Genomic DNA, 144179 nt, shown 5'->3' with positions numbered 1-144179 from the left:
CAATGAATGAGAGAAATGTCATGTGTGTGCATGAGGAGCTTATAGAGTAATAATTTACTTCAAAATTAGAATATGGTGTGAGAAATGATAAACCAGATTTGTGTTGATGTGGCAAAAAAGAAGTGCCTAATTGCAATAGCTATTTTTTTTAAAAGTATAGTGGATCTACAGTATTATATTAGTTTCAGATGTAAGACATAGGCATTTGAAGTTTTATAGGTTATACTTCAAAGTTTTTCCCCAGAAAAGGAAAAGGCTACCTACTCTATCTAGTATTCTTGCCTGGACAATTCTGTGGACAAAGGAGCCAGGCAGGCTACAGTCCACGGGGTCGCAAAGAGTAAGACGTGATTGAGTGACTAGTACATTTTCAGAGTTATTATAAGATATATAAAAGACTATATCCCCTGTGCTATACATTACATCTTTGTAACTTATTTATCTTTAATTGGAGGACAATTTGTAACCTATTTTGTACCTAGTAGCTTGTTCCTCTTAATTCCCTTCTCCTATTTTCTCCTTCCCCCAACCTCTCCCTTTCTGGTAACCACTAGTTCAATTTTGGTATCTTCAAGGCAACAGATATTTTCTTGCAAAAGCAGGAGAAGGTGTTGCATGATGGGGGCCCCCTTTTCTTTTCTTCTTATGCGGCATCCAACTTTTTTTTGAAAATAATCCTCATTTACCAATCACCAGAAACATGGAATTCTATTGTGCCTGAAACAGATTCTCATGAACAAAGGAAGTAGAAGCAAACAAAAACCAAAGAGTAATTGTTTCTAAACAGAATATACCATTCTCACTGTGGGAAGACTCATTCTTCAATACAGTCTTCTCTGATTATTTTTCCCCTTTCTTTCCTTTTATTTCCAGCCATCTCTCAGCCAGGGTTGAGCATCACCCTGATGGCTTGCCGCTGTCAATTGTAAAGTGAAATATGTCCGTGGGCTTGTTCATGAACTGCTGATATTTTAAGTGGATTCTTCCACCCTGGATGATGGCCTGACCCAGTGGCTCTGTATCTGTGGCACTGGCTCTGCCAGCGTGTGACACGACAGTGACAGTGCTGTGGCAGTCAAGCTGAAGGCCGTTTGCACAGTGTGACATGCCTCCTTGCTTTGTGCACTTGCGGGGATTTTGATGATGTGATCCATTGTTAGAAACAAGGGGCCACTTCATCTTGACATGGACAAAAGGGGTGAATTACTGAGAAGCTTGAAGGAGTTAAGTTTCTCACAATAAGCCAACAGTCTGGGAAGCATTGGCAGCAATATAATCCTTTAGAAACACATTGATCTTCGGGCTTCTGTTCATTGTCTGCTAGAGTTCAGAATTCCATGCTTCTGAACTTTTTTTGCTTGGCAGGAAAAAAAAATGGAATGTTTTAAATGTATGAAACATAATAGCTTATTGTAACAGCAAAAGTATTGTGTTTGTAGGCCCCTGTTCAGCAGATTTTTCTTGAACAGTTCAGAAATCTCATGTTAACTTTTAATGCCTTTAATTGTAAAATGCACTTTAACCCCAAAGTCCCCGCGTCTCTGCACTGTCACGAAAAGAAACTGGTTAGTTTTGTTTCCCTGCACGTCTCATTGCTCCTTTTCTTTCTCAGTAGTCTAAGAAATACCTGAAAAAAAATTTTTTATATTAAGAGTTTATCTCAATTGTTACCAAGATAATTCCAATAATTAATATAGTCAAGATGAATAGGAAAAAAAATCTAAGTGAGTCCCCTTGCGGCCCCTTTAAGCTTTCTAGTTAGTGAAAGTGGAAAATACCTACAGCAGACGATTCAGGCAATGGTTTCCCATTATGTAATAGCAAGTTTGCAACAAAAGCCAAAGGAAGAAGGGAAATAGAGTAAATAGGGATTTACAAAGCTTCTGAATAAAGGTGAGAATTAAACATTACAGTCTGTACTTCCAAAATGATTTTTCACTTGAAGTTTCTAAAACTGACAAGCACAATTTAGAATTACTTGACCTTTTATACTACTATTTCTAGTAGAGGAAAGCTTTCATTTCTTTATGTAACTAAAGTTCTTTCCATATTCCACAACAGATAGTGTTTAGATAGTGTAAGGAAAAAAAAGCCAAGTTATTGTAACATAATTTTATCATCATTTCTATTACCTAAAAGCACATGCTATAACAGTACAAATATCATCTAACTTGTGGTAAATAAAGATTAATTTTAACTTTGTTCACATTAAGTATTTTGCTGAATACAATAGAACACGTTCTTAAATTTTGACCCCTCTCCCTATAAAAATGATTTTACATTGATGTTGAACACCTGTTTCATTTGAGTGAGTTTACTGATGTTATGTATTATGTACTGTGTGAATTCTCCACAACCAATTAATGATCCAGATTGACTTTCCCTGACAAGCTATGAGCTGATTAGTTCTGCGATGGACTGTTACAATCATAAAGTGAAAAATCATTTAATATTGACTTCACTAAGACACACAGAAGACAAATTGGCCCCTAACAATAACATCATGTTCCTCAAAGCCAAATGGAAATGAGTTTCAGATCTTGGACACCACTGTTTCTTCCCTTCTATCACAGGAGTAATTAGTGCTAAATGTACTTTTCTTAAATGCATCAAAGATAATTTGATCGTTTGCACCAAGATTTTTGCCAAGTGTTTGGTTTCTGTTCCTACCCAACCATTAATCTATTAATCAGTGCTCTTGATAAATATTTAGCTCAAGATCAGTTCTTCTTATAAGAAACCTCTTCAGCTTCAATTCCCAGTTCTTAACCCAGTGCCTGACCATTAGTAGTTGATCATGTAGCTGCTAGAATACATGCCAGATGTTGTTCCAAATTCCATATGTATTAACTTACTTATTATTCATAATAAGGAGTGAACTTGTTATTATCCCCATTTTACAGATTATAAAACAGAGAGGTTCAATAACTTTCCAAGTTTATTTAACCAGAAAGTGGAGGAGCCAGCCTTCAAACTCAAGCAGTCTGACTCCAGATCTTGCCTTCCTAATCACTAAGCTGTGCATACCTAAGCAATGTTGATTTCACAGAACTGATTTTACTGGATACTTCCACAGGTACCCTGAGCAAAGTGCCTTGAAAGTGGGATGAGTAAACTTATTTGTCCAATGAAATCTGATGACTTGGCAGAGGTGGAAGCTAAATTATGTTTTCCTCACATCCTGATTTATCTTATGCTACTTTAAATTAAATACCAAGGCAATATTTCTTTGTAATGTGTCTGAAATACTCCCGGTTTATAAATTCTTCTAGAATGTCACATGCAATTTAGGTTCGCTGTTTTCATCATTAAGTTTATTTCTCTTTAAATGAAAGATCCATTTAAATTAGCATGCAAGTTAATTAAGAATGAGTGTGTAATTCATTTTATGGATAAGTAAAGTGAAAAGGTGTTAAGACACTTAGGTGCAATTTTTTTCCACTACACTTTATGTTTATAGATAATGCTGTCTTGAGTGCCTGGCTATTTTTCTCAAAATCTGAGGTAATGCAGTAACTATTATGAAAGGGGGCTATGCTGTGCTTTAGGCAGATAACAAATGTAGTATTACTGTTCAAAGGTGGGAATGATTATCTCTGGCTAAAGGAGTAGGATGTAGGAAGAAAGACCCAGAAGAACATCTCTCAGGATGGGTCTTGAAGAATAAGTAGAATATGGTCTTATAAAAAAAAAGATGCAGAAGGCCATTCCAGGTAGAAGGAATATTCAGAGGACAACTCTGGTTCCTAAACTGTGGTAGACTCAGCTAACATGGACTCTTTCCTGATACAAGCACTTGAAGATTCTGGGGAAAATAAAATAGGAAAAATAATGTGAATACTATGGTTGAGACTGTAAGATAAAAAAAGTGGGAGGGGACAGTCCTTTTGGTATCAAAGAGAGTTCCTGAAACACAGAGCTGCTGGGAGCCAGCACAGGAGATCCCACCCATGACAAGGTCATGTGGAGAGACCTGGCAGGGCAAGGCGAGTCAGGTCTCAAGGGGGCCTCTGCCTGAGCATCTACCCCGAAACCAAAATCTGTCTGTTTACTGTCTGCTATACTACACTCTTCTGACATTAACAGGGGGCTATCTCCGACCACCTTTTTCTGGAAAAAGTTAACTTAGAGCTCCAGTTAGTCTTCTGCATATAAAAGGAGAGTCTCACCGGGGCCCAGTGCAGAGCAGTAGAAGTAGAGACTATAACCACTGTGGCCAGAAGGTAGGGTCTCAGACCAAGAGTTAGGTCTTACAGGCCTAGAAGCTGAAGACTTAATGTCTGCCTAGAAATAAGAGTCTTGCCCTCCATATATGAGATAAAAACATGCATGAAGATAGGAAAGGCTGCTCACTCTATGACAGGAAGCTAGAAAAGTGACATCTTCAAGACCAAGGGGTGGGGAAGAATGTCCAGAGCAATGTGTAGGGGGAAAAAATCTCCATAAAAAATGTATATAGTTCATCTAAGATGAAAATTTGACATAAAAATTATTCAGTGGCTTGTGATATCCCTAGATACCAGATATTGTAAAAATCAATACCATTCCAAAATGTCACTTGCACAACTCAAGCCACATAGGGTTAAAGATAAATGATTAAATACTAAAGATACAACAATTCCTACTGAAGATGGACTTAAAACAAACACTACCGAACAAATGAGGAAATATATCATACTTGGAAATGAGCAAATACAGTAAGCAGAAGAGTAACATCTTCAAGAATTTGAGATGATAAATCCATCTGAAAGGGAAAAAATACTTATGTGTATTTATAGAGGGATAAACAAAGGAATGAAATCCATAAGGAGAACCAACACATCAAGACAAAAGAACAAGTGGATTAGAGAAAGAATAACATGAAATTTGTAGAGATGAAACACACAGTGATTTAAAGTGTCAGGGTTAAACAGCAGAGTACACAAACAGGAATCTGTAGCAGCCGTGAAACTGAGCGGGTCAGCTCTCCGGTAGGGAATGTAATTGATGAATGGCTCCAGGTGCTTTGCTCTGAATCTATCCCCACATTCAGGCAGAGGCAGTTCTTCCAACAGCCTGATCCAAATCGGTGACTAAGTGCTCTAGGGATACTAAGGCAGACTGAGTTCTCTGAGACTCAGGAGTCTTCTAATGAGTGACTGTGCCCTGAGGTTTCCCAATGGCCTGGCAGAAACTTCCTTAGGGAGTTTAAGACACCATGTATCCAACACCCTTCCTTCCCTCTCTCCTTTGAGGAGTCAGACTTGCATCCCCAGTCTGACAGCTCCTTACTTCCTCCAATTCCCTCCTTTTCTCCTTCATTACTGTTTCCTTCAATTAAGCTCTTGCTGTCTAAACCCATCTTAATGGGGACCAAACAAATTCAGAAACAAGATCTGAAATAGAGGTCTCAGAAAAATTATCAAGAAGCAAGACGGTAATAGTTTATATCATCCAAAAGTAAGGGCAAAATTAAAACATTTTTGTTTCTTAAAAAGACAACAAGTAAGGCATTTTACTCACAGATCCTGTTTGCTGATATAATTCAGGAATAAGAATATTGAACCCAAAACGAAGGAACGGATCCTAGAAAATAATGATAAATACATGGATATTTTTAAAATGAGAATTATAAACAACAGCAAATGACATAATGAGAGTTTTTTTTAAACAACCCTTGAACGTGAAGTCACTCAGTCGTGTCCAACTCTTTGCGACCCCATGGACTGTAGCCTACCAGGCTCCTCTGTCTATGGGATTAAACAACCCTAGGTCATAGATAACATGAAATATGGGAAAATAGTTAAATTATTCTATGGAATAGTTAATGTTCAGGAAGAAGATAAATATTTGAGTAAATTTATCCTTTTAAAGTCAAGTAAGCACAATAACTCAGTTGGTAAAGAATCTGCCTGCAATGCAGGACACCCCAGTTTGACTCCTTTGTCAGAAAGATCCACTGGAGAAGAGATAGGCTACCCACTTCAGTATTCTTGGGATTCCCTTGTAGCTCAGCTGGTAAAGAAGACACCTGCAATGCGGGAGACCTGGGTTCGATCCCTGGGTTGGGAAGATACCCTGGAGTAAGGGAAAGGCTACCTACTCTGGCCTGGAGAATTCCATGGACTTTATAGCCCATGGAGTTGCAAAGAGTCGGACACGACTGAGCGGCTTTCACAACCAATCAAAAGCACAAAAAGGGAAAAGTAAGATCTCTTATAAACGTGCTAGTTTGAACACATGTTTCAGTTCAGTTCAGTCACTCAGTCGTGTCCGACTCTTTGCGACCCCATGAATTGCAGCACTCCAGGCCTCCCTGTCCATCACCTTTTGGTATCCTATCATTTTGCCTTTTCATACTGTTCATGGGGTTCTCAAGGCAAGAATACTGAAGTGGCTTGCCATTCCCTTCTCCAGTGGACCACATTCTGTCAGACCTCTCCACCATAAGCCGCCCATCTTGGGTTGCCCCACAGGCATGGCTTGGTTTCATTGAATTAGACAAGGCTGTGGTCCTAGTGTGATTAGATTGACTAGTTTTCTGTGAGTATGGTTTCGGTGTGTCTGCCCTCTGATGCCCTCTCACAACACCTACCATCTTCCTTGGGTTTCTCTTACCTTGGACGAGGGGTATCTCCTTACCGCCGCCGTTCCTGACCTTCAACGTGGGATAGCTCCTCCAGGCCCTCCTGTGCCTGCGCAGCCACTGCTCCTCAGGCTGCTCCTCCCTGCCGCGGGCCCTGGCCTTGGGCTCGGGGTGGCTCCTCAGGGTCACCACCCGTTTAGCGCCACATATTTCCCAAATTCCATTAAAATGGCAAAAAATAAATAAAAGATAAACGCACAAGGAAAAGAAGAGAAGATGGGATGACAACAGCCAGGCTATGTTTAAAAATAATTGAAGACATAAAGTCTATTAACTAGAAAAATACATTATAGCAGGGGAATAGGAAATACAAGAGCCTTTAATGAGTAAAACCTATAAGAAACAATCCAATTCATGTCACACCGTTAGGAAAGGACAGAGAATCGCAAATAACAGGTTTTGTTAAAGCATGCGTTGGTGTGGGGGGTGAGGGGGATGTGGAATTGAAGAACTGATTGAAAGCACAGAAAGCAGTTCAAACCTCAAATCACCTCCATGCTGCAAACAAAACATCTGCTTTTCCCTCACCATTGCAAAAAAAAAAAAAAAAGAAAGAAAGTTTATTGTCTGAAGACACTGTCCTCGAGAAGCTCTGGGGTCATTGGGTTGGTGCGACTAAGAGCAGGGGTGAGGTGCTAAACTGAAAGAAGAGTCAAATTCTGCAAGCTCCTTCCCCAGTCCTCTCCTTTCCTCTGGGCTCTCAGAGGACTGATACCCAGGCTGAGAGCCTCAGGTAGATGATACAAAGACCCCTCACTGATGAAAGTGACCGGCCCAAGATAATCAAATGAGGAAACATATCATAGGAAAGTGTCAAAGATCTAATACAGAAAAACTTAATGACCCAAAGATACGAGATTCCACACTGAAGATGCCCCACTGATTGCAGAGTAGAATGAAAAGAAACAAAAAGTCTGTTAAGAAAGTACATCACTGTGAAACACCAGTACCTTAATACATGGGTGATTAAGAGAAAAAGTTGAAAGTTTCCAGGAAGAATCACAGAATCGGATACAGAATGACATTGTACTTCTCAGCAGAAATATTGGAAAGTATAAGGAATGGGAAAATGCTTTTGAGATTCTAAGAGAGAATGATTGTTGGTTTAGATTTCACACCCCCATATTCAGTCGAATAATCAAGTGTCAGAGTACGAGAAATTATCTTTAGATATGCAAGTTCGGAGAAAAAGCTGCATCCCAGGCACCCTTTTGTAAAGTAATCTTTAGAAGTTATTTTCAGAACCTCAAGACAGGCTGGGAAAATAAGAAATAAGAATCACGGAGTACGGGGGCAGCAGAGGTAATATAGTAATAGCAGTCTGATGGTAGAGAGGAAATCCCAGGAAATAGTCATACTGGTTAAGTCAGTAGATCATGCCTAGAGTAAGTATTTTTTAAAGTAGCATGCTGCTGCTGCTGCTGCTAAGTCACTTCAGTCGTGACTGACTCTGTGCGACCCCATAGACACCAGCCCACCAGGCTCCCCCGTCCCTGGGATTCTCCAGGCAAGAACACTGGAGTGGGTTGCCATTGCCTTCTCCAATGCGTGAAAGTGAAAAGTGAAAGTGAAGTTGCTCAGTTGTGTCCGACTCTTAGCGACCCCATGGACTGCAGCCTACCAGGCTCCTCCACCATGGGATTTTCCAGGCAAGAGGACTGGAGTGGGGTGCCATCGCCTTCTCCGAAAATAATATTTTATAAAGTGAATATAATTATTCAAAGAAAGAGCTGAAAGTGTTCAAAGATGTTGCTTCCGAGGAGTGCGATTTAATAATAGGAAGGCTACTACTGCTGCTGCTGCTGCTGCTAAGTTGCTTCAGTCATGTCCAACTCTGTGCGACCCCATAGACAGCAGCCCACCAGGCTCCACCATCCATGGGATTTTCTAGGCAAGAGTACTGGAGTGGGTTGTTAGCCTGTTCCTTTTCATCCTAAACCTAAGCACTAAAGCTTTGACTTTGTAACATTTTTGTGTTACTTTAAGGAAATTAATCTTTTGGATTAAGAGAATCTACAAAGTATAAAAAGAAAGTCAGTATGGGGAGCAGTCAGTGAAGTGGAGGAAAAGAAATGGGGAATATTTTTGTGCAGATGTATACATTGTTATTCGTTCCTCAGTTGGTAAGTCATGTGTGACTCTCCGACCCCATGGACTGCAGTACGCCAGGCTTCTGTGTCCTTGATTGTCTCCTGAAGATTGCTCAAACTCATGTCCATTGAGTCAGGGATGCTATCCAACCATCTCATCCTCTGTCACCCTATTCTTCACCTGCTTTCCATCTTTTCCAGCACCAGGGTCTTTTGCAATGTCAACTCTTTGCATCAGGTAGCCAAAGCATTAGAGCTTCAGTTTCAGCATCAGTCCTTCCATTGAATATTCAGAGTTGATTTCCTTTAGGGTTGACTGGTTTGATCTCCTTGAAGTCCAAGGGACCCGCAAGAGTCTTCTCCAGCACCACAATTTGAAAGCATCAATTCTTCGGAGCTTAACCTTATTTATGGTCCAACTCTCACATTCATACATGACTACTGGAAAAACCATAGCTTTGATTACACAGACTTTTGTTGACAAAGTGATATCTTTGCTCTTTAATATGCTATCTAGGTTTATCATAGCTTTCCTTCCAAGGAGCAAGCATCTTTTAATTTCATGGCTGGAGTCACTATCCACAGTGATTTTGGAGCCCAAGAAAATGAAATCTGTCACTGTTTCTATTTTTTTCCCCCATCTATTTGCCATGAAGTGATGGGACTGGATGAGATTATCTGAGTTTTTTAAATGTTGATTTTAAGCCAGCTTTTTCACTGTTTCACCTTCATCAAGAAGCTCCCAAGTTCCTCTTCGCTTTCTGCCATCAGAATGATATCATCCCCATGTCTGGGATGGTTGATATTTCTCTGGGAAATCTTGATTCCAGCTTGTGATTCATCCAGCCTGGCATTTTGCATGATGTACTTTGTGTATAAATTAAATAAGCAGGGTGACAATATACAGGTTTGACATACTCCTTTCCCAGTTTTGAACCAGTCCCTTGTTCCATGTCCAGTTCTAACTGTTGCTTCTTGTTTCTCAGGAGACAGGTAAGATGGTCTGGTATTCCCATCTCTTTAAGAATTCTCCACAGTTTGTTGTGATCCAAATAGTCAAAGGCTTTATTAACATAGTCAATGAAGCAGAAGTAGATGTTTTTCTGGAATTCCCTTGGGTTTTCTATGATCCGGTGGATTTTGACAATTTGATCTCTCGTTCCTCTGCCTTTTCTAAATCAAACTTGTGCATTGGAAGTTCTCGGTTCGTATCCTTCTGAAACCTGGCTTGAAGGATTTTCAGCATTACTGTGCTAGCATGTGAAATGAGTGCAGTTGTATGGCGAAGTGTTAGCTGCTCAGTCGTGTCTGACTCTCTGCAACCTCAGTGACTGTAGCCCACCAGGCTCCTCTGTCCATGGAATTCTCCAGGCAAGAATACTGGAGTGGGTAGCCATTCCCTTTTCCAGGGGATCTTCCTGACCTGGGGATTTAACCCAGGTCTCCTACATTGCAAGCAGATTTCTTTACTGTCTGAGTCACCAGGAAATGGCAGTTTGAGCATTCTTTGGCATTGCCCTTCTTTGGGATTGGAATGAAAACTGACCTTTTCCAGTCCTGTTGGCCACTGCTGAGCCTTCCAAATTTTCCTGGCATATTGAGTGCAGCAGTTTAACAGCATCATCTGTTAGGATTTGAAATAACTCAGCTGGAATTCCATCACCTCCACTAGTTTTGTTCATAATGATGCTTCCTAAGGCCCACTTGACTCACACTCCAGGATGTCTGACTCTAGGTGAGTGATCACACCATCATGGTTTTCTGGGTCATTAAGACCTTTTTTTGTATAGTTCTTCTGTGTATTCTTGTCACTTCTTCTTAATATTTTCTGCTTCTGTTAGGTCCTTGCCATGTCTGTCCTTTATTGAGCTCATCTTTGCATGAAATGTTCCCTTGGTATCTCTAATTTCCTTGAAGAGATCTCTAGTCTCTCCCATTCTATTATTTTCCTCTATTTCTTTGCATTGTTCACTTAAGAAGCCTTTCTTATCTCTCCTGTTTATTCTCTGGAACTCTGCATTCAGTTGGGTATCTCTTTTCCTGTCTCGCTTGTCTTTTGTTTCTCTTCTCTTCTCAGCTCTTTGTAAGGCCACCTCAGAAAACCCCTTTACCTTCTTGCACTTCTTTTTCTTGGCATGATTTTGCTCACTGCCCCCTGTACAGTGTTATGAACCTCCATCCATAGTTCCTCAGGCACTCTGTCTACCACATCTAATCCCTTGAGTCTATTCCTCACTTCCACTATATAATCATAAGGGAATTGATTTAGGTCATACCTGAATGGCCTAGTGGTTTTCCCCACTTCCTTCAGTTTTAGCCTGAATTTTATAATAAGGTGGTTATGATCTGAGCCACAGTCAGCTCCAGGTTTTGTTTTTGCTGACTGTATAGAGCTTCTCCGCCTTTGGCTGCAAAGAACACAGTCAATCCATGTGATCATTTTGGTTAGCTTTCTGTGGTATATGCATTCTTTTTCAGATTCTTTTCCCATATAGGTTATTACGGAATATTGAGCAGAGTTCCGTGTGTGATATAGTAGCTCCTTGTCAGTTATCATATATGGTAGTGTGTATATGTCAATCCCTGTCTCCCAGTTTATCTCCCCCCCACCCATGCTTTTCCCCTTTGGTAACCGTAAGTTTGTTTTCTATGTCTCGGAGTCTATTTCTGCTTTGTAAATAAGATCATTTGTATCTTTTTTTTAGATTTCACATATAAGTGACATCATATGATATTTATCTTTTCCCGTCCCTTTCACTCAGTTTGATAAGCTTTAGGTGCATCCATGTTTCAGCAAATGGTATTATTTCATTTATTTTTATAGTTGAGTAATATCCCATTGTTATAATATACCACATCTTCATCATTCATCAGCTGATGGACACAAAGAAATGTGGGCATTTTGATTATTTTATAAGAGTAGAGGAAAAATGAAGCATAGCAATACCATAAATATAAAAGCACAAACTAGGAACATAAAAATCTATAAATTAAAAAATAATGTAACAGATTATACTAGTCAGATAAAAGTCAGAGTCTCATATAAAATAATAAATCCATCTCTGTTTCATTTAAAAGAGACATACTTAGAGCATGACAATGTAGGAAGATAGAAATTTCAAAAATGGAAAAAGTGTGTCAAACAGCACTAATCAAAAGAAAGTTTTCATTTTTATATTAATATCAAAATAGGCTGTAAGGCAAAAGTTTATTAGGGACAAATAATTCCTACATGTGGATAAAATAATTTACTTGGAAGCCATGATTTTGAATCCATGTGAGCCTAAAAATGTGGCTTCAATCTATATAAAGAAACAGTGAGAAAATTTCAAGGAAAGGTGGAAAATGGGAAAAGTGTAGCATTTTTTAAAAATCTAACAATCTTGCACTAAAGTTATATGTGTGTGTATGTAGATATATGTAATAGTGATACATGGATAAAGATGTATCTTTATGTATGATTTATTGAAATATCAAATTAATTTTTATAAAATACAAGGAAAAACAGCAAATCTTTCAGCTTCTAAGGACTTTGCTCCTAAATGTAATCTCAACAAGTCCAGCTCTTCCCGTTGTTTTTGGGAAATGAGAGTCTAGTCTGGTCCGGTATAAATAACTCTATATTCACATGATTTTAGATACTCTCCCTCCCAAGCTCAATTGTCGTAGGTGTGAAAGCCCACCACGGGAAAGCTTGATGTGGTTCACTTCTTTCCTTTTCCTTGGAAATCTCCTTCCTTTACTTCCTAGATGTGTTGTTGGCCAATGAGGAAAGGAGGTGGGGCATAAAAGGGGATTAAGGAAAAGGGAACAATTTTTGAAAGTTTACAGGGTTACAATCTGGCATGAAGCTTTGCTTTGTGGTCATACCCAAATTCTGGCTCTTACTTTTGTGAAAATTTATTTAGAGACTTCTTCTTGGCAACTTACAAATCCCTGGATTGGCTAACTTCTAACAGTCCACCCTTCTGCTTTAGGCACCTTGTCTCTTCTAAATCATGCTCTTGGGAGTATCTCCCTCCCAAGCAGCAATGAAATCTTGAGAGAACTATGCATCTCTTTTTGCTAACAGATTCTGAAAGTACAGGCCAAATCCAGGCAGACCTCCAGCCAGGCTCTCATCTTTACTCATGAGTCAGGTACCAATTAGTATCCCCCGAGTCTAGGAAACACCTGTCCAGCTCTCTGATTGATTCTTTTGAAATGGGCTCCTTGATTAAAATGAGAGGAGCATTAACACGCCATATGGATGGAGAGGAGAAACACCGTGGCTCTGCAGCGTTTCTTCCTCAGCCTTTTCAGCAACACATAACCAATTCCCTAGACTAGCATCATGCACCATTGAAGTGAGTGATGATCTAATGGCTGTAAAACCCGCCCCACGTTTTCTTAGAATGCCTAGCAAAGACGTCCATCGACAACTACGCAACTTCCGGAAAACACTAAGCCAACAATAAATGTCAGTTAGGATCTTATTACACACATTTCCTTGCACTCATAGTTTAAAGCCCAAAAAACCAGTGCAAGTCTCAACACATCTCAAAGAACTGACATTATACAGACTGTGTTCCTTTATCTCAGTGCAATGAAAACAAATATAACTCAGTGAAAAGACGACATCTTCATAGACTGGTAAATTTAAATACAATTCTAAATGAGTCATGGGTCCAAGAATTATTGTAAGGTTAGAAATGAACTGAACTGAAGTCGCTCAGTTGTGTCCGACTCTTCGTGACCCCATAGACTGTAGCCTACCAGGCTCCTCTGTCCATGGGATTCTCCAGGCAAGAATACTGGAGCGGATTGCCATTTCCTTCTCCAGTGGATCTTCCCAACCCAGGGCTCGAACTGGGATCTCCCGCATTGTAGACAGACGCTTTACTGTCTGAGCCACCAGAAAGTAACTAGAATGGAATTACAAAGATAGTCTCTACATATCAAAACTTGGGCACCTAAAATCTAACTTAAAGGGAAATTTAAATATATATAGTAGGAAAAACATTTACGTATAGAGAGGAAGGATTTTAACCTTGATTAGATGTCAATAGGGTGTTGATCACAGTTTATTGTATTAGATTATTTATACTCTTTGTGACTTTTTTAAAAAACAAATTTTTTTTACTTTATTTTTGAGAATATCTCACGGAGTTTTTATTTTTTGAAAAAATCTAGGAAAACTCAGCGTCTTAATGACAATGGTAGTTTTAAGTGCTGAAAGCTCAGAGAAAAAAAAATAAGCTTTGAGCTCCCTCTACAGGCCCAAAGAAAAACTTCCCAGATACAGTAAGAAACTATAATAAGATAATAAACCCCATATAAAGGTGTTTTAAAATTCTCAGAACTCTTCACATTGCTGCTTCACTTTAAGGGGAACATCCGTGATGGTGAAGCATTGATGTGTACCCAAATGCTGCTGGAAGAACCTTTCACTTTATCTACATTATTTATGAGAGATACATTAGCCCACCCCCTAGTGGACGTTTGCAAAAATGACACAAAGATGTCTTGCAAGATTAAATTATTAAATCATTATGATTGAGAGAGCCCTGGTTGAGGCTCTCACTATTATTTAATCCAATCAGTGATTTTGTGCTTGAGGAAATGTAACAAACTTACTTATGACAATAACAGAATGTCTTCTCAATGTGTATGTTTTTTCATTTGTATTTTCTTGGTAATTTTTTTTTTTTCATTTGAGTACAGTTGGTGGCTCAGAGAGTAAAGATTCCGCCTGCAATGCGGGAGATCTGGGTTCAGTCTCTGGCTTGCGAAGATCCCCTGGAGAAGGGCATGGCAACCCATGCCAGTATTCTTGCCTGGAGAATCCCCATGGACAGAGGAGCCTGGCGGGCTACAGTCAGTAAGGATGCAAAGAGTTGGACACAACTGAGCGACTAAGTACAGCACAGCACACCGTTGATTGACAATGTTGTCTTAGTTTCAGGTGTACAGAAAAGTGATTCAGTTAGAAGTATGTACGTGCGTGTGTGCTAAATAGCTTCAGTTATGTTCCACTCTGAGACCCACCAGACTCCTCTGTCCATGGGACTTTCCAGGCAAGAATACTGAAGTGGGTTGCCATACCCTCTTCCAGGGGATTTTCCAGACCTAGGGATCAAACCCTCATCTCTCAAGTCTCCTGCATTGACAGGAGAGTTCTTTACCACTAACGCCATGTGGGAAGCCCAGGTTGCTTCTATGTCCTGGCTATTGTAAATAGTGCTGCAATGAACACTGGGGTACATATACCTTTTTGAAGTATGGTTTTCTCTGGTTATATGCTCCAGAGTGGGATTTCTGGATCATACGGGAGGTCTATTTTTGGTTTTTAAGGAACTTCCATACTATTCTCCATGGTGGGTGTACCAATTTCCATTCTCACCAACAGTGTAGGAAGGTTCTCTTTTTCTCCACACCGTCATCAGTTGCTTGTAAACTTTTCGACGATGGCCATTCTGCCTGATGTGAGGTTATACTTCATTGTGGTTTTGATTTGCATGTCTCTCAAAATTGATGTTGAGCATCTTTTCATGTGTTTTTTAGCCATCTGTATGTCTCTTTGGAGAAACGAGTATTTAGATCTTCTATTCACTTTGGATTGGGTTGATTTTATATGTATATATATAGAGAGAGCTACATAAGCTGTATGTTTTGGAGATTAATTCCCCTGTAGGTTGCTTTGTCTGTGAATGTTTTCTCCCATTCCATGACTTGTCTTTTTGTTTTGTTTTGTTTTTTCTCCTCAATTTATTTATTTTTAACTGAAGAATAATTACAATATTATGTTGGTTTCTGTCACGCATCAACATGGATCAGCCACAGATATACGTATGTCCCTTCCCTCTTGGACCTCCCACCCTATCCATCACACAGCCCTGGCTTGAGATCCCTGAGTCATGCAGCAAATTCCCACAGGCTATCTATTTTATATATGTTAGTGTATATAGCTCCGTGATACTCTCCATCATCTTTTTGTTTTGTTTATGGTTCCTTTGCTTTGCAAAAATTTTAGGTTTATCCGGGTCTGATTTGTTTATTTTTGTTCTTATTACTCTAAAAGGTAAATCCAAAAAGGTATTGCTGTGATTCATATCAAAGACTGTTCTGCCAATGTTTTCCTTTAAGAGTTTTATAGTGTCTGGCCTTACATTTAGGTCTATAATCCATTTTAAGTTAATTTTCGTACATGGTATTAGAGAATGTTCTAATTTGTTTTTTACATGTAGTTGTCCAGTTTTTCCAGCACCACTTATCGAAGAGACTGTCGTTTTCTCCACTGTATAGTTATGCATCCTTTGTCATAGATTGATTCACCATAGGTACGTGGGTTTATTTCTGGGCTTTCTACCCTGTTCCATTGATCAATACTGCTGTTTTTCTACCAGTATCATGCTGTTTGCTTACTGTAGTTTTTTAGTATAGTCAAGTCAGGGAGCCTCATTCCTCCAGCTCTGCTTTATTTAATCAGGATTGTTTTGGCTACTCATGGCCTTTTGTGTTTCCATACAAATTGTAAAATATTTTGTTCTAACTCTGCGAAAAACGCCATTGGTAATTTGATAGGGAATGCATTGAATCTATGGATCACTTTGGGTAGTATAGCTATTTTCACAGTATTGATTTTCTCAACCCAAGAACATCTCTGCATCTGTTTGTGTCATCTTTTATTTCTTTTACCAGCATCTTAGTTTTCTGAGTACAGGTCTTTTGCCTCCTTAGGTAGGTTTTTTCCTAGATATTTTACTCTCTTTTGATGTGAGGGTAACTTGGATTGTTTCTTTGATTTCTCTTTCTGATCTTTCACTGTTACTGTGTAGAATGCAAGAGATTTCTGTGTGTTAATTTTCTATCCTGTAACTTAATCAGATTCATTGATGAGGTCTAGTAGTTTTCTGGTAGTATTTTTAGGATTTTCTATGTATAGTATCATGTCATCTGCAAGCAGTGACGATTTTACTTCTTTACTAACTTGGACTCATTTTGCTTCTTTTTCTTCTGATTACTGTGGCTAGGACTTCTAAAACTATGTTGAATATAAGTGATGAGAATGAACATCCTTGTTTTGTTCCTGATCTTAGAGGGAATGCTTTCAACTCTTCACTGTTGAGGATGATGTTAGCTGTAGGTTTGTCCTATATGGCCTTAACTATGTTGATGTATGTTCTCTCAATGCTCACTTTATGTAGAGCTTTATTTTTTTTCATAAACAGACATTGAATTCTGTCAAAAGCCTTTTCTGCATCCATTGAAAGGATCATATGGCTTTTATTCTTCAGTTTCTTGATGTGATGTATCACACTGATTGATATGTTGATACTGAAGGATCCTTGCATCCCTGAGATAAATCCCACCTGATCATGGGGCACAGTTTGTTTAATGTAGTGTTGAATTTGTTTTTCTAGTATTTTGTTGAGGACATTTGCATTTATGTTCATCAGTGATATTGGCCTGTAATTTTCTTATTTTGTAGTATCTTTGTTCTGGTATTGGGGTGATGCTGGCCTCATAGAATGAGTTTGGGAGTATTCCTTCTCTGCAATTTTTTGGAAATAGTTTCAGAAGGATGGATGTTAACTCTGCTCTAAATTTTTGATAAAATTCGCCTGTGAAGCCATCTGGACTAGACTTAGTTTTTTGGTTTTAAAATCACTTGTTTCCATTTCAGTACTTGTGATTGGTCTCTTCATATTTTCTAGTTTTCCCTGGTTCAGTCTTGGAAGGTTGTACCTCTCTTGGAGTTTGTCCATTTCTTCCAGGATGTTCCTTTTATTGATGTATAGTTGCTTTTAGCAGTCCTTTGTAGCCCTTTGTATATCTGTGGTGTCCACTGTAACTTCTTTTTTATTTCTAATTTTATTGATTGGTGCCCTCTTTTTTTCTTGATGAGTGTGGCTAAAGGTTTATCAGTTTTGTTTATCTTTCTCAAAGAGCCAGATTTTAGTCTCATTGGTCTTTTCTATTTGCTTTCTTCATCTCGATTTCATTCATTTCTACATTGATCTTTCTGGTTTCTTTCCTTCTGCTGGGTTTTGTTGATTCTCCTTTCTCTAGTTGCTTTAGGTGTAAGGTTAGGTTGCTTATTTGAGATGTTTCTTGTTTCCTGAGGTAAGATTGTATTGCCAGAAACCTCCCTCTAAGAACTATTTTTCCTGCATCTCATACATTTTGTATCTTTATGTTTTCATTGTCATTTATTTCTAGGTAATTTTTTATTTCTTCTTTGATTTCTTCAGTGATCCATTGGTTGTTTAGTAAGATGTTATTTATCCTCCATGTGTTCATGGTTTTCACTACATTTTTTCCTGTAATTGATTTCCAATTTTATAGCCTGTGGTTAGAAAAGATGCTTGATATGATTTCAATTTGCTTAAATTTATTGAGCCTTGATGTGTGGCCCTAGATGTGCTCTGTCCTGGAGAATGTTCCATGTGCACTTGAGAAGAAAGTATTCTGCTTTTGAATGGAATGTTCTATAAATATCAATTAAGTTCATTAAGTCTAATATGTCATTTAAGGCCCTGAGTTTACTTAATGATTTTCTGTCTTGATGATCTGTCCATTGTTGTAACTGGTGTTAAAGTAGTTGTGTTACTGTTGATTTCTCCTTTTATGGCTGTTAGCCTTTGCCTTTATATGTTGAGGTGCTCCTATACTGAGTGCATATATATTTATAATTGTTATATTTTTTCTTGGACTGATCCTTTCGGTTATTATGTGGTGTCCTTCTTTGTCTCTTATAACAATCTTTATTTTAAAGTATTTTATCTGATATGAGTATTGCTACTCTACCTTTGATTTTCATTTGCATGGAATACCTTTTTCCATCCCCTCACTTTCAATCTATATGTATCCCGAGATCTAAAATGTGTTTCTCACAGATAGCATTTATATGGGTCTTGTATTTGTATTCATTGAGCCAGTTTATCTCTTTTGGTTGGAGCATTTAATCCACTTAACATTTAAGGTAATTATTGATATGTATATTCTTATTGCCATTGTGCTAGTTGTTTCAGATTTGTTTTTGAAGGTCTTTTTCTTCCCTTCCTCGTTTGTTCTCTCTTGTAATTTGATGACCAACTTCACTGTTGTGTTTGGATTGCTTTTTCTTTTTTGTGTATATATATATGTTGTAGAATTTTGATTTGTGGTTCCTATAAGTTTTTGATATAGCAGTCTGTATAGGTACAAAATTGTTTTAAGTTGCTGGTCTCTTAATTTCAAATGCATTTCCAATGTCCTGCATATGTATGCTCCTCTTCTCACTATTGCTGAGGGAGAGGTATTTGTTTTTAAATGGAGGATAATTGCTTTATAATATTGTGTTGGCTTCTGCCACATGACAACATGGATCAACCACAAATACACATATGTCCCCTCCCTCCTGACCCTCCCCACCACTCTCCACCCTATCCTACCCCTCTAGGTTGTCACAGAGCAGTAGGTTGAGCTCCAGTACGGAGATTCATTAAAAAACTAGGAATAAAACTACCATATGACCATGCAATCCCACTACTGGGCATTTACCCTGAGAAAACCATAATTGAAAATACACATATATCCCTGGCTTTAATAGCACTATTTACAACAGCTAGGACATGGAAGCAATCTAGATGTCCTTTGGCAGATGAATAACTAAAGAAGTGGTGGTACAAACATACAGTGGAATATTATTCAGCCATAAAAAGGATCATCGGTTTTGACATCATATTTGTGTGAGGCTGATTTCATACCGTTACTTCATGTTTACCTTTGCTGGTGAGCTTTCCCATTTATAATTTTCTTGAGTCTAGCTGTGGCTGGACTTGAGTGTTTTCTTTCCCATGTTATGGAAGTTTTTGGCTACAATATCTTCAAATATGTTCTCAGACCCTTTCTCTCTTCTCTTTCTGGGACCCCTGTAATACAAATGTTGGTATAAATATAGCTAGTATTTCTGATCAGATTGTGAAGTAGAGTGCTCATGTGATCATGTTAGCTCACAAAATCTTTACTGGCAGCTGGAATCAGGACAGAAAAATAAGAACGGCATATACTCAAGGCATCTAACAGCATGTGTAAAGAAGAGATGGTGTGAAATATTTAAAGCATTGAAAGAAAAAACTACCAAGTAGAATTCGGTACCCTGCAAAATTATTCTTCAAAAGGGAAAGAGAAATAAAAACTTTCTCAGCAAATAGAAATTGAAGGAATTGCCTGTCAGTAGGCTGCCTAGCAAGAAAGGTTAAAAGATGTTCTTTTTCTGAAACAAAATAATATATATTAGAAACACTGATCTACATCAAGAGAGGAAGAGCATTAGAGCAAGTAAAGTGATATAATTTGATCTAAAAGTGGGCTTGGATTAGTTGTAAATGACTATTGCTAACTCTAGGGTTGTTCAGTCACTAAGTCGTGTCCAGTTCTTTGCAACCTCACACCAGGCTTCCTTGACCTTCACTATCTTTCTGAGTTTGCTCAAACTCATGTCCACTGAGTCAGTGATGTCATCCTCTGCCGCCCCCTTTTCTTCTTGCCCTCAGTCTTTGCCAGCTTCAGGGTCTTTTCCAGTGAGTTGGCTCTTCACATTAGATGGCCAAAGTATTGGCACTTCAGCATCAGCCTTTCCAATGAATATTTAGGGTTGATGTCCTTTAGAATTGACTTGTTTGATCTTGCTGTCCAAGGGATTCTCAAAAGTCTTCTCCAGCACCACAGTTTGAAAGCAACAGTTCTTCAGTCCTCAGTTTTTTTTATGGTCCAGCTCTTACATCTGTACATAACCATAGCTTTGACAATATAGGCCTTTGTCAGCAAAATGATGTCTCTGCTTTTCAATATGCAGTCTAGGTTTGTCATAGCTTTCCTTCCAAGAAGCTAGCATCTTTTAAATTCATGGCTGCAGTCACTGTCTACAGTGATTTTGGAGCCCAAGAAAATGAAATCTGTCAGTTTCCACTTTTTTCTCATCTATTTGCCATGAAGTGGTGGGACCACATGCCATGATCTTCATTTTTGAACGTTGTATTTTAAGCCAGCTTTTTCACTTTCCTCTTTCACATTCATCAAGAAGCTCTTTAGTTCCTCTTCACTTTCTGCCATTAAACTGGTATCATCTGCATATCTGAAGTTGTTATTTCTCCTTGAAATTTTAATTCCAGCCTGTGCTTCATCCAGTTCAGCATTTCGAATGATGTAATCTGCATATAAGTTAAATAAGCAAGGTGACAACATACAGCCTTGACGTACTCTTTTCCCAATTTTGACCAGTCCGTTGTTCAGTGTTCACTCCTAACTCTTGCCTCTTGTCCTGCATACAGGTTTCTCAGGAGACAGGTAAGATGGTCTGGATTCCCATGTCCTTAAGAATTTTCCACATTTTGTTGTGATCCACCCAGTCAAATGCTTTACCTTCGTCAATGAAGCAGAAGTTGATGTTTTCTGGAATTCCCTTGCTTTTTCTATGATCCAGGGGATGTTGACAATTTGATCTCTGGTTCCTCTGCCTTTGCTAAATCCAGCTTATACATCTGGAAGTTCTCGGTTTAAGTACTGCTGAAGCGGTTGGATTGAAGGATTTTGAGCATAATCTTGCTAGCACGTGAAATAAGTGCAATTGTATGGTAATTTGAACATTCTTTGGCACTGATTGCCTCTCTTTGGGATTGGAATGAAAATTGGCTTTTCCCAGTCCTGTGGCCACTGCTGAGTTTTCCAAATTTGCTGGCATATTGAGTGTAGCACTTAACAGCATCAGCTTTTAGAATTTGAAATAGTTCAGCTGGAATTCCATCACCTCCACTGACTTTGTTCATAATAATGCTTCCTAAGGCCCACTTAACTCACACTCCAGGATGTCTGGCTCCAGATGAGTGATCATACCATCATGGTTATCTGGGTCACTGAGTTATTTTGTGCAATTCTTCTGTATATTCTTGCCACCTCTTCTTAATCTCTTGTACTTCTGTTAGGTCCTTGCCATTTTTGCCCTTTATTGTGCCCATCTTTGCATGAAATGTACCCTGGTGTCTCTAATATTCTTGAAGATATCTCTAGTCTTTCCCATTCTATTGTTTTCCTCCATTCCTTTGCATTGTTGACTTGAGAAGGCTTTCTTATCTCTCCTTGCTATTCTCTGGTACTCTGCATTCAGTTGGGTACATCTTTCCCTTTCTCTTTTGCCTTTCACTTCTCTTTCTTCAGCTATTTGTAAGGCCTCCTCAGACAACCACTTTTCCTTCTTACATTTCTTTTTCTTGGGATGGTTTTGGTCACTGCCTGTACCATGTTATGAACGTCTGTCCATTGTTTCTCAGGCACTCTGTTTACTAGATCTAGTCCCTTGAATCTATTTGTCAGCTTCACTGTATAAAGCATTTGACTTATACCTGAAGGGCCTAATGGTTTTAGACCTAACGGCCGAATGCCCTTGTTTCTTCACTTTGAGCCTGAATTTTGCAATGAGAAACTGAAGATCTGAGCCACAGTCAGCTCCAGGTTTTTTTTATTTTTTTTCTTTTTGCTCAATGAATAGAGCTTCTCCATCTTTGACTGTCAAGAATATAATCAGTTGATCTTCGTATTGACCATCTGGTGATATCCATGTGTAGAGTCATCTCTTGTGATGTTGGTAACCATTACCAAAAAAATTAAGTCATTGTTTATATATTGAGAAAAGAGAACAAATAGAATCATATAAAAAGGTCAATAAAAATCACAGAAGCCAGAAAAAAAGGTGGCAGACAAAAAAATTAAAATGTAAAAAAATAAGCCAATTAATAGAAAATTATATCAGAGTGGGTAAAAAGCAAGACCCAACTACGTGTTGATTATGGACACTTTATAGGAGATTTTAATTCCAATATCTCAGTTCATAACATAGCAAATTAATAATTTTGTCAATGGAATATATAGATAATATAAGCAATGGGTAGGTAAAAGTGTTTTGCATGGAATTAAGTTCCATTACTTCATATTCTCTTTACATATCCATTAAAAATTGGAGCTAACTGGATAAGTTTTAGGACACAAAATCTTAATTAAAAAAATATGATATGAATAATAAGTGTAAATTTATAAATAATTGGTTAACAAAAGCAAATGAATTCATTGGCTATTGGATGCAAATCAATTCAGTAAGACAACTGGTGAAAAAATTAAAATGATGAGATAAGTAGCCTTCCTATATAAAAGCAATAATCCATTAAAAAATTCAATAGAAGAAAAGGCCCTATTGACATTGGCAGGAAAAATATAAAATACTTAAGAAAAACTTATGAAGAAATATTTAAGTTCTAATTTTTTTTTTAATTAAATGCTATCAGGGCACATAAGAACTGTTTTTGACAAGAAGACAGCACTATAAAGATATGTTGTCTTTAATGCAATCTTCCTGATAGGATCTCAATTAAAATTTATCATCTGAGTTTTGTTGTAGTAGAGAAGAACTGATCATAAAGATCTAGTAATGTGATACGAGAAAGATAAAAAATTTCTGCACGGCCAAACACACATACACACACAAAGTCAAAACCCAAATTACGAAGAAGACAAAATATTTGCGATATGTATTAAATATAAATGCCTAATTTCTTTACTGTATGAAGTTCAGTTCAGTTCAGTCGCTCAGTCATGTCCGACTCTTTGCAACCCCATGAATCGCAGCACGCCAGGCCTCCCTGTCCATCACCAGCTCCCAGAGTTCACTCAAATTCACGTCCATCGAGTCCGGGATGCCATCCAGCCATCTCATCCTCTGTCGTCCCCTTCTCCTCTTGCCTATAAACTAATTATAAAGTCAATAATGTAAACCAGAGATCACATCAAAAGAAATACAAAAATGCTTAATCTCACTCTTCATAAGATAAATGCAAAGGAATATTTTTTCCACCTGTAAATCAGTAAAGATTCAAATATTTGATAACAAACCTTAGTTGGAGAAGTAGAGAAGCAGGCCTTATACCTTACTGATGAGGGTATAAATCAAAACATCCCCAATGAAGAGAAATTTGACAATATTTATCAAAATTCCAAAAACATATCTTTGATTAAGTAACTCTACTTTTGGGAATTTATTCTACTGATATGCTGGTGATGTGTAAAATGGCATGTATCCAAGTAGAATCAATATAGCATTGCTGATATTAGCAGAAGATTGAAATGAACTAAATTTTTAGGAATTGGCACAAGTTAAAGAAATTATTGGCAATCTTCCATTCAATGGAAGTATCAATATATGTAGCTCTTTATACATGAAGTAGCAGAAATGAATGATGTGGAAATAGCTCCAAGGTGTCTATGCATATGTGTGTGTTCATGCATGTGTTACTGACCAGGGTTCTTGGCCTCCTTAATTAATAGAAATTGATCAGAGGCCAGAGGAGACATTCTGGCAAGGTTTTATTGGGATACCTACAGCGATTTGGAGGCAGGGGTTAAAAACAAGTAACAGGTTCCCTCTTGGTCACTCACTCACTGAGCGGGTGGTAAGCTGGTTCCTTATATGGAATGAGGGTTGGGGTGTTTTCAGGTGTTGGGTCAGAGGGGTGGGTTAGGTGACTTGCCCACCCCTTTGTGGTGGTGTGTGCAAGGGGCATGCCTAATACCCTGCTTTGCTCTAGACCTTACTTTTGTTCCTGGCTGTTCAGAATTAACAGTTAGGTTTTATGGTCTTTTATTTTTTTTTTTATCTTGTCCATAATTTTCCCCAACTTTTCAGGCACGCAGTTATTTTTAGTCCCTTATAGTTTCTTTGTATCTTGTTGTTCATGGAGATGTTTGTCCAGGTGCAAGCATTCATTGCAGCAAAGGGTCCCAGGTTCCAGCCTGTCTCATTCCCCACTGAGAGATGCTACACCATTATTCTTAAAGGGTAAAGGGCTGAAGGTCTCTTCTGAAACTTCTTTCTGTTGGACAGGGGCTGAAGATCTTAACCTATCCTAGAGGTATAGAAGTCCCCTGCTGATTATTCCAGAGAACTGTAGGGACCTGGGCCACCCCTGAAATGGGTTGAATACCTTGAGCCATCATGAGTGAGCCTTGCTTCAAACTTTTAGAGCCTAGAAGACACAAACCTAACCAGAAGTTGAAACAAACAAGGGAAGAACAATAATACCCATTAAAGAGCCTAGAAAGGGAAAGAACCAGATTAACTTTGGGAAAGTGAAGTCGCTCAGTCGTGTCCGACTCTTTGCGGCCCCATGGATTGTAGCCTACAAATGCTCCTCCGTCCATGAGATTTTCCAGGCAAGTGTACTTGAGTGGGTTGCCATTTCCTTCTCCAGAGGATCTTCCCAACCCAGGGATCAAATCTGGGTCTCCTGCATTGTAGGCAGATGCTTTACCATCTGAGCCACCAAGGAAGTCCAAGTCTTGGTCCACCAGTGGAGGCAATATTGCCTCTGCCAAAATTGTGAAGCCACTCTGTGCAGGCATTTATTTCCTTAATATTAACTTCTGCCTGTCCTGTTGCATTGATCCAGGGGCAGCAGGTAGTATTAGGTATCACACAAACTACCTTTTGATGGGGCCTGTCTTTTGGATAGGTATCTCAGGTTTTCCACTGGCTCACAGATGTATTTTTCCCTCTGTTCGACTTGTAGGGTTTCTGGAGGTAAAAGCTTTAGTCTGGACAAATGTACCCAACTAGGTATCCTTGCAGTTTGACAGCAGCGAGTGTGGCCAAAATTAGTTTATAAGGGCTCTTCCATCTTGGCAGTAGTTGGTCTTCAGGGGAGCCTCTTTCCAGGTTTTAAGGAGAACTTGGTCCCCAGGGTTTATTTGTGAACTGTTCCTTCCTCTGTGTTTTTAATAGGAGCTGGCAGTGCTTTGTGGGCATAGTCCTAGATTAATAATAAACCTCAGGGTCTGGTTCACTTCCTTCTCTAGTACAATGTCAGTAGTAAGAAAGGCCTCTCATAGGTCATTTTAAATGCGCTGAGCCTCAGACTATTCCTTGGGGCTACACAGACCCTGAGGAGCGCAATAGAAAACAAGTTCGTCCCAGGTTCGACAGGTTCTTGGCAGAGCTTTGCTAAGGTTTTCTTCAAAGTATGGTTTATTTTTTTTTACCTGTCATTGTTGGGGGAGGATGCCAAGAGGTATGTAGCTTGTAGTCTATCCCTAGGGTCATTGTGAACCCCTGTGTGATTTTTGGCTATAAAAAAGGATCCATTATCACTCTAGAGGGACTTTGGAAATCCAAACTGAGCAATTATTTTCTTTAAAAGGGACCAGTACTTTGGCCACCTCATGTGAAGAGTTGACTCATTGGAAAATACTTTGATGCTGGGAGGGATTGGGGGCAGGAGAAGGGGATGACAGAGGATGAGATGGCTGGATGGCATCACTGACTCGATGGACGTGAGTCTCAGTGAACTCCGGGAGTTGGTGATGGACAGGGAGGCCTGGCGTGCTGCGATTCATGGGGTCACAAAGAGTTGGACACGACTGAGCAACTGAACTGAACTGAACCGACTTCCATGGCCTTTCCAGATTGGATGTAGAAGGCTACAAGCCATTCTGTGAAAGTGTCAATGAACACCAGAAGGTATTTATACTCTGATCATGACGGCAATTGGGTGAAATTTAACTGCCAGTCTTCCTCAAGATATGTCCCTAGGTATTGATTGGCCTGAGTAACAAAGGAGAGATCAGATTGGCTTGTGAATTATTATGGGCTCATAAATCACTGGCAAGCATCACTTATTTCATTGTTCTTTTAAGCCCCTTCCCTGAAAAAAGCCTTTTGCACTGAGTCCCATAGTGCATCCCTCCCGTTAAGAGATGGTATCATGTAAGCTCTTAGTTTCCATTGCTGGGAGTCAGGAATTAGAAACTTCCCTTCCTTTTTATATCAACACGTGCTTCCCTTCTCATAGCCCCATTCCTCAGCATGTTTTTGTTCCCGTGGGGAGTACTGGGGAGGTTGGGAGAGCCAACCACTAGAACCATAACTTGTTCAGGTTCCTGCAGAGGAGCTGCCTGTTTTGTGATTTAATCAGTTTTGCTATTTCCATGGCTCACAGAACGTCCATCCCTCTGATGGCCCCTCCAGCTGCCTGGGTCAGGAGCTGCTCTCCTTCTAAAAGATCAAGAATCACATCTTTATGTTTTGGGGGGGAATTTCCAGCAGCTAACATGCCTCCTTCTTTGCAAATGGTAGCATGAACATGTAGCATATGGAACCCATACTTAGAGTCAGCAAAAATTTAATTTCTTATCCCTCCCTACTTGCAAAGCTCTTGTTAATGCAATTAGTTTGGTTTTTGATGTCTGGGGTGGCAGGGCCCTGGTTTCTGTGACTTCATCTAGACTAACTAAGGGATACACACCCCGCCCTTTGGATTACCATTTCTATAAAACTGGTCCCATCAGTAAATCATCCGACCTCAGGACTGTGAAGAATTTCATCTAGAAGATCAGATCAGCTGGAATAAGTTTGTTCTGTGGTGTCTATACACTGTTGTGCTGTCTCCACTCTCAACCACTGGAAGCAGAGTTGAGTTGGTATACCTTTAAGGTCATTTGGGGGTGTCCACTGGGCGGGCCTGATATCTTGTTAACCTTTCTGCAGCCAGCCAATGATGTCCTTTGACTTCAGCACAGATTGTACCACTGAAGAGTTAACCCATCTAAGAGTTGTCCTAGGGTGAGCTTGGAAGCCTCATTAACCAATAGGGATATGGTTGCTCCTGTACAATATTATGAACCTCTACCCATAGTTCTTCAGGTACTCTATCAGATCTAGTCCCTTGAATCTATTTCTCACTTCCACTGTATAATCATAAGGGATTTGATTTAGGTCATACCTGAATGATCTAGGGGTTTTCCCTACTTTCTTCAATTTAAGTCTGAATTTGGCAATAAGGAGTTCATGATCTGAGCCACAGTCAGCTCCCAACTTGTTTTTGCTGACTGTATAGAGCTTCTCCATCTTTGGCTGCAAAGAATATAATCAATCTGATTTTGGTGTTGACCATCTGGTGATGTCCATGTGTAGAGTCTTCTCTTGTGTTGGAAGAGGGTGTTGACTATGACCACTGTGTTCTCTTGGCAAAACTATGTTAGCCTTTGCGCTGCTTCATTTTGTACTCCAAGGCCAAATTTGCCTGTTACTCCAGGTATCTCTTGATTTCCTACTTTTGCATTCCAGTCCCCTATGATGAAAAGGACATCTTTTTTGTGTGTTAGTTCTAGAAGGTCTTGTAGGTCTTCATCAGTTCAGTTCAGCAGCTCAGTCATGTTCGATTCTTTGCAACCCCGTGGACTGTGGCATGCCAGGCCTCTCTGTCCATCACCAACTCCCAGACTTTACTCAAATTCATGTGCATTGAGTCAGTGAAACCATCCAAACATCTCATCCTCTGTTGTCCCCTTCTCCGGCCTTCCATCTTTCCCAGCATCAGGTCTTTTCCAATGAGTCGGTTCTTCACATCAGGCCAAAGTATTGGAGTTTCAGCTTCAGTATCAGTCCTTCCAATGAACACTCAGGACTGATCTCCTTTAGGATGGACTGGTTGGATCTCCTTGCAGTCCAAGGGACTCTCGAGTCTTCTCCAACACCACAGTTCAAAAGCATCACTTCTTTAGTGCTTAGCTTTCTTTATAGTCCAACTCTCACATCCACACATGACTACTAGAAAAACCATAGCTTTGACTTGATGGACCTTTGTTGGCAAAATAATGTCTCTGCCATTTAATATGCTGTCTCAGTTAGTCATGACTTTTCTTCTGAGGAGCAAGCATATTTTAATTTCATGGCTGCAATCACCATCTGCAGTGATTTTAGAGCCCCCCAAAATAAAGTCTGTCACTATTTCCATTGTTTCTCCATCTGTTTTCAGTGAAGTGATAGGACCAGATGCCATGATCTTAGTTTTCTGAATGTTGAGTTTTAAGCCAAAATTTTCCCTCTCCTCTTTCACTTTCATCAAGAGGCTCTTTAGTTCTTTTTCACTTTCTGCCAGAAGGGTGGTGTCATCTGCATTTCTGAAGTTATTGATATTTCTCCTGGCAATCTTGATTCCATCTTGTGCTTCATCTAGTCTGGCATTTCTCATGATGTACTCTGCATATAAGCAGGGTGACAATATACAGCCTTGACGTACTCCTTTCCTGATTAGGAACCAGTCTGTTGTTCTATGTCCAGTTCTAACTGTTGCTTCCTGACCTGCATATAGGTTTTTGAAGGGGCAGGCCAGATGGTCAGGCAGGTCTTCATAGAACCATTCAACTTCAGCTTCTTCAGCATTACTGGTTGGGGCATGCTGCTGTTGCTGCTGCTAAGTCGCTTCAGTCATGTCCGACTCTGTGCGACCCCATAGACGGCAGCCCACCAGGCTCCGCCGTTCCTGGGATTCCCCAGGCAAGAACACTGAAGTGGGTTGCCATTTCCTTCTCCAATGCATGAAAGTGAAAAGTGAAAGGGAAGTCGCTTAGTCGTGTCGGACTAGACTTGGATTATTGTGATACTGAGTGGTTTACCTTAGAAATGAACAGAGATCATTCTGTTGTTTTTGAGATGGCATCCAAGTGTCAGGGAAGTGTGTAATTTCCTCAGTTCTGTCTCGCCACAACAAAAAATTTGAAGTGTCAGATGGACCAGGGTTATAGCTCAGTTTTATTGGTAAGCAAAGGAAAATACATCCTTGAGGCATGAGGGTGGGCTGACCCAAAAGGCATGAGGAGAAGAGAAGTCCCCAGGCCCAATTTTGGCTCCTTATTTTATATGTCTTTTCTCCTCCCCCTGAGCCTGCCCTAAGTAAACTGGGCTAGCCAGGAGGGCTGTTCGTTTTACCTGAGGTTCTCACTCCAGTCCTCGGACCTTCCTTTGCTCTATCTCCTTGGGCTTTTCCCTTTGTCTTTTAGCCACCGCCATTTTGGACTCCTTTTTCCTAGTCTAACTACCTAACGCAAGTACTGCATTTCGGACTCTTTTGTTGACTATGAGGGCTACTCCATTGCTTCTAGGGGATTCTTGCCCGCAGTAGTAGATACAATGGTCATCTAAATTAAATTCACCCATTCTAGTCCATTTTAGTTCACTGACTCCTAATATGTCGATGTTCACTCTTGCCATCTCCTGTTTGACCACTTTCAATTCACCTTGACTCATGGACCTAACATTCCAGATTCCTATGCTATATTGTTTTTTACAGCATTGGACTTTACTTCTGAGAAGGTAACAGGCAGGAAGGACAGGGGTCTCCAAATGGAGGAAATAGGCTGCAAGTGTCAGACATTTTTTCTCTCTTAAGCGGCAGGAGGAAACAAACTAGAAGTGTTAGATATTTTCCCCTTCTCTATACAAATTTAAAAAGAGGTTTCTTTTAAAATTCTGTGTTGCCATGATGACACCTAGTTCCACCTGAAATTAACTTTTCTCAGACCTTGAGCTAACCAATGTATTTTTCTTATGGAAAAATACATTGTTAATGAACTATGTATTTACCTTAGATTCTGTCTTCAAGTGAGTTCCACCTAAAACTCAGAATCCACTTAAGAAACCAGTATGTTTTACTCATGCAAATGTTCTCTTAAGCTATGTTAATAATCCTGTTTTTGCTTGGAAATCTGCCTTTCTTCAAGATTTATGTCAATCATTTTATGGCCCGGGACAACTCACCTTGTGCCAATGTTATCTCAAAATGCATGTTATGGGTGAGGCGCCTGATGCCAATCTCGGAGTTTTGAGACATTTCCTTTCTCCAGTTAGCAGACTGCTAGTAACTATATAACATCTGGCTAATACTAGCAGGGGGACACTCTTTCTGCCCCCTTCTGATGTCTATGTCAGAAGCTTTCTCTATCTCTATCATACTTTAATAAAACTTTATTACACAAACACTCTGAGCAATCAAGCCTCGCCATTGGTCCCAGATTGAATTCTTCTCCTTCAGAGGCCAAGAATCCTGGCATCTTTCACAGCTCAACAACAACGTTTACTTCAATCACCAGTCACATCCACAACTAGGTGGTGTTTTTGCTTTAGCTCCATCCACCTCTTCATTCTTCCTGGAGTTATTTCTCCACTGTTCTCTAGTAGCCTATTGGGCACCTACCAACCTAGGGAGTTCATCTTTCAGTGTCCTATCATTTTGCCTTTTCATACTGCTCATGGGGTTCTCAAGGCAAGAATACAGAAGTGGTTTGCCATTCCCTTCTCCAGTGGACCATGTTTTGTCAGAACTCTCCACCATGACCTGTTCATCTTGGGTGGCCCTACATGGCATGACTCATAGTCTCATTGAATTAGACAAGGTTGTGGTCCATGTGATCAGTTTGATTAGTTTTCTGTGATTGTGGTTTTCATTCTGTCTTCCCTCTGATGGATAAGGATGGGAGAGACTGACTGTGGAGGAAACCGGGTCTTGCTCTGATGGGCAGGGCTATGCTCAGTAAATCTTTAACCCAATTTTCTGTTGCAGGTCAGGGCTGTGTTCCCTCCCTGTTGTTTAACCTGAGGCCTATGGTGGAGGTAACAAAGATAATGGTGACCTCCTTCAAAAGGTCCATGCATGCACTACCACACACAGTGCCCCCAACCCTGCAGCAGGCCACCGCTGACCCACCCCTCTGCCAATCACATTACCAGTCACATCCACAACTGGGTGTTGTTTTTCCTTTGGCTCCGTCTCTTCATTCTTTCTGGAGTTATTTCTCCACTGTTCCCCAGTAGCATAGTGGGCACCTGCCAACCTGGGGTGCCTACACTGGAAACTCCTGGACACTCCCAGGCCAGTCTGGGTCAGTCTCTTGTGGGGTCATTGCTCCTTTCTCCTGGGTCCTGGTGTGCACAAGGTTTTGTTTGTGCTCTCCAAGAGCCTGTTTCCCCAGTCCTGTGTATGTTCTGGCGGCTCTATGGTGTGGTTAATGGTGACCTCCTCCAAAAGGTCTTATGCCATGCTCAGGTCTGCTGCACCCAGAGCCCCTGGCCCTGCGACAGGTCACTGCTGACCCATACCTCCACAGGTAATGCTCAAACTCAGTCTCTGTGGGGTCTCCTGGTGCGGAAAAGGTTTTGTTTGAGCCCTCTGAGTGTCTGGTGGATATGGGATTTGATTCTAAATACGATTTTGTGCCTCCTACTGTCTTGCTGGGGCTTCTCCTTTGCCCTCAGACATGGAGTATCGTTTTTTGGTGTGATCCAACATTCTCTAGTCGACAGTTGTTCAGCAGTGAGCTGCAATTTTGGAGTTCTCACAGGTGTGTGAGATGAGTGCATGTCCTTCTACTCTACCACCTTGTTTAGTCCCAGAGGTTCATGACATTGTGCAGGAAGCAGTGATCAAAACCATCCCCAAGAAAAAAAAGGCAAAAAAGCAAAATGACTGAGGAGGTCTTACAAATAGCTAAGAAAAGAAGAGAAGCTAAAGGCAAAGGAGAAGAGGGAAAATAACCCATTTGATTGCAGAGTTCCAAAGAATAGCAAGGAGAGATAAGAAAGCCTTTCTCAGTGATCAGTGCATAGAAATAGAGGAAAACATTAGAATTGGAAAGAACACAAATCTCTTCAAGAAAATTAGAGATACCAAGGGAACATTTCATGCAAAGCTGGGCACAATAAAGGACAGAAATGGTATATGGACCTAACAGAAACAGAAGATATTAAGAAGAGGTGGCAAGAATACATAGAAGAACTATACAGAAAAGATCTTCATGACCCAGGTAACCACGATTGTGTGACCTCTCACCTAGAGCCAGACATCCTGGAATGTGAAGTAGAGTGGGCCTTAGGAAGCATCACTGTGAACAAAGCTAGTGGAGGTGATAGAATTTCAGTTGAGCTATTTCAAATCCTAAAAGATGATACTGTGAAAGTGCTGCCCTCCACATGCCAGAAAATTTGGAAAACTCAGCAGTGGCCACAGGACTGGAAAAGGTCAGTTTTCATTCTAATCCCAAAGAAGGGCAATGCCAAAAACTGTTCAAACTACCACACAATTGCACTCATCTCATATAGTAGCAAGGTAATGCTCAAAATTCTCCAAGCCAGGCTTAAACAATACATGAACCATGAAATTCCAGATATTCAAGCTGGATTTAGAAAAGGCAGAGGAACCAAAGATCGAATTGCCAACACCCACTGGATCATCGAAAAAGCAAGAGAGTTCCAGAAAAACATCTACTACTTCTTTATTGACTATGCCAAAGCCTTTGACTGTGTGGATCACAATAAACTGTGGAAAATTCTGAGAGAGACAGGAATACCAGACCACCTGGCCTGCCTCCTGAGAAATCTGTATGCAGGTCAAGAAGCAACAGTTAGAACTGGACATAGAACAACAGATTGGTTCCAAATGAGGAAAGGAATATGTCAAGGCTATATAATGTCACCCTGCTTTTTTAACTTATATGCAGAGTACATCATGAGAAATGACAGGCTGGATAAAGCACAAGCTGGAATCAAGATTGCTGGGAGAAATATCAATAACCTCAGATATGCAGATGACACCATACTTATGGCAGAAAGCAAAGAAGAACTAAAGAGCCTGTTAATGAAAGTGAAAGAGGAGAGTGAAAAAGTTGGCTTAATAATCAACATTCAGAAAATGAAAATCATGACATCTGGTCCCATCACTTCATTGCGGATAGATGGGGAAACAATGGAAATAGTAACAGACTTTATTTTTTAGGTTTCAAAATCACTGCAGATGGTGACTGAAGCCATGAAATTAAAGACACTTGCCCCTTGGAAGAAAAGCTATGACCAATCTAGACATCAGAGACATTACTTTGCCAAAATATGTCCATCTAGTCAAAGCTATGGTTTTTCCAGTAGTCATGTATGGATGTGAGAACTGGACTATAAAGAAAGCTGAGTACTGAAGAATTGATGCTTTTGAACTGTGGTGTTGGAGAAGAGTCTTGAGAGTCCCTTGGACTGCAAGGAGATCCAACCAGTCCATCCTAAAGGAAATCAGTCCTGAATATTCATTGGAAGGACTGATCCTGAAGCTGAAACTCCAATACTTTGGCCACCTGATGTGAAGAACTGACTCACTGGAAAAGACACTGATGCTGCAAAAGATTGAAGGCAGGAGGAGAAGGGGACAACAGAGGATGTGATGGTTGGATGTCCTTACCAACTCAATGGATATGAGTTTGAGTAAGCTCTGGGAGTTAGTGATGGACAGGGAAGCCTGGCATGCTGCAATCCATGGGGTTGCAAAGAGTCAGACACAACTGAGGGACTGACCTGAACTGAACTGATGATTGCTCCTCCCTACAGGCAGCTTGGCCATCCCAGGGCCACTGAATCCAGTTGTTTTGGAAAGCAGTTGGTCTCTGATTTGTCCCATTTTTGGGGACTCTTAGTGTTATTCCTGACCTCTTGTGAATGTATAGAGTGAAAGGCTGTCCAAATTTGAAAGCCCCAATGCTGGTGCTCTACTCAGCTCAGTATTTAGAGTCTCAAGGCCCGCTGGTGTTCTGTATTCCATTGAAGGGGTTCCCTTTCTTTTCACTTTAGAGCCTCATAGAAGGGTTTGGGACTTCCCAGGTGGTTCGGTGGTAAAGAATCCACCTGCCAATGCAGGGGACACAGGAGACACAGGTTTGACCCCTGGGTTGGGAAGATCCCCTGTAGGAAGAAATGGCAACCTAATCCCGTAGTATTGCCTGAAAAATCCCATGGACAGAGGAGCCTGGCAGGCTATAGTCTATAGGATCACAAAGAGTCAAACTCTACTGAGCAACTGAGCATGCATGCACAGGGGTTTTGCTTATAAGGCCATAATTTGGAACCTCTCAGATACGAGAGAGCCCAGCCAACCCGAGAAAAACTGAGTTGCCTCTTTGTGGTTGGAGATGGTTGCACTAATTGCTGTATTTCCATCTGTGGTCAGGGCTTGTGCCCCTGGGATCAGAACAAATCCTAAATATTGAATCCATTGCTATGAGATTTGAGCCTTGGTTGGAGATACTTTATATTCCCTTTCTGCAGAAAATTCAGGACCCTAACAGTACTTTTATTCGAATCTTGTTTGGCCTCACTGCTTATCAATAAATCATCAACACATTGTAGCAGAGCTCCTTTCTCAAGACTCCACTCCCTCAGTTCCAAATAGCTGGGGGCTGTTCCCGAAACCCAGTGGAAACACTGTCCAGGTATACTTGGTAGCCTCCTGGGTGTCAGAGCCCCTCCATTCAAAGCAAAAAGATATATTGAGGGTCTGGATATAGGGGAATATAGGGGAAAAAATCCCACATCTTTGAGGTTCAAAACAGAGAAATGCTGAGAACTCCCAGGTACTTGGATGTGGGTTTGGGTAAATAGTGATGCCTGCCTCATTCACTGTTCATAAACCAACACTCCCTGTTAGGCTTCTGAATGGGAAGGATGTTGCAAGAGATTGGCAGGGCCTAATGAGTCTGTGTTTTAGAATTCGGTGAGCACTAGTTGGATTTCCCTTAGGGCCTCAGGCTTTAAAGGATATTGTCTTTTCCAGGGGTATTTCCCTTAGGTTTTAACCTTATTTTTATTGGGGGAACACATTTTGCCCTTCCTGGCACTGAGGTATCCCAAACTGTAGGATCTACTCATTTCCTCATTTCTTGGGGGATGTCTTGTGGAATATTTTGATGACCAGCAGGTGGGTATTTGGGGCTACTAATTGATGCATTCTCTGAATTCTCTGTCTCCTTGGACTTCACCCTGTTCTAAAACTATGTAAAGTGCAAGGGTTAGTCACTCAGTCATGTCCAACTCTTTGCGACTCCGTGTTCTGTAACCTGCCAGGCTCCTCTGTCCATGTGATTCTCCAGGCAAGAATACTGGAGTGGATTGTCATTTCCTTTTCCAGGGGATCTTCCAGACCTGGGGATCAAACTCGGGTCTCCAGCATTGCAGGCAGATTCTTTGCTGTCTGAGTCACCTAGCTCCTCATTATTTAGCAAATCTCTTCCAAGGAGGGATACAGGGCATTCTGGCATATACAAAAAGGAGTGAGTAATAATAGCGGACCCGGCACCACAGGCCCTGGGAGACGGCCCCACCTTTGGCTGTCCACTGGCTCCTGCCACAGTACAATCACGGTTGGCGAGGGGGCCTGCTGGCCAAGTCAGAACAGAGCAGGCAGCTCAAGTATCTACAAGAAACTCAGTTCTCTACGGCCACACAGAGGGTGACCGGAGGCTTTGCAGGAGTAATGAGGATGGATCGAGGGGGATCTGGAACCAGGCAGACACTTGGGCCCCGTCTGTGAGTGTGTAGGAATCTCTCATCCAAGAGACTTACAAGGAACTTGCAAGGTGGTCAGCATTGCCCCTCAGGTATCCTATAGGAGGGTGCTCAAGACAGACCCCTTTCTGATGCTCTTCCTTCTGGCAAAAGGCACGTTGGTTCGGGCCCAGGTGGCTTCTAGGGCTCTGTCTCTCAAGATGGTGGGTGGATCATAGCAGCCAAAAGCTGTGTTTTCTTTCTTAACCTCTTAACCTAATTCGCTTTCTCCATGAAGTCTCAGTTGTTACAGGTCTTGAAGGCCTCCTCTACCAAGGTGACAATGGGACTTGTGGCCCAGCCTCAAACTGCTGCAGTTTTCTCAGGGTCTTAGGAGTAGCCTGGGTAATAAAATGCATGAGCTGTAGAGTCCTGCCCTCTGTGGACTCAGGGTCTGTACTGGTATGCTTGCTGAAGGCCTCTGTCTGCTGGCTCAGTAAGACTGTGGGTTTTCATCTTTACTGTGTTATCTCTAGGATCTCGTCGTAATTTACAGGATTCACCATACACCTTTCAGTCCATCTGACAGACGAGTAACATAACACCTCATCCTAGCCTGGCCTACACAACCTTCATAGTCCTCACGTGGGTCATGTTCTGGGATTGCATCCACACCTGCCTAACAAATCTGATGTGGATTGGGGCCACTAGGCCATCTACGTGTTTCCTGGCCTTTCTAGGTATTCACTCCTTTTCATCTGGGGTACAGCAGTGGGCCAGAATAACCAGGATGTCCTGCCACCTGAGAGAGAATGATAAATCCATCCCTAAACTTGTCCGGGTTCTCTGAGAACCTGCCAAACGTCTCCTTACAGATTCCTAGGTCCCCCATTGAGAAAGGGACATGCGCTCCAGTAATTGCTCTGTTCCCATCAGCTACTTCACGAAGGGCATGAAGGCCTTGTGGGACAGAGGTGGGTGAACTTTGAACCTGATCCTGGATGACAGGAAGTTCCTCTACACATTACCCCAGAGGGATTAGTCTCTCCTTCCTGGTGTGATGGAGGAGATAAAGGGATATAAAGAGGCGAAGTTGGGATTGGTCAGAAGGACCTGAGAAGTAGGTGGCTCCAGGGATGCAGGTGGGGCTTGGTTTCGTCCCTGAGAGCTGAGGAAGGTTGAAAGCGGATCATTTAGGATGTTGTGTTTTCTGATTTCCCAAGCTTTTGATTACAGGAGTCACATTGAGTGAGGTTTTGGTAAAGGACCATGAATGCTTGAATGTAGAGAAACTCAGTTCATTTTTCCCATCTTGTGACAGCAAAGATCCAACTGCAAAATGGTAAGTATCATATACCTAGCATGTTTCAGGTGACGGGGTCATTTCTTATTTACCAGGATTGCTCTTACCACAGATTTTCTCTTAGATAAGCTAGAGGGAAGGCAGCCTAATTAACAAAACATTGTCAAAGGACCACAGTACTGATTGTATAATACAATCAGATCTATATCACCAAATAGGGACTTATAAATTATGAATCAAGTGGTTGTAAATGGGCACTTTCAAATTGTCTTTTGAGTAGGTTACATATTTTTCAGATAGTTTTGTTTTCAGTTTTACCTGGGGCGTTCAAAATTAGTGGGTTTCAATGAGGTTTGCCATATGGTTTAATGGTTTCTTTTAAGTCTCAATAGGAACGTCACATCAAACAAATCATTTTTTTAGTATCTGCTAACATATGGATGAGATGGCTGGATGGCATCACCAACTCCATGGACATGAGTTTGAGTGAACTCCGGGAGTTGGTGATGGACAGGGAGGCCTGGCGTGCTATGGTTCATGGGGTCGCAAAGAGTCAGACACGACTGCGTGACTGAACTGAACTGAACATGTTTTCTGTGGTCTTTGTCCTGGGAGTCTGATAGAAAGTAAGAAACAAAGCAAGGCAGATAGTTATAAGGGATAGATAGTTTATAACAGATAGTTTTATCTGTTATTTTATACAGATAAAATTTAATAAAGGTTCAGAGAAAAGAAATTTTTTGAGAGTTCAAGGAGGACTTCATGGACTATAAATCTGATGGACTTATAATTTCCACAGGCTGTAGACCTAATAATGGAAAGGATTTGTTAGTGCCATTTTTATATTAAACAGGTGAAGTGGTCAGAATGTTGGTGTTTTGGATCATAAAAAGTAGGTTTCTATCAATTCTCCTTCCTAATCAAAAAAGAGGGCTTCCCTGATGGCTCAGTGGTACAGAATCCACCTGCCAATGCAGGAGATGAGGGTTCAATCCCTGGGTCTGGAAGATCCCTGGAGAAGGAAATGGCAACCCACTCCAGTATTCTTACCTGGAGAATCCTGTGGACAGAGAAGCCTGGGTGGGCTTACAGTCCATGGGCTCCCAAAGAGTCGGACACAACTGAGAACTAACCAACAACATTATAGTTTACAGACCCATTTTCAGGCCATTTCCCTCCATTCCCTAACTTATGCCAGGGCCAGGCAATGTTACCGTAGTTTTTCTCTTCCCAGCCTATTTTGAAAATTTTCCAGTTTTTAAGGATACACTGCAAAGATGTTTGTTCTGGCTTAGAAGAGGATCCTCGCATGTTGAGTAACCTGCAGCCAATAAACAGCCCTTCTAGACGTGAAGTCTGGAAACATTTACCAGGAGGCTTTTGTCCTATAATAAGTTTCCCTACACTGAAGATGTTTCTTGAGATTGAGCATCTATGAAGTCTAGGATGTTGGGTGCTCGGAAGTGGCCAGTCCAATATGAAGTCTGTCACAGTGTCTGGGCTGTCAAAGTCTGAAGCACAGAGGGTCCTGCTGCTGCTGCTGCTAAGTCGCTTCAGTCGTGTCCGACTGTGTGTGACCCCATAGACTGCAGCCCACCAGGCTCCCCCATCCCTGGGATTCTCCAGGCAAGAACACTGGAGTGGGTTGCCATTTCCTTCTCCAATGCATGAAAGGGAAAAGTGAAAGTGAAGTCGCTCAGTCGTGTCCAACTCTCAGCGATCCCATGGACTGCAGCCCACCAGGCTCCTCCGTCCACGGGATTTTCCAGGCAAGAGTACTGGAGTGGGGTCCTAGAGGTATAGAAAGGAATTCGTGCAGGAATTGGAGATGGGCACAATGGAAAAATGCCACAGGGAATATTCCCACAGGGGATTTTTTTTTCACGTAGAGTAAGCTGTGAGACTAGGAAGTAGAAGAACCCCAAACCCTCCCCCTTATCTGTTTGGCAGCCATGATAAAACTGGGGAAACCCTGATGATTCCTTCTGACACAGGCAACAGTGAGTTTGAACAATGTTTCCCATGTAATTTAACATACCAAATGAACCCAGTTAGTTTAGGATCTCTCTTTGGGATGCTCCAGGGGCCCCATGTGGCAACCATGAAGGGTCTTTGACATTAGAATTCCCTGATTGGAATATCCTATAATCTCCAGAAACATGTGTCTTCCCAAAGCACAGTTCCTTTCCTTAATATGGTGCAAGATGTATCTAATAAACCAAAACATCTTTAGTTTGCCTCTTATGAGAAAACAAAAGTAGGTAAATGTAGACCTGTTAACAATTAATGTTCCAGTATTTCATTTTACTTAAAATGACCTGAAAACTCAGTGAATTTCTATCATTTAACTTAACTTAGTTTTAAGTTACCAAAATCTGGAGGGACTTTTAAGTAAATATAACTAGGATAGAGTAATCATATTGGGCAGTTTTCCTTCCTGACAAAGTTGATAACAGAAACAATATGTACTTAGTGACTTTCAGTGACCTAAGTTACAAGAATGGAGAAGGCAATGGCACCCCACTCCAGTACTCTTGCCTGAAAATCCCATGGATGGAGGAGCCTGGAAGGCTGCAGTCCATGGGGTCACAGAGGGTCGGACACGACTCGAAAGACAGATCTGTATTAAATCCACAAGCTTAAGCTAGACAAGTTAATTTTTGACAAAGCCAGATCTCTCATAGTTTTCCCACTTGAATGTAAAAGGCCTCCTTTTTTCTCCCTCAGTCTGGGGTACTCCAGGGGGATCGGGTGGTTTCTGAGAGTCCAGGCACAATAGTTACGTTGCAAAGGCAGAGGAGAAAGATGCAAGCTCCTCTCTTTTATTGTTTTGCTCTTTAAAATCCTACTAAGTAACCCAAGGCTGGAGTTTCAGGCAATGTGGGCTGTCTTTGCATTTTAAGACTTAAAAGCTCCACTGTGCCCACACCGTAGACAGAGACTTGCAGAAGTACATTAAACAAATATCCTTTTAAAAACACGCACCAATAACAGAAGGTGGACATCCCTGGCGGCTCAGATGGTAAAGAACCCGCCTGCCAATGCAGTAGATGTGGGTTCGATCCCTGGGTCTGGAAGCTCCCCCAGAGTAGGAAATGGCAGCCAGCTCCAGTATTCTTGCCTGGAGAATCCCAGGGACAGAGGTGCCTGGCGAGCTATAGTCCATGGGGTGGCAAAGAGTCAGACACAACTTAGCTTCTAAACAACCACCACCACCAATGACAGAAACTTAAAGACACAAACAAGGAGTCTTCATGATGAAGGCAATGGGAGTGTAGGGGTGAGCACCAAGGGAGAGATAAAGGGAGGAGGGACAGAAAAGATTGAAAAAGAGAAAGAGACAGAAAGAGAGAGATTGCCATTTCAATCTGCACCCCTGTGGGTGCCTACTCAGGCACCAACCTGTGCACTTCTAGGAAGGGCGAGTGAAGGAGGGAGCACCCTGTCCACTGTCCACCAGGGTGATCAAGCTCAGGAACCAGCCAGTTGTACGTCATCTGTGGGACTCTCACCTATGCATACACCAGTCAGTAGAAATCTGCCGCCTCAGCTTGTTCCCAGGGGGGCTTCTCTTGGCAGCAGAAAGGTACAGATGAGAGTACTGGGGTGATAGGACTTCCAGCCACTGCACAATATGAGGTCTGAACTGGTATCATTCTTGTAAATCTCCCATCTGGGAGAGACCAAGGTCTCCCCGGTGTGAGGGGAATCTCTCCTCTGCTACTTGTCACCCATCAGGGTGAGCCAGTCCCGGCCAGAGTGAGCAGGTCTCACAAGCTGAGAGGAGTGATTCTGGGGCTGTCTGACGTCCACTGTCTCGGGTGGGTAGGACACAAGCTGGAGAGGACAGAGAGAGGAGAAGTAGAGAGATTTCAGGAGAGAGAAGGGGAAAATGGTGAGGGAGAAAAGACAAAGAGAAGGGGGCAAACTTTGCCCGAATGAGGGTAAGGGGCCAGGAGGGCAGACTTACCAAACGTAGTAACTCTGAGACAAGAGAGTGAGTCAGGTGATAGCTTGTCACCCGTGGGGAAGCTGCTTTCAAGTAGGCCTGAGGGTGCCCGGATCTTCTCCTGGGAAGGGGAAAATTGTCCCTTCATGGTTACCACAAATTATGTTACTGACCAGGGTCCTTGGCCTCCTTAATCAATAAAAATTGATAAGAGGACAGACATGAAACTCAGGCAAGGCTTTACTGGGGCCCCTGCTGCAGCAAGGACTAGAGCAAACAACAGTTTCCTGTGCTCACTTGCTCCCGGAGGGGGCACAAGCTGGTCCCTTATGCAGGGTGCGGGTTAGGGTGTTCAGGCGTTGGGCCAGAGGACTGCCTTAGGTGGTTTGCGTGTGGTGTTGTGTGCGGGGCTGGTGAGGGGGCATATGCTGTAACCTGCTTTTGTTCTTGGTTCCTCAGACATGGCAAATGGGCTGTTGGGTCTTCTCTGTATCTTGTCCATAATTTTCCTCAGCTGTGTGTGTTCAGTTATTTTTAACCCCTTATAGTTTCTTTGTATTTTGTTGTGTTGGTATACAATATTTTCTTTCTAACTTATTTCACTGTCTAAAATAGGCTCTATTTTAGGTTCATCTACCTTATTAGAACTGAGTCAAATATGTTCCTTTTTATGGACCTTGACAGTTTGGAGGAATACTGGTCAGATATGTTGTAGAATATATATTCTCATGGTTCCTCAGGATTATGGGTCTTTGGGAAGAAGACTACAGAAGAAAGTGCCACTTTTATCACATTGTATGGAGGGTAGACTCTACCAACATGGCTTACCACTGTTGACGCTGAGTTTGAGCCAAGGTGTCTTTTTTACGAGAGCAAATGGAAAAGCAGAATTGCCATTCATTGACCAGGAACAGTATAAGTGGAGTGATTTTGGAAACACCAAGAGTTTTAATTAGCCTTCTGATTAAATACCAAAAAGCTAAAGCTACTGAATAGGTTAGAATTTAGGAGAGAAGTTAATGGTTGAACATATAGATGGTGGAATCTCTGGAATATAGATGCAATTTAAAGCCATGGACTAGATCACTAAGAACTTGAAAAAAGGGGTGCAGCGTTTTTTTTTTTTTTTTTTAGGATTTCAACAGGGAGTTTTACTGCAAATGAGAACAGTTTTGGTTTTTACTTTTCCTGTTAAAACTTTTAATCTTTTTCTATTATTTCTGACTTTAAGTGAAATCTTCTAATAGCTCCTCATTAAGTATGATATCTTCTATGCTGTTTTGCATATGCTCTTTATCAGGTGAAAGATGCCTTCTAATTTAGTTGCTGCTGCTGCTGCTAAGTCACTTCAGTCGTGTCCGACTCACTAACCAAGAGCTATTGTGAATAAGAGTTGAACTTTCTCAGATGCTTTTTTCTGTATCTGTTGGTATTATAGACTTCCTGGTGGCTCAGATGGTAAAGAATCTGCCCGAAATGTGGGAGACCTGGGTTTGATCCCTGGATTGGGAAGATCCCCTAGAGGAGGGAATGGCAACCCATTCCAGTATTCTTGTCTGGAGAATCCTCATGGACAGAAGGGCTTATAGCCCATGGGGTAACAAAGAGTCGGACACGACTAAGCGACTAAGCGCAGGGCACATTGGTATTATTAGATTGATTTTCTCACATTTAAAGTTTATTAAATCATCAGTACATTCTTCTGAAATGGAACCATCCTTGCACTCCTGGGGAGAAAACCTAGTTAATCACAACATATATCATCATCCTTGCCATCATCATCCTTGTATCCTCTGCACTTCCATTTTGTAACATTTTATCTAGTACTTTTCATCTATGTTCATGAATACAATGCTTTATTTTCTCATCTTATGTTGCTAGGAAAGTAAAAGCGAAAGTGTTAGTCACTCAGTCATGTCTGACTCTTTGTGGCTGCACAGACTATATATAGCCTTCCTTGCTCCTCTGTCCATGGAATTCTCCAGGCAAGAATCCTGGAGTGAGTAGCCATTTCCTTCTCCAGGTGTCTCTGATGATAAAGAATCTGCCTATGATGCAGGAGACCCACGTTCAATACCTCAGTTCAGAAGGATCCCCTAGGGAAGGGAATAGCTACCAACTGCAGTATTCTTGCCTGGAGAATCCTATGGAAAGAAGAGCCTGGCGGGCTACAGTCCACGGGGTTGCAAAGAGTCTGACACGACTGTGTGACTAATGTTGTTCGGAAGTCAACCATAATTAACATCTGTCTCAGAAATCACTTAGCAACCCTTCACTTGTCAGGGAAGGAAACTGAAGCTCAGAGAAGGTAACTCCAGAGTTGCATTGTTAATTATTGGCAGTATTAGATTTCTAGTCTAATGTGCTTTCTGCCTTACTCTGATGACCTGCTCAGCAACAGTTCTAAAAGAATGCCAGTGGGAAGACACCAAATGGCTATGTACATACTGTTGGGTTGATATGTGATATGTGAACTAGGGGGCTTTCCCAGTGGCTCATCAGTAAAGAATCTGCCTGCAATGCAGGAGACATGGGTTAAATCCCTGGGTTAGGAAGATCCCCTGGAGGAGGGCTTAACAACCTGCTCCAGATTTCTTCCTTGGCAAATCCTATAGACAGAAGAGCCTGGCAGGCTATGATCCATTGGGTTGCAGTCAGACATGACTGTAACAACTGAGCATGCATGCATGTGACCTAGAGTCATTTATCTCCTAGGCTGTCTTTCCAAAATTTCATTTCTAAGTCTTTAAGAAAATGCTGAATTGCCAAAAAAAATAAATACAAGTTTTGAGCTATAATTATTGCTTGAAAATAAATGTGCTTATTAAAAACAACTGTGTTGTTTTTCCTTTTTCTTTTTTCTAAACTATGATGTAAAACCTAGAGGGGAGAAGTGGAGTGTTTTTACATTCAAAGGTTTGAGAAGCACTACTATAGGTATAAGTATTTAGGAGTTATTATGCATTGGAAACAACTAGTTAAAATTATGCAAACTTAACTTTGTAAAAATACAAAAGTCTAAAAAGATTTAGAATCTTTTGTAGTAGTATCACATATTATCAGTGTGGTTTTTTTTCATTTGTTTTACCAGAAAACTCATTTTAGTTGCTTGGTTTCTTGTTTAAAGTAAAATTTCAGATTTTCCAAAGGAAGCATATTTGTTCTGCCTCCTACATGATTATTTTTAGCAAAATCTCATTTAGAGGAGAAAGGGAAATGATTATAAGTGTTTTATGCAGTGAATGTTCTATGCATAGATCTTCATAGAAAATTCAAATCCATTCAAAAAAAGTTTATAGAGTACTCACTCTGCATAAGCATTTGAATATACTGGGATTCTAAAGACAACGTTATTGCCATCAAGGAACTTATAAATGAACAGTGAATATAGACACAACCAACAAAAATGCCATGCACAAAGATTTATAATGGAAGAAAACTTTGAGCTGGTTCTTGAAAAATGAGGAGTGGCTCAGACAGTAAAAAGAGTCCGCCTGCAATGTGGGAGACCTAGTTTCAATCCTTGGGTCAGGAGGATCCCCTGGAGAAGGGCATGGTAGTCCACTCCAGTATTCTTGCCTGCAGAATCCCATGGACAGCAGAGCCTGGCAGTCCTCTGGGGTGGCAAAGGGCTGGACACAATTGAGTGACTAAGCATACCACAACACAGAAAGGGAAAAAGGCATGTCAGGAAGAGGGAGTGAACGGAGCAAAGGCTCGTGACGTAGCAGATCCTAGAGGCTGGTGCCTGGGGATGGAGGAAGATGCAGGAAGAGAAGAGTCTAGGAAACAAACGAGAGTTTCACTGTCGATGTTTCAATGCTACTCTCTCGATTCATCCCACCATCTCCTTCCCCCACTGAGCCCACAAGTCTGTTCTCTATGTTTGCGTCTCCCTTGCTGCCCTGCAAAAAGGTTCATCAGTACCATCTTTCTAGATTCCATTTATATGTTAATAGATGATATTTGTTTTTCTCTTTCTGACTTCACTCTGTATAATAGGTTCTAGGTTCATCCTCCTCATTAGAACTGACTCAAGTATTATGGCTGAGTAATATTGCATTGTATATATGTACCACAGATTCTTCATTTGAAAGGTTGCTGCTGCAAGCCCTGTGTTACATCGGGATTTGTGACCTCCAGAGGAGAGGATTTTGATCTGGGGTCAGAGATGAGGCTTGACTACTTGCAGCTTTTTGTGTAGCAAAGTTTTATTAAAGTGTAATAGAGATAGGGAAAGCTTCTGACATAGACATCAGAAGGGGAAAGAAAGAATGCCCCCTTGCTAGTGTTTAGCAAGGCATTTTATGTCTGTTGGAGAGCTTCTAATCAGATAAAAGAAACACCTCAAGGTTGAGGGAGTTTTACCAGGCCCCTCTGCCACCGTGTGTATTTTTGAGATAGGATGGCACATTTTTTGTCATCCCCAGCCATAAAGCAATTGACATGAAAACTGGTGTGTTGAGCTATTATCAGTCCAAGGTTTGAGAAAAGGAAAAAAAGAGGTTAGTCTTAGGCAGAAAGAGTTTCATCAACAGAGAAGGGAAAAAAATATGCATGCCACTTGCAGTTTATTTCCTCCTGCTGCTTTGGGACCTCTGGCCTTCTTACCTGTTAGCCTCTCACATTCATATGTTGATAGACATCTAGGTTACTTCCATGTCCTAGCGATTATAAATAGTGCTGCAATGAACATTTGCGTACATGTGTCTCTTTCAATCTTGGTTTCCTCAGGGTATATGCCTAGTAATGGGATTGCTGACTCATATGGTAGTTTTATTCCTAGTTTTTTTGTTTTTTTTTTTAAGGCATCTCCATACTGTCTTCAGTAATGGCAGTATCAATTTACATTTCCACCAACAGTGCAAGAAGGTTCCCTTTTTTCCACACCCTCTCCAATGTGTATTGTTTGTGGATTTTTTGATGATGGCCATTCTGACTGGTGTAAGGTGCTATCTCATTGTGGTTTTGATTTGCTTTCCTCTAATAATGAGTGATGTTGGGTATCTTTTCACATGTTTATTAGCCATCCTGTGTCTTCTTTTGAGAAGTGTCTGTTTAGGTCTTCTGGCAGATGGATTCTTAACCACTGGACCATCAGGAAAGGCCTGATAAGTTGAGTTTTTAATATTTTACCATGCGAGCAACAAGGAGACAGAGTGCTTTTATAATTGCATATTTTTTTAAAAGATTCTTTTATTTTCTTTTTTGGCTGTGGTAGATCTTCGTAGCTACACGCAAGCCTTCTCTAGTTGTGGCGAGTAGGGGTTACTTTTTGATGCAGCATGCAGGTTTATGTGGCACCCCACTCCAGTACTCTTGCCTGGCAAATCCCATGGACGGAGGAGCCTGGTGGGCTGCAGTCCATGGGGTCGCTAAGAGTCAGACACGACTGAGCGACTTCACTTTCACGTTTCACTTTCATGCATTGGAGAAGGAAATGGCAACCCATTCCAGTGTTCTTGCCTGGAGAATCCCAGGGGCAGTGGAGCCTGGTGGGCTGCCATCTATGGGGTCACACAGAGTCGGACACGACTGAAGTGACTCCGCAGCAGCAGCAGCAGGTTTATAATTGCAGTGGATTCTCTTGTTATAGAGCACAGGCTCAGTAGTTGCAGCTTGCACACTCTAGATCACTGATACAGTAATTGTGGCTCATGGCCTTAGTTTCTCTGTGGCATGTGGGATCTTCCCAGACCAGGGATTGAACCAGTGTCCCCTGCATTGCAAGGTGGATTCCTAACCACTGGACCACCAGGAAAGTTCCTATAAATGCTTATTTTAGGAAGGTAAGTTAGTTCGCTGAAGCAAACTGCAGTGGACTCTGGTGATGATTGTGTTTGTGCAGGCAAGGGGCAGTTACTGACATTTCCACACTGTATCACATGTGCAGAGAGTAACTCTTTAATAGCTCTGTAACTAGCATAAACACAAAATTTATTGTGCAAAGTGGAACACTTTTGAGAATAAAAAGTGGTTGCTTTTACTAGTTACACCGGGAATACAGTCGTAAATTGGGAGTGTCCTTGGCAAATTGAGAGGTTGAGTTACTTTGTAACTAGATGAAGTTTTCTTTAGTTGAAAACAAACAAGCACATCAAACCTTTATTTGGAAATTACAACTCAGACTCACCTAAATAAAAAATCTTTTCCGTTTAAAATAGTCATTGTCAGGTGAATATTTAAACAATTTAAAAGTCAAAGAGTAACACTTACACAGAGATTACTGTGAGTCTGGCACTGTTCTAAGCACTTGCTACATATTTAGTTAGTTATTCAATCCACAAGTAAGAGACTAAGGAAAGTATTAATATAAATTCTCAGTTTACAGGTGAAAAAAAATCCAGACACAGTGATTTTAAGTGAATATGCCCAAGGCCAGCTGTTGACTTATTGGCCGCAGGATTCAAGCCCAGGGCATCTGGTACCAACATCTGTGTCCCAATCTTCCTCGCACTGCCTCTCAGACTCTTGGTCATGGCTTGCTTGCCTCCAAAATTTGAATTCTGGATAAACAAAGAATAATTTTTTGGTATAGGGTATGGTGCTCCTGGTGGCTGAGATGGTAAAGAATTCTGCTTGCAATGCAGGAGACCCAAGTTCGATCCCTGGGTTGAGAAATTCCCCTGGAGAAGGGAATGGCAACTCACTCCAGTATTCTTGCCTGGAGAAATCCATGGACAGAGGACCCTGGTGAGCTACAGTCCATGGGGTCGCAAAGAGTCAGACATGACTGACTAACACATATGTTCCATGCGGTGGTTGGGACAACCCTCCTCATTCCTAGTTGCCAAAGGCGCTTCATATCCTGTTTTGTAGGAGCTGGGTGTGGGCATGAGACCTTGAGCTCTATGCCCGGGCCAGTACCCTCGACACATCCACTGACATGTCCTTCAGGGCTATACAACTCACAGACTGCTCTCTCAGTAGAGCCCATGGGCTCTCAAACAGGCTCAACTCTGTCTCTAGTCCTGACTGTGCTGTAGATGCTCAGAACCTCAGCCTGGTCTCCTTTCCACCTGGAGAAACACACATCAATATTCACATGAACAGGACACACTTTATGGACTGTTCTAAGACTATATATAGATCTGTTAGCTCTGAACTGAGCTAGGAAAAAGCCTCAACTCAAATGGGAAACAGTTTGGTTTGCTTTTGGTTTTGAGCCATAAAAACAAAATCCTACTATAGCACTGTATATCTCATGGTAGCTCAGAAATGAACTCTATTATGTATTAGAGACTTCCTCTAAGAAGAAATTTGATGAGTTATGCTAGTAACCCAGGTGGTGCTTTTGGTAAAGAATCCACCTGCCAGGGCAGAAGACGCCAGAGACATGCATTGGATCCCTGGGTCGGGAAGATTCCCTGGAGGAGGAAATGGCAACCCAATCCAGTATTCTTGCCTGGAAAATTCCAGGAAAAGAGGAGCCTGGCAGACTACAGTCCATGGGGCCGTAATGAGTTGGGCATGACTGAACGCAAGACAAGACTACTAGCTAAAGCCAAAGACCTAAGTAGTTTGTTTGTCGTCATTAAGCTATATTTTTCCCTTGACTCCCTTCACTGCCCTTTGTGTAAGAGCATACCTTCTAACCCATCACCTCGAAATTAGGCAAGGATTTGGGGGTAGAGATAAAGAATTCTGGGTTCTAATTTCAGGTCTACACACAATTCTCAGAGCCTTAGTTTTCTTATTTCTAATATTGGAATAATGATAATAATACCTGACATACCAGTTCTTTTGAAACTCAAGTGAAAAGTGGTGAGTAAAACATATTATAAATGTAATTCAAGGTTAATGTCAAAACTCATTTTATAATCTTATCTGGTTAACTCCTGTCTCTCACGACCCATATAGTGGGTAGAACAGTGCCCTTCACAGAAAAGATATGTCCGCTGGGAACTTGTGAATAGGAGCTTATTTAGAACTAGGGTCTAGACCCTCAAGGACCTTTAGATGAGATCATTGTGGATTTAGGGTGGGTCCTACATGCTTAGCTGGTAAAGAATCTGCCTGCAATGCAGGAGACCTGGGTTCGATCCCTGGGTTGGGAAGATTCCCTGGAGAAGGGAACAGCTACCCACTCCAGTATTCTGGCCTGGAGAATTGCATGGACTGTATAGTCCACGGGGTCGTAAAGAGTTGGACATGACTGAGCAACTGTCACTACATGCAATGACGGGCATGTTTATAAGAGGAAGGCAGAGAGGAGAGAAGTCCATATGGACACAAAGTCAGAGACTGGAGTCAGGCTGGCATGATCCAAAGAACAGCTGGCACCCCTCAAGCTGGATGAGACAGGGGAGAGCTCTCAGAGAGGCCCTGCCTCTCTTCCAGTTCTCTAGAACTGTATAGAGAAAAATTTCTGTTGCTTTTAGCCAACCAGTCATGGTAATTTGTTTTGGAGGTCTTAGAAAATTAATACAGTCACATCCACTCCATCAGGAAATCATGACAGCTTAACCTTCAAAAGATGTCCACACCATGTACTCCCTCCCCTGCCTGCCCCATTAGCTACACTAAGGCATGTGAGTGTGCTCGGTCATGTCTGACGCTTTGAGACCCCACAGACTGTGGGCTGCCAGGCTACTCTGTGCTCTAAGGCAGCATCACCTCACTGTGATCATTCTGTTTTTGTCTTGGCACCACCACCCCCTTCACAGCTCTCAAACAGCAAACAGAATATGACTTACAATGGAAGTCAAATCTTATCTGTCCTCTGCTCAAAACCTTCCACTTGCTTCTCATTTCTCTCCAGATATAACCCAAAGGCCTTAAACTACAAGGCTGGCTACCATCTGGCCCTGCTATCTCTCTGACCTCATTTCTAACCACCGTCTTAGTCCCAATTTCCTTCTTGTTCTGCAGACATGCCAGGCACCCTCCCTCAAAGCCTTTGGGTGTTCTTCCCTCTGTTCAAACAATCACAGGGCTGCTTCCCTGTGATCTCAACTAAAATCCTACCTACTCAGAGACACCTCACACTTCTGGCCCATCCAAGGTGGCCTCCCCCAGTTATTGTGAAGATCACATCACCCCATTGACTTTCCTCAAAGTGCCCATCACAGACAGCACTCACTTTATTTTTTTGCTCATAGCCTGCCTCTCCCTTGAGAAGATCTGCCTCTCCCTCAGTGTAAGGATCTTGTCTGTCTTGTTCATTGCTACATTTCTAGTACTGATGCTCAGAACATTGCAGACACTAATAAATATTTGTTGATTGAATGGAGAAACCAGCAGTTCTTACAGTTATTAAGGGTGTTGACCAAAAAGGATGGGAGATGGTAACTCTTTTCAGCACCACCCCAAACAGCACTCTATGGGGAGTAACCCAGACAGCCACCTACACACATTCTCAGGGGACAAGGTAAGAGTCACTACCTCAGGGACCAATCCATTGGAGCTGCAAATCATTTTGTGTGAAGGTAGGGCACAGTTAAACAGTATTAACTCTATAGTAAGGTATTTTAAAATGCTTTTAGCTGTCAAGTCTGAGAAATACATTAATGCTAATTCTACAGATGTGTTCCTGAAAGAATTTGGAAATACAGTAAACAACAGTTATGTATTTAACACTCAGCAGTTTTAAAAGTGCTTTTGTGTGTTTTATTTTTATTCTCTTACCTGCTTGATTAGAGATGGCAAGTATTCTTATCTTACAAATAGAAATATGGAGACTCAAGGAGAATAAGCGATCTGTATAAGGTAACATGACAGCACAAGCAACTAGGGCCGTCGGGACTCAAACCAGGACTTCTGATAGCAAATCTTTATATTCCTCCATTGCACTGTATTTATTGATTGATTTATTTAGGGTACATTATTGAGCACCGACTTTCAGGACCTGTTTTAAGTGCAGCACATAAGGTTAAGAAAGTGGATAATTTTCGATTTTCCATTAACAATATGTGTAATACATGAACTTGGGGAAAATCAGTATAGTATCTGCCACCCTGCTCTCTCTCTTTCCTGAGGCAACCGCTCTTATCTGGAAATCTTTGAAAGTACATAGGATACTTCTGTTTGGGGAGCGAAGTTGCCTGGAGGCGGCATGCCCTTGGGTTGGGGGGAGGTAATCACCTTCCCTGGGGGCGGCCATGGCACAGAGTAAGTGAGCTACACCCAATAACAAGGGTTCTATTCTCGCATGCTGAGGTTGCGTAGTGGAAAGGAGGGCAGTCGTGTTTCTGGAGCGGGCAGCGCCCGGCCTGGTGGCACGAAAATCTTTGGACCCAGGTGCTCCAGCAGGTTTAACTGGCGGCTTCTGGGCCGGGCTCTGGGGGGCGGGGCTCTGGGGGAGCGGGGCGGGGTGTGGGGCGGGGAGTGGGCGGGACTCAGCGCGGGGCGGGGCGGCGCGCCGGGGACGTGGCAGCCTCAGGGACGGGCGCCTCCGGTGGCCATCTTGGAGGCGGGCGCGCGCGCTGCAGGGTCTTACCTGCGTCTTGCTCGTCTTCTCACAGCCGTAGTCTTACACCCAGCCTGTCTAGCCTCCACTTTTCACTGCCACGCAGACACTATCTCGAGCCTGCAGGTAAGCGTTAGTCCGGCAGCAGTGCGGGTGCATGTGGGTGGCGGGATGGGGCTCAGGCGCCCAAACCAGCGCCCAGAGGCGCCTTGCCTGAGAGGTGGGCGGGCCGGCCGGGCTGGGAGGCGAGGGTCGCTCGAGAGCTCCTCAGTGGTATAGTCCAGGCTCCCGCTGTTGGAGCGTCCAGGCCTCAGCCCAGGCACCGGTAGGCTTCATGAAGCAAGCATTCCCGCTGTGGATTTTGCGGAGAGTGGGGCCCGGGGGTCTTGGCCGGTTCTAGGGTCCAGTCCCCGGACCCACACCGGCGCCCCGGGCTGTTTGGCTCCACCTTCTACCGCGCTGGCCAGAGGGGAGAGACCGGAGGCAGGCGACCTTGGCCCGGCCCAGCCCGCCTGGAGACGTGGCAGAGCCTGGGGGGAGGCCGCTCCCGCCTAGGAGACTCCCGGGTCAACAAATGGGGGTGGGCACTAAAAAGTAGCTTCTGTAACAGTGGGTTCCCCCATAGATGCCCAGCGCCGCTCTGGAGGGCTTTGGCACTCTGCTGTCTCTTTGTTCATTTCTGGGGCCTGCTTCGAGCAAATTTGCCAGGTAGCCTGTGTCCTAGATTGGCAGAATTTGTCCAGTTTAAGAGAGTGTCGTTGGAAGTAGTTCTTGAGAGACAGCCTGTATGTTTCTGCGAACATGACACGTTTTGACATTCCAGTCTTTTTCCTTTACAGCCGCTATTTGGTCAGTGAACATTTATAGAAGTTATTTTTGGGATCAGAACTGGGAATGCAGAGACAAAACTCAGATCTTCCTGCAGCAATGCTGGCTAAAGGGTAGTAGAGAGCATCTTTTGAACCAGTAGTACATCAACAGTAGTAATCATTTTTAATAAGATTTTATCAGAGATTCATTATTCTATCTCTTGCACGTTTATAAGTAACCACCTACTTTTAAGAGAGAATCCAAGGCACAAGCAAATTGGAAGAGCAGAGTGCATCCAGAAACGGACCCAGTTTTCTAACCCATTTCCATCACTTTTTCTTCAGTGCTGATACATGAATATATTTTTTGTGTTGAGACTAAGCATTAGAACCTCTCCCAACTCTGACATTTCCCTGTTACTTTTATCACAGTAACTTTTCTTTTGTAGATGCTATTATATTCCCTGCGGGCTCAGCAGTTAAGAATCCTCATACGGTGCAGAAGACTTGGGTTCGATCCTTGGGTGGGCAAGATCCCCTGGAGGAGGAAATGGCTAGCCACTCCAGTATTCTGGCCTGCAGAATTCCGTGGACAGAGGAGCCTGGTAGGCTACAGTCCAAGGGTCACAAAGAGTCAGACACGATTGAGCACATTGTTTATGAATCCAGGATTTACCCAATATTGTCATTAAGCTAGTTCTCAAACAGTCTAGCTTTTAAAGACATAAAGAGATTGACCAATATTCCATTTTATGGGTTGTATTCATTGTACAAGTTTGTTTGCACGTGCATTCAGTAATGTTTATCTTTAAATTTGACTCCCACTAATCACTTTGAGGATTGGTAGTATTTGTAGTAGGAAGATGAATAACCAGTGGAAAAATGAGATGAAAAGAAATAGCTTTGTTAGGGAGTGATAAAGTCCCCAGAAGGTGGTTCTGTCCCATATTATCTATCTTTGATCTGTTGTTAACTCACAGAGTCCTGTCTAATTCTTTTCAATCCCATGGACTGCAGCCTGCCAGGCTTCCCTGTCCTTCACTGTCTCCCAGAGCTTACTCAAACTTATGTCCATTGAGTCAGTAATGCCATCCAACCATCTCATCCTCCGTGCTCACCCCTTTCTCCTCCTGCTTTCAATCTTTCCTAGCCTCAGGGTCTTTTCCAGTGAGCCATCTGTTTGCTTCAGGTGGCCAAAGTATTGGAGCTTTAGCTTCAGCATCAGTCTTTCCAGTGGATATTCAGAGTTGACTTCCTTTAGGATTGACTGTTTGGATCTCCTTGCTGTCCAAGGGACTCTCAAGAGTCTTCTGTGGTACCATGGTTCAAAAGCATCAATTCTTCAGCATTCAGCCTTCTTTATGGTCCATCTCTCACATCTGTACACGACTACTGGAAAAATCATAGCTTTGACTATCGGACTTTTGTTGGCAAAGTGATGTCTCTGTTTTTTAATACACTGTCTAGGGTTTCTTCCAAGGAGCAAATGTCTTTTAATTTCATGGCTGCAGTCACTATGCCACAGTGATTTTGGAGTTGAAGAAAATAAAATTTGCCACTGTTTTCACCTTTCCCCCATCTATTTGCCATGAAGTGGTGGGACCAGATGCTATGATCTTAGTTTTTTGAATGTTGAGTTTTAAGCCAGCGTTTTCACTCTCCTCTTTCACCCTCATCAAGAGTCTCTTTAGTTCCTTTTCACTTTCTTTCTTTAGGGTGGTCTCATCTATACATCTGAGGTTGTTGATACTTCTCTCAGCAATCTCAGTTCCAAATTCTGCTTCATCCCGCCCGGCCTTTCACATGAGGTACTCTGCTTATAAGTTTAATAAACAGGGTGACAGTATACAGCCTTGACGTACTCCTTTACCAATTTTGAACCATTCCATTGTTCCATATCATCTTCTAACTTTTGCTTCTTGACCTATATACAGATTTTTAAGGAGGCAGGTAAGGTGGTCTGGTATTTCTATCTTTAAGAATTTTCCACAGTTTATTGTGATCCACATAGTCAAAGGCTTTAACATAGTCAGTGAAGCAGAAGTAGATGTTGTTGAATGAAAGAATTTTGCCTGTCTGGATATCTGCTTTCTACTTCCTGCCCGTAGATCGTTCATCTACACTCACAGCAAAACTTTTAAAAGTGTTGTACGTATTTGCTTTACTTCCTACCTCAGTCCAGTTGAAACTGGCTTCTATCCTCACTCCATTTTGGAAACAGCTCTCACTAAGTTTTAACTACAGTTTGGCAAATCTATTGACTTTTTCATATATCATCCTGTTTGGCTTCTCTGCAGCATTTGATACCGTTGCCTTGAAACACTCTGCTCTGGTTTTTGGACACTGCTGCCTTTTGGTTTCTTTCCTGTTTTTGTGGTCTCTCATTCTTCTCTGCAGGTGTTTTTTTCCTCTCCTCGGCTATTCTTCAAGGATTCGTTGAGCCGTCTTCCTTTTTTCACTTAGTCTTCTCAGATTATCTCTTTTCAGCACATGACTTTAGAGACTATCAGTGAACTGACGAAGCCCACATTTATGTGGTTTCTGAGCTGCAAACCAAGTCAGCTGTACTTGGTTGTTTCAAGGAGTTTGCACTTAGCATGTCCAATATTAAATACTGTGTAATCCCTTCTTTCCCAAAACATCAGACACACACTTTGACCTCCTCCAGCGTTCCTTATCTTATAGAATGGCACCACCAGCTGTCCAGGTGTACAAGTCACGCCTCTCTCTTTTCTGGACCGCATATCCAGTCTATTGCTGGCTCTTACCACTTAAACACCTCCTGAGTCTATCCACTCTTCTCCATCTCTACTGTCATCACTTTAGGCTAAACCAAAGTTTTTCAGCCTTGGCATTATTGGTGTTCAGGGCCAGAAAATTCTTGTGGTGACTGTCCTGTGCATTGTAGAATTTTTAGCTGTATCCCCAGCTTTTACCTACTAGATACTCCCCTAATACTTTCTAGTTGGTTTTTTTTTTTTTTAAATATTTATTTATTTGGCTACACTGGGTCTTAGCTGTGGCATGCAAGATTGTTCTTTTCAGTGAATGGGTTTCTCTAGTTGTAACTTGTGGGCTCAGCAGTTGGAGCGTGCACGCTTGGTTGCCCTGCAGCATGTAGGGATCTTAGTTCTCCAACCAGGGTTCGAACCCATGACCCCTGCGCTGGAAGGCAAATTCTTAACCACTGGACCACAAAAATGTCTTCAGTTCAGTTCAGTCGTTCAGTTGTGTCCGACTCTTTGCGACCCCATGAATTGCAGCACACCAAGCCTCCCTGTCCATCACCAACTCCCGGAGTTCACTCAAAATCATGTTCATCGAGTCAGCGATGCCATCCAGCCATCTCATCCTCTGTCGTCCCCTTCTTCTGCCCCCAAACCCTCCCAACATCAGAGTCTTTTCCAATGAGTCAACTCTTCGCATGAGGTGGCCAAAGTACTGGAGTTTCAGCTTTAGCATCATTCCTTCCAAAGAAATCCCAGGGTTGATCTCCTTCAGAATGGACTTGTTGGATCTCCTTGCAGTCCAAGGGACTCTCGAGTCTTCTCCAACACTGCAGTTCAAAAGCATCAATACTTCGGCACTCAGCCTTCTTCACAGTCCAACTTCTCACATCCATACATGACTACTGGAAAAACCATAGCCTTGACTAGATGGACCTTAGTCGGCACAGTAATGTCTCTGCTTTTGAATATGCTGTCTAGGTTAGTCATAACTTTTCTTCCAAGGAGTAAGCGTCTTTTAATTTCATGATTGCAGTCACCATCTGCAGTGATTTTGGAGCCCCCCAAAATAAAGTCTGACACTGTTTCCACTGTTTCCCCATCTATTTCCCATGAAGTGGTAGGACCAGTTGCCACGATCTTCATTTTCTGAATGTTGAGCTTTAAGCCAACTTTTTCACTCTCCTCTTTCACTTTCATCAAGAGGCGTTTTAGTTTCTCTTCACTTTCTGCCATAAGGGTGGTATCATCTGCATCTGAGTTTATTGGTATTTCTCCTGGCAATTTTGATTCCAGCTTGTGCTTCTTCCAGCTTCAGACACTGCCAGATGACCCCGGAGGGGCAAATCACCCTTCTCCACTCCCTGTTGAGAATCACTAGTCTAGAATGTTATTTGAAATACTTGTATATCCTTCTTATGGTCTCCCTGCGTCTGTTCTGCGTAGATGCCCTATGGCACGGTCTGCATTCTTTGATCAGAGGAATGTTTTCAAAACACAAATATGAATTGCCTAAAGCAGCCTAAATGTCCTTCAGCAAATAAATGGATAATCAAACTGGTACATCTATAAAATGGAATAGTTTTCAGCAATGAAAAAGAACCAACCACCGATCCATGCAACAGCTTGGATGGATCTTGAGAGCACTCTTTTGCATGAAAAAAGCCAATTTCAGAAGGCTATATGCAGTGTGGTTTTATTTTTGTAACATTCATGAAATGAGAAAATGGAGAACAGTTGTTTGTCAGGGTGTATGGCAGATGAGAGGGTGTAACCAAGGAACAGCATGTGGGAGTTCGTTTGGGGAGATGAAACAGCTCTGTGTCCTGATTGTGGTGGTGGCTCCGTGAGTCAGTGCATATGATGAAGTGTCATAGAACTGCATACAGACTCACACATGTAAATAAACAGGTGAAATCCAAAGAAGGTTTATACTTCTAGTTACTCATATTGTGCCAGAGTTAATTTCCTAGACTTTATGGTTGAACCCTAGTTATGTAGGATGCTGTCATCGGAAGGAGCTGGGTTAGGGTACTGATGAACTCTGCTCTACATTGGCATCTTCTTCTTGTGAGCCTAAAATTCCTTCAGAGAAGTTACAAGGCAAATACATCATCCATAGTTTGAGTGCCCCCACAATGACTTTCTGTTCTTAGAAGATTCCACTCTTTAACATGGCTTGTAAATCTCAATACAGTCTGGGCTCCCATCCAGGTCCCCGATCCTCATTCCTGTTCCTTTCTGACTTTCTATACAGTCACTTTTCCTGGCATGTACCCTCCTTGTCTTCTTTCCCTTTCCTAATTAAATCCTGATCATCCCTTTCTGACCCCAAGTCAAAATCATTTTCTAACAAACAGAATTGTTCTTATCCTCAGAGCACATCATTCAGGCTGCAGTTCACTGTATGTTGGTGTTATTGATTGTCTCCTGGGCTGGACTATAAGTGTCATGTTTGTTTTTGCTTACACTCTTATTTCCAGAGGCACCAGTGTAGTGCTTGGCAAGTGGTTGACCTTTGCGGAATATTTGTAAAATGAATAAAAACTTTAAAAACGTATTTGATGTATTTAGAAGTTCTGATTTTATACTTGAAGCAGGCTTGAAAGTTTTGTAATTTTTAAGGACATTTTCTAACATTTTGTAATCCATTTTTGTCTGTTAGGAAAAATGCTTGTGGCACTTTTGCTAAAACCTGCCTTTTCTAAAAGCTGAGACCTAATCATTTAGCCATTATGTTGTCGTTTAGTTGCTAAGTCATGTCTGACTCTTGCAGCCCCGTAGACTAGCCTGCCAGGCTCTCCTGTCCATGGGATTTCCTAGGCAAGAATATTGGAGTGGTTTGCCATTTCCTTCTCTAGGAGATCTTCCTGACCCAACCCGTTTCTCTTGGCTTGGCAGGTGGGTTAACCATTATGGGGGTACGTTTTAGAATGTAAACAAATAAAAACTGGGACTAGGAAAGAATACTGGAGTGGGTTGCCTTTTCCTTCTCTAGGGGATCTTCCCAACCCACATGTGGGGTTCGAACCCACATCTTCTGCATCGGCACGTAGGTTCTTTTCTCTGAGCCACCTGGGAAGTGGAGTAGCCTGTTAACAGGAGTAGCCCATGTACACTGCTTAGTGAGGAGGGAGGACATGTTTCAAAAATACTTTACATAATTTATTTTTGAAGTAATAGTGACTGGAATCTACATATAAATCTAACATGCATTTCTGTGGCAGAAATTAAATTAGTAATTTACTGTTTGAAATATATTGGGTAATTACATAGCTAACATAAAATTATTTCTCAATTATGAAGTAGGTATATGACAATGTCTCAGATTGTTTGCACATTAAATAGTCTCACAGACTACTTTTTTAGAAATTTTGACAAATCCTTCACCTGGAAATAAGTAGCATTGTATACAGTAAAAACAGACATCTATCTGTTGGTTATTTATTTACATTTGAGCTATGTAATTTTTATTTTATTTTATTGGCATATAGTTGCTTTACAATGTTGTGTTAGTTTCTGCTGGACAAGAGAGTGGATCAGCTACATGAATACATATATCCCCTCCCCCTTAAATTCCCACCCCACCACCCCGGTCCCTCCCCCGTAGGTCATCACAGAGCCCGGAGCTGAGCTCCCTGTTACACTGTTTCACACTTCCCCTCCCTGTCTGCCCTACACGTGGTGGCGTGTATAGTCAGTCCTGCTCTGGTGCTTATCTCCTCCTTGCCCTCTCCCCACCCCACCACCATGCCCACATGTCTCTTCTCTGTGTCTGCACCCCTGTTCCTACCCTGCAAACAGACTCGTCTGTACCATCTTTCTAGCTTTCATGCATATGTGTTAATACAGAATATTTTTCTCTTTCTAACTTACTTTACTCTGTATGACAGACTTGGGTCTATCCCTGACCCAGTCTTGTTGCTTTTTATGACTGAGTAATGTTCCATTGTGTATACATACCCCTACATCTTCTTTATCTATTCATCTGTTGATGGCCATCTAGGCTGCTTCCTTGTCCTGGGTGTTGTAAATGGTGCTGCAGTGAGCATTGAGGTGCGTGTGTATTTTGAATTATGGTTTTCTCAGAGTATGTGCTCAAATAGTGGGATTGCTGGGTCATATGTTAGTTCTATTTTTAGTTTTCTAAGGAACCTCTACACTGTTCTCCTAGTAGCTGTATCAGTTCACAGTCGCACAGTGTACGAAGGTTCCCTTTTCTCCACACCCTCTCCAGCATTTATTGTTGGTAGATTTTTGATGATGGCGGTTCTAATCAGTGTGAGGTAATATTTCATTGTAGTTTTGATTTGCATTTCTCTAGTAATAACTGATGTTGAACACTCTGTCTTCTTTGAAGAAGTGACTAGGTCTTCCATCCATTTTTTGATTGGGCTGTTAATTTTTTTGATCTACATGATTTGCTTGTATGTTTTGGAGATTAATCCCTTGTCAGTTGTTTCATTTGCAAATACTTTCTCCCATTCTAAGGAATGGCTTCTTGTTTATGGTTTCCTTTCCTTTGTAAAAGCTTTTTAAGTTTTACTAGGACCCATTTGTTTATTTCTGTTTTTATTTTTGTTACCCTAGGAGGTGGGTCAGAAAGGATCCAGCTGCATTTTATGTCAGAGTGTTTTCTGTTTTCCTCTTAAGAATTTTATAATGTCTAGACTTGCATTTAGATTTTTAATCTATTTTGAGTTTATTTTTGTGATGTTGTTAGGAAATGTTCTAATTTCATTTTTACATGTAGCTGTCCAGTTTTCCCAGCACCACTCATTGAAGAGGCTGTTTTTCTCCATTGTATCGTCTTGCCTCTTTGTCAGAGATTAGGTGCCCATTGGTGCCTCAGGGTATCTCTAGACATTGAACTGTATTTCTGTTTTTGTGCCAGTACTGTATTGTCTTGATTAGTGCAGCTTTGTAGTACAGTCTGAAGTCAGGGAGCCTGATTAGTCTAGCTCTTTCTGTCTCAAGATTGCTTTGGCTGTTCGGAGTCTTCTGTGTTTTCATACAAATTGTAAAAATTTTTTCTTCTAGTTTTGTGAAAAATGGCATTGGTAATTTAAGAGGGATTGCACTGAATCTGTAGATTGCTTTGGATAATGCAGTCATTTTCACAATATTGATTATTCAGACAAAGAACTTAGTATAGCTCTGCGTGTTTGTGTCGTCTTTGATTTCTTTCATCAGGGTCTTATAGTTTTCTGCATACAGGTCTTCTGTCTCTGCAGGTGGGTTTATTCCTAGTTATTTTATTCTTTTTGTTACAGTGGTAAATGGGATTGTTCTCTTAATTTCTCTTTCTGATCTTTCATTGTTAGTGAGTGGAAATGCAGGAGATTTCTGTGTATTGATTTTGTACCCTGCAACTTTATTGGTTAGCTCTAGTAGTTTCCTGGTGGCATCTTTAGGATTTTCTATGTACAGTACCCTGCCATCCACAGTGAGCTTTATTTCCTCTTTTCCAGTTTGCATTCCTTTTATTTCCTTTTCTTTTCTGATTTCTGTGGCTAGGATATCTAGAACTAGCTATGTTGAATACTATTGGCCGCAGTGGGCACCCTTGTCTTGTTCTAGAGGAAACGCTTTCTGTTTTCACTACTGAGAAGTGTTTGCTGTGGATTTGTCATATATGGCATTTACTGTGTTAAGGTAGGTTTTCTCTGTGCCCGTTTTCTGAAGCGTTTTTGTAATAAACAGGTGTTGGAATTTGTTGGAAGCTTTTTCTACATCTATTGAGATTTTCCTATGATTTACCCCTTCGTTTGTTAATATTGTGTGTCACATGGATTGATTTGCATATATTGAAGAATTCTTCCATCCCTGGGATTAAACCCCACTCGATCATGGTGTGTGATCCTTTTAATGTGTGGTTGGATTCTGTTTGCAAGTATTCTGCTGAGGATTTTCGTGTCCATGTTCATCAGTGATGTTGGCCTGTGATTTTCCTTTTTGTGTGATGTCTTTGGTTTTGGTCAGTGATGGTGGCCTCATAGAATGAGTTTGGCAGTGTTCCTCCCTCTACAATTTTTTTTTTTTGAAGAGTTTGAGAAGAATAGGTGTTAGGTCTTCTTTAAATGCTTTATTTGCTAACTATACAAGCTAAAGCTGAAACTCCAGTACTTTGGCCACCTCATGCGAAGAGTTGACTCATTTGAAAAGACTCTAATGCTGGGAGGGATTGGGGGCAGGAGGAGAAGGGGACAACCAAGGATGAGATGGCTGGATGGCATCACGGACTCGATGGACGTGAGTCTGAGTGAACTGCGGGAGTTGGTGATGGACAGGGAGGCCTGGTGTGCCATGATTCATGGGGTCGCAAAGAGTCGGACACGACTGAGCGACTGAACTGAACTGATAACAAGGTTTAAAAGTATACTTTTTATTACTGCGTAATCTTTATTACATTTTAATATTTTTACAGTTTTACTGAAATTGAAAAATGATGGAAGAAAGTGGAATAGAGACAACGCCACCTGGGACCCCTCCACTGAATCCCGGGGGCCTTGCTTCTGCTGCACTGTCCTCCCCGGCTCCTTTAGGTACGTGCAGTTGTCTAGCATCAGTGGGTTTTGAGGAGAGTCAGGGTACTGTCATCTTTTCTCAGAGTCATTTAACAAAAGCTTAGAGACATACCTCAGAGATACTGTGAGTTCAGTTCCAGACCACTGCAATAAAGCAAGTCACGTGAATTTTTTTATTTCCTCGTGCATATAGAAATTACGATTGCACTATACTGTAGTCTGTTAAGTGTGTAATAGATTATGTCTATGTCTAAAAAAAAACAATGTACCCACTTCAATTAAATACTTTGCTAAAGCATTGCTTTAAAATGCTGACTATCATCTGGGCCTTCAGCGAGTTGCAGTCTTTTTGCAGTGCCAGAGATCAGTGATCATGCATCACCATAACAAATACAATAATAATGTAAAGTTTGAAATATCTTGAGAGGTACCAGAATGTCACACAGAGACATGAAGAACAAATGCTGCCGGGTAAAACGGCACTGATAGACTTGCTTGACATAAGGGTTGCCACAAACCTTCAATTTGTAAAATGAAGCAAAATAAATTGAGGTGTGCCTATATATTAAAACTTTTGTAATCTTTGCCAGGATGAAGGTAAATAGCCTTTTTAATTTAAGCCCAAAGGCAGAAAACATCTTTGTTTGCTTTAATTTTTATTTTTTGTTTTCATATTAACTAGAAATCATCTTTGTTATGACAGAAATATCCTAAAAAGCACGTTAGCTTTGTCTAATGTTCTGTGACTTCGTGGAGATTAACCTTCTTACCAAAGTTTTTGAGCCCTAAATTGTGAGGTTTTATGCTCGTATTAGCAGAGATGAAAAGCAGGTCTATTTTATTAAAAGCACAACAAAACAAACAGAAACACAAAGATCTGCAATACCATAACTTAGTTTTATATAGCTGCTGTTTTTACTGATGGGAATTGAAAGTCATTTGCACTCAGTCATACTCATGTATTTTAAATTATGTATTTAAAGATAACGCTTGGGAATAGGATCTGTTAAATTTAAAAATTTTCCAAGATGATAATGAGATACTTTGAAAACTAAGTGAAAAGCATGTCACTGAAGCGTGATTTTTCCTCCCCTCTTTCCTAGCCGCAGCCAGCACCTTCTCTTCTCCAAGCGGGTCCTCTGTGCAGAGCCTGCCGCCACAGGTGTACTCCACCCCCCAGCCGTCCCTGCCTCCTGTGCAGCCTGCGGCACCCTTGCCCTTTGTGCCATCTTCACCAGTTCCTTCGGTTCCTCCACTCGTTACCTCTCTGCCACCTCCTGTTTCTCCACCGACTGGTGCTGCCTTCAGTCATCCTCCTTTATCCCACTTCCCGCCTTCCACCTCTGCCCCAAACACTCTCTTATCTGCACCCCCTTCGGGTCCTCCCACTTCGGGATTCTCTGTTGGCTCAGCTTACGACATTACGAGGGGACATGCAGGAAGAGCTCCACAGACACCCCTGATGCCATCGTTTTCTGCACCTCCAGTGACAGGTATTCTCTCATTGACACTTTGAAACAGGTGGCTGTATATAGGGAATGTTTTATCTGTTTTGTTTTTTTAAACAGCTTTATCGAGGTGTAATTCCCATACAATTCACTTTCACATGTACCGTTTGATAGTATTTACTATATTTACCAAGTTATGCAGCCATCACCACAGTCAATTTTAGAAGCTTTTAATCACCCCTAAAGAAACTGCGTACCTGTTAGCAGTCACTCCATACTTCTCCCAATCCTCATGGTTCTCAGAACCACTAATCTACTTTCTGTCTCTGTAGATTTGCTTGTTTTGGACATTTCATATAGACTTGTATTAACATGTAGTCTTTTGTGACAGGCCACTTTCACTTAGTGTGATGTTTTCAAGATTCATCCGTGTTGTAACAGGTGTCAGAGCGTTCTCCCTTTCTAGGACTGAATTATATTCCATTGTATGGATATACCATGTTTTATTTATTCATCAGTTGATAAACTGTTGGGTTGTTTCCACTTTTTGGCTATGGTGAGTACTGATTTTATGAACCTTGGTGTGCAAGTTTTAAGTGGAAATGTTTTCATTTCTCTTGAGTATGTACCTAGGTTCAGAATTGCTGAGGTTTTTTTTTTTTTTTCCTGAAGGGCTTCATTTTTATTTTTTTTCTAAATAAATTGAAGTAAAGTTGCTTTATAACATTGTGTTAGTTTCAGGTATACAGCATAGTTACTCAGTTATACATATATCTATATCTATTCTTTTTCAGATTCTTTTCCATTATAGGTTATTACAAGATATTGAGTAGAGTTCCCTGTGCTATACAGTAGGTCCTTGTTATTTATCTGTTATACATATATATAGCAATGTTTTTCTGTTAATCCCAAACTCCTAATTTATCCTCTCCTCTTCGCCTTTGATAACCATCAATTAAAAAAATTTTCTTTTGGTATGTCTGTGAGTTTGTGTTGTGAATAAGTTCATTTGCATCATGTTTTTAAATTCCACATGTAAGTAATAATGTGATATTTGTCTTTGTCTAATTTACCTCACTTAGTATGATAATTTCTAGGTCCATCCATGTTGCTGCAAATGGCATTATCTCATTCTTTCTTTATGGCTGAGTAATATCCTGTTGTGTATACATACACCACATCTATTGAATCACCTGTTGATAGACATTTAGGCTGCTTCCATGTCTTGGCTCCTGTAAATAGTGCTGCTGTTGGGGTGCATGTCAGAATTGCTGAATTTAGTACAGCTATCAGACTATTGTCCAAAGCAGCTGCACCATTCATTTTACTTTCTTAGCAGCAGTAAAGGAGGGTTCTTGTTACTCTGCATGAATGTTTTATTCCCTTTTCCTTGATTTTCAGAGCTTCCTATTTTCATTTAAAGTATTGAAATAAAACTGATATTACTTAATATATGATTTTTATATGATATAAAACTTAGAACACGGTCAGTATGTGAAAGCAAAAGTTGCTCAGTCATGTCTGACTCTGTGACCCCATGGACTATACAGTCCATGGAATTCTCCAGGGCAGAATACTGAAGTGGGTAGCCTTTCCCTTCTCCAGGGGAATCTTCCCAGCGCAGGGATCCAACCCAGGTCTCCTGCATTGCAGATTCTTTACCAGCTGAGCCACGAAGGAAGGGAAATGTAAGACAAAATTACAGAATTTTGTCCTAACATTTTGTGCGGTTATAGAGAAACACCAAGGTGAAGTCTGAGTATAGCTTTACTTAAAAATTATCAGGACTCAACGATCCAGGGAGTAGTTTTATTTAGCCATGTAAAAGATCAAAATCAAGTAAGTGTATGTACTCTAAGTTGGTGGTATCGGACTATTTTATTTTCTAGGTCAAGAACATCTACTTTTTTTGGGTTTCCCTGGAATGGTTGTTGGAAATCAGTATTAAAACTATATCCTGTCATATTCTTCCTATTGTTTCTCTAATTTTAGGAAAAGAAACACCTTTGTTGTAATTTTTTTTTTAATCCAGTTTGGATTATCTACTTTAACAAAAATTTTTGCAGAGTGCAGGTATGACACCCATGTTTATGTATATGTGGATTTTCTTTTTGAGTTAAAATATTGTATACGGATATGTTTACTAATTTTTATTTGCATTTTGTATGATGAGCTTGAGTGCTTAAATCAGCTATTTTTATGCTTTAAGGAGAATCAGGCTATAGCTGTTTGCGTCCATGTGCTACATTGGGCAAACATGAAGTACTTTTGGGTATTTTTTTGTCCATTTTCAGGGCACTAGATAAGAAGCCTAAGAAGAGGGAAAGAAATTTCTTTTTTGGAGTTTGTATAATTTAGGTGATTCTTTGAATTCATATCTCAGTGTTGAAATGCCTGAGTATATAGTAACATGATTAAAGCTGTTTTGAACTATTCATTTCGTATATTGTATCATCTTTTTTATAGGAGATATTTTATGGAATAAATTACATATGTTAACATTTTTGCCATTAACTAGGTATTTTGCCAACTCCTATTACTCAGCAAGCCGGTTTGACATCTGTGGCACAGGGAACTGGAACCACATCAGCCATCACTTTCCCAGAGGAGCAGGAAGACCCTAGAATTGGTAGAAGTCAGGATGAAACTTCAGCTGGTGGACTCTGGGGTTTTATTAAGGTAAGGGGTATTTACTTTAAAAACCATGTGTAAGTTTTTAATTATAAAACTTAAGAGAATTTTGAAAATAAAAAAGAATAGTATAAGGAAAAATCATTGTAAAATATCTTTTTAGTCTTATTACACTTCTGGGCTTCTCTGATAGCTCAGTTGGTAAAGAATCTGCCTGCCATGCAGGAGACCCTGGTTTGATTCCTTGGTCCAGAAGATCCTCTAGAGAAGGGATAGGCTACTCACTCCAGTATTCTTAGGCTTCCCTTGTGGCTCAGCTGGTAAAGATTCCACCTGCCATGCGGGAGACCTGGGTTCAATCCCTGGGTTGGGAAGATCGCCTGGAGAAGGGAAAGGCTACCCACTCCCAATATTTTGGCCTGGAGAATTCCATGGACTGTATAGTCCATGGGGTTGCAAAGAGTCGAACATGACTGAGTGCCTTTCACTTTCACCGTACTTTTCCTATAGTTCCTCTTAGTCTTCTGGACGTGCATCTCAGATACATCTCTAATTAAAAGCAGAGTGGAGTAGTGACATGTGGACATAGTTTTGTGTCTTTCGTTTATCTTTACTTAGTGATCATGAACATTTTCCCAGCCATAACATATTCTTCAGTATACTTTGCCCAACATGTTATTCATTGATTTCCCATGTTGTATTTCACTAACCCATTATTGGCATTTTCTGGTTGTAATTCTTATTAATAAAATTATGATGAGCCTCTTGTATGCAAATTGTTGTGTACCTTTGCTTTATCAGAGTTAATTCCTAATAAGTGTCAGTGTGAACATTTTAGAAACTACAGATATATATTGCTCTCCAGGTAAATTATACCAGAACACCCCGCTGTAAGATCTTTCACTTGTGAGAAGTGATTATTAATTGAAATATAGTATTTTCTAATTTGATAGGCAAAGAAAATAATACCTTGTTTAAACTTACATTACTTTGTTACTGAATTTGAGTTTTTTTTAAACTGTGATTTTTGACCATTTGTATTTTTCTTTTGTGAAGTCTATATTCGTATTCTTTGCCCAGTTTTGAATTGGGATTACTTTCTTTAGTGACTTCATAAGAACTCTTAATATATTATTTTATGCTGTCATACATTGCCATATTCTCCATTTTTATCTTACATTTCAACTTTATTATGCTTTATTGACAAAATCTTCTAAATTTTCGGGAGTCATTTCTGGGAGTTTTTTTTAAATGATAAAAATGACCTTTACCTACTACATTGTGATAATTGTTTATGATTTCTTTTAATTTTCTCACAGCAGTATTTTTTTTTACCATACCATTTGATATAGCTGATACTTTGATGTCTACCTCCAAAACATATTAAACTTACTTTTTTTCCAACCGCTTAATTGAGTATTCTACAATCATATCCCAGTGATTTGATGTCACCTTCATCTTAGTTACTAAATTGTGTGATAATGTCAGTTAGTGGGCTCTGTATTTTATTCCCTGCTCTGCCTGTCCTTGTAGCAGTACCACACTGTTTTAATAATTGTAACTGTTTGTTACACTAATATTTATTGAGAGCCTACTCTGTGCTGAGGTGGGGATCGGAATATCTGTTGAGTCAGATAGAAAGGTAAGTTTGCAGTCTTTGCATTCTTAAAGACAGATCAGCACTTGGTTGTATAAGTTTTCTGTTTTTTCCTTCAGAATTTTTCTCTACTGGTATTTTCCATTTATTTTTCTTAACCACTTTCTTAAATGATTCCAGTCACTTTGTCAAGTTCTCTTCAGTATTCTGAGGGTTTGGTTGCAATTTGATTATATGTTAAACATATTTTTTAATTGTTAGGTAGTTAAACTGATTTACAGCATTTGAGCTTTATGTATTAGGTGGCATTTTTTTCTAAGCTTGCTTCTTTTTATCACTTTGTGCTTTTTAAAAGTTTTCTTTATGTAGGAACTATCACTTCTTCTTGTTAAGAGCCTGTGTTAGCATGTCAATTACCAGTTGTAATAGTTCAGCTGTACAGATTTTGTAAATAACTCTTCTAATATTCAGCATAAGATGGGTTGACAGTCTTAAATATCAATGTTATGAAGTCATTTTTAGTTTTGAATCACCTTAGTTTAATAGTAGGTTGAGAGAGATGGAATCATGGCCTGTTAGCCAGATGCCATCTCAGGAGGCATTGCTTCCTCTAAAAGTCTCTTCGACTGTGGGAGAAGCATACATGGAAGGAACTCCTCAGATCTGGTTCTTTCTATGTAATAGTGTGGTTTTAAGAATTCAGAGGGATAGGTCTGACTTTTTTAAAAGTGAGAGTTTGGGAACAAAACAAATAGGAAGTAGGAAAAAGAAAACTTTCATAGAATATAAAGTATTAAATATTAAAGTAATAAGTAATTTTTCTGGGAAGTAAAGAAAGATAAATTGTTTTTACTATTAGGGAACAAAATATGAGTCTTTGGAGAAACACTTGATTATAGTCTTTATTTGGGACGCTAATGGACAAGTTTTGCCTAGTCTTTTAAATAGATAACTAATAATGAAGTGAAGTAAAAATATATGTATATACATAGAAATGAAGTTAACATATATGCATACACATATGCATATATACAATAAAATACTTTCCAGGTCAGTGCTGCTTGAAATGGGGTCTGTAGGTTGCTGTCAATCCACAATGAGATAAAGAAAGAGAAGTTGAGAGGAAGCATTTGAAATTTCATAGCAATTTGACTTTGCCATAGCCTTATTTTTCTTACACTTTAGAGAAGCATAGGTCTGCAGTGCATTGGAAACTTAAAATTTTTTTTACCATCACAGTGATTTTTGCTTAGTATTCACATGTGAATTTGTTCTGTGCAGGGTGTGGCTGGGAACCCTATGGTGAAATCCGTGCTTGATAAAACAAAACATTCAGTAGAAAGCATGATTACAACGCTGGACCCTGGCATGGCTCCGTATATCAGTATGTACTTAAACTAGAGCACCATCTGCCATGTAAAGTATGTGCTCATGTCAGCCACTGAGTGTAATCCTACAGGTCTTGTAATCAGTGGCAATCCTATGTTCTTATGTTGATTGTTAGTCTTGGTGCTTTTAATTCATGTTTTCCTTAGTCATCATTAAAATTTTTGAAAACGTCACAGCACGAACTTTGCAGGAGTAAAAATTATTTGAATTATTGGTATACTTGCTGATTTTAATTATAAATATGGTTAGTGTTGCTTTATATGAATTTTACTATCAGTATTGACATTTGAAGTGTTGCTTTGTTCATATTTGGCTTTTGACATTTCTCCAATTATCTATTTTAATTACATGTGTTTATGTGTAACTCAGGAATAAAAGTTTTAGAGGCTGTTAGTCTGTTTACTAATAATATCTTATTACTGGGTTTGCTAGGAAAGCTATTTTAATTTTAACCACCTTGGAACCCTCATTACTAAGAATTCTCCAGATGGTTAATATACATGTCCAATAAGTGAAATAACATAATCTCTCAGCAGGATTTATGACCAATTATTAGTAAATCTATTGAAGATAATAATTAGTGGCCAAAGCTATGCACCAGGTGCTTGAACAGAGATTTTCAGTAGCAATAAAAAGTTAATAACTTTCTCAAGTCTTGAGTCTCTTGATAATTGACTGTCTAGTAAATGTCAAAAGATAAGACCTACTACTGGTAAGTACCATTTATGATCTGCCAGATACTAATTCTCATAAGAGATCTGCAAGCTAGGTGTTATTTTCCCCAAGTTTTAGATGAGGAACTTGTGTTCAGAGAAATTTATTATTATTCTCTGTCATACAACTTGGTGGAGCTAACAGCCACTTTGCTTCCCTTTAAGTAGAAAATTGAATCAAAGAATTAATTCAGTTGAATTGGTCTCTGTGTTTCTAATTGTCACTATTTAGAATTGGACCCTACCATGTATATTGATTTTATATATTCATAGTAATCAAGTTTGATATAATTTGTAGTATATATATTCTTTTTACAGGATCTTATTTTTAATGAGAAGAAGAGAATTAGTATTTTTGGAGCTCTTGTTGTTTGAATGGGTATTGTGTTAGACCCATTACCTATTTGAAACATTTACCTTATTAATCCTTAGAGCAAGCTCTGAGGTGGCAGGAATTTTTCTATAAGGAAACAAGCTCTGTGACTTCCCCAAGGTAATGGAGCTAGTAAATGATAAAACTGGGACTCAAACCCAAGACTTTCCTCAGGCTAGTACTCTGCATGACATCTAGAAAAAGGAAAAAAAAAAGAGAAAGATACAAAATGAAATTTCTATTATTAGCAGATAAAAAGCAGTAAGACTTGAGTGTGAAAAAGCTACCGACAACAAAAACTAGACCATTTAGATCTAACAAAACTCTAGCGGAACTTAACCATATTTTTGTACAAATATTTTAGAAATCACTATAACAGTTTCAAATGTATCAAGAAAGCATAGGAACTATTAGAAATGGATTTTAACACAGTTTAAGTTTCTACATTTTTTTTGATGAGCTGTCTTTATAATCATTAAAAGTGACATGAGTCATCACAAACTGAACAGCTTTTTGAGCTGAAGCCTAATGGAACAGTACTTTGCTTGGGTCAAGAGCTATGTCCCACATGGAGGGGGAAAAAAAGACATATTCTTTTTCTTTCCTATGTAACCCATTGCTTTTAGGTTTTGATGACTTAAGAAATTCCAATAAAGATGGGATCTGTAGAACATTATTTCAATCAGGAAAAAGTTCATAATAAAAAGCTCAGATATTTGGAAAATACTTTCAACTGCTCCAGAAGACAGTTACTAAGGAACAGTATAGTGTTGTTTCAAGAGCAAATGTTTCACAGCTTTTTTGAGAAATTTCAGAACAAGATGTTAGATGACAGGGTGAAGTGTGTGTGCTTACCTCACATGGTAGAGTCAAAATGTACAGGCCTAGGGTTGAGTCCTGATATCACTGCTAAGTAGCTGTGTTACCTTGGGCAAGACCTTGTTGGCCTCAGTTTCCTCAGCCAATTAAAAGGTTAATCTATATCTTGTGTCGTTGTGCCAGGTTGGTACTAATGATGTCATAAAATGTTAGTGCATGTAGTAAGTATGAGAATTTCATTAATTTGAATTTTTCTTCTGGTCTTTTTAGAATCTGGAGGTGAACTGGATATTGTAGTGACCTCGAATAAAGAAGTAAAAGTTGCTGCTGTCCGAGACGCCTTCCAAGAGGTCTTTGGCCTAGCTGTGGTTATAGGGGAAGCTGGACAGTCCAACATTGCCCCACAACCAGTGGGCTATGCAGCAGGATTAAAAGTGAGTAATAGTACATCTTTTTAGGATATAGAAACTGCTGGTTTATTTTTTCATAATTTTGATGATAATTTGATGGTCTCTGTGGAGCTGTTGGGTTTTTACATGCTGAAATACTGATTTGGATTTTAATTGGACAACTCTCTAGTGTTACGACGATACAGTGGAATTTTAAAGAAACCTAAAAATATGTTCTGATTATTGGGAGCAGGGTTTTAAGTTTACCTGGCGATTCCCCCTTTTCTCTTGTACTTGGTAAAGGGACTCAGCCACTCACTGAAAAATCTTTCTTAGCTTGCTTACTTTGAGTCTTCTCTTTCCTTGTCCTTTTAACTAATTTACCTTAGAGACCCAACTACCTGGCAAGTTATAGGGACAATGCCTGTGTATAACCAGAGTTTGCCAGGATCTCACCAGCATGTAGAAACCTATTAAATCTTATAATGCACTCACCAAAAGTAAGACATTGCTGAACTTTTTGGTAAAGGAGGACAACCTTGTGATTGCATCTGTAGGTGTCTATAATCCTTACATAACAGTGGCAGATGATAGAATGGCTTATTTTGAAGACAGATTTCATACACTTGCATACTCACACCTCCACTTGAATCTCACGTACTTTGTCTTCTGGCCTATAATCATTAAAAACAAACAAACAAAAAACTGTCAGTTATCCAAACCAATCCTATTACAATATTAGACATAGTCCCCTCTAGCCTTCCAGGTGCTAAGTTCCAAGAGTTCTGCCTTCCCTCTCACACATGTTTTATCGTCACCATCAGTATACAGACATGCAAGAACAAACGAACAGTTCATCAGCATACAAACGCTGCTCCCACCTCAAAAAGGAAAACCAAAGAAAACCTTAGTTTTTTTACCCCTCTTTCACCATCACCTCCTACCTTAGCTTTTTGCTTCATTTTGCAGCAAAACTTCCAGAGTTGCCGACCGTTTTATCTCTAGTTCTTGTCTTCATGCTGTCTTAACACTCACCTCAGTCAGGGGGCCACCTGCCGCCACTCCGCTGAGGATGTGCTCACGGTCGCGAGTGTAGCTCCGTCTCCTTTGCTCTAGCGCGGGCTTTAAGCCTCCTCTCGAATGGCTTCTGTGCTCGCGGGCGCCGCACTCGGTTTCTTCCCTGCATCTCTCGTTCCTTTATGCTCTCTTGGTCGGCGCCTCCTTTTCTGCCCAGCCTCTTGATGTTCTCTGTCCCTTCATCTGTGCTCACTGTGCTGGTGATCTCATCCAGCCCCGTGGCTTTGAATAGCCGCTGTGTGCTCGCAGATTTGAGTTTATATCTCCAGCACAGACCTCTCATGTAAACTAGGTTTATATAAAAGTTGCCTTTTTGACACCTTCACCTGAATGTCTCAATATGTCTAGTCCTCAGCTACTTTTCTTTCCTTCTGATCTGTTTCCCCAAGATTTCTCCATCTCAATCGATGACATCTGTGTCCTTCCATCTTCTCAGGTGAGAAACCTGGAGTCATCCCTGACTTCTCTCATTACCCATGTCCAACTCATCAAGAAATCTAGTTCTCTGTACGTTCAGAGTACATCCAGCATCCGACTGCTTGTCGGTGTCTTCATTGCCCCCACCCTGGGTGAAGCCATCACAAGGTCTTGCTGAAATCTTGCATTCACCTTCTAACAGGTCATCACTTTCTACCCGTGTAGCCCTGTAGGTTATCTTCAACAGAGGAGCCAGGATAATTCTTTCAGCACACTACGTCAGCCCATGTCACTGTTCTTTTCAGAACTTTGTTTCCCTTAGTGTAAAAGTCCAAATTTCTTACCATGGTTTCCATAGCACCATATGACCTGTCTGAACTGGCCTATTTTTTTTTTTCTTTCGATTGAAGTATAGTTGATTTTCAGTGTTCCAGGTGTATAGCAAAATAATTCAGTTATACCATATATATGTGTGTGTGTGTTCTTTTTCAGATTCTTTTCCATTATAGGTTATTAGAAGATATTGAGTATAGTTCCCTGTGCTCTACAGTAGGTTCTTATTGTTTGTTTGTTTTGTATATATAGTAGTGTGTATCTGCTAATCCCAAAATGAAGGTGAAAGTGAAGCCACTCAGTTGTGTCTGGCTCTTTGCCACCCCATGGCCTATAGCCTACCAGGCTCCTCAGTCCATGGGATTTTCCAGGCAAGAGTACTGGAGTGGGCTGCCGTTTCTTTCTCCAGAGGATCTTCCCAACCCAGGGATTGAACCTGGGTCTCCTGCATTGCATACAGACACTTTACCATCTGAGCCACCAGGGAAGCCTAATCCCAAACTCCTAATTTATTCCACATCCCCTTTCTTCTTTGGTAACCGTAAGTTTGTTTTCTATGTCTGCGAATCTGTTTCTGTTTTGTAAATAAGTTCATTTGTACTTTTTTTTTTTTAAATTTCACATAAGCAATATCATGTTTGTATTTCTCTGATTTACTTCACTTGGTGTGATAATCTTTTAGGTCCATCATTTTGCTGCAAATGGCCATTCCACATCTTATTTATCCATTCATCTATTGATGAACTTTGGGGTGTATGTATCTTTTCAAGACAGAGTTTTTGTCTTTTCTAGATACATGCCCAGGAGTGGGGTTGCTGAATCATATTGTAATGCTGTTTGTAGTGTTTTAGGAAACCTCCATACTGTTCTCCACAGCGGCAACACCAGTGGCCTTCTGGTTTTCCTCTGGCTTCGTCTCCTCTAGTCTTCGCCCTCACTCGCTCCATGCCAGCTGTATTGGCCTCCTTGCAGGTCTTCATCCTTGTCTATCCGGCTGCTCTCTTACAGTGTTTGCACTAGCTCTCTGTGAGACACTTTTCTCACATAGCTACTTGGTTGACTCCCTAACCTCCTTCAAGTCCTTGAGTCTTCCCTGGGCAGCGAGGCCTGTCCTCACTGCCTGGTTCAGTACTGCAGGCTGCACCCACTGATCCTACACTCCTGATCCCTCTAACCCTCCTTTTTTTTTCTTCTATAACATTCAGCATTTTCTGATCTACTATATTATTTTTATTTTTAATGCTTTTTTTCCCACTAGAATTTGTTCTACAGGAGCATAGATCTTTGCTTACAGAGATGAACTCTTAGAATAGTGCCTTTTTTTTTTTTTGAATGAGTGTCTCGCAGCCTTATTGAGGTAATTTGGTATCAAACCACAAACACTACAATTCAAAGTGCTAGGGTAAACTTTTCAAAGTAATTTTCTCAACTAAACAGTCTAGTGCAAAAGACGTTTTCACTCTGGGGAGCTGTTTCAAAGTTTGGGGTAAGCAAACCTTACCAGCAGAGATCTTTTCCTTAAGAGAGCTCTAGCTGCCCATCTGCTGCCATACTGGGATAGTGCCTGTGCCATCAGACAGCGCACTGTCTTCACACTTGTCTCTGTGCGCTTCTGGTGAGACACGAAGACGGTGCAAGGTCGAGGGAGACCCAGAGAGTTTTTAGGAACTCTGCTTCTCCTCCCTCAATTTCCACATGCATTCTTTCCTAAAACGTTCTGACTGAATACATACTTGTAATGGAATCTCCTTTCTCATCTCCTCTTTATAAGCTCTGCCCTCTCCCATTAGAAAATAAAGACATACCTCATGTCCCCAGATTACCTCAGAATGTGAAATCCTCCCAAGTGTCATCCAAAGGGACAACTCCAAATGACGTTTTGGATGTTATAGACGCAAATGACACAGTGACTCAGTAAAATCTTCTGGCAAGTCATGTGGTTTCTGATTGTTCTGGGAAAAAAAAAAAAACAGAAAAAGGACCAGATAAAGTTGTCAGCTGATAAGTCGTTAATACTTTCTAATGATAGATCACTACATGATTTTTGGAATATAACTCAGAATTTAATGGTTTTTAAGGCTTGAGTCTTCAATATTTTATTGTGCTAAATATCATTACATCAAAGATACTTCAGATGAGTAGATAACTTGAAAGGCTGATGGAGATTTTTTTCTGTAAAAACCTTATTTTATGAACATAGTTTAGTTTATGTTGTGATTTTGTTATTATTTGACAGATTTGTTTTAGTATTGGTTTTTGCCCTTCAAATTTAGACATGGTTTCCTTTTCCACAATCTTTAATATAAGCTTCAAATTCATTGAAACTGATACAAATATCAAACTGATTTGTAATTTTATCTGTTGTTTATTTTGGGTACACTAGAGGGAGCTAATGAGAAGAGAATAAAGCAGAATATTAAAATTTCAAACCAGATTTTTTTTTTTTCTATCCATCTGCTTTTATTTGAAGTGAGTGGTTTTTTGAACTAAACCTAAGTTTTCCTTTACTCATATGAGATTGTTTCAGTTTAGTTCAGTTGCTCAGTCGTGTCTGACTCTTCACGACCCCATGGACTGCAGCATGCCAGGCCTGCCTGTCCATCACCAACTCCCAGAGCCTGCTCAAACTCATGTCCATTGAGTAGATGATGCCATCCAACCATCTCATCTTCTGTCGTCCCCTTCTCCTCCCGCCTTCAATCCTTGCCATCATCAGGGTCTTTTCAAATGAGTCAGTTTGCATCAGATGGCCAAAATATTGGTATTTCAGCTTCAGCATCAGTCCTTCCAGTGAATATTCAGGACTGATTTCCTTTAGGATGGTCCAGTTAGATCTCCTTGCTGTCCAAGGGACTCTCAAGAGTCTTCTCCAACACCACAGTTCAAAAGCATCAATTCTTTGGCACTCAGCTTTTTATAGTCCAACTCTCACATCTATAGATGACTACTGGATAGACCATAGCTTTGACTAGATGGACCTTTGTTGGCAAAGTAATGTCTCTGCTTTTTAATATGTTGTCTAGGTCGGTCATAACTTTTCTTCCAAGGAGCAAGCGTCTTTAAATTTCATGGCTGGAGTCACCATCTGCAGTGATTTTGGAGCCCCCCAAGATAAAGTCTGACACGATTTCTATTGTTTCCCCATCTATTTACCATGAAGTGATGGGACCAGATGCCATGATCTTAAGTTTCTGAATGCTGAGTTTTTAGCCAACTTTTTCACTCTCCTCTTTCACCTTCATCAAGAGGCTCTTTAGTTCTTCTTTGCTTTCTGCCATAAGTATGGTGTCATCTGCATATCTGAGGTTATTGATATTTCTCCCTGCAATCTTGATTCCAGCTTGTTCTTCATCCAGCCTGGCATTTTGCATGATATACTCTGCATATAAGTTAAATAAGCAGGGTGACAACATACAGCCTTGACGTACTCCTTTTCCTATTTGGAACCAGTCTGTTGTTCCATGTCCAGTTCTAACTGTTGCTTCCTGACCTGCATACAGATTTCTCAGGAGGCAGATCAGGTGGTCTGGTATTCCCATCTCTTGAAGAATTTTCCACAATTTATTGTGATCCACACAGTCTAAGGCTGTGGCATAGTCAGTAAAGCAGAAGTAGATGTTGTTCTGGAACGCTCTTGCTTTCTCGATGTAAGGAAATCAATCAGCCATAATTAAAGTTAGGAAGCTCCCGAGACTTCTCTAATGCTAAGTATTAACTTTTACTGAAAAACCAGGTATATTTATGACCACTGTCTTTTAGGTTATATTCAACAGACATGTTGTTACTATCCATTAGAAATTATGAAAAAGTGTGGAATTTTGGTTATTTGGACCAAGTTGCTTAGTTTAAGCTCTCAGAGCACAGTGTAAGCTCTAGAGGCCTTTCTGCATCTTATTTTAGTTCTGAGATAATTACTTCAAATCATCCAGGCCTTAAAACTACCTAGTTTTTTATTCCACTTCACTGCTAAGTTCACTGGTAGCTCAGACAGTAAAGCGTCTGCCTACATTGTGGGAGACCAGGTTCGATCCCTGGGTCAGGAAGATCCTCTGGAGAAGGAAATGGCACCCCACTCCAGTACTCTTGCCTGGAAAATCCCATGGATGGAGGAGCCTGGTAGGCTACAGTCCATGGGCTCACAAAGAGTCGGACATGACTGAGCGACTTCACTTTCACTGCTGAAAAATAAAGTTAAAATTCCCTTCTCAAAAGATGGGATGAATATTAAAGTGTCTCTACTTGTGATTCTAAAAGATGTGTATTTAAGTAAATGCTGTGGTCAAAGGAGGAGAAGAGGCTGATTTACCCACTCTGTGTTTTCTGGATTCCATGAATGGAAACAAGAAGTAAACTCACCATCCTATCTTTCATAGGTGCTAGTTCATTTCAGGTAAATATTTTGTGAACCTTATGCAGTATAAGCCTTGTGCTATAGAGTAGTTAAAAATGAACTGACTGAGTTTCTGTTTCCTGGGAGCATGAAATTTAGGACTATTTTTTTATGGTACATAGTTGAGATACCATCTTTAAAAAGTTGCAAATGAATTAAACAGCCCATTAATCCCCTAATAGTTTTTACTGAATTATTTATTTAAACATTTTTATAATAAAAATTAGCCATAACTACCTTTTGGGAGGAGTGAATTAGACAGATTTACTTTATCCCATACAAAGAATTAAGTTCATCTTAGATGTTGTATTTTCTTCCAAATTCAGTAGTGACGTCCTCATTCAATTTGGTGATGCCATATTTACATACTTAGATTCCTAATGTTAGCTCTGTAGGCCTTGAGAAGCCCTTGATGTTTCTCTTGTTCACTTTCTCACGTTGTAAGTTCTTACTGAGTACCGGTTAAGTTAGATGCTATGCTGAGTAGCTGAGATACAAGAGTAAGCAGAAATACAGCTGGATTCCATTCTAGTTTAAGTCACATCTTTCATCTTTCATGTTTAGCAACTAATGACAAGTTGGTTTGCATGTTCTCACACAGTTGTCACTTCTTTTTTTTTTTTGTCTCTGAAGTAGATTCTGTTGTTTCTAAAAGTGCCTTGGCTTTCTTAATTCTTGTTTTTGAAGAATTGACCTCATAATCTCATTCACTGCTTAGTCCTGCTGTTCATGATAAAAATAGGTGTATTATCCATGACTAGTTTTACTCAGAAGTGTTTTATCTGGCTTTTTGAACTCATTCTCACAATGTCATTCATGAGTACTTGTATGAAGTGATTGAAGTGATTAAAATGAAAGTAGTGAATGGCAGCCTTGTCCTCGTTAATCCAGCTTTTAGTTTCCTACTATAGATATATATTTCATTCATCATTTTTGAGTTATCTGTATAGTATTCTCAGCCCCTCAGTTTTATTTCATAAATAGCAATTATTTTCTTGAATAAGCTTTGGTGTAATGAATACACTGCAGTTAAAAAGACTGTCATTTTGGTGCATATTTTAAAAGTGAAGTCACTCACTCGTGTCCGACTCTTTGCAACCCCATGGACTGTAGCCTACCACGTTCCTCCATCCATGGCCATATATATAGAAGGACTCAGAAGAGAAAAAAACATATTTACTATTGATAAGACTGCTTACCTAGAAAAATTTGAGGGAATCAACCAAAGAACTGCTAGGATTGAAACATTTAAGATGGCCTCTTGCCAGATAAACATTAAAAAGCACATAGATTTCTTATATTAGTAATAACCAATTAGAACATGGAATATAAAATTATTCATTTCACAATAGCAACCAAAATAATGCGTATAAGAATAACTTGGAGGATGTGTTGCAGACTATCAATACTAAGGGGAATATGAACGAGCTTCTTCACTATTTAGTCTCTGTTGTTCTGTATATTTTCATGTTTATAATGAGTATATATGTATTTGGGTATAAATGTATACACATATTACTTATATAATCATCAATTAGCATATTTAATACTGATTAACTTGAAATAGTTTCTAATATACGCTGTTTCTATTCAGGGTGCCCAGGAACGGATAGATAGCTTGCGTCGGACTGGAGTGATTCATGAAAAACAGACTGCTGTGTCAGTGGAAAACTTCATTGCAGAACTGCTTCCTGACAAGTAAGTAAAAAAAGCATAGTTATAATTGTTTTTTTCTGATAAAGAGAACTTTCATGACAGGATCTTGTCATCTTTTCTCTTAGCAACTTTCAAATATGCAAAATTCATTATTAACCCCACGCTGTACATTACATCTTCATGACTTATTTTATAACTGGAAGTTTGTACCTTTTAATCCCCTTTATCCATTTACCCTGTCTCCCACTCCTGCCTCTACATCCGCCAATCTGTCCTTTGTATCTGTGAATTTACTCCCCCCCCACCCACCCCCTCCACAGGTAAGGGAGAGCATATGGTATTTATCTTTCTCTGACTTACTTTAATTACCTTAATTCCATCCATATTATTGCAAATGGCAAGGTTTTCCTTCCTTTTTAATGGAATAAGATCCTGTTTTATATGCACATGCATATAAATATATATACCACACCACATGTATGTGTGTGTGTGTGTGTTTGAATGTATATATGTAAATCACATTTTGTTTTTCATGGACAAACACTTAGGTTGCTGCCATGCCTCGGTTGTTGAAAATAATGCTGCAATGCTTTGGTCTTAGTAGACTGTGTGTATTTTTAGGAATTTATGCATTTCTTCTAGGTTGTCCAGTTTGTTGGTGTATAATGGGTTCAGTGAGTGGCTTATTACATTTCTCTTAGGAGCAAAAATAGAATTGCTCACACTGAATGTCTAGTAAAAAATGTATCTTATTTTAGAACTAGACAGAAAATATGTTATGGTCTAGCTGTATCATCTCTTTATGTGACCTGTGTAGCCTAGCTCACATTTCTACTCTTGTTTTCTCCTTTTTAATTATAATATTTATATTGTGTTGCCTGAATTCTAAGACTGTGTTAATTATCAATTAAATAAGATACAGTGGTGTAGCTTTGACTTGAATGCTGACTTCGGTAACAGACACAATCATCTTGCATAGCTGTCAGGGTAATGGGAGGTCTGGCAAGATGGCCTAGAGGCAGTCACCAGGTTAGGGTTCTGTTGAGCACTACCTCTCATCTATGTAGGTTGGGAAAAAACCTCTAACAGCATAATTTGCCATTGTTTTTGAGGGCATTAAACTTTTAATAGATGGATTTTTTGATCGGAGAATGTTTTTTAATTTGCACAATTGTCTTATATTAAAATAACTTCCCAACCGTTGAGAGCTACCTTCTTCCTATTTACCGTGTGATTTTGTTGCTTTGGGGCTTCCCCTGTGGCTCAGCTGGTAAAGAATCAGCCTGCAATGCGTAAGACCTGGGTTGTATTCCTGGGTTGGGAAGACCCCCCTGGAGAAGGGAAGGGCTCCCCACTCCAGTACTTTGGCCTGGAGAATTCATGGACTGTGCAGTCCAGGGGGTCGCAAAGAGTTGGACATGACTGAGCGACTTTGACTTTGACACATTTAATTTTTGTTTTAGTATTGAGTAACACTGTGCTTAGTACTTTGTAGCTATAGTATACAGAAATGTACTGCAGCTTTGAGAGTCTATTATAGACCAGGTGGAAGAGAAAATATATACACAGATAAACAGTTTTAAATGACTCTGTAGGTGTGTAAATCTTTACTTATAGGAAATGTTACATTCATTTTCACTGGAAATAATTTGGTGTGAAATACTGTCAGATAAGAGTCATGAATGATTGGTACTTGAACTGAAGTTTGAAGAGTAGTTAAAATTTGGATAAGTGAAAAAGAGTAGGTAGGACATGCTATGTGGAGGAAGAGTGTAAAGATGATTAAGATACATTTGGGTGTCAGGGATTATATCAGGTTGGCTGAACATTGTTGGACAGAAAGTCAGGAGTAGTTTGGGGACAGATTAAAGAGCTGTGACTGTTTGGTTGGGAAGTTTGAACTTTCTGTATAAGCACCAAGCAACAATCCACTGATCATTATTATTTCATTTTTTCCCCTCTATTAACCTTTTAATATTGATGTAAGGGTTACCTTAGAGATTTCATGATGCCTTTTCCATGTGTTACATTACCGTACAAATTATGACTGTTGATAATATGATTTACCCCCTACATCTTGTGCAGTATTGTAAGTTATCTTAGTTGTGCATATATTTTAAACTCAAGATATTGTTAGTATTCTGTGCATTCTGTTCACTTACATTTACTCTTTGAAGACCGTCCTTCATTTTTGGTTTTAAGTCTGGGATCATTCTCACTGTGCTTAAAACCATTCTTTGTACTACATTAGACCTTAGCCACGAGTTCTCTTAGCTTTTGTCCAAAAATACCTTTACGTACCTTTGTTTCCGTAGGGTGTTTTCTCTGGAAAAGATGGGCAGATTCTTCTTATGTAATACTTTAAAGTTGCCATTGTACTGTTGCTGGCTTCCATCATTTCTGCTGCATCAGCTATCCAGCTTGTTGTTTCTGTGAAGAGAGTGTGTTGTTTTCCTGCATTTACGATTTTTTTGGTCACTATGTTTTGGCAGTTTTACTATGGTATGTATAGGTGTGCTGTGTTTGCTTATGTTTTAAACCTCTATGGATTCACCGAGCTTGATTCTTTCTTTCACTAGATTTATGTCTATTGTCCGTTTTGGAAAGTTCTTAGCCATTTTGCATCAGCATTGGCTTCTGGCCCATTTTCTCTTTCTCGGACTCCAGTGACACACTGTTCACCTTCTGCCTGTGCCCTACTTTGCTCAGGTGGTCAGTCCCCACTTCCCTCCACTTGCTCACTCTAGTTTTCCTCTCTGTTCTTTAGCGGAGGATCTTCCATTTACCTGCCTGCTGCTGTGTAGCCTGTACACTTTTTTAATAGATTCAGTTTATCTGTTGAATATATCTTTTCTTCTATTGTGACTACCTTTCCCTCTGTTTTCTGTAGTGTGAGTCAGTAAAGATCCTTGTCTCCTGAGTCCAGTGTATGGGCCTCATTTAGCCTCCCTTTGGTGTAACGATACGGCGCTGTCTTTGTCGATGCCTCCTTTCAGTCTTTTAGAGCCGGGTATTAAGCAACTTGAGAGTCTTCAGGTAATCCTGAGAAGGTTCACTGTTTGCTGTAGTAAACAGTAGTGAGGTGTGTGAAGGGTGGTTTGGTGCACTGCAGTCACGACTGACCTGAGTCCAGGCTGGGTAGTGCTCAGCATCAGCTGAAGGTCTTAAAGGGTACCTTTATAAAAAGTTGTCTCTGTCGAGAACGTTACTCCATTTTGTCTTCCTTGCTCCTGCAGCTCTCGGATACCTTTGGTTATAGTTTATAACCTCATCCAGCTTTTCATTGGTCCACCATCAACTGCACCATCATATCTAGACATGGTATTTTTCCTGCCAAATATTAATGCTTTTTTGGGCAGAAGAGGAGCAAATAAGTAGTGCATGAGAGCAAACCCACAACCCACAACACTTGATAGTTTGCTTTGGCTACTAATCTTTGTGATGTTCCCATAGGAAATAAATGCACAGAAGATAGAGAAATGCATGCTTATAACAAAGGCAAGAAAAGACCAATGTTGTTTGGCCCCTAACAGTGCAGAGCCTAACAGAGTAAAGATCTAGCTATCTGTGATGACCTTTGCATCAGTTCATGCTCCATGGGGAAAATGAGCATCTTTGTGTACCAAAATGGAGAAATACCTATGTAAGCATGAACTGTCCTTATTCTGAAATTAACCTATCAAGTTTAAAAATATTTGGGTTATGTGTGAAATGGATTAAAGTGTCCTTTTGGGAAGTAACCGGTGATAGTGGATAGTCTTTCTTTGGTAAAATACAAACTGGCATACCTGTATCAGCTCCTCAGGTTCTCTTTCGATTTTTTTCTGTTACATAAAATCCAGAGTCTTGGAACTACCATTCTGCTTAAGTCCAGGTGACTTCCTTATAGGATTTGGCCAAGTCTGCCTTATTTCACCAGCCACAAGGAGAGGGTGAGGAGGAGGAGAGAGTTCCTTGGTGGCTGTCCTTGAGCATGAACAGTGGAGACCGCCACTCTTCCTCCTCTGGGTGGAGAGTGGAGGTTGGGTAGAAGGACAGGAGGGCGGAGGGAGAAGGTAGAGTTCCTCGGCCAGCAGCACCAGGGAGAGGTGCTGAAGAGGTCTCCGTGACCATGACAGTGCTGGCACTTTAGATTTGAGTTGGAGCAGAATGGGATGCTCAGGTAGACACACGGGGCATGAGAGCAGTGTGGAGACGGGGAGTGTGCTCACAGGCATCGTGCGAAGACTGCTCGCACCTTCAGGGGCGCTGCTTTCCAGGAAGTCCGTGCCGTGCCTGGGGGCTGAGTCACTGCAGTCCTCTGCTGTCTGCACGATACACAACTGTGCACAATCAAATACTGAGTCATGTCCCAAATAAAATAACGATTCATATCCCAGATACTTAAAATAATGATCCATATAAGATAATTATGTAAGGCTCTCGATTTGAAGCAGTTTTGGGATGTGAATACTGTAGACATAATGAATGCCATTTTACCACTCAGGCAGAGTTGTTGTTCTGTTTACTGTTTTGTTGTTTCTTTAATATGTTAAAAAAGTTTCCTAATCTGTATTATATTTCATAGCACTTTAATCTGCATATTTTAAAATTTTCTTGCTCTGTATCTTCTCATCTAAAACCATGATTTCCTGCTTCTGGTTAATTAAAATGCTGATGATGTACTGATAACCTCACCTAAGTCAGTTTTAAAATTTTTCACTTTTTAATGTGTATCTTAAAATGGAAGAAATTTTTTCTTGATTTCATGAAGCTGTCCTCAAAGTCTGATTCATTGTGAACAATTCAGAAATTGTGATTAGAAAAATTTACCAGGAATGAGGAGAGGATTTGTTATTTCCTGAATGAGCTTATTTTTTAAGTCAGCTAGTAACTTTGCAGCTTGGGTATATACGAATCATAGAGTTGGTAGTATAAAATTTCCCATATATTAGCAAATGATGTTTTTAATTATGATAAGCTGTTTGCATTTTCAGATGAATAAATTTATCTGTTGCATATTTGAGCACCTCTAATTGACATTCTTATCCTTAAATCTTAGCAAGAAAAGGAATGTTCCATGATGCATGGTTTTCAATTATTTTTGTTGTTCTTCCCCATTTTTCCCCCTCCTCTTGAAATTAAGCCAACAGGGCAATTTTATATGTTGCTTTTATGATTTATCTTTTAGTCAATCAGTCTGCTAGTGTTCTATCCAGAGGACAGTACTTTACCAATTCATAGAACTTACTTAGCACATACACAGCTTGAAACTCATACATTCTGTTGCAGGTGGTTTGACATTGGCTGCCTGATCGTTGAAGACCCTGTGCATGGCATTCATCTGGAAGCATTTACACAAGCCACACCAGTACCCTTGGAGTTTGTGCAACAGGTTGGTTTTATCCTTTTTCATTATGCTCCAGAAAAGCTTGAAATATTGTCCTCAAAATAAGATTTTTATTGAAAATATGGTATATTCTTGATTTTTCTTCCCTCTTTTTCCTTTTAATCTTTTCTCTTTTTCAATTTTCTGTCCCTTTCACGTTGTTTCAGTACCTCCCTACTTTTATTTTCCAGCGGTCTTTGCAAAGGTAAATCTATTACATGGTTAGTTGCTCTTTTCTTCATTGGTTTGCTTGTTTGTTTTTATGATTGTGTTCATTACCTCTGGGTTAGAAAAAAATTTACCTATTCTGATTTTAGGTTAACCCTGCGTATATTGTCTCATTTGTCTCACATTGTCCTTTTTCCTGGTTACTCTAGTGCCTTTTTCTTTGTCCTCATCTTCCTCTTTAATTTGTTCATCGTTAAAGACATGTGGAAACATATTTAGAAGCAAGTTTACAAACCTTGGATGAAAGGCAAATGTCTTTTCAGTCTGCTGAAAAATGTTTACTTATCCACATAGTTTCCAGAAGAATGTAAGCATTAATCTATAATGAGTTTCATTCCTTCTACATTTTTGTTACTTTTAATCCTTTCTTGAACAAAATGGAATATAAGAGTTTATTTACACTGGACTCTTTATACTCATAAATGTCATTTCAAAACTCTCAAAAGTTATTTGGGACCTTAGGTTTTTGAGAATTCTCCTGGGATTCTCCCCCAAGAGAAAGTATGTATGATGTATACACTCACATATAAATTTGGCTTATGTGTTTATGAAGCCCCTTAAAGCAACCTGTGACCTTCTTAGGGCTTTACATTTTTAGATGGGAAATAAGAATTGATGCTTATAAAGTTTTGTTTCCATAATAACATACCACTGATACCATAATTTTTACCACAATTTCTCTTCAGAAGTTGAAGAAAGCATTTTTATATACACGGTAATGTTAAATTCACTCCAATATGAGGGTCATTAAAATATTGTAAACAAATGCTATGCCTACTCCTATACCAATAATTTAGAAAAATTACATACTGTTGTTGATTTTCTAGGAAAATATTAATGAGTTAACAATGGCAGTTTATAACTATTAGGTTGAACCGTACAAAATTGCTTTTTGAAGTTAACAGCTACATGTTGGCAGTTTGGTGTGATTTAAGTTGACTATCTTAGTGAAGCCTTTTAATGCAAGAATTTCACCTAGCTCCCCCAAAATTGAGTTGTAAGGTTAGCATAGCAGGCTACGGTTTATGGCATTGCACAGAGTCGGACACAACTGAAGCAATTTAGCGCACACACACACTGGTGGTATAAGTGAGAGTGGTGTTATAAGTGAGGTATAAAAGATATTCAAAGAATAGATGACTGATGCATCTAATGCACAGAGGTAGAAGTTTTCCAGTTTATTCTGTGAGTCTGGCTTGTAACCTAACCAAAAACAGTAATACAGTATCACTTAAGAGCTAATTGGTAAAATTAACAAAATTTAGAAACAGAACAGTAAAAAGGGTTTTGAAACCAGTTCCTCTGTGTGTGTGAGGAGGTGAGGTAGTTCTTCCCACACCACTAAGCTGTTATCCAATACCTGCTGGATATCCTATAATCCAACCCAATTCTGACACTGTCTACCTATAAAGAGTGTTGGATCCCACAGATTAAGGGGTCAGTACAAAAGTCCAGATCTCATAAGTGGTAGCATAGGATCTCATGTACATGTTAAAAAAAGAGAAAGATACCAATGAACTTATTTAGAAAACAGAAATAGACTCACAGACATGAAAAATAAATTTATGGTTGCCAAAAGGGAAGGAGTTGAGGGCAGGGATAAACTAGGAGTTTGGGGTTAGTAGCTGTACACTACTGTGTATAAAATAGGTAACAATATAGACTGTACAGTACAGGAACCTACTCAGTGTCTTGTAGTAACCTATAGTGAAAGTGAATCTGGAAAATAACATCTATACATATGTACATGTAAGTGGACTACTTCACTGTATACCTGAAACTAATACAACATTGTAAATCAACAACGCCTCAATTAGAAAACAAGCAGGAGTGCTTTCAGAAGTAAGATATGGCATAATGCTCTGAGTCTTTTTTTCTCCCCCCTTTTTTCCTTCATTCGTACTCAAATTTTTCTACCTTTCGAACTGACTTAGGTTCAGCCTCTGGGCCAGTCTAGATTACAGACAGCAGTACTTAGTCTGGCAAGTGCCTCCCCCTCATCCACTTCTCGAACAAGGTAAAGTTACAGGGGTGCAGAGTGGGTGGGCTGTCTTTACCACCAGGCCATATAGTGGCAATCACTGTCAGCCCTGGTTTTGCTCGATGGAGTGAAGGTTCATCCAGGCCCTTAGGAACTGTAACAAAGATTAAGACACATATTTACAGTTTCTGGCTTAGAAATCATCTCTGTTTCTTGCACTTGCCACTTTGGTCATCTCACTGCTACCTCAGAGGGAGAAAAAGGTTGAGGTGATCTGAGAAAGAAAGAAAGAAAAAGTTCTTATCGCAGTGTCCTCTGCCCTTGGTAAGAACTGCCTGATCACACTAGCACCCTCCGCCACCTCCTCCCTCCCATAACCACGCTGGACTCTCCCCTGTGCAGACCCTCCTCCAGCTCTTCTTGTCTTGCAGGCCAGCCTCCCACACCTTTCTCTCCCCCTTTAGACAACCAGGGTTTCGGTTACCTGTTCAGTTCTCTATCAGACTCTCTCTGAGGGGCTGCCTTTACCCACTGGACATTATGGGCTGTACAAGTGTTTTCCTTATTCTGAAGAAATGGAGCTCAGCCATCCAAATTGGTGCACTGTCTTCTGTTCCAGTTCTCTTACAACACTCTGAACACTTGCCTCTACCACTGGGTGAGAAAAGCCTGGCCTGGAGTCAGCAAAGTCACCCAGGGCTACCTGATAACTTGCCAGATATGTTCAGGGCTGGGAACATATCTGGGAATATGTTCCCAGGAAGCTGCCACACAGCCATCTGCAGTCTCTGTCCTTTTTTTGCTGGCAGACAGAACAGTTCTTCTTGGCATTTTGTGCATCAGAGTGTACAAGAAGAGTGTGTCTAGGTTAAGCCAGTCTCACATTGCTGCACTAACCCCGTATCCACTTACTTCTTGGATGCAGGTGGCTGTCTCAGGAGAGCACAGGGGGATATCTGCCTGTGATTCCATTCACCTTCCAAGCCTGGAAAGGAGTTCTTCTGATGGGCATCAACATGTCCTACTTTAATGCATCCCTCTAATTCCCACAGATGTCCACAGGGCTATGTATCCCATATGGACATCTCTTTTATAGGCCAGGTTGCCACTGCCCTCCTGTCTGACCATATGGTCAGGCCATTGGCCACTGCCCATGAGTCAGTAAAAGTCAAAGATAAGGGATGTTTATCACCATTCAGTTCTTTCATCACTGCTGGGAAAACAGCATGCATTTCAACCTTACTGATCCAACTGATTTGTTTTTAACTTCCCCAGTCAGAGTGGTGGACTTGCAAATAGGATGTCATCTATTTACCCTGGAGCTGCCATCCGTAATCCCAGCAGCTCTTGGTTGTTCACTTTAGAGCTGTTCATAGTGTGCTGTCTACCTGCAGTTGGTTCCAGCAGGTCCTCTGTTGATTCCAAAGTCTGTCCTAGAGGAACAGCGACACTGGAGCTGTGAGTGTTTCCTCCTAATATTCCCCAGAGAGCATGCTTCTTTATAAACCATTTCCATGTTATTACGGAACACTTCTAGGCACTGCCTTCCCTATTTGGGTGTTTCTCCATCATCCCGGATGTTATGGGTATTTCAGATTTCAAGATCACTTAATGTCCTTTAGTTTATGAGTAGCTTTAATTAATAATATCCTAGACTAGCAGTAAACACCCTTTAAGTAGAAACTCTCTCGTTTGAAATCCAAGACGTCTTTGCTGGGAGGCACTCAGATTTTTGCCATAAGCCTCAGTCTGCCCTTCACATAGGACTATGGCACAGAGAATTTTGTCCCTACCAGCACTGCAGCTTCTATTCTACGCTGCGGGCTCAGACAATATCACTGGTTCCGAATAGCATGTTCAGTTAAAAATGCTTGAAGCGTTGTTTTCCATCCCTTCTGTTTTACAACAATAGCTAGAGAGGAACCATTCTCCAATGAGAGAGAGTCTCCATCCTCAAAGTACAATCAGGTTAAAAAGAGACAAAACACAGTCACTTAACAAAACCTGCTCAAATACCAATTCTACAAACTTACACATATTGTGATTCCATCATCACTTATGTTCCTCACTGCACTGACCACTGAGACTTAATTGTCTCTAATGGTTCCGCAACAAACTGTGGGTCCTGCATTATTGCAAACATGCTATTCTGTTCTGCAGCATTAAAAACCAAAGACTAGCCCCTAAATTAGTTATTTTCACGATCTATTTTAGCAAAGGTTAACTATTACTGAATCCACAAAATGAGCTGGCTCCTCCACACTGTACCCCTGGTTTCACGAGTTTCCTGATTTTGACTCCCCTCCCTAGTGACTATCTGTTTAGTGACCAGAGGTCTTAGAGATCTTTCTGTTGTCCCTGGGCAACTTCTCCCTGGGGAGGAGATGACTTTTAGACAAGTGACCAAAGCTCAGACTAATCAAAATCTGAGCTTGGTCTGTTTTCCAAGGCCCAAACCAGCATTTTTTTCTTTTAGTTTAGCTGTTGTACATAATAGTAACCAAGGATTGAATAGTTACCTTTTTTAAAAAATTATCTCATTGCGTTATGCATTCAGTGAGCCTGCTCCCCAGGAGTTGGATGGATCTCTACACTCCATTATCAACTTTTTTACCTTGAATAATTGATTGCTGCACAGCTGCTGCTCCATACCACCCAGAAATCAGGTTCCTCATCCCCCAGTCTTTCATCCTTTCTTCTCAAACCACACAGTTGTGTGAGCCAGGCTCATTCTTGAAAATACTACTTCTGATAGCAGTTATGTAGGTTTTAAATCCAATTCTAATGTTTGGGAGGGTTTTATCCCCCACACTACCAAGCCATTCTAGAACATAGCTAAGTGTACTATAGTTCAGTATTGACATTGTCTACCAAGAGATAGCACCAGAAGCCGAGGGTTCTGTCTTATAAGACTGTCCCCAGTTCCCAGATGCCAGTAGCAAGCCTAGGCTATCACCTGGAATTCTCACTGGCATACTATATATAGACTGAGGGTTGCAGTTACCTCCTCCTTGCTAAGTCACTTCAGTTGTGTTCGACTCTGTGCAACCCCATAGACGGCAGCCCACCAGGTTCCCCGTCCCTGGGATTCTACAGGCAAGAACACTGGAGTGGGTTGCCATTTCCTTCTCCAACCTCCTCCTTAGGAAGTCCATTTACTCACTAAATCACCAATTTCTTCAAAAGAATATAACTCAGGAGCAGCCAGATGGAAGAGATGGATAGGACAAGGTATGGGATAAAGACATACAGTTTCTTAGCCATCTCTGACCCCCATTCTTTTCAAATCTTCACATGTTCACCAACCTGGAATCAGCAAATCCTCTGCTTTTGAGTTTTTATGGAGGCTTTATGACTGATGGAACCTCAAGCCTCTGTCCCCTCCCCAGAGGTTGGGTGGGATACAGGTTGTGAACAGGAATGAAAGTTCCAACTCTTGTCACAGAGTTGGTTCCCTTGGCTACAAACTTCTGTCCTTAGGTTACCTGAGAGCTTTTCAAATATCCCCTCAACACAACAAAAGATAACCTTTGTATGGCCCTTATTGCTTAGAAAGTCCAAGGCAGCTTGTTGTCAGAAACTGGGGACAAAGACCAAATATGCATTTCTTAAATTATAAGTCACAGAATCCCAAACATTGTATTCTGACCAAGGATTTGTCCCAAATTGGCCAGTTGGTTCAAATGCCCGTGAATCAATTTATGGAGGTGAATATATGAACAGATTAAGGGAGAAAAAGGATTTCATTAGTTGGAATTTGCTAGAGGTAACAACCATGCTTGGAAATCAAAAGAAAGCTGGAGTAGCAGTACTCCTATCAGACACAATAGACTTTAAAATAAAAACTGTTACAAGAGACAAGGAGGGATGCTATATAATGGCCAAGGGATCAGTCCAAGAAAAAGATACAAGAGTTGTAAACATATATACACATAGCATAGGAGCACCTCAATATATAATGTAAATATTAATAGCCATAGAAAGAGAAATTGAAAAAAATAACAATATTACGGGGGAATTTTTAACAACCCACTACTGGTTAGATCATCCAGATAGAAAATTAATAAACACATGCCTTAATTGACCCATTAGACCAGATAAACTTAATTGATATTTATAGGACATTCCATCTGAAAGTAGCAGAATATACTTTCCTCTCAAAGTGCAAACGGGACATTTCTCCAGGATGGGTCACATCTTGGGTCACAAACCAAGCATCCGTAAATTTAAGGAAATTGAAACCATAGCAGACATCTTTTCTAATCACAACACTATGAGGTTAGAAATTAGTTAAGGGGGAAAAAACTATAAAAAAGCGCAAACACAGAAAGATTAACAGTGTTACTAAATAACCAGTGTATCACTGAGGAAATTAAAAAGGACTAGAGAAATGACAGCAAAACCATAATCCAAAGCCTGTGGGATTCAGCAAAAACGGTTCTGAGAAGTTTATAGCAATACAGTGTTACCTCAAGAAATAAGAAAAACCTCAAATAAACAACCTAACCTTACACCTGAAGGGACTAGATAAAGAAGGAGAAACAAAACACAAAGTTAGCGGACAAAAGAAATCATAAAGATCAGAGCAGAAATAGAGACAAAGAAAGCAATAGGAAAGATCAATGAAGCCATAAGCCAGTTCTTTGAAAAAATAAACAAAATTGACAAAGCTTTAGCCGTCAAGAAAAAGGACTCAAATCCATCAAATTATAAATGAAAAAGGGGAAGTTTACAACTGACACAGCAGAAATAAAAAATCATGAGAGACTGCTATAAGCCACTGTATGCCAATAAAATGGATAACCCAGAAGAAGCAGGCAAGTTCTTAGAAAGGTAGAACCTTTATAGACTGAACTAGGAAGAAGTAGAAGATACGACCAGTTCAGTCACAAGTACTAAAATTGAAACTATGATTTTAAATCTTCCAATAATAATAATTAAAAAACAACTTCAGAACCGGATGGCTTCACAGGCAAATTCTATCAAACATTTAGAGAAGAGTTATCACTCATCTTTCTTAAAATCTTCCAAAAAATCCCAGGGGAAGGAACACTCAGACATGTTCTGTGAGGCTACCATTACCCTGATACCAAAACCAGACAAAAATATCACAAAAAAAGAAAATTACAAACCAGTATCACTGATGAACATACACACAAAACTCCTTGACAAAATACTAGCAAACTGAATCCAGCAATACCTTAACAGGATCATAGACCACGATCAAGTGGGATTTATCCCAGGGATGTAAGAATTGTTCAATATCTGCAAACTAACCAGTGTGATACACTATATTAACAAATTGAAGAATAAAAACCATACGATCATGTCAGTAGATGCAGAAAAAGCTTTTGACAAAGTTCAATACCCATTTATGATAGAAACTCTCCAGAAAGTGAGCACAGAGAGCACCTACCCCAACATAATGAAGGCTATATATGATAAACGCACAGCAGTCATTCTCAGCAGTAAAAAATGGAAAGCATTTCCTCTAAAGTCAGGAACGAGACAAGTATGTCCACTCAGCACTTTTAGTCAACTACATTTTGGAATTCCTAGCCACTGAAACCAGAGAAGATAAAAGAAATAAATCCAAATTGGAAAAGAGTAAAACTGTCACAGTTTGCAGATGACATGATACTATGTATAGAATATCCTAAAGATGCTATCAGAAAACTGCTAGAGCTTATTCATGAATTCAGTCAAAATATAGGATACAAAATTAATACATAGAAATCTGTTGCATTCCTATACATTAGCAATGAAATATCAGAGAAATCAAGGAAACAATCCCAGTTACCATCGAATCAAAAAGAATACCTAGGAATAAACCTGCCTAAGGAGACAGAGACTTATACTCTGTTCTTCAGTCAATATCTTACAGTTCTCAAAGACGACACAAACAGATGCAGAGATATACCATGTTCTTAGATCGGAAGAATCAATGTTGTGAAAATGGCTGTAGTACCCAAAACAATCTACAGATTCAGTGCAGTACATATCAGATTATCAATGGCATTTTTCACAGAATTAGAACAAAGAATTTTACAATTTGTATGGATACGCAAAAGACCACAAATAACCAAAGCAATCTTGAGAAAATAAAATCAACTGGAGGAATTGGGCTCCCTGACTTCATAGTAATCAAAACAGTATGGTATTGGCACAAAGACACACAGGTCAGTGGAACAGGATAGACAGTCCAGAGATACACACACACACCTATGGTTACCTAAGCTATGACAAAGGAGGCAAGAATATAAAATGGAGAAAGGACAGTCTCTTCAGTAAGTGGTGGTGGGAAAACTGGACAACAGCATGTGAAAGAACGAAGTTAGAATATGCCCTAACACCTTACACAAAAGTCAGCTCAAAATGGATTAAAGACCTAAATGTGAGACTGGACACTATAAAACTCTTAGAGGAAAACATAGGCAGAAGAGTCTTTGACATAAATCACAGCAGTATCTTTTTGGATCCACCTTCTAGAGTAATGAAAATAAACAAATGGAACCTAGTGAAACTCGGAATAGGAGAAAATATTTACAAATGACAAACTGACAAGGGATTAATCTCCAAAATAAACAAACAGCTTTTGAAGCTCAGTATCAAAGAAAACAACCCAATCAAAAAGGGACAGAAGACCTAAATAGACATTTCTCCAAAGAAGACGTACAGATGGCCAACAGGCACCACAACTATTGAGCCTGTGCTCTAGAGCCCGGGAACTGCAAATGTGCCGTGGCTGCTGAAGCCCGCGCACCCTAGAGCCTGTGCTCCACAGCAGGATAAGTCACTGCAAAGAGAAGCCTGCACATGCAACTACAGAAAAGCCTCCGCACCAGTGAAGGCCCAGCACAGCCTCAAAGAAACATCTTTAAAAATTTTTTAAAGATTCAGATTGTATTTTAACCACGAGTTTAGTGTGTTAGTGTGGGCATTTTAAATCAAGTACATGCGTGCAATTTTTTTTTTTTTTGCTGCCTTATAATTTCATACATTTGGCAGCATAGCTGTGTTTCTCATGGTTTGTCATAATCTCTACTAAAAGTAACTTGAGGGACTTTGAAATGTCACTTAGAGCTAGTTCCAGTGATTTTATTTTTAATGTATTAACAAAATCTCAATTTCTTTTTTCTTGAGGCTCAAAGTCTGACTCCCCAGGACTACAATCTGAGGTGGTCTGGCCTTTTGGTGACAGTGGGTGAAGTCCTGGAGAAGAGTTTACTCAATGTCAGCCGGACTGATTGGCATATGGCTTTCACTGGCATGTCTCGTCGGCAGATGATCTACAGCGCAGCCAAAGCGATAGCAGGCATGTATAAACAGCGCCTGCCCCCCAGGACCGTGTGAGAAGCCTGGCCCTGGGCTACTGACACTTGCTCACTTGGAGCTACTGGTAGAGAAGAGACAGACCCTTAAACTGGACAACTTTAGTCAGTCCAGCTGTTCTGATCATTTCCTGTAAGCTGCAGTTTTTCTTTTCTAGAAAGGTGTGGTATCATTCCAGTAGATGAAAAGAAACAGGTCCTTTTTATGATTATATAATTTCACGTACCATAGTTCTCAAAAAATGCATAAATATTTTTATAGGACAGTTTGATATACCAGATTTATAAGGTGCAAATTCATGTGCTGAGGTATTTAACTTAATGATGTGTACTTGATTATTATTTTGTTTTTTAAGAAATAGTTGACTAAAGAACATGTTTACTGATATTGTTTAAAGGCATTGTTTCTTTTAATTCATGATTAATATCTTCCCTGCCAGTCTTTGAAGCTTTTCGTGTGTGCATGTGATCAGGTCTGATGCTAAGCTGTGGGCTCACCAACAGACTGTAAGACACCTACTTGTAGGGAGATGGTGCACTTTTCTATGCATATTTTTAACATGGGCCACAATAGCAGAATTGATATTTTCTTTTTGGTTATCATACTATACACATATGGTCTGAAAAATTCTTTTTTTTTTTTAAGTAAGTTTCAGCATTTCACATTCATACTATATGCTAAACATTGGGATGATACATTTTATTTTTTCAATGATCTGTGACAACTAAGTGGCAAAGGATTCCAGTCTATTTAAATTAGAAGCATTGGGTATTTTTTGCATAATACTCTTCAGCACTTCCAAGTAAACTCCTGACAGCAGCCATTATTTCTGCTTTAACTTATTTCTCCAGCTGTAATGGATACATTTTTGAGAGGAAGTTATTGTTCATGAGATTATACGACTTACTTTAAGGATACTTCTTATTTAGTTTGCCTTAAACACTGCTTTTCTAACTTTGTGCCCTTCTGCCTTTACTTTTTATGCAAGTTTTCAAAGAAACGATTTTATAGTGAACCTGGTTTATTCAGTGTATTATGTTTGTATTTAACGAAAGCTTTTTTTCCCCCCAAATAATATATTTTACCAATTTTGGATTTATACAAATCAAAAATAAATACTTTGTCATATACTTTTGAACTCTATATATGAAAGTTTAAATAACTTTTGAAGATTGTTTCTTATATAAATGTAATTTAAATTTTATTTACTCTTCTATATAATTCTTTAGAGGTAAAAGAAAAATTAGTACAATCTTATAAAATCTTTTAAGGTGTTGAAGCTGTTATCCTGTACTGTCGTTATGTGTCATGTTTGCTTTGTTTTAATATCATTTCAAGTACTTATTTGACTTCTGTTTTTTTTAACCTGAGGGTGATAAGATTACATATTAATTTCCCACCTATGTTATGTGTTAATTTCCATGCCCTGTATAATGACTGTTGAGTGCAATTCAGATATCTGTGTCATTGAAATTAATGAGAGAGAGAGAAGAAAGATGTGGCCAGTTGCTATAGCATAACAGGAACAGAATACTTATTTTCCCTTTTTACTGGTATTTATGGAACACTTCATCTGTGTTTTCTCCATCTTCCATGATTAAGGGAAGCCTTTCTCTAACATTTATTTTAAAAAGCTTCCCTTAATCATGGTGTCAGACTAACAACACATCACTGTTAGGCATGAAGGAACGTATGCCCATACTTCATATTTCTGCTTTTTTCCCTTCTATTATAGGGAAATTTTACAGATGCTAAAAATAATCCGAGTTTTCCTTTGATTTTACCAAATGGCAGATATCTTAATTGATGTTTTTGGAGATTGTTTTCATAAAATAACTAACATCGACATCCCATTAAAGGAGAGTCTTCAGGTCATCAGATAGCAATGCGAGTTATCCTGTGGTTTGGGTGCAGCTGATTTCCCGGTAGATGGTAATTTGCACCTTCTGCTCTTTGTGAGTGGGTAAGGACTAGGGAAGGGCAGATGGAAAAGATGAATACATAATCTCATTCTGGCCACTTATTCCTTTTTTGGCCCAGAGTTACCTTTGAAAGGCTGATGCTCATGACTGATTCCACACAGTCAGCTTTCCCAGCTTCTTGTTTATTTTTTCATGTTTGGATTTCCTTGTCGTACAAGGTACAAGAAAAGTAATCTCTCACACACCGCGGCATCCTGGGCCAGGCAGTCTTTTACTGTTGGTAATGGCACAAGACATGCTGCTCATCAGCCTAAGGCCCCAGATCCCTTCACCAGTTATCCAGCCATCCTGTTCTGTTCCTGCTTGCTTCCTCATAACTCCCCCAGTAGCATTTTTCAGGGTGAGTTGAGCTGAGACTCTTTCTTTCATTTTACCCTCAAGCATGTTGGGACTACTTATCTTTAACACAGTTCTTTGCCACTACTGTTTTGGTCATGTTTGTGTGTGTGTGTGTGTGTGTTGTTTTTTTCTTTTGAAGTGCTCCCAGAACTACTTACTGAATTTGAGAAGTTTGTATACTTTTTAGTTAAGAAGTGTGAAAGAGAATAGGAAAAAAATGCAGGACGAGTAATTTTACATCAACCTCAATTGACAGAAGGTATTCAGATTACTCATATTAATAGCATCTTGTTACTAAGTATATTGGGTAACCTAGAGCTGGGCCCCAGATTCTGAGTAGAAGAGATTGAGCCAGTATCAGTAGTTTTCTCCTGTGAGTCTCTTATTATTACTTCCCCTTTCTATGTGCTTTCTCTCAAAGATTAATGAGGTAGGAAATTGAGATGAATGGACATAGACAAAATGGTAGTATGATAGTAAATATAAGTAGATAACAGATGAAAGTGTATTGTGTACATTAATTCAAAATCATGCAAGTTACTAAGACACTCAGGGCCAGCTAAATTAGTTTAAGATGCTGTTGAAATTTACTTTGTTCCTTGGCTAGAAAAATTTTTAAACAGGAATTTGTGTTCTGTGAAGCCAAACTGGTAACATTCTATGTTCTAAAAGATGTTGGGTTATACATAAATTAAGAAACTTGGATTTTTACTCCCAGAATACGGAGAATAAGCTCTGGGAGTTGGTAATGGACAGGGAAGCCTGGCATGCTGCAGTCCATGAGGTCGCAAAGAGTCGGACATGACTGAGCGACTGAACTGAACTGATGCAGGACGATGTATTGGATAAAGCCAATTTTGTACATATGTAAATATGTCATAAATAAATAATACCTCAACTTATATGCCAAGTGATTTTTCAAATGTTAATCATATTCATGTTATATTAGAAGGGCCCATTTTCCTTTTTGTCTCAACTTGCTACTGGCTGCCAAGAATTACGGAATAGCAACTTTGCCCATCTTTCAAGTGGAACGGTAACATTCAAATACAGCTGACCCTTGAACAATGAAGGCTTTGGGGAGCTGACCCCTAAACATACAAGTCCACATCAAGTCCACATACTTTATAGTTAGCTCTCCATAGCCACAATTCCACATCAGAGATCAACCAACCACTGATTGTGTAGTACTGTTCTGCATATTTATTGAAAAAACTGTGTATAAGTGGACCTGCACAGTGCAAACCCATGTTGTTCAAGGGACAACTGTGTGCCAGAGTTTCTAACTTCAGGGTTAAAGAAATCAGGATATTTGGGGGAAAAGGATACATTGGAGGTAGAAGGCAAGAAGTTAAGGCTGTTTTCATGAGGAACCCTCTCTGGTCATGAGTTTAATTTACCCGTGACCTCCAGGAGTATCCTCCTTAAAAAAAAAAAAATTTTATTTCTTACTCTGTTTGCTCTTCTGAGTCTGTGTTCCCAAGATAAGAGATTTTTCTTTTGTTTCAGTGGGGAGGGGGTACATGCCAAACACAATAGGATATTGATTTGAAGGCTTTATTTGCCAAAAGGCAAACTCCGGGGCTTCCCTGGTAGCTCAGCTGGTAAAGAATCTGCCTGCAGTGCAGGAGACCCCAGTTCAATTCCTGGGTCAGGAAGATCCCCTGGAGAAGGGAACAGCTACCCACTCCAGTATTCCTGGGCTTCGCTGGTGGCTCAGCTGGTAAAGAATCCACCTGCAGTGTGGGAGACTTGGGTTTAATCCCTGGGGTGGGAAGATCTCCTGGAGAAGGGAATGGCTACACACTCCAGTATTCTGGCATGGAGAATTCCATGGACTGTATAGTCCATGGGGTTGCAAAGAGTCAGACAGAACTGAGCGATTTTCACTTTCAAACTCCGGTGCAGCCTGGTGTGCTACAGTCCATGGGGGTGGCAGAGTTCCAACACACTTAGGGACTGAATAACAACAAAGTATTGTTTTCAGTAGACAAGAAAAAAGCAGTTTGGAGCCCAGGAGAAGCCCTGTTAAATTCGTACTTTGGAACTGGAAGAGGGGAAAAAACATTTGGCAGCAGAAACAAAATTGGCAGAGTCATTATTAAGGAAATTTAATAATTTAAGGATGAAGGAAATCTTTGGAACAATCCATAAAGTGAACTCATTTTAAGGATTTAAAGCAGTCAGAAAGGAAAGAGGAGCTAACATTTATGAGATAAGTACCTACAGTTAGACAATGGAGTAGACACTTAACTTTTATAGATGACATAACTGAATCATACTAAGCTGCTTTTCCAATATCATCACAACAAACAAGTTACAAAGATAGAAGTCAAATGGAGGGTGTGACTGCTAAAACATTTTCTTCCAAGACAGCCTGAATATTTGCTTCAGGAAATTAATGGGTAAATCACTTACAATTACTTGTTGAATCTAACTGAATTCAAATAGTGGCATGAGGACTTGCCCTAGTGTACTTTTGATAAAGTAAAGTGATAAAGTGAAGTCGTTCAGTCATGTCTGACTCTTCGCGACCCCATGGACTGGAGCCTACCAGGCTCCTCCCTCTATGGGATTCTCCAGGCAACAGTACTGGAGTGGGTTGCCATTTCCTTCTCCAGGAGATTTTCCTGACCCAGGGATCAAACCCGGGTCTCCCGCATTCCAGGCAGATGCTTTAACCTCTGAGCCACCAGGGAGTGGTAGTGTACTTTTAATTTTACAATATTATGTTTAAGGAAAACTATACCTTTATTTTTCGTTTGAGAGGGCTATTTTGGGCTTTGCTGCTGGTAGGAAAATAAATTTCTGATGTCTGATTATTCTAACTCCCCAAATTAGGAAACCGTAAACTAGGTTTACCTTTGAGTATCATTTTTAGGATAAATGCCAGAGATGTCATTGTTAAACTAGTTTTTAAGAAAGAATGACCACATATATTATTAAACATTATAAAAAGACTTACAGGTGCTTTAGAAATATCTTTTTGAGAATCACTGCTATAGTATAAATCCTGACTCATTCTGCATTTACTAAGATATTTCAGAGAGCCATGTCACCAAGATGGCAACATAGGTTGTTCTTGACTTTGCCTCCTCTCACAAGAAGACCAGCTAAGAATTATTCATGGACAAGCTACCATTAAGAGAATCCCAAGTCGTGGAGATGAGGCTTGAGCATTTCCCAGTGCCACAGAGACCAAAACACCACATTAGATGGTAAAAATGAATGGCTACACACCAACTGCACTGCTCCTCTCCTAGGCTGGAATAGCACCATGCTGTGAGCCGGTGGTAGGAAAAATGCCTAGGAGTGACACCCAGTATTGTGGGTGGTTTTGCGGAAGCTGCTACTCTGGTCTTCACTGGAGGGTGCAGGAGAATCTTAAGGGCGTGACCCACTGGGAATCTGATTGTGATGGAGAAGGGAGAAGCAAGAACCAGATCCTAGATCTTGGGAGACCGAGTTCATACCTATAGTACTCAAGTGCTAAGAGCAGCTTTGCTTATCTACAGAACCAAGTCAGTGGAGCAGTCTGACCAGGGAACCCGCAAGTGCAATTCAGGTCCTCACATGAAAAGACTAATCAGTTGTGGAACCTGCTCTGCCCCAGTCCAGACAAAGGGGTTTAGCCACAGGCCAGGAGACAAGGCCTGCCTGACCAGAAAGGCTGGCATGAATGCCTAGAAACTGAACAGCCCAGCAATACTTGAGCAGAGGATTGGCAGGCAGAGCTTAGAGTGTAGAGCAAGCCAAGTGGTTCTGTTCAGCCAGAGGATTTTGGGCACAGGACGACCTGAGTCATGATCACAAACTAAGAGCCTTACTGGCCTTGAGGTTTGGTTTCCCACTGTGTCCCGACAGGGAAGCAAATTTGAAGCACCGCCAATTCCTCGATACAACCATCAGCCTACTCAAAGGGACCCTAACTAGAACACACAGGAAGCTGTGTAGTCCATCCAACAGCCATGCTTACAGTGGAACTTGACACACAGAACACAGCCCATGGTTTTCCCCATCTGCAAGCAAAGGCACTGGCCCCACCTGACCAGCGAATTCATTTAGTCTTGCTTGATTTGGGTCTCTGGAAAACAAGCTGTACAGGCCCTGGGGTCTGTTCTGCTGTCCTGCCATAGCAAGGAAGCTAACTCATTGCTCCATCTCTACTGAGTATATATCCAACCCTGACTGCCTAGTAAGCCTGACCAGAGAATCCAGATAGCTGCAGAGCCAATCCTGTAGCCTCACTTGGACAGAATATCAAGCCAGAAGTTTTATCCAACTGTTTTCAGCCAGTGGCACCCTCATACTGAGCCTCACAACTTGGCAGTGACTTCACCCCAAAATATACCTTGATAGCAAGTACCGCCTGCCCAAGGATGTTACCAGCAGACATGGCCAGACACTCAAACTGAGCTGACCAGTGATTAACTTTCTCTGTCAGTGTGGACCTGTAAATTCTGGAAAAGAAGACGGCTTACTCAAAGGCACAGATTCCAATGCAAGGAATCAAGGATCACATAAATGGAGGTAAACATAACACCACCAAAGGAAACATACATACCTAAATGGTAACCATAAAGAAATGGAGATTATGAACCATCAGACATAATTACGAATAATCCTCGAAGAAGTTCAGTGAACTGTAGAAACAATGACAACTAAACCAAGTTAGGAAAACAAAGCTTGAACAAATGAGAAGTTCAAAAAAATGGAAATCACTAAAATAAATAAGCTGGAATCAAGATTGCCGGGAGAAATATCAATAACCTCAGATATGCAGATGACACCACCCTTATGGCAGAAAGTGAAGAGGAGCTAAAAAGCCTCTTGATGAAAGTGAAAGAGGAGAGTGAAAAAGTTGGCTTAAAGCTCAACATTCAGAAAACGAAGATCATGGCATCTGGTCCCACCACTTCATGGGAAATAGATGGGGAAACAGTGGAAACGGTGTTAGACTTTATTGTTTTGGGCTCCAGAATCACTGCAGATGGTGACTGCAGCCATGAAATTAAAAGATGCTTACTCCTTGGAAGAAAAGTTATGACCAACCTAGACAGCATATTCAAAAGCAGAGACATTACTTTGCCGACTAAGGTCCGTCTAGTCAAGGCTATGGTTTTTCCTGTGGTCATGTATGGATGTGAGAGTTGAACTGTGAAGAAGGCTGAGCGCCGAAGAACTGATGCTTTTGAACTGTGGTGTTGGAGAAGACTCTTGAGAGTCCCTTGGACTGCGAGGAGATCCAACCAGTCCATTCTGAAGGAGATCAACCCTGGGATTTCTTTGGAAGGAATGATGCTAAAGCTGGAAACTCCAGTACCCTGTCCACCTCATGAGAAGAGTTGACTCATTGGAAAAGACTCTGATGCTGGGAGGGATTGGGGGCAGGAGGAGAAGGGGACAACCGAGGATGAGATGGCTGGATGGCATCACGGACTTGATGGATGTGAGTCTGAGTGAACTCCGGGAGATGGTAATGAACAGGGAGGCCTGGCGTGCTGCGATTCATGGGGTCGCAAAGAGTCGGACACGACTGAGTGACTGAACTGAACTGAACTGAAAATAAATAATCCAGAAATCTTAGAACCGAAAAGCACAATAACTAAACTGAAGATTTAAATTCAGAAGCTCAAATGCAGACTTGGCTGTGCAGAATAATCAATGATCTAGAAGACAGGACACTGAAATTACTGAGTCAGAGGGCGGAAACGGAATGAAAAAACCTTCAGGAATTATGGGATGCCATCAAAAGAAACAGTATCTGCATTATGACGATTTCAGAAGGAAAAGATAAAGGACAGAAATTACATTTAAAGTTGCAATGGTTGAAAACTTCCCAAACCTGGGGAGAGAAATGGACATCCAAATCCGTGAGCCACAAAGGACCCCAAAGAGGTTGAACCTGAATAGGGCTCGACTGTGACACATTATCATTAAATTGTTAGAAGTTGAAGGAAATTTTGAAAACAGTAAGCGAGAGAGAGATTTCTCAACAGAAAAATTTCAGGCCAAGACAGAATGGGATGTTATGTTCAAAATACTGAAATAAAACACCCAGTCAACCTAAAATTCTTTATCTGATAAAACTGTTTTTCAGAAATGAAGAAGATAAAAGACTTTCCCAAATAAACGTAAGTGGAAGGGAGTTCATCACCACTAGACCTGCTTACAAGAAATGCTAAAGGGAGTTCTCCGAATGGAAGTATAGATGCCAATTAACATGTTTAAAAAATATAAGGAGGTAGTGTAAAACTAACTGGTAATGGTAAGTATATTGTCAGAGTTAGATTTTGTAATATGGAAAAGGTGGTGCTTAATGCACTTAAATTCTAATATAAAAGTTTAAAAAATAGTGAAAGTAACCATAACTCAAATAATGATTACTATAATAATTTGTTTATATAAAATATTAATGGCTATTAACAAAATATTATTAATAAAATAACACTAATAATGGTGTTATTGGTAACATCAGTAATCTAAAGTGTGCAGGGAAGGAGAAGGGGTCAAGTTTAGGAATGCTCTCAAAAGTTATCAGTTTCAAATAAGGTGTTATAATTTTAAAATATTTTTTGTAAGTCTCACTGTAACCAAAAGGGAGAAACCTACAGTAATTACACAAAACCACATGATAAAGAGATCAAGCATATGGATACCAAAAGAAACCAAAATGAAGTCAGCAAGATAAGAAACCAGGAATGATTCTACACAACAGCCATAAAAAATTAAGGAAATGACAATAAGTAAGTCCTTACCTATCAACAATGACTTCAAACATACATGGATTAAATTCTCTGATCAAAAGGCATTAAATGAGTGCATTAAAAAATAAGATCCAATGATTTGCTGCCTATAAGAGATTTTTTTTTAAAAGACAGAGACTGCTAACAGTTAAAAAGAAATAAATAGCAATGTAATAATAATGGAAATACATCCTATTCTCATGGGTTGGAAGGATTAGTGTTCTTACAAAATGGCCCTAGTCCCCAAAGCAATGTACAGATTTAATGTGATTTCAATTAAATTACCCATGGCACTTACTCATAGAACTAGAACAAATAGCACCCCCCCCAATTTATATAGAACCATGAAAGACTCAGAAATGCCAAAGCAATACAGAAGGAAAAAGTCAAAGCAGAAGGCAAAAGGCTCCTAGACTTCAGACAATACTGCAAAGTCAAACTAGCATGTGAAGTGAAGTGAAGTCACTCAGTCATGTCCGACTCTTTGTGACCCCATGGGCTGTAGCCTACCGCACTTCTCCATCCATGGGATTTTCCAGGCAAGAGTACTGGAGTGGGTTGCCATTTCCTTCTCCAGAGGATCTTCCCGACCCAGGGATTGAACCCGGGTCTCCTGCATTGTAAGCAGATGCTTTACCATCTGAGCCACCAGGGAAACTAGCATGGTGTTGGCACAGAAACAGGCATGTGGATTAATGGAACAGAATAGAGAGCCCTAAAATAAATACAAACACCTAGAATCTATCTTTGACCAATATAGCAAGAATAGACAATGTGAAAAAGACAATCTCTTTTACCAAATGGTGCTGGAAAAGCTGGAGAGCCCGATGAAAATCAATGAAGACAGAACACACTCTTAAGACCATACACAAAGATTAAATCAAAGTCATTTAGATTCAAATATAAGATGAAACCATAAATCTCTAGGAAAAAAAATAGGTAAAACTCTCTGACATAGATTGTAACAATTTATGTCAATTGTAACAATTGACATTGTAACAACTGTAACAATTCTTAGGTCAGTCTCCCAAGGGAGTAGAAAAAAAACAAAAATTAAAAAATGGGAGCTAGTCAAACTTACAAGCTTCTGTACAGCAAAGGAAACCATAAACAAAACAGGCAAAAGACCTAAGTAGACATTTTTCCAAATAAGACACACACATGGCCACCAGAGAGCAGTGTGGAATTTCCTCCCAAAATTAAAAATAGAATTACTTCATGATCTACCAGTTCCACTCTGGGTATTTATCCAAATGAAAGAAGAAAGAAAGAAAACACTAACTCAAAAAGTTATCTGTACCCGCATATGCCTTGCAACATTATTTATAATAGCCAAAATGTGGAACTACCTAAGTATCCCTGATGCATGAATGAATATAGATGTGATGCATATAGGAAATAGAATATTATTCCATTTAAAAAGAAGGAGAATCTTGCCATTTACAACAGCATGGATGGACCTTGAGGGCATCAGGCTAAATAATACAGGCCACAGAAAGACAAATACTAAATGATGTCGCCACCACAAAACAACCACCAGCACAATAATAGCAACCACGAACTCCTCATAGAAAAAGAGATCAGATTTGCGGTTACCAAAGACGGGGTTGGGGGAAAGGACAACTGAATCAAGATGATCAAAAGGGACAAACTTCTAGTTATAAATATGTACTAGGGATATTGTATAAGAGAGTGACTGTACTTAATACTGCAGTATGATATATATAAAAGCTGTAAAGAAAGCACATCCTAAAGAGCTATCATTAAAAAAAATATTTTTTTTTCTTTTTGGCTTACTTTTTTTAATGTTTCCTTGGTGAGATGAGGGATGCTTAGTAAACTTACTGCAGGGTTCATTTCACAGTAAGTCAAACCATTGTAATGGTTTATATCTTAGATGTATACAGTGGTGTATGCCAATTATACCTCAATAAAACTGGAAAAAAAAATTAACAAGTGTTGGCAAGGATGTGGAGAGAAGGGAACACTTGTGCACTGTTGATGGGAATGCAAATTGCTATTAAACAGTATGGAGGTTCCCCCCAAAGTTAAAAATAGAACTGTTGCATGGATCCCTCAGTTCTACTTCTGGGCATTTATCCAAAGTAAATAACAACAGTAGCTTGAAAAGCTATCTGCACCCTCATGTTCATTGCAGCCTGGCTCAGAGTACCCAAGACATGGGAGCAACCTGCATGTCCATTTGATTTGACAGACGAACGGATAAAGAAGTTGTAGTGCTGGGTTTCCCTGGTGGCTCAGTGGTGAAGAATCCATCTGCTGATGCAGGAGACACAGGTTCAATCCCTGATTTGGGAAAATTCCACATGCCTTGAAACAACTAGGCACAGGCCCCATGACTACCAAACCTGTGCTCTAAGCCTGGGAATTGCAACTGCTGAGCCCACATATCACAACTGCTGAAGTCCATGTGCCTAGAGCCCTTGCTCCACAACAAGACTAGCCACCAAAATGAGAAGCCTGCACACCTCAGCTAAAGAGTAGCTGCTGCTCACCGCAGCTAGAGAAAAGCTCATGCAGCAATGAAGACCAGCACAGCCAAAAAAAATTTTATTTTAAAGAAACTGTGGTACATATATTCAATGGAATACTATACAGCAATATAAAAGCCTGAAATAATAACATTTGCAGCAACAAGGATGGACTTAGTGATGATCATACTAAGTAAAATAAGTCAAAGAAGACAAACACCATATGACATCACTTACATGTAGATTCTGAATGATGCCACAAATGAGCCTATCTACAAAAAAACTCAGAACAGATTTGTGATGAACGAAGCAGGGGGGGCGGGAAGATGGAATGGGAATTTGAGGTTAGAAGATGCAACTATTGTACATAGAATGGATAAACAACAAGGTCCTCCTGTATGGAACAGGGAGCTACATTCAATATCCTGTGATAAAGCATAATGGAAAAATATATAAAAAGAATGCGTACATATGCATCACTGAATCACTCAATATGCCAGCAAATTTGGAAAAGTCAGCAGTGGCCACAGGACTGGAAAAGATCAGTTTTCATTCCAATCCCAAAGAAAGGCAATGACAAAGAATGCTCAAACTACCACACAATTGCACTCATCTCACATGCTAATAAAGTAATGCTCAAAATTCTCCAAGCCAGGCTTCAGCAATACGTGAACCATGATCCTGATGTTCAAGCTGGTTTTAGAAAAGGCAGAGGAACCAGAGATCAGTTGCCAACATCCGCTGGATCATGGAAAAAGCAAGAGAGTTCCAGAAAAACATTATTTCTGCTTTATTGACTATGCCAAGCCTTTGACTGTGTGGATCACAATAAACTGGAAAATTCTGAAAGAGATGGGAATATCAGACCACCTGACCTGCCTCTTGAGAAACCTGTATGCAGGTCAGGAAGCAACCGTTAGAACTGGACATGGAACAACAGACTGGTTTCAAATAGGTAAAGGAGTACGTCAAGGCTGTATACTGTCACCCTGCTTATTTAACTTCTCTGCAGAGTACATCCTGAGAAACGCTAGACTGGAAGAAACACAAGCTGGAATTAAGATTGCTGGGAGAAATATCAATAACCGCAGATATGCAGATGACACCACCCTTATGGCAGAAAGTGAAGAGGAACTAAAAAGCCTCTTGATGAAAGTGAAAGAGGAGAGTGAAAAAGTTGGCTTAAAGCTCAACATTCAGAAAACGAAGATCATGGCATCTGGTCCCATCACTTCATGGGAAATAAATGGGGAAACAGTGGAAACAGTGGCAGACTTTATTTTGGGGGGCTCCAAAATCACTGCAGATGGTGACTGCAGCCATGAAATTAAAAGATGCTTACTCCTTGGAAGAAAAGTTATGACCAACCTAGATAGCATATTCAAAAGCAGAGACATTACTTTGCCGATTAAGGTCTGTCTAGTCAAGGCTATGGTTTTTCCAGTGGTCAAGTATGGATGTGAGAGTTGGACTGTGAAGAAGGCTGAGTGCCGAAGAATTGATGCTTTAGAACTGTGGTGTTGGAGGAGACTCTTGAGAGTCTCGGACTGCAAGGAGATCCAACCAGTCCATTCTGAAGGAGATCAACCCTGGGATTTCTTTGGAAGGAATGATGCTGAAGCTGAAGCTCCAGTACTTTGGCCATCTCATGAGAAGAGTTGACTCATTGGAAAAGACTGATGCTGGGAGGGATTGGGGGCAGGAGGAGAAGGGGACGACAGAGGATGAGATGGCTGGATGGCATCATGGACTCGATGGACGTGAGTCTGAGTGAACTCCAGGAGTTGGTGATGGACAGGGAAGCCTGGCGTGCTGTGATTCATGGGGTCACAAAGAGTCAGACACGACTGAGCGACTGAACTGAACTGAACTGAATCACTTTCCTGTGCAGCAGAAACTAACACACATTATAAATTAACTATATGCCAATTAAAAATAATCATAAATGGGACATTAATACTCCATTCTCAATAATATTTAGGTCATCCAGACCGAGAATTCATAAACAGGATTTGAACAACACTAGAGACCAAAGAAATCTAAGAGACGTGTATAGAACATCCTATCTGACACCATCAGTTTACACATTCTTCTCCAGTGCTCATGAGCCATTTTTTAGGCTACATCATGTGTTAGGCCACAAAACAAGCCTTAGCAAACTCAAGAAGGGTGAGGTATCCTCTCTGACCACCATGGCATGAAACTAGATATCAATAGCTGGAGAAAAATGGGAAAATTCATAAATGCATGGATATGAAGACTCTTCTGAGCAACCAATGGATCAAAGAAGAAATTAAAGGAGATATAAAGAAATTCCTAGAGACAATGGAAATAGAAACACAACATACCAAAACTGAGATAAAGCAAAAGCAGTTCTAACTGAGAAGTCCATAGCAATATATGCCTACTTTAAACACAAAAGTTATTTTAAAAAAACTAACCTAACTTAATGCATTAAGGAACTATAAAAAGTAGTACAAACTGAATTCAAAATTGGTACAAGGTAGGAAATAAGATTAGGGCAGAAGTAAGTGAAATAATAAGAGAACAAGAAAACAATAAAAAAGATGAATCTAAGAGCTGGATCATTGAAAAGATAAAATTAATAAGCCTTAGCTAGACTAAACAAGAAAAAAAAGAGGATCCCAATCAATGAAATTATAAGTGAGAAATGAGGCATCATAATTGATACCACTATCAATTGGTAACAGCCACTATATGCCAACAAGCTAGCAGTCTTAAAGAGGAGAAGTTCATAGACAAATACAACATACCACGATGGAATCAGAAAGAAGAGAACATTGGTAAAGACCTGTAAGGAGGCTGAATTAAGCACCTGAAAACCTCCCAATGAAGAAAAACCCAGGACCAGATGTCCTCATGGGTGAATGTTAGCTAACATTTAAAGAAGACTCAATCCCGATTCTCAAATTGTTTCAAAAATTCTTAGAAGGAACACTACTAAACTCATGTTGTGAGACTCTGTTACCCTGACACCAAAGCAAGAAAAGGATGCTACCAGAAACGTACAGGCTGATATCCCTGATGAATATAGACGCAAAGATCCTTACTTAAATACTAGCTAACTGAATTTGGCACCACATTAAAAAGGATCATTCACCTTGATCCATTGTGATTTATCCCTGGGATGCAAGGATGGTTCAGCATACACAAAACTCAATGTGAAATATGTCATTGATAGAATGGTAGGGTTGGAGGAACATATGAACATCTAAAAAACTGATGAAATTCAACATCTGCTCAAGGTAAAGACTCTGAATAAATTAAATATAGAAGGAACAGACCTCAACTAAAGGTCATAAGTCCACATGTAACATGATACTCGGTGGTGAAAGATTGAAAGCGTTCCTTTAAAATCAGGAACAAGAAAAAGATGCTCCCTCAGCATTTGTATTTAACATAGTATTGGAAGGCCTACCAAATAATACAGGCTACAGGAAGAAATAAAAGTCCTCAGAGTTGAAAAAGAAGAAGGACAACTGTCTCTATTTGCAGATGACATTATTCTATATATGGAAAACCAAAAAAAAAAAAAAAATCTTGATCTAACCATCCACATGAGTAAAGTTGCAGGACAAAAAATTCACATACAAAAATCAATAATGCACCCACGCATTAATGATGACTATCTAAAAAAGAAGAAAACGATTCCATTTATAGCAGCACTACCATGTTCATGTACCCTCTGGTGGATTAGAGGGTAAAGTGTCTGCTGCAGTGTGGGAGATCCAGGTGTGATCCCCTGGGTCGGGAAGATGCCCTGGAGAAGGCAATGGCAACCCACTCCAGTACTCTTGCCTGAAAAATCCCATGGATGGAGGAGCCTGGTAGGCTACAGCCCATGGGGTCGCAAAGGGCTGGACACGACTGAGCGACTTCACTCACTCACCATGTTCATAGCAGTATTACTTATAATAGCCAAAACATGGAAGTATCTAAGCATCCAATGCTGGATGAATGGATAAAGAAGATGTGATGCATATATGCAATGGAATATTATTCCATTTAAAAAGGAAAATCTTGCCATTTACAACAACATGGACCTTGAAGGCATTAAGCTAAATAATAAAAGTCAGAAAACGACAAATACCATCCATATATGGAGCCACAAAACCACCATCACCACCACAACGATAGTAACCACCAAACTTCTCATAGAAATAGAGATCAGATTTGTGGTTACCAAAGACAGGGCATTGGGGAAAGGAGGAATTCAATCAAGTGTCAAAAGGGACAAACTTCTACTTATAAGATATATGTACTAGGGAAAAAGTGTACAGGAGGGTGACTGTAACTAACACTGATGTATGATACACATAAAAGTTAAGAAAGTATATCCTAAAGAGTTATAGAAAAAAAAGGAGCTTTTTTTTTTCTTTCTGGCTTCCCCTTTTTATTGTTTTCTTAGTGATATGAGGAGTGCTAACTAAACGTAGTGTTCATTTCACAATACAGATAAGTCAAACCATTGTAATGGTTTATACCTTAAACGTGTACAGTGTTGTATGTTAATTATACCTCAGTACAACTGGAAAATAATTATCAAGGGTTGGCAAGGACATGGAGAGAAGGGAACACTTGTCTCCTGTTGATAGGAATGCAAATTTCTGTAGCCATTGTGGCAAACAGTATGGAGGGTCCCCTCAAAATTTAAAATTGAACTATTTCATGGATCCCTCACTTCTACTTCTGGGCATTTATCCAAAGGAAACAAAAACACTAACTTAAAAAGTTATCTGCACCCTCATAGTCTTTGCCTAATTATTTACAATTGCCAAGGCATGGAAGTAAACTAAGGCCCCACTGATTAAGAAGAAGTGGTATATATACATGATGGAGTATTATTCAGTCATAAAAATGAAATATTTTCTCTTAAAACAACATGAATGGACCTTGAGGGTATTGTGCTAAGTGGAAGACAAATAGATATATTGAGATCTCATTTACGTGTGGAATCTGATTAAAAGAAAAATGCTAAGAAAATCAAACTTGTAGAGAACCTATTAGTGGTTTCCAGTGTTGGAATGTGGTAAGCAGATGATAATGGGTAATGTTCAAAAATTAAAACTTACAGTTATTAAATATGCAATTAATGGGCACCTTTATTATGTAAGTAATATGTAGCATGACGACTATGTTCTTAGTCATATGACTTAGTTCTTAACACTATATTGCATATGCTAAAATTACTCAGAGAACAGATTTTTTTGTTCTCTAAGAAAAATTTTAACTGTGTGGTGATGTATATTAACTAGACTTATTGTGGCAATCATTTCACAGTATATGCAAGTTCTACATCATTATGTTGTACACTTGAAACAATGTAATGTTTATTATAGTGTCAATTATATATTTTATATATATGTCACTTTTATCCTAATTTTTAAAATGGTGGAGACAGCTTTATGGACAGGGAGAGGACTAATGAAGAGTTGAGGAGGCTGAGTTCCGGATAAAGAACAAAACTCAGAATGGTCAGGAGAATGTTAGAATGAACTCTTCCAAGGCAGAGCAGGGGGCTCATTCAAGCCGAAGAGAAAAACATTTGCTGAACTGGAAACCAGTGCGGTATACTCCAGAGACTGCTGTTCTCATCTGTATTTGTGATTTTGCATTTGGTTGCTATCGGTAAGTTGGACAAACCGGTGCGACTTCTAGTTTACAAAGACAATATCTACCCAGTTACCATTTTGTTTAAGCTAATTGCTACTGAAATGTGGATTGTAGCAGAATAGACTAAACTTGTTATTTGCTTTGTTATCTTTAGAAATTTTATGGGCTGAATTAATTGTGCCCTTCCAAAATTCTTACGTTGAATTCCTAAATCCGGTATTTTAGAAGCGGAGGAACTTGGAAATAAGATCTGTAAAGGTAATTAAGGTAAGACTGGACCTATAGGGTGGGTCCTAAGCCAGTATGACTGGTGACCTTAAAAGAAGGGACTAGGATACAGGTCAGTGGAGAAAAGACCATGTGAAGACTTAGCGTGAAGAAAGCCATTTCCAAGCCAAGGAGAGAGGCTTCAGAAGACAGCATACTCTGCTGGCCCCTTGAACTTCAAGCCCAAAGAACTGTGAGACATGAATCACCGCTATATTGAAAAGCACTTTAAAAACTGTCTCAGGCAAAGTCAAATGCCAGGAGGGCTCAGGGAGGCAACAGAGGTGGGAAATGTGAAGGGGCTGCCCTGGCAAACGCATAACCCACACATCAGGGACAGGAGTTCTCAGCTTCAGATAATTGCTGCCCTGGGGAGCTATGGGGCTTGGTGTGGCAAGATTTGACTTTTTCCCCCCAAAAGGATCCAGATGTCAGGACATTTTTACAAATTTGCCCAGTTCTTAAAGCCCTGACCAAAGAATTTATGACAAAGGATTGAGATCCAGTCTCTGGGCTCCCAGTTGTGACCTGCTGGAATCTAACGGTACAAATCTACATGTCAATTCCCCTGAGATGTTTTAAATGTGGAGAGCTCTGTGACTGGTGTGTGGGTGGTGGGCCCCCAAAGTGTGGGTTTGTACCAATTGATCTCAAGAGCTGGCTTTTACTAGAGCAACACAGGATGCTACATGTATATTATAGATATTGAGATCAGAGTTACATTCAGTTATCTCTCACTTAGATCACCTATCTTCTTTTATTGGGCTGTTTCATCCACACTTTCCTCCAAAATAGTGTCAAGATGAGAGTCAGTCTTTCCCGCCTTTGCAGAGTTGCCATATCCAGGATAAATCCCAACACTTTGTGAAAAATTAGGACCTAATGCATTAGCCTAAAAGTCTTCCTCCAATTTTTTTTTTATTTTCACTTCTTTATTTAATATGAAAACAAAAGGGAGAAAAAAAAATCAAGTGTGTCTAACAAACATACCTAATTAGATTCTGAAATCTCTTCTGTAACATAAAAAACAACTCTGAAATACTTTTGAAGCTGAAGCACCAATTAGCTGGGCTTGTCATGGAAAGAACACTTATAAAGCAAAACTCAGTACCACACTTTGAGGTTTGCGTAATGGCTTTTTGGCAGGCTGGGTGTTTTTCCCCTGTTTCTTTGCCTCTGTCTAATGCTTTAAAAGGGTGTCGTCAAGTGTTCTTGTCAGCAGGAACCTGGCATTAGTACCTGGCATTAATGTCTCCTTCCTGCACGCCCCCCATTCCTTGCTTCAGCCTCCTGACAGTGAGACAGCCAGCCACCCAGGCAAGGTTTTAGGAATCTGATGCTATGAAAAAGAGGGCAGTAAATTAGGGACCTGGAGTCTGTCTGTCTCTTTCAGAACACCCCACTTCGGGTATGTGAAATGTGTGTTGCCAGCAGGAGTTTCTGAGACAAGATGATGAAGTAGAGGTTTGCTTATATGATTTTGTTTTTTCAGCTGACTTGGCCCTACTGGATATATAGGAGGTGAGAGAGAGGAAAAAAAAAAATGATTAAACTGCCTAGTAGTAAAAACATACCTTTCCCTGCTTCTTAGTGTGAGACTAAGGAACGGTAGATAAATATTTCCATGAAGTAATAATGTCCCCTTGAACAAGCTTCCATTAGTGTATATTATAAAAAAAAGACAATCTGCCAAATTCAAGTTCGAGTGAAAATGTGCATGGACTCACCGTGGAAAGGATAGAAATGTTCAGTATGAAATCAGAGAGACAGTTAAGTAGGTTTTCTGAGTTTCGGCTGTCGCAGGAAGAACAAGTCCGCTTAATCATATACACATGTGTACTACATAACAGGTTTAGTTTCGCCCGATGAGTGCCTATTTCCAGGTCTCCTAAGCGCACACGCATTACCTAATTTAGCATTCACTTGCATGGAAGGCACAATTATCTCCATCCTGTAAGTGAGGTTCATTACTTGCCTAAGGCCACACAGCTAGTAAGAGGTGGCAGGAAGACTTGAACCCTGTCCTGTCGGGGCTGAATTTCATGTTCTTTCCATTGTAACCAGAGAGATATAGATAAAATGAGGCTGACTTTCAAAGTTGTATAAAGTTGGATCTGTCTCGTGTGCATGCTGCTGTATGCCAGGCAACTGTGGGGGCATATGAAATAAATGCTCCTGATTATGCCAAGTGATAAGTCAGAGAAAGACAAATACCATATAATTTCACTTATATGTGGAATCTTTAAAAAAAAAGAAAAGATTGGTCAGTGGGGAAGTGGATGAAATGGGTCAAGGTTATCAAAATGTACAAACTTCCTGCTGTAAAATAAGCCTTGAGAATAGAATGTATAGCAGACTGCTGTAGTTCTTAATTGTTTACTTATATATATGTAACATACTGGGTTGGCAAAAAAATTTGTTTGGATTTTTCTGTAAGGTGTTAAGGAAAAACCTGAACAAAACTCTTGGCCAACCCAATACATATATTACATAACCATGTGCTTGTATATGTGAAAATTGTTTACAGAGATTTAACCAGACCTATTTTGATTACTTTACAAGATATACAAATACCCAGTCATTATGTTATGTATTGGAAACTAGTGTTATTTGTCAATTACATCCCAATAAAAATATAAACATGCATTTAGGTTATCACTCTAGTTTTAGCAAATTTTAGTATAAAAGAAAAAATATTTTAAAAAATATTTTAAAAAATGAAATGAATAAGCCTCGAGTTTTGTTCCAGGGGAGGTCAAAGCAGAGACAAAGGCATAAAGTGATACCAAGACTCCAGGAGCAGCACTTCCGTCAAAGCAGATGTGGGGGAGGCTTCCTAGGGGAGATGACACAGGTCAGGACGGACGGCCAGGGGGTAGAGTGCTCTACATAGAGGGCAAAGCGAGAACATGAGCATGTGGTGTGTAGAGTGAAGGGCAGCATGTCCTGTGGCAGGGGAAATGGAAGAAGGGGCTGGAGAAGTGGGCTGTGGTCGTTTTATGTTATTGTATTTTCCCATAAGATCACCAGATAATAAACATATGTGTATAATACATACATATATATATATGTATATTTTTACAGAAACAGCTAGTAGCAGTGTAAAATACGTATTAATTAGCAAGGGAGAGAGAAGGCAACTTGGAAGATATAAAAACAATTTCAGTGGGAACAGATCAGGACCTGGATTAAGGCAGCGGTGTCCAGGACAGATGAAAGCAAGATGTCTCACAGCTGGGTGATAATGCCAGCTCAGAAAAAGTGTCGTCTGCCTCCAGATTATGTTAGTACCATCCCTGAAGATGGTTTTCCAGGCCAAGAATCTGTTGTGACAGCAAGAAGGGCTTCTGGCAGTGAATACATATGTAGGATGTATTTATGGGCCTCACTGGCTCTAAAGGATTTCAGCTCACGAGAGGTCCATGTTCTGTTCAGGCTACGGACTGTGGAATATTTGTGTCCTGCCCTCATTGTTCCAGTTTCAGAGCCAAGAGGAATTGTGTAATTTTGGGATCATACCAGCAGAATTATCTGAGGCAGTCTGGAAAAACTCAGGTCCCATATTAGGGAAGTTCTCAGAGATACCTGATTAAAGAATGTCCTCACCTATGGAAGAATCGTGTTATCTCCAGGCATGTAAGACCCCTATTTTGTGAACCACAGATGGCTGCTGGGACTTGCCTCCCAAGCACCTTGCTTCCTAGCTTCTCCTTTCTCTCTTCCCTGTAAATCTGGCTAAGGATACCTTACCAAGAGTGGAATTCTTTGACTTTCAAATGAGACAACACATAGCCAGAGGCTGCTCCCCCGTCACTAGAGGGCACCAGTTGAACGTAAAATGTCCAGACATGACCGCCCATAAACTTACAGCAAAATCTCACCGATACGGATTGCAATAAGGTAACTTCCTCACTACTTCCTCCTTATTAACTCCATTTCTGCTACTGAGTAAAACAAACACGCTCACTTTGATTCTGGAATCGATCAGTGAGTTGGAGACACGGAGTTACATGACTGCATCATCTTTGCTGCCACTTTTCTGGCTCTTTTCATGTGTTGGTTTGTGTGTGAAACCTGATATGAACTTTGCACATGATTGAATTTTTGATTCTGCAAAGGGATGAAAATGGTTGGTATGGGCAGAATGTCCACCCCAGACAGCATAACTGCAAGATAAAATTATACCCCGAAGCATATAGTTTTTCCATAAGACCTACTTGCTATGTGCTGTTGAAAATTAAGATAAACTGCTCAGAGGCTGTAACCCTGCATGGGATTGCACAGAAACAGAACCACAAAGAATGTGCCAAATGTCCAGTGTCCACTGCTTTGCTCAGGAGCCTGATCCCCTGTGCCAAGACCTGGCCGATGTTTGTACAAGCAAAACTGGGGGGATCCTCCCTTATCTGCTGTGTGTTTCCTAATCCATAATCTTGTGCTTCAAACAAAAAAAAAGGAAAAGTGAGTATTCACCACGGAGCTGTTTGATTCTGTGGCATGCTGACAGGTACTCTGTACTGAGTAGAATTACAGGGACTCTGCCTACCCCAGGCAGACCCAGTATCAGGTCAGCTATAATTGGCACCTGGTGAGAGGTCACGAAACTCAGGCTGTGGGAGCAAGGGCATTAGGGGCCCTGTGACAGCAGTTGCCATGCGTTTTCTGAGTGCTGTCAGGCAGGACCTTCAATCACAGCGTGCTTTGTGCTGTGCACTCTAAAAATGGAAATTAAACCATCAGATCCTCACCAGACTGTGAGACTTGATGGATGAGCTTAATGAATCCAGGGTAAAGGAATTAGACCAAGTAGAATGTAGAAAAAAGGTGAAGAACCGAGAGGCTTCCATGCCCTTGGGAAATCTACATATTCTCCAGGACTGAGGCAAGTGGGTTGTGGGGAGTAACCCTGTGTGAAGGCAGGGCTGGCTGGAGGTCATGTTCGGTCACATACCGAGAAGCCACTGAGGCCTTATACCAGTTCAGGCTTATACCAGTTCAGCCTTAATGACGTTTGTTTCAGCCTTATAGAAGAAGAAATGGGGCTTACACTTATTTTAAAAACTTACCCAAGATGACAGTACTCATTATAAGATGTCACAGGAGAATAAATAACAACCACCATTGACCACATACATACCCCGTACCGATTGGCATTCTCTGCTCTGACCCTTAAGACACTTCAACAAAGGCATCACAACTATTTTGTAGATGAGAAACTCAAGGCTGCAAGAGCTTAAATCACTTACCTGTGTGCATCTCCACCTTCACCTCCTTCCGATTCTCTCAGCCCTGTCATCACCCTTCAGGTATCCTCAGCTACACCATGTGTGCAGATTTACTGCTTTGTTCTAGAATTAAAAAAAAAAAATCCTGATCAGTGAATCTGTATGCATGCCCTGGAAATATAATTAAAATCAGGTCACCAAGACCAGCATCTCCCAGGTATCCAGCCCTGTGCTTCTGGCCATTCCAAGGGTTCCATGGCCAACACACTTAGGATACGACATGTTTTACCTTCTTTCTCAGAGGCTCCTAAACTCATCTACCACATGAGATCTGGGAAAATGGAAGAAATTTGCTTGAGGACAAGAAAGTTCTTTTCATTTGCACAAAGCCCCTGTGCTTCAACCACATGACCTTGAACCTCAGCCTCCTCCCTGTGGAATGAACTAATACACAGAAGAGCACAGACAGCAAGTTCTGTATAAGCAAGGCGATTATTGCTACCATCATCTCCACTGGAAACAAGGCTCCTAGAGCATATGGCGGATGCACTGGTGGTCTCATCAAAGGTGTGGGCCCATCCTCCAGGGCACCCTTGACACAAGCGAAAAGGTGCTTGAGGAGAGGTTGGGATTTTCAATCAGACAGTCACGGCTGGCACTCTGCTCAGCCTCTCTGTGTCTGTGTCATAAGATGAGGAATAAATAGTCTCTTCCTGCTACTTTTTGTGGAGATTAAGGAAGCAAAGAGCTCAACAGGTGTGGGTTGTTATCATTAGAAGGTCAAGGGACCACACTTGTCAAACTCGAGGCTCTGATGCAACCCAGGAGAAACTGAACTTCTCCAGGTACAGCTTAGATGCCACTGTGAGAAATTGGAAAAGTTCTTCATTTTAACATTTATTTGGCCCAAAGAATATTTGAAGGTTAATCTCATTCCTTCTAGAGAGAAAGTCTGATGAAGTGGCAGTAAAGGAAAGAATTCACAGAATGGAAAAACGTTTGGAGAAGAGTGAAGGAAACTCCTGGGAAAGGCTGCAGACCACTCCCCTTTGCCGAAGAGAGTCTGAGAAGCGGTCTCAGACCTCATCTGCAGGGAGGCAGCTCAGGAAGGTGTGCAGTGGCACGGCCGAGTGCAGGCAGGGGAGGCAAGGTGAACGTGGGTGCCTACAAGGGACACTGTCTATTCATCTCTCATGATTCCACATAATCCTTTAAATAAACACAACCTGTTTCCATGTGAGTAACTGTCTCATTCCATAGATGTCTAATCTGAAGGAATAATAGGTATTTCTCTGGAAAATTACAGAAGATCAGAGATCCTTCCTTCCACGCTTGGCTCCACCCCGTGTAAGATGGAGCACGTGGGCTTGTAGGCGCTGAGCCAGGGAAAGCTGACCGAGGGTGAGGCAAGGTACGGGCAGAGGACGGGAAGGCTGGGGAAAGTCAGAGAATGTTATTCGGAAGGACAGACAGGCTTCTTTTGTCAAGGCTGCTTACGCCACACGTTCTTCCCAGAGGCTGATTAAGTCCTATGAGGGAGAGAGAACCCACAGCCAAGAAAACAGCATAGACATTATGGAATAAAGCAAAGGAACGTGTGTCTGTGCATATCTGTGTATGTTTGTGTTGTGTGTCTTTACATCAAAAACAGAAAAGGTACGCTCTGCAAATCACAGGGGAGAGCAGCAATTTCGAAGATTAGACATAAGCCATTGATGAGATTTTGACATCTTAAAATGGTGCACTTAATAAATTGCTTTCCAAAAAAAACAAAATGTCCACTGAAGTGAACTCAAGGGAAGCAAGACAGGTTTTTTCAGTTTAAGCCAAGTGATTGCATCCTGATGTTTGTTGAATATACATGGAAACACTTGTATCAAAGAAGTGCTCGATAAATATTACTATCTTTCTCCTTCCTGTTTTTTTTTCTTTTTATCAAAAAGGGAAGATAAAAATGAAAGCAGGTAGGAAGGAGGAAAAAATAGGGAAAGAGAGGAAAGAAAGAAGGAAGGAAAGAAGATAGAAAGGAAGAAAACTTCCCTGAAGATTCTACCTGCCAAGACATGGAAGAAATTTGTGTCTTTAAATAGTGATGATATCTGTGGACATTTCAGGCAGTTTCCTACAGTGCATCCTGTGAGTAAATACCATAGTATAGGGTGCTCTTTAAAAATTAGACCTTACAGCCAGTTCACTATATAACACCAATGGCACTTCTTAAAGAGACATGACCACCAGCCATCAGACGGTTCCTCCTATGCTTGTGTCTTATCTCTGAGAGTTTCTCTTACAAAAGAAAAAAAAGTTTTCTTTGTTTCTTAGAAGCAGTTGTGAACTGTACCTTTAAAATCTAACCTTTGAAATCTGGCTATGATCATTTTGTTGACCTTAGCTGGACTGTATTATTCTCTTGAAGTCCAAAAGGCGTGAATAGATCTCTTTGTGTGCTCAGCCCTCCTCCAAGCCAGGCCAGCCTAGGTTTTGTTTTGGCATAGTCACAAGTACGACACAGACAAGTAGGTTTTGATTTACAGATATACATAAGTAGACGTGATTTCCTTTCCAGGAAAAGGGCACGATGGCCAATACGCTTTAATTTATACACACAGGGCTCTTTTAAAAGGCTGACCTGCAGTTGGGGCTTGGTTAAAGTGGGTCCTTCAGCAAGAAGCATTGCTCCCAAATGCTCCCTGGTAGACTGTCAGTCTGGAAAGACATGGAGGCAAGGAGGTGGGAGGGGAAGACTGACAGAGGAAGAATTCGGTGGGCAGGAACCTAAACAGCTCACTGTAAAGGTTTCCTAAATTTCACACGCATCCAAATTTTCTTTCTCCGAATCTGGTTTCCTTTTAGTTATTTCCTATTTGTCAGGCACGGGTGGTCCTTTCACCAGGAAATACCAACAGCTATATTTTTTCTGCTGTGTAGTTTTTTTGTTTTTAAAGATTTCTGTTAAGATGAAGTTGACCTGGTCCTGTCAGCTTGGTGTCAAGTTTCTAGTTGTCTGCGTGGTTCCTTCAGGTGTCATAAGTGAAAGCTCTGACTTAACCATCCCCAAAGCTCAACATTTCCAGGCGTCCCAGAACAATGAGTTTTTTGGATAAGTGAACGTTGGCAAGTTTAAGCAGGGAGGAAAATAGGGTCCTTTTGAGCATCAGGCCTCTCCTGTGCTAGGTGGCCACTCGGCCGCTTTGACCACAGTGCGGGAAGGTCCAGGGAGGCTGTCTCCAAGTTGGCTAGGCAAGCTGCACAGACGACAGATTTTGCTTGCCCACAGGTTGCACCCCTAAGCCTGGGGAAATGTCCGCATTTTTTAGTGGGGCCTTAAAGAAAAGCGTCTCAGCGTTTCTAGCCCCGTTCTGCACATTTGTCCTTTCTTTGCTCCCTGACAACCCGGAGAGACAAGGGCTCCTCTGTCCTTTGTTTGGCTGGCCTGCCCTCTGTGGAGCTCTCCGCTCCCTCTGCTATTCGAACTCCATTAAGACTCTTCCTGTGACGGGAAGGTGATAAAAGAAACACACTTCAGATAGTAAAAACAAGTGTCCAGGAAGGATCTTGTCATTAGGTTGAGACAAATGAAAAAGCCAGGCCTCTGGTCTCTCCACCTGGATGTGGAGCAGCTGAGGAGGAAATGTCACTGAGCTCCAAGCAGCCGTCAGCAGGGTGGGCGCAGGGGGTGGGCTCCTCCCCTGAGCATGACGGAGCCAGGACCCGGGGGCCGGGGCACCTCCCAGCAGCGGCTCTGCCCACAGTTTGGACAGTTCCTCCTTCCTTTCATCTCATGTCAGTTTTTTCCCCTCCCTCCTTTTTTATACTCTCACCGACCCCCTGTCCTTTCTTGACCTGTTAGTGTTCACCCTCTGTTCAACTCTCGACTCCAGTCATCTTCCATCCACTTAGCAGATCCCTCCTATGGTGTGACCCCTTCTCCATGGCATATAATATGTGTGTGTTGCTCAGTCGTGTCCTTCTCTTTGCAACCCCATGGACTGTAGCCTGCCAGGCTCCTCTGTCCATGGAATTCCCCAGGCAAGAATACTGGAGTAGGTAGCCATTTCCTTCTCTAGGGCATCTTCCCTACCCAGGGATTGAACCTGGGTCTCCCGCATTGCAGGCAGATCCTTTACTGCCTGAGCCACCATAATACTAGTAATGGCTATCGGTTACTGAGGGTTTATCATGTGCTTTCTATCTTGCTGTAGGTGTTCCAGCCACCTCTGAGGAGCTGTGTTCATCAGGATAGGCCGGTGGTTGCAATAAGCAGTCCCAGCATTGTGCTAAGAGTTTGTTTCTTGCTTTCATGCAGAGTTTGGAGCATGTGTTCTCACTGGCAGCATCTCCTGGGGCTCACCTTTAAGCTTCAAGCACTGGCTTCTCCACCCTTCTCATGATGTACCTTCCCCATCCTGGAGCTTTAGAGTGGAAGGCAGAGAGGATGTGGAGGGTCACAAGAATGTTTCAGGGAGGCCACCGAGTGGTATCTGATCACTTCCCCCTCCCCCATCATCCACAAGTCTGATATATGGTCCCTCCTAACTTCAGGGGAACCAATAAATGCAGGGTGAAGGTGAAACTGCATGAAGGATGCATCATAGTCTCTTCCACAAGTGGGTGCTGTCAACCCCTCCACATAAGGAAGATGGGGCTCAAAGATTCAGAGTCAACAGCTAATAACAGGGAACCCCAATTCCAACCTTGCAAATCTGACTCCAGAGCCACACTTTTCTTCTTGTGTGCTGCTTTCTGTGATTCTCTTCTGATAATACGCGAGTCCCTCTTTCATGCTAACACTTCACCTTTACAGATCTTTACTTTCCCACTTATCATAGGGCTGCACCTACTGTACCAGACTGTGAATGCCCCAAGGAAAAGGAACGCTCTTTCTCATCACAGTATCATCAACAGATGATGCACTATGCCTGGGGAACAGTGGGGCTCAATAAAAGCTTCATAAATGAAGAACAGCTGCGGTTTGTGTGTGGAGTCATAGAAGGGGCCCGGGGGACTGGATTACTTCACTCTACAGCTTTTCTAGATGACTGTCAAGGAGTCTGGATCAATGCAACAACCACCTCCACATAGCTATTTTGAGCCCAGCCATAAGACTGATCCTTTAAAAACATAAGTCATAGATATCTTCCTTCTCCCAAAATGTCTCCATGACAAAACTGTATCCAGATTTTTGTTTCTTATTACCATACGCTAACAATAGAAACCAGGACTACCCAGAGAAATGGCTGATTTCAGGGTGGAGACAGGAAAAATACAAGATGAGCCTGGTGCATCTTAGAGTAAGTGTCAGGAGATGAGGATATGCAAAACACAAAACAAAGCAAAAAACAGGGCATGTCGAATGGACACAGACACCAATGTGAAAGAAGTCCCAATGTCCAAAGCCAGAGCTATGGGAGGGGCAAAATAAGCAATGATAGTAATGGCTTATAATCCAAAGAATAAAGTGATTGTCCATGAGTCTATACTCACATAAATAAATGAATAACCAAATAATGGGAAAGGCACAGAATTCTTTATAGAAGAGTTCCAAATATTAAACACAGAAGGAATTAAGGAAATAGGAAATCACCATTAAAGCATCACCTGTTACAGTCAAGATTTACTGATGGATGCTATTATTAGCAGGCAAAACTTTGAGAGAAGCAGGATATTTTCATTCTTTGAAGTACCTCCTCCAAACTATTAACTGTAGGCATACCAGGAAGTTGTCTGGGTTTGGTTCCAGACAACTGCAAAATAAAGCGAATATTACAAAAAATCAAGGTACACAAAAATTTTGGTTAACACATACATACAAAATTCAGTTTAGGGCTTCCCTGGTGGCGCAGTGGATAAGAATCCACCTGCCAATGGGTCATGGGTTCAATCCCTTGTCTTGGAAGACCCTACGTGCCATGGCCATCTAAGCCTCCACATCACAACTACTGAGCCCACACTCTAGAGGCGGAGAGCTGCAGCTTCCAAGCCCTTGTGTTTCAACTGCGGAAGCCTGGGCAGCTCGAGCCCCTGCTCTGCAACAAGAGAAGCCTCCGCAGTGAGAAGCCTCGTGCATTGCGATGAGGAGCAGCCCCTGCTTGCTGCAACTAGAGAAAGCCTGTGCAAAAGCAACGAAGACCCAGCACAGTCAAGAAGTAAAGTAAATGACCATGTAAGAAGTAAAAATTAGTTTACATTATGCTGTAGTCTATTAAGTGTGCATTAACATTACATCTAAAAAATGTATATACCTTAATTTTAAATGCTTTATTGCTAAAAAAAAAAAATGGTAACCATCATCTGAGCCTTCAGCTCATCATAATCTTTTATGCTGGTAGAGGGTCTTGCCTCAGTTTTGATGGCTGCTGACTGATCACGGCAGTGGTTGCTGAAGGCCAGGGAGGGGATACCCGCAGTAATTTCTTAAAACAGGACAATTCTTTTGCTATATTGATGGTCTCTTCCTTTCACTTGAACATTTAGAGGCCATCATATTGTTATTAACTGGCCTAATTTCAATATTTTTGTGTCTCAGGGCATAGGAAAGACCATGGAGAGGAAGAGAGATGGAGTGTGGCTGGTCAAGGGAGCAGTCAGAAAGACACACAGTTATTTATCAGTTAACTTTGTTGTTTTCTATGGGTGTGGTTTCTGGGGCCCCAAAACAATTACGGTAGTAACATCAAAGGTCACTAATCATTGATCACCATAATATAGTAATAATAAACATGATTGATATATTGTCAAAACTATCAAAATGCGACAGAGATACAAGTGAGCAAATGTTGTTGGAAAAATGGCACCCACAGATTTTGCCCAATGCAGGACTGCACAAGTCTTTGATTTGTGAAAAAACACAGGATCTGTGAAGCACAATGAAATAAGAGTGCCTGTAATTGTGGTGGTTTTAACATACTTCCCACAAATTCTTTGTTACTGTTCATTCCAGAATGTGGAATTGTGGACTGGACTTTGGACTCATTTCTAATGAATGTATGGAAAGGGGAAAATAGTAACTTTGCAGCACAGAAAGTTGGCAGCTATCACTTTCATCAAAATTAACAATACCATGGTAAACCATGGTAACATCATGTTCCTCACGACATGTGATGAGAAAGACTTCATTTCTGAGGGCTTCTTCCTTCAAACCCATAACCCTAGTCCTTAGAAAACATCAGACAAACCAAAATTAAGGGACGCTTTACAAATATCTGACCAGTACTCGTCAAAAGGGTCAAAGTTATAACAAACAAGAAGGAGAAGCTGCCACAGTTTGGAGGAGAGCTCAGCATGGTATCCTGGACTGGATCCTGAGACAGGAGAGGGACATTAATAGAGAAACAGGTTAAGTCTGAAGTGTAGTTCATAGTTTCAGACTAATGTTGATTATTTAGTTTTGATAAATATGCCCTGGTTATGCAAGATGTTTACATGAAGGGAGACTGAGTGAAAAGTAATTGGGTTAATCATGGACATTCTTCTATAAACTGAAAAATGATAGAAACCACTGAAGAAAAAAAGCCTCTCCTTTCACACTGAGTCAAATCTGAAGTCCCTTCAGTTGCCTACAAAGTCAGACATGATGCTCACAATCCCCTCTCTGTCTTGCCTCCTCTCATTCTGTCCCCACCTCAGGCAGCTTCAGCTACAGGGGGACTGTCCCTCTTATTCCTCAGACACCTCCAGGCTGCTCCTACCTTGGGCCTTGACACTTACTGTTCCTATTGGTGGGAAAGCTTCCCCCCAGATATTTTCATGCCTAGCTCCCTTATCTCTTGGAGATCTTTACTCAGATGTCTCCTAATCAAGAGACTTTCTCTGACCCACCTGTGTAAAAGGACGCACACGTCTGGCATAACCCACCCCCTCCCTTGCTTTACTTTTCTTGGTTGCTCTCAGCATCGTCTCTCATTCAATAGACTTTGTCTGTTTTTCCTCATTCTTCCTTGTGGCAGGCAGAACAATCCACCCCCAAAGATGTTCATGTTCTAATCCCTGGAACCTATGACTAGATTGTGCTTAATCACTCAGTCGTGTCCAACTCTTTGCAACCCCATGGACTGTAGCCCACTGGGCTCCTCTGTCCATATTTCCCAGGTAAGAATACTGGAGAGGGTAGCCGTTCCCTTCTCCAGGGAATCTTCCCAACCCAGGGACTGAACTTGGGTCTCCTGCTTTGCAGATGCTTTACAGGTTGAGTCATCAGTGTTGCCATATGTCAAAGGGAAAAATTAAGACTGCAGATGGAACTAAGGTTGTTAATCATCTGACCTTGAAATGGGAAGGTTCTCTTGGATTGTCTAGATGGCCCAATAGAATCACAAGGGTCTTTAAGTGTGGAAGAGGGAGACAGAAAATAAATTGGAGGGATTCACCATGAGAATGACTCAGTTCTCCACTGGTGGTTTTAGACAAGGCACCTGTGAGCCAAGCTATGGGCAGGCTCTAGCTGCTGAAAAAGATGGAAAACTCTTTCGTAGAGCCTTTAGAAAATTGTAGCCCCGCTGACATTTTGTTTTTAAACCATTTTGATCCTTGTCAGACTTCTGCTTTAAAGAACTATAAGAGGAGTACTATGAAACTCCTAGAGGAAAATATAGCTAAGACACTCTTTGACATAAATCACAACAATATCTTTTTGGATCTGTCTCCTACGGTAATGAAAATAAAAACCAAAATAAACACATGGGACCTAATTAAACTTAAAAGCTTTTGCACAGCAAAGGAAACCATAAACAAAATTCAAAGACAGCCTATGGGATGGGAGAAAAGTGGAGAGCTGCATACAGACAAATAAAAAATTAGAACATCCTATAACAACATACAAGAAAATAAACTCAAAATGGATTAAAGACCTAAATGGAAGGTCAGATACTATAAAACTCAGAGGAAAACATACACAGAACACTGACATAAATTGCAGCAAGTTTTTTTTGGATTCACCTCCTAGAACAATGAAAATAAAAACAAAATAAAATGATGAAACCTAATTAAACTTAAAAGCTTTTGCACAACAAAGGAAACCATAAACAAAGTGAAAAGACAACCCACATAATGGGAGAAAATATTTTCAAGTGAAGATACTGAGAAGGACTTAATCTCCAAATATAAACAGGTCATGAAGCTCAATATCAGAAAAACAAACAATCCAATCAAAAAAGGCAGAACATGTAAAGAGATGTTTCTCCATAGAAGACAGACGGCCAACAGGCGTATGAAAAGATGCTCAACATCACTGTTTATCAGAGAAATGCAAATCAAACCTTCAATGAGGTATCACCTCACATCAGTCAGAATGGTCATCATCAAAAAGTCTACAAATAATAAATGCTGAAGAGAGCATTGAGAAAAGAGAACTTTGCTACACTGTTGGTGGAAATGCCGTAGATATAGCCACTACAGAGAACAGCATGGCGATCCCTTAAAAAACTACAAAATGGACCCAGCATTTGATCCTGTAATCCCATTCCTGGGCATACATCCAGAGCAAACCATAATTCGAAAAAATCTGTGCACCCCAATACTCATTGCAGCACTATTTTGTAATAGCTAAAACCACTAGACCATTCAGGTATGGTCCAACTCAAATCCTTTACAGTTATAGAGTGGAAGTGACAAACAGATTCAAGGGATTAGATATGATAGGCAGAGTGCTTGAAGAACTATGGACAGAGGTTCATGACTTTGTACAGGAGGGTTCAAGGCCATCCCCAAGAAAAAGAAATGCAAAAGGCAAAATGGTTGTCTGAGGAGGGCTTACAAATAGCTATGAAGAGAAGCAAAAGGCAAAGGAGAAAAGGAAAGATATACCCATCTGAATGCAGAGTTCCAAAGAATAGCAAGAAGAGATAAGAAAGCCTTCCTCAGTGATCAATGCAAAGAAAGAGAGGAAAACAATAGAGTGGGAAAGACTAGAGAACTCTTCAAGAAAATTAGAGATACCAAGGGAACATTTCATGCAAAGATGGGCTCGATAAAGGAACAGAAATGGTATGGACCTAACAGAAGCAGAAGAGATTAAGAAGAGGTGGCAAGAATACGCAGAACTGTACAAAAAAGATCTTCACGACCCAATCATGATGGTGTGATCACTCAACTAGAGCCAGACATCCTGGAATGCGAAGTCAAGTGGGCCTTAGAAAGCATCACTATGAACAAAGCTAGTGGAGGTGATGGAATTCCAGTTGAGCTCTTTCAAATCCTAAAAGATGATGCTGTGAAAGTGCTTCACTCAATATGCCAGCAAATTTGGAAAACTCAGCAGTGGCCACAGGACTGGAAAAGGCAGTTTTTATCCCAATCCCAAAGAAAGGCAATGCCAAAGAATGCTCAAACTACTGCACAATAGCACTCATCTTACATGCTAGTAAAGTAATGTTCAAAATTCTCCAAGCCAGGCTTCAGTGTTATGTGAACTGTGAACTTCCAGATATTCAAGCTGGATTTAGAAAAGACAGAGGAACCAGAAGTCAAATTGCCAACATCCATTGGATCATGGAAAAAGCAAGAGAGCTCCAGAAAAACATCTACTTCTTCTTTTTTGACTATGCCAAAGCCTTTGACTGTGTGGATCACAACAAACTGTGGAAAATTCTGAAACAGATGGGAATACCAGAGCACCTGACCTGCCTCCTGAGAAATCTGTGTGTAGGGCAAGAAGCAACAGTTAGAACTGGACACAGAACAACAGGCCAGTTCCAAATCGGGAAAGCAGTATGTCAAGGCTGCATATTGTCACCCTGCTTATTTAACTTATATGCAGAGTACATCATGAGAAATGCTGGGCTGGAAGAAGCATAAGCTGGAATCAAGATTGCCGGGAGAAATATCACTAACCTCAGATATGCAGATGCCACCACCCTTATGGCAGAAAGCGAAGAAGAACTAAAGAGCCTCTTAAAAGTGAAAGAGGAGAGTGAAAAAGCTGACTTAAAGCTCAACATTCAGAAAACTAAGATCATGGCATAGGGTCCCATCACTTTATGGGAAATAGATGGGGAAACAGTGGAAACAGTGGCAGACTTTATTTTGGGGGGCTCCAAAATCACTGCATATGGTGACTGTAGCCATGAAATTAAAAGATGCTTGCTCCTTGGAAGAAAATTTATGACCAAGCTAGACAGCATATTAAAAAGCAGAGACATTACTTTGCCAACACAGGTTCATATAGTCAAGGCTATGGTTTTTCCAATAGTCATGTATGGATGTGAGAGTTGAACTATAAAGAAAGCTGAGTGCTGAAGAACTGACACTTTTGAACTGTGGTGTTGGAGAAGACTCTCGAGAGTCCCTTGGACAGCAAGGAGATCCAACCAGTCCATCCTAAAGGAAATCAGTCCTGAATATTCATTGGAAAGACTGATGCTAGAGCAGAAACTCCAATAGTTTGGCCACCTGATGTGAAGAAATGATTTGAGAAGATCCTGATGCTGGGAAAGATTAAAGGCAGGAAGAGAAGGGGACAACAGAGGAGGAGATGGTTGGATGGTATCACTGACTCAGTGGATGAAACTCCGGGAGTTGGTGATGGACACAGGGAGGCCTGGCGTGCTGCAGTCCATGGGGTTGCAGAGTCAGACGTGACTGATCCACTGAACTGACTAAAAACATGGAAGTAAATTAAATGTCCATTGACAGTGGAATGGATAAAGATGTGGTACATATATACAGTGGAATATTACTCATCCTTAAAAGAGAATGAAATAATGCCATTTGCAGCAATGATGAATGAAACATTAGAGATTATTATACTACATGAAGGAAGCCAGAGAAAGACATATAAAATGATATCCCTTATATGTGAAATTTTTTTTAATGACATAAATTGACTTATTTCCAACACAAAAAGAAACTCATGGACACAGAAAACAAAGTTACGATTACTAAAGTGGAACCAAGGTGGGGAGAAGGACAAACGATGATGTTGGGACTAACATTTACACACTCTTATGTATCATCCCAGGGAGCGCTAGTGGTAAAGAACCCACCTGCCAATGCAGGAGACATGAGTCGTGGGTTTGATCCCTGGGTGGGGAAGATATGCTGGAGGAGGTCAGCGCAACCCACTCCAGTATTCTTGCCTAGAGAACCCCAGGGACAGAGGAGCCTGGCGGGCTACAGTTCATAAGGTCACAAAGAATCGGACATGACTGAAGTGATTTAGCACGGTGGGGCACTATTATGCATTAAATACATAACCAACGAGGACCTACTCTATAGCATAGGGAACTGTACTCAGTACTTTGTAATAGCTTATAAGGGAAAAGAATCTGAAAAGCAATATATGTATATATTCACTGTGCTGGTACACCTGAAACTTAAATGATATTGTAGATCAACTATATTTCAGTAAAAAAAAAATTTTAATATAATTAAAGAACTATAGGATTAAAAAACACGTTGTTTCAGGCTAATAAGTTTATGGTAACTTGTTACAGCAGTATAGAAGACTGACTCATATGCATGAAGTCAATGACCTGTTCCTAATGTCCATACAGAATCCTGGGTCTGACGGGTGCTGTCATTTGTCCAGAGTGGGAACTGCTGTCCAAGGCAAGTACACAATCTTGCCTCTGACTGTTGTATCACAAAATCTCCAGAGGTGATCAGAAAGACAGCCAAGTCCTTGGGAGCACAGGGGCTGTGTCTGAGGGTACATGTCAGTGTGTGTGAATGAGGAGGGTCAGTGCTGGTGTGAGTTCCTGTCATTCACTCAGTGACGTCACAGGCATGGTCCCTATCTTTGGGGCAAATGTTGTAAGGTCTTTACCATTTCTTGTGTTCAAGATCTCAGGTCTCTAGGTGGACTTGGACAACAGTCCTAGGCACTTTGCTTGAGTGCCTGGCACCACCCTGTCTGCTATAGACAAGATAGAAAACTGTCGTTACAGCATCCGACAGTTGGGTTTAGGGCTGACTCTGAGGCATTAGAGAAATCTGATGAGAAGCTGATTTATGAAGGCAATACAAGCACCTCTCTTATTTATACTTACAGTCCTTTTCAACTGGAGTTGGAATTTTGAGGGGTTATAGATTGATGGGTGAATTTGCTTGTTTTTATTGTGTAGAATAACAGAAGAGCCAGAAGCAATATAACCGAAATACAAGAGAGCTTTATAAGTAAAATAGGAATAATAGATACTTGAAAGATAATGTCCCCAAGCACTTTAGAAATGATGACAGTGCCCTAGAAATGTTTAGATGAATGGCTGTATATTCCTTTTGGAATGGGTTTTGGTTGTTAAATTTCCGTTTCTGAGTAAGTCAGCAAAAGTTTTTACCAGATATAAGACACAAATTGAACACCAGGCACATCCACCATAAAGTGTTCATTGATTTATTTAATATAGCTGTAATCATGGTGGAGCGCTAGAAGACTTTGGTTGGCATGTGACAAGAAAACCTGATTCAACTTGGCTTAAACAGTAATGGGGATTTACTGGCTTATGTAACCATAAAGTCCCACAGTAAGGCAGGCTTCAGCAAAGTTGATCCAGACGTCTACAGTGTCTCCAGACTGTGCTATTTTTCCCTGCAGTTGTTTCAGCGCTACTTTCCAAAGTGTGTTGGCTTTCTCTTGGACTGGCTTCTCTCACCTCTACTGGTTCCCAGCAGGGTCAGCTTTCCTACTCATATTTGGTGGACAGAACCATCCTGGAAACATCCCATCCCTGGGAAATTCAGGGTTGATAACAGCAGAGCAGAGGTCCCCAGACAAGGCCTGCAGGGAAAATCTAGCCAGCTTCCTGACGTTACACATCAGGTCTTATTAGACTACAGTCATGCCCTTTGGCTTACACATTGCCCGTGGCTGCTCTCACACTGCAAGGGCAGGGTTGAGTGATTAGCACAGAGAACTATCACACACAGCCTGAAATATTTACAGTCAGGCCCTGGACAGAAGTTTGCTGACCTCTGAAACACAGTCATAGGGAGTAACTCTGAGATAACTCTCAGCCCAGAAGCTGTTTTCTCCTCACCAACAGCAGTTAATTCATTCAATTTCTCTTCTTTCTTTTTCCCACCAAAGAACAGATGGAAGACTTTTCTCAGGCAAGTACAGCTAGTGGTTTTCAAGTCATGAGTCAGCTCCGGACATTTTCAGATTTACATGGATCCTCATAAATTGGGCTTCCCTTGTAGCTCAGTCGGTAAAGAATCTGCCTGCAGTGCAGGAGACCTGGGTTCAATCCCTGGGTTGGGAAGATCCCCTGGAGAAGGAAATGGCAACCCACTCCAGTATCCTTGCCTGGAAAATCTCATGGACAGAGGAACCTGGTGGACTGCAGTCCATGGGGTCGCAAAGAGTCGGGCACGACTGAGCGGCTAACACACAACACACACATAAGGGCAATAGCTGTAGTTAGAGAAATGGACTCCTCGAGGACCATACTGTAAATTAATATTAATACCAACAGCACTACTAGAGGCCAGATTCTGTATAACACTCTCCCTATAGTAACCTCTCGCAAAATCTTGAGAAATGTGTCCCATAATCATGCCTACTTTACAGATGAAGCACTGAGAGATTAAGAATGTCCCTGGTTTACACAGCTGGTAAGTGGTCCAGAGTTCATGGTGCTGATCAGTCCTCATGGCTGCCTCTCTGGACTGGAATTCCAGCTGAGCAAATGCAGGCAGGGACTGAGAATTATCTGTGATGTGTGATGTGGCTCAACACACAAAGAACAGAACAGGGCACTCCACATGACCAGACAAGGAAACAAAACACGAAGTCAGGGACAGCAGATAAAACTCTCCTTTAGCTACCCTCGCGAAACGTTCAAGCAAGGGCCTGGTGAGGAGGGCTTTGGAAGGGAACAACAAAGTTCCCTTAGTCCCAAAGGGCTAATTTCTAAATTACCAAAGTTAAAACCTGAGCCACATCAGTCACAGACAGAATGAGTTTCTTGGAATATGCTCCTTAGAAATCGCTCCATTGAAAAATGGTCCTGGGGTTGACTCATGTGTGGAACACAGCACCCACTAACCCAGTCCAGGAGATTTCCAGGGCAAACATTAGGGGACTTTCAGAAATGCTAACTAGAGCAGGGAAACCTGTTTGCTTAACCCAGTATTTAGCCAATTTATCTGACCACCAAACATTCTTTGGGATATGTATAAGGTCTAAAGATATCCCAAAGAATAAACCATTTTTTAATTGAAGTATATTTGATTTACAATATTGTGATCGTTTCAGGTATACAGCACAGGAATTCAGTTACACACATATATGTATGTATCTATATTTTTCTATTCCTTTCCATTTATAGTTTGTTACAAGATATATATTTATAGCTTGTTACAGTATGAAAAGGCAAAAAGACATGATACTGAAAGATGAACCACCCAGGTTGGTAGATGTCCAATATACTACTGGAGAAGAGCAGAGAAATAGATGTATAGAGGATGGAGAGTCTGAGCCAAAGCAGAAATGATGCCCAGTTGCGACTGTTTCTGGTGGTGAAAATAAAGTCCAGTGTTGTAAAGAACAAGACTGCTTAGGAATCTGGAAAGTTAAGTCCATGAATCAAGGGAAATTGCATGTGGTCAAACAGGATATGGCAAGAGTGAACATCGACATTTTGGGAATCAGCAAACTAAAATGGAAGGGAATGGGCAAATTTAATTCAGATGACCATTATATCTACTACTGTGGGCAAGAATCCCTTAGAAGAAATAGAGTTGGTTTTCTAGTCAACAAGAGAGTCTGAAATGTCGTACTTGGGTGCAATCTCAAAAATGACAGAATGATCTCAGTTCATTTCCAAGGCAAACCATTCAGCATCACAGTAATCCAAGTCTATGCCCCAACTACTAATGCCAAAGAAACTGAAGTTGAACAGTTCTATGAAGATCTACAAGACCTCCTAGAACACCAAAAAAAAGATGTCCTTTTCATCAATAAGGGACTGGAAGGCAAAAGTAGGAAGTCAAGAGATACTTGGATTAACAGGTAAATTTGGCCTTGGAGTAACAAAATGAAGCAGGGCAAAGGCTAACAGAGTTTTGCCAAGAGAATGCACTGGTCATAGCAAACACTCTCTTCCAACAGCACAAGAGATGTCTCTACATATGGACATCCCCAGATGGTCAGTACCAAAATCAGATTGATTATATTCTTTATAATCGAAGACGGACAAGTTCTATACAGTCAGCAAAAACAAAACCTGGAGTTGACTATGGTTTAGATCATCACTCCTTGTTGCAAAATTCAGTCTCAGATGAAGAAAGTAGGGAAAACCACTAGCCCATTCAGCTATGACCTAAATCAAATCACTTATGATTATACAGTGGAGGTGATGAATAGATTCAAGGGACTAGATCTGGTCGACAGAGTGCCTGAAGAACTATAGATAGAGGTTCATAACATTGTACAGGAGGTGGTAACCAAAATTGTCCTCAAGAAAAAGAAATGCAAGAAGGCAAAGTGGTTGTCTGAGAAGGCCTTATGAATAGCTGAGAAAAGAAGAGAAGTGAAATGCAAAGCAGAAAGGAAAGATACACCCAACTGAATGCAGAGTTCCAGAGAATAGCAAGGAGAGATAAGACAGACTACTTAAGTGAACAATGCAAACACACGGAGGAAAATAATAAAATGGGAAAGAATAGCAATCTCTGCAAGAAAATTGGAGCTACAAAGGGAACATTTCATGCAAAGATGAGCACAATAAAGGACAGAAACAGCAAGGACCTAACAGAAGAAATTAAGAAAAGGTGGCAAGAATACATAGAAGAACTGTACAAAAAAGCTCTTAATGAGCCAGATAACCACGATGGTGTGATCACTCACCTAGAGCCAGACATCCTGGAATGTGAAGTCAAGTGGGCCTTAGGAAGCATCACTACAAAGAAAACTAGTGGAGGTGATAGAATTCCAGCTAAGCTATTTCAAATCCTAAAAGATGATGCTGTGAAAGTGCTGCACTCATTATGCCAGGAAATTTGGAAATCTCAGCAGTGGCCACAGGAGTGGAAAAGGTCAGTTTTCACTCCAATCCCAAGGGAAGGCATTGCTGGAAGAAATATCAATAGCCTCAGATATGCAGACGATACCACTTTAATGGCAGAAAGTGAAGAAGAACTAAAGTGCCTCTTGATGAAGGTGAAAGAGGAGAGGGGAAAAGTAGGTTTAAAACTTACAAAAAATGAAGATCATGGCATCTAGTCCAATAACTTCATGGCAAATAGATGGGGAAAATGTGAAAACAGTGTTAGGTTTCATTTTCTTAAGCTCCAAAATTAACTTGGATGGGTACTGCAGCCCCAAAATTAAAAGACGCTTGCTCCTTGGCAGAATAGCTATGACAAACCTAGACAGGATATTAAAAAGCAGAGGGATCACTTTGAATACAAGGTCTGTATAATCAAAGCTATGGTTTTCCCAGTAGTCTTGTATGGTTGTGAGAACTGGACAACAAAGAATGCTGAGCACAGAAGAATTGGTACTTTCGAACTGTGGTGCTGGAGAGGACTCGAGAGTCCCTTGGACAGTGAGGAGATCAAACCAGTCAATGCTAAAGGAAATCAACCCTGAATATTCATTGGGAGGACTGGTCCTCAAGCTGAAGCTCCGATACTTTGGCCACCTGATGTGAAGAGCTGACCACTTGGAAAAGACCCTGATGCTGGGAAAGATTGAGGGCAAGAGGAGAAGGGGTGACAAAGGATGAGATGGTTGGATGGCATCACTGAGTCAAGGGACACGAGTTTGAACAAGCTCAGGGAGATAGTGAAGGACAGAGAAGCCTGCTGTGCTGCAGTTCATAGGGTCACAAAGAGACGAGTGTGACTTAGCGACTAGACAACAAGATATTAAATATAGGATAAACGGACTCGTGGATATAGAAAACAGTCTTATGGATACCAAAGTGGGAGAGGGGACAGGGATAAATTGGGGATATAGGATTAACAGATACACAGTACCAAAAAAAAAACACTTTTGATTCATTTTGTTATATAATTTAAAAGCATCATTTCAATGCTTAATCATATGAGTTATTCCATATCCCATAATGTGAAACCACTGTTTCTCAAGTTAACTTTTTTTGGTTGTCTTTTTAATAATCTTATTAAAAGAGCCCTTCCATGGCAATTAAAACAGGAATCTGAAGCAGATGGGTTTCTGGGGGCCAGATGGACTGACCCAGCCAACCAGGTGAGCTTCCTTGCCAAAATGTGCTGTGTAGGACCCACTCATGGGCGGATCTGTAATATGAGGCTCACCCCTTACAATGGTGGCGTCATAAGTAGTACTGCTAGAGTGTACTTAGGGGTTTCCTGGTGGCTCATGGTAAAGAATCTGCCTGCAATGCAGGAGACCTAGGTTTGATCTCTGGGTGGGGAAGATCCCCTGGAGATGGGAATGGCAACTCATTCCAATATTCTTGCCTGGAGAATTCCATGGATAGAGGAGCCTGGTGGGCTGCAGCCCATGGGGTCGCAAAGAGTCAGACATGACTGAGTGACTAACACTTTCACAATGTACTTATATGTGAAAGAGCTAAATTGTGCAGGATAACTAAGTAGGAGATCAGAATACAGGAAGAAAAATAAACCCTGCAAATACTGCAGGAAATAAATTCAAAGGAATTTAAAGACTGAAGCTATTGGCATGGCAGGGACTATTGCCAGCAGTGAAGCGTACGTGAAAGATGGGAACGTCTGAGCTGGAGCTTAAAGGGTCTAGTGAGCATGGGTGGGGTGGGGAGGGAGGAGAAGTTGGGGTGGGGCTCAGACCAGCAGGAGCAGAGGTAGCCTGGATGGACACAGGACTGGAGGCTTGAAGTGGGTAGAGGTGATGGATGTTGTTGGTGAGATATGAGAGGTGAAGTGGCCTATGCACAGAAGAGCCTAAAATCCTGAGAGGATTGTGGCTTTAATTCAGCTGATGACACTGTAGGCTTCTGAACATAGTCAAAGCATGTGTTATTTAACAGAGGTCTTGCAGGCTACAGCATAAAAATGAACGGGGAGGGAGGAAGCTGAAAGAGGAAGTAGCGTTCCCTTATGACAGAGGAGAACAAGACCACTGAAGGACGGTTTAATCTAGTGTTGTGCTTCCAAGAAGGGCAAATTTCTAAGTTACCAAAGTCATTGATTTTATTTTTCATACATTTGTCCAGAGGCATTGATTCTATAATGGACCCAATCCATTGTTTAATCACTGTCATAATTCAGAAATGATTTGCTTGCTTTCTTTGAAAATAACCTGTGTATGTCAAGGGCCTATAACCATATATATTGTTTATCACAACATCAGAAACAACTGGATGTTTTGGGAGTATTTCCTCCTGGGAGCAGTATGGTGGGGGCTGTGTGAGATGGTGGCGGGGCTCAGTGGTCACTGCAGGGAGTCCTGAGGGGGTGAGCAGGGGAAGGGCACACGGGGAGGTCATGTGCGCTCATCCTAAGCCCCTGTGGGTTAGGGTTAACTGCTCTTGACAGACTTGAGCCATTTCAGTGACTTCATTCCCAAGGGGAGAGTCTCAAATGCCACCATCTCATTTTATCACCCTTTCTCAACGACATCCAAATCGTGGCCATCAAGTCCTGCTCTAAGATCCAAGTCAGTAACATATATTAAAGAAATTTCTGCTTTCCGCAGATGTGAAATATAACATGAGTCCTTAGTGAAGTCATTTGAGGAGGGGATTGCATCATGTAATGTGTAAATGACCTGCCTTAAAACCTCTTTGCCTGTTCAGCTCCATGAAGCCCCGTCGTGCCCAGCAGCGGCTCCGCCAAATCTCTTCCAACCCTGTCTCTAAGTCTTCAGGACCCTCTGGCCTTTTTACATTGCTTTTGCTTCTTAGACTGTTTCCTTCTCTCCCTATTGCTTCTGAAAGTTTTCCTTTGCAGAAAACTCAAGCTTTTTATTTTTTTCTTTCTTTTGTCTAAATGCACATAAATCAGTGTCAGGCCTCTAGATATTTTTCTTCACTTTACTCACTGATCCATCCGTGAAACAAAGGCCAGGAAGCTGAGCAACTCAGCTGAAGAATCTTTCTTAGAAAGCTGAGGAGAAGATGGTGAAAACTGTGTTTGCCTAATAATGTACCTGCCTCACAGATGGGGGGTGACCCATATTACTAAGAGGCTGGAACTTTTAAATCCAGATTATCTGCAGATTAACTCAAGCAAAGATGATCTCTGGAAAGTAGAAAGCTGATTACAGCTAGCAAATCAATGGGCTCTAAACCCTAGTGGGTGCCTAAAAAAACTCTGACTTCAAATGAACTGGCTCCTTTCCTGAAGTTTTCTGCTGCTTGGAAGCAACTGTTTGGATGTCCTGATTTACAGGATGAAAAGACTCATGCACCAGGCCAGAGCCCTGAGTGCTGGGCAAGGCCAAATTGCTTCCCATGGTTGTAGTTTAACGTAAACCGTTTCAGAAATTTCTGCGTGTTATTTGAGGACTGAACGGTGACTTGCTCTCAGCCTCACGCTCTCTAGTGTCTGCCATCATCAAACCCAAAACATTACTATATCCAGCATCCACATCAGGTCCCCATGTTATGACAATGAGAGGTGGCTGGGTGAGATCTCCCTTCTGAAAACAACCAGGGCTTTCCTCAGCATTTCTAGGCATCCATAAGGAAATCTTTCTCTCCTGCTCTTCCTTGGGTCTGCAGGTCTGTTTTCTTTTACACTTTCCTTGTCGCTCTGTCTGTCTCACAGTTATACGTATTCCTGGCTACATGTCTGGGTATCTTCTCTGTTATACAGCTTTGTCCCAACTTGTCTTTGTGGTTTCTTCAGGAATTCCTTGAGCACAGAATATAACTCTTCCCTTTAGCCAGAAGAAATGGGTAGTAAGGTTGGCAATGGATAATCTACAAAAAGGATTTCAGCAGTTCACACTAACATGTTTAAGGAACAAGACACTACTAAGAGAAGGGATTAACTATATATTAAAATTATTCCCAGATGCCAGAAAGATTAGATGGAGGACACATATTTTAACTGAAAATCAGTAATGATGACCAGTAAGGATATGTCTCCTTATTTTTACCAATAATTTGAATTTATGAAAAGGGAAAATTATATAAGGATATCAGTATTTTGAAGAATAGTGTGCTTTAATAGCCAGAAGGAACTTTAAAAATTACCTTGAGCAGCTCCCCAGCCCTGAGGATAAAGACCCAGGCTCACAGCAATGGAGTAACTTGCTCAAGGTTCTTCTGACCAGTGGTCAGAGCTTCTATGTCAGGGATCTAATATGTACCAGATGTTATTCTAGGTCCCAGATATGTCACAAATGAGGTCAAGGTTGCTGTCTTCTTGGGGTTTAAACATCAAAGGAGGAGGCAGATAGTAACAAAAATGAACAAGAATATTTTAAACAGTGAAGACTCCTTTGATGTTATCAAAGGAAGGTCATGATAGAGAGATGGAAAGAGTTTCTGAAGACAGGACCTTGGTGCTGGGGCCTCGGTCGTGAGACGTGCTAGTCTAGTAAAGTGGTGGAAGTTTGAATGTGTGGGGCACCAGAGCACTCTCATGCCTCCAGATAAAGCAACCTTTTCAGAGAAACCATGGATGGAAGGTTGTCATCTCCTTAGGATGCCCCCCAAAAGAAAAGTAAAACTCATATTAAGGATATTCTATAAATAAGCATCATAGAAATAAGCACCTACCATAAATAGCAACAGTCCTAGAGCCTTAAAATCTTTTATTTACACAGTATCCATTCCCTGCCTTTGAGCATCTTAAAGCCTGGTGAACTGCTTGTCGTTGCAAAGAAAAAACCGTCCTGGGCTTTGACAGTAACCCGTATGCAGGTCAGGAAGCAATAGTTAGAACTGGACATGGAACAACAGACTGGTTCCAAATAGGAAAAGGAGTACGTCGAGGCTGTATATTGTCACCCTGCTTATTTAACTTATATGCAGAATACATCATGAGAAATGCTGGGCTGGAAGAGGTACAAGCTGGAATCAAGATTGCCGGGAGAAATATCAATAACCTCAGATATGCAGATGACACCACCCTTATGGCAGAAAGTGAAGAGGAACTAAAAAGCCTCTTGATGAAAGTGAAAGAGGAGAGTGAAAAAGTTGGCTTAAAGCTCAACATTCAGAAAACGAAGATCCTGGCATCTGGTCCCATCACTTCATGGGAAATAGATGGGGAAACAGTGGAAACAGTGTCAGACTTTATTTTTGGGGGCTCCAAAATCACTGCAGATGGTGACTGCAGCCATGAAATTAAAAGACACTTACCCCTTAGAAGGAAAGTTATGACCAACGTAGATAGCATATTCAAAAGCAGAGACATTACTTTGCCAACAAAGATCTGTCTAGTCAAGGCTATGGTTTTTCCAGTGGTCATGTATGGATGTGAGAGTTGGACTGTGAAGAAGGCTGAGTGCCGAAGAATTGATGCTTTTGAAGTGTGGTGTTGGAGAAGACTCTTGAGAGTCCCTTGGACTGCAAGGAGATCCAACCAGTCCATTCTAAAAGAGATCAGTCCTGGGTGTTCTTTGGAAGGAATGATGCTAAAGCTGAAACTCCAATACTTCGGCCACCTCATGCAAAGAGTTGACTCATTGGAAAAGACTCTGATGCTGGGAGGGATTGGGGGCAGGAGGAGAAGGGGACGACAGAGGATAAGACGACTGAATGGCATCACTGACTCGATGGACATGAGTTTGAGTGAACTCTGGAGTTGGTGATGGACAGGGAGACCTGGCGTGCTACGATTCATGGAGTCACAAAGAGTCAGACACGACTGAGTGACTGAACTGAACTGAATGTGACTTAAGCAGGTTCTGATCAAGATCCTGTCCTCTTCTAAAAAAGAGTCATTGTATCCAGGACTTTGGCTTCATGTTTTATCTACCACACATATTGAGGTTTAATTGTATTATTACACTTACATAGTACAACAAAGTACAACAGTATATATATATATATATATATATATATATATATATATATATATATATACACACACAGAGCATATAATATTGATTCTAAGATTGATTCTAATCATTGAAAATAAATGAGAAGAATCAGTGAAATTTCAGTGAGCAACTGCCAACATTGCAAAGCATTTTTTTTCTTTTTAAAAATAAAAATTTGGCTAAATATATTGGGATTGAACGTAAAGAAGTCAAGCTTCAATTTGATCATTATTCTTCAGCCTGTGATCATCTAAGAAGCCACTAAGATATGGATTAATATATATTTAGTGCTGATAATAGAAAATACATTTTGTTTAAAGTATTATCTCCATGCCTATTTTCAGAGAAAATTTCTCCCAGATTATGTGGGCTTCACATTACAATTGAAGAGGGAAAAACAGATAACTTCTATACTCATATTTAAATCTTGGAGACGGGGAAAGGATGGGAGAAAGGATAGGTAGGGAGTTTGTGAACATGTATACACTCCTATATTTAAAATGGATAACCAAGTATCTAATTTATAGCGCATGCAACTCTGCTCAAGGTTATGTGGCAGCCTGGATGGGAGGGGAGTTTCGGGGAGAATGGATACATGTATATGTATGGCTGAGTCCCTTCACTGTTCACTTGAAACTATCACAACATTATTTGTTAATCTACTATATTCCAAATGAAATAAAAATTTTTAGAAAAGTTTGAAGAAAAGGGATAGTCAGGGTATTTTTTTTCTTTGTTTTTAAAAACAAGTTTAACAGAGATGTTGGGATTGTTTAAGACATTTCCAAAGGATCTTTACAATGGTTATGAAATTGTCTTCCGTCTCACTGCAATAACATTCCATAAATTGTCGAGGGGGATGGGGTGACCGTAAAGAATCTAGAAGAGTTTCATAGCCTTGAAAATGAAAAAAATCCACATGGCCTGATCTTTCTCCAGGAAGTGGGGGGTTTATATCCAGTCACGATGTGCGAGCCAGAGTTGGGTGAGCTGCTTGCTACTCCGGAACTTGGCAATACAAGGCGATCTGATTGTTACAAAGCGTAGAATTTCTCAGAAAGTGTGAGTGGTGGAGGGTGAGAGTGTGAATGTACCCTTCCTGGAGTAAAACAGGACCTCCAAGTCTTCTCTGCGGTTTCCACTGAGCTTACTATCCAAGAATAAAACACGAGGTGCCAAGGATGTGATTTCCCACGTGCGGGCATGTTAAGGAGATGGCAGAAGCTCTGTGAAACTGATCAAGGGTTCACAGATGTTTTCTTTGGATGCCGTTTGCAGTGCTATGGGAGTCTCTACTGTATTTCTCTCTCAATCCAAGTCTGGCTATGGAGAGGGGAAGAATGTCACCCTTAGGCCAAAGGAGAGGAGCTTCAGAGGGCCACTCAGACAGCGGACTTTGTGTCAGGCACACTCCATCCCCAGGTTTGACCCTGTGGCCTGGAGTTGTCAGAGAAAAGAGGAGTGCACGTCCTTGGGAGTGAATTAGACTGTGGAGTGAACGTGACTGCTCTCCGTGGATCGGGTGTGGGTCTCATAGGGAGAGCCAGCTTGGCCATGAGGACAGTCTGGAATGGCACAAGGATGCCTCTGAGGCACATGCTTCTGAAGCCCGAAGGCAGAGGGGTGTAAGCGGACGGCTTGAACAGAGGCACTGTCTTTCAAAGGCACTGGGGGCCTGGGGCACAGCTGGGTTTTCTGAGGAAGTTGCCCAAGTGTCCCACACAAATAAAAGTCAATCTCAGATATCACCCAAGCCCAAAGGGCACTGACACCAATTTACATCTGTACGTTTTCTCTTTAAACCCTACTCCGGGGCCTAGGCACAGGGCAGGCCAGAACAGGAACTGGTAGTGGGAGGAGAGCTGACATGCTAGAACTCTGGTGGTGTGATCGGGGGAAGCAGACCTGGGTGGAGTGATGGGGAGAAAACAAGTTTTCACTTTAAATGAATTAGGAGTATTGTTACTGTATCAGAACAGACAGAACTCTGTGTCAACCAGACCAGACTCGATAATGTTTGAAGGTGACCAGAGAATTTTCTCATCTCAGCATCCTCAGAAACCAGAGACATCCCTAAGATTTCATATCAGGTTCAGGAGAGCATGGCTGAGGGAGTTCGCCAGGCAGAGAAAACTAAAATGAATTCGGCTTTTGGATCAATTAGTAAGCTGGTTTCCTGACTGGAATACACACTGAGATTATGCGGCTTTTGGGTTCCAAGGAAAAGGTCAAATGCTGATGACCGGTGGTGGTATTTGCTCTACTTGCATTCTCTCTGAGACAGTGTCTGTAAAGCGCTGAGCACAGCGCCAGCCCTCCATAAACAATAGCATTATTATGCTAGGTATCTTTATTATTGCAGGCATCTGATTTAAGACATATCCAACGAGACTCTCAGCACTTCTCAACCAGCAGGTTAACAAGCAGAGAATAGTTCCAGACCTCGGTAGAGGGAGCTCTGAACCCATCCCTTCACAGGCCAAGGGATGGTGGTCCCTCTTCCAGCTGCGGCTCCCCTGGAAAAACAATTTAAGTGATGTATTTTGGGGAGGTACCATGGCCGAGCGATCAGGTCATCCTGACTTGGAATCTTGGCTCCACATTCAGTAGTGGGACAAATGATTAACTTCTCTGTACTTCAACTTTCTCATGTTTAAAAATCCAAAAATAACATGTACCTACTGTGGGGGGATTAATATCTACTTAATTGGACTGATGTGCATAGTGGATTTGTTTGCTCTCTTCTTCCATTTCACCTAGCCATGGGCCTCTTTTTAAATTCATTAAACTCCCCTACAAAAGCCCCATTTTCTTAAACTTTACTGCTCTGTGCCCTGTTTCCTCCACTTACTTGGGAAAGTGGCTTAATAAATAGATCTCTACTAAGGCAGAAATGAATGATCATTGCTTAGACTGGAGATGACCTTTTGAAAGAGACATTTGGAAGGCAGGAGAGAAGAAATCTGAGACCCTGAGATTTCACGCTTGTGCCAGCCTGATGGGGAAGATTGAGGGATGGAAGCAGCACTTGAAGCACCCCCAGCAGGCTGCGGGGGGTGGGGGGTGGGGTTCCCTCCTGACAGGACTATTTTTTTCCCCAGTGAGTATCCAGCTCTTACAGCCAGTGACTGGCCACCTGCTCTGTATGCCTCTGCGCCCAGCTCTAAACTCAGACTGAGCTTCGCAACAGAATCACCCTGGGTCTTTGTAAATCAGAGAGGAAGGTATGCTAGTCGAGAGAGAGGTGGCTTCTCAAACCCCAAACCAGACAGATTTCAGTTTAATTCACCAAACATACCCCCAACGAGAAGACGGCACTGAAATAGAAGGGTAGATGAAAAAAAAAAAAGATGAAAACTTTGCAAAGAAGAGCAGAAGACGGAGAGATGAAAAGTCCCCCAATTTAAATGCTCACGGTTGTCCTTGAACTCTTTATCTGCCTTCCTCGTGAGTTAATACTTATTTCTGTTGGATCAGCACACAAGCTAAAATCTGCCAGGTACCCAGCCAGTGACAGGAGGTCAGAGCCTAATGCCTATCCACGCCGTTTAATCTGGAGCTGGCATTTGGCAGTGTTTGTGGGGACTTAACTTTAATTAATTGACTCCTTAGGAATCGAGCTGACAGAGTTTCCCTTTCATGGATTTTATAAAGTTGAAGATTTTTTCCTCAGAGAAGCTCACAGTGTTCTAAATCCCTGCGTCTGCAGAGGAAGCCATCACAAGTCTTCTCTCAGAGGGTCACTCTCTTCACACAACAAACACAAGGTTATTCATCCTCATGAAAAACTGAAAAGGTTTAAAAGGATCATCAGAGGGATAATTCAGTGAGGAGACTGCAGAGAAATAAAAATACTGTAACTGAGCTGTGGCTCCTGAACATTCTCCTCCTCTCCTTTGGCAAACTTTCCGGTAACTTCCTATCTCATCACACTGAACTTCATTGCATGATTTAGCGCTGCTGAAGAAACCTCAGCACCCTCCACTCCCTGCCCCATCTCAACCTCTCCCCAGACGTTCTGAGCCCACAGTCGGCAGTCATCCCTAGTCTGGAAAGTACACGTGACCTCACGCTGGCGGCAGGAGTTGCAGCCTCAGGCTGAGTTGCGCTCTCCCTGGGGTCCAAGCGTGTGTGAACATGTCTGCAGAGCAGAGGATGGGCCTCCAGGGCTCTGCTTTCCTGTCTAACCAGGGCAGCAGGGTGAGAAGGTTCCTTGGAAGCAGAGTGAGTCACGCTTCAGGCATTGCACAGAGCTCCGGGGAAGCACAGGGTGAATCTATAATTGCCCCCGAGGGTGTTGACCTACGTCTCAGGGAGGGGGCTGAAGTGAGGTGAGGTGAAAGCTGAAGACCTAGAGACGAGGTGCTGGTAGCAGAGTTGACTTTGATGGAAGACAGCTCCCTCGGCGGGCACAGCACCTGCCTTGATGTGGCTTTGCTGGCAAGCACCTTGCTGTGTGTTCGTGCCCTGGCCAGGTGGGAGCTGCAGGCAGCCCTGTGGTCTGCAGTGCCATGCCTCTCGTGGGCCTGGTCAACAGTAATGGACATCGGGCCGCAGTGGGAAGGCAGCCAGGACAAGAGGTGGCTCCCGAGCGAACTGCAATAATACCTGTGACTACTGTGAGAAGTGAAACCTACGAAACCTCGAAGAACTGCCTCAGGGAGTTCTCAGGTGCAAGACCACTCTGAGAATGCTCAGAAGCATCAAGCTGTATTCTGAGAGTTCCCCAGGCCTCACAGAGCTGAATCAGAGAAATTCTATGTAATGCCTTGTTTTAAGACTCTTGCTGTCCTAGGCTGCTGTGTTACAGGAAACCAAGCCTTTGTGTATTAGGTTAGCGGATCTACATTTCGATTGTTGATGGTGGGCCATGGGGATGAGGC

General features: G+C 40.8%; 1 protein-coding gene across 1 annotated transcript; it reads left to right on the top strand.

Moving 5' to 3' along the window:
- Positions 1 to 51524: 51524 nt before the first annotated feature.
- PRRC1 (proline rich coiled-coil 1) lies at positions 51525 to 96916 on the top strand. The gene is made up of 9 exons (XM_068979769.1): positions 51525 to 51637; positions 61474 to 61591; positions 62677 to 63066; positions 65540 to 65700; positions 68531 to 68633; positions 70814 to 70977; positions 78744 to 78847; positions 84077 to 84179; positions 93526 to 96916. Exons 2-9 carry the CDS (start codon positions 61492 to 61494, stop codon positions 93733 to 93735), a joined length of 1335 nt encoding a protein of 444 aa, XP_068835870.1. The 5' UTR covers positions 51525 to 51637; positions 61474 to 61491; the 3' UTR covers positions 93736 to 96916.
- Positions 96917 to 144179: the final 47263 nt, after the last annotated feature.

The sequence above is a fragment of the Capricornis sumatraensis genome, chromosome 9, assembly GCF_032405125.1.
Source record: "Capricornis sumatraensis isolate serow.1 chromosome 9, serow.2, whole genome shotgun sequence".
Classification (NCBI taxonomy): Eukaryota; Metazoa; Chordata; class Mammalia; order Artiodactyla; family Bovidae; genus Capricornis; species Capricornis sumatraensis.
The sequence above is the reverse complement of the archived record's forward strand: the minus strand, read 5'-3'. Positions and strand labels throughout refer to the sequence as shown.

Bases quoted from the DNA above. Each gene is read 5' to 3' on its own strand.
- PRRC1 (XM_068979769.1), top strand. From the start codon at position 61,492: ATGATGGAAGAAAGTGGAATAGAGACAACGCCACCTGGGACCCCTCCA. The intron at 68,634-70,813 runs GTATGTACTTAA...TGGTCTTTTTAG, and splicing joins TGGCATGGCTCCGTATATCA to AATCTGGAGGTGAACTGGAT. The intron at 78,848-84,076 runs GTAAGTAAAAAA...ATTCTGTTGCAG, and splicing joins GCAGAACTGCTTCCTGACAA to GTGGTTTGACATTGGCTGCC.